A 144,179-nucleotide genomic window follows, 5' to 3' on the forward strand; every position below is an offset into this window, starting at 1 on the left:
GCTATGTTAATGATAAAAACAAATAACTGGTAAGAAAAAAAAAGCCTTAAATTTCTCTTTTTATTCTTTCTGTGTAATCCCAAACTACTTAAATTTATTGTCATGAAAACTGCAACTTGATACAACAAGATTTTAAGGCCCTTGTTTATTCATCTTTGTAATTGAAAATTCTTATTTGCCTTACATACAGTGTCCACCCAATAAATATTTATTAAATAAACAAATGAATTTTACAAGGTGAAGAAGAGTGGTTTCCAGGTTGTGTTTTATTTTTGTTTTCCAGAGCTGACAGGCTAACCTCCTGGGTCGGGGCACCTGGGAAAGCCTTCCTGGACCCTGTGCTGGGCTCCTGACCCTGACAGTGTGAAAATCCAAGTTCACCAGTTTCACTACAGCTTTTTAATTACAAAGAGTTTGCTATTTCATGACTCCTAACGTGTTATTGGAATTTCTTCATGCAGTATATTTCACAACCAAAACAAGTTTGCTTTTCTCAATCAATAATTAAGAATTGACAGTTTACTTTCATTTCTATTATGGAAGTGTAAGACTGAAAATAAAATTGATACCTTTAAGTATTTATACTTATATATATGACTTTATCATATATATGTGTGTATTTGTATATATATATGCATATGTATGTATGCATGTGTGTTTTCTCTATATGTACCTATATTTATCTACCTCTCTCTTTTTCTCTTTATCTATCTATCTATCTATCTATCTATCTATCTATCTATCTAATCTCCTTAATGGGGAAGGGCTCCTATAGTAGGTGAATTGCCCCAGGCCAGCTCTGAACCCCAGCTGTTATACCCTTTCTTCAAACTCTTGCTAGAAAGTTCAATATAGAAAAAAGATAAAAGAGGAGTTCTTTTAACTGAAGTAGTTGAAAGCCACTGGTGAACAAAAAAGATCTTTCATTGGAGCAGAAGGAATTAAGAAGGAGTTCTAAACCTAGCTCTGACATCAATTGCCTGTGCCATGTTGGGGAAATCCATCAACCTCCATGGCCTCCGTGCTAACATCTATGAAATAAAAGGATTGTGCAAGATGTTTTCTAAAGTCTAAAATAAACACTAAACACGAAAATACATTGATTGTAATAGAAATAAATCAGCCACTTAAGTTTTTTTTTTAAAAATCATAACTAGTTCCTGCAACTTAACTTTTAAGGTCTGTTATATGCATTGAATTTGTGTCCCCCCAAAAATACATTAAAATCCTAAATCTCTGGTAGCTCAGAATGTGACCTTATTTGGAAATAGGGTTATTACAGACGTTAATTATTTAAGATGAGGTCATACTGGTGTATGGTAGGCCTTTTATCCAATATGACTGGTGTCCTTATAAGAAGAGGAAAGAGAAAAAGAGGCAGAGACAGACTAGAAGAACTCCAAGGGACAATGGAGGTAGAGATTAGAGTGTTGCATCTACAAATCAAGGAACAGCAAAAATTACCAGCAAGGACCAGCATCTAGGAAGAGGTAAAGACCAGATTGTCCCTCAGAGGGCCCAGAAGGAACCAACCCTGCCAACATCTTGATTTCAGACTTCTGGCCTCCAGAACTGTGAGAGACTAAACTTTTGTTGTTCTAAATCACTGAGCTGTGATATTTTTGTTATAGCAGCTCTAGGAAACTAATATAAATATTAGGAATTGAATATAATACTTTGTATACAAATTTCATTTTTAGTTTTACATGTTAGATACACAGCTGGTTAAATAAGCATTTACAACGCATGATCCATTCTCAGTTATTTTTCCTTAAATCATGTTTGATTTTAATTGGTTAAACATAGATTGTGTTACTAATCCAAATTCCATAAGTCAAAAAATATCTTCTGAAAAGATATTAACTTGTTGATGATAAGCATTTTTTTTTTTTAGGAAATGTATCCGCTTTGAAATGAAACACAGCTGCTGAAACAGTCTTATTTTCTCCAGCCTCTAGTTTTTGGAGGCAGGAAATGAAGTAGTTAAGGATCTGCTTTAAGATTTTATCAGGGTTTAAATCCTGATTCTCCTACCATATGTGACCATGGACAAGTTACTTAGTTCTCTCTGCCTCACTTCTCCAATTGTAATGTGGAAAAAAGTAAAAGCATTGAACTTCTAAGTTTACTGGGTTGGTTAAGAGAATTAAGATGTGTCAAGGTCTCAGACAGTGGATGGCATGTAGTAAGTTATTAATACATGTTAGCTGTTATTCTCTTCCTTTCTAGTGCTTCAAACCCACTGCCACAGATTGACTGCAGGAGCAACTCTAACAGACCACTCACCTGCTGGAAAACATGACATGGTCCCCCGTCACATATATGAAATTGTTAAAGACCGTCTAGATGTTGGCTTCATCTAACTTTCTGCTTTTTTTTTATCCCTTACTCGCTATCTATTGAAGTCACACCCTCCTTGAAAAGGTAGCTCATATCTATCCCCTACTGGTAAGTCTCCCAGATCACCTACATCAGACTTATTCTTTCTCCCTCTGCCATATTCCCCTAGCACAAGGGTGAAGCTCTCATATACAGTCTGCTTAGGAGTATTTGTGCATGCTACATCCCATTTGATAGATGATGACCTCCAGGAGGACAGGGCTTGTACCTTTCAATTTTGTATCCTCCCTAGTACCTAGCAGAGATTTTTTTTTATACTTAGTAGATACTCAATAAATCGTTGTTAAACTTGGTTGAACCTACGTTTTGTTTTTCTTTTTGGCAGATGCCCTAAGAAAAACATAAAATAAATGAATTACTTTTCTTCTTTTCATTGCAATATATATGCCCTGGGCTAGTGGGTATTTGCAAGCCTGGTTTAGAACCTAGGGAAGTCATCAATCTAAGAATGGAGAGGAAATGCATTTTAAATCACAAGAGCAATATAGCCTTATGTAAGGCCTTCTAGCAAAGCAATTATCAATGGCTCAATAACCCAGGTGCTAGAGTTATTATGAACAAAAGTCTGAGGTTGAGAGACAATGAGTGATCTTAACTTTTATATTCCATAGGTATGCAATTCAATGAAACATGTACAGATGGAAAGTTTAGATCTGAGAATCATATGTGGGTATCATAATGCAAATAATTGGCTTTCTTTCTGAAGAACATCTGTTGAAACATCTGAAAGCAGTCGTTTATACTGATGCCAAAATGCTGAAAAATATAATAATTCTCCAATGAGGTTAGAAATATCCGGGGGAAGAAAAATAGTTTTTACGTAGTTCTGTTTTTATTAAATCCTGTTGTTGTTTCTCTAATATGGCACATAGGAGATGCTCAATAATATTTGTTGAGTGAATGTTGAATGAATAGCAGAGACTCATTAAACCGTTGTTGAATGAATCATTTTTTCAGACTTATAAGATACCGTTTTCCAAAAATGGTATGCCCTAGTTTTACCATGCCGTATACCATTTTTATTTGGCATAAATTGAAGTAATGCTACTCTTGCTCTGAATATTATAGAATGTAATCAGCATGTATATCTACAAGAATAAATATCTTACTGAAGAAAATATATGAATAAAGCTAGTATATGATAATAATATTTTAATATCCTAACATGTTACTTTTACTCCTTATTATAAAACACTTAAAATTTGGGGCGCCTGGGTGGCTCAGTTGGTTAAGCATCTGCCTTCAGCTCAGGTCATGATCCTGAGGTCCTGGAATGGAGCCCCACTGCAGGCTCCTTGCTCAGAGGGGAGCCCCCGCTCCTGCTCCCTCTCAAATAAAACAAAATCTAAAACAAAACCAAAAAAACCACTTAAAATTTGAATTGTGAGCTTGCAAGATCATGTTTATTTCCACAAATAAAAGGAAAAACCCTGCTAATGTCTATAGTGGTGATGCCTCTGAGAAGAATTGAACTTGGGATTTAAAAGCACCCAAATATTCTGTGATATGAAGACTGCAGAAGATGAAGAAGCCATTTCTCCCCATAACCCCATTCCAGAATTTCCAGCAGTTCTCTCTTGCATATGCCTGTGTGAGTGAGGCGACTGGGCTCCCGAAAGGCTGCCTAAATTCCACTCTGCCAAGTTTTCAGTACAGAAAGAACATGTTAAATAATAAATGTGAGTTTGAGTGTAACTAATAAAATTGGAATGTTAAAGAGCAGCATGCTTTTGAAAAGCAGCCTCCTTGTGAGGATGCCCCCTGTGCAAGTCCACGGGAAATAATTCTGAAGGGAGTGATATTAATTAGTAATATAATTTATCTTCTGGAAGCCCTTTCCTTTGATAGCGCCGTGGCACAGTTCATAAGCTTCCAAACAAATGCTCAAAGAAAATGGTTCAAGCCACAATTTCAGTTTTGTTTTCCATCCTCGAACGGATGAAAGAGTCAAATTTATTTCAGTATATCTAAGTTTTACACATGCATCACATGATGGAGGATTATGAAGATATAAAAGTATATTCATGAAGAGTTTTCAATGAAATGGTAAAATGCTTATGATGTAATCAAAGGAAAACAGAGCGGTATCCAAAATTAAATTCATGGCCTCTGATCTCAGATTTCTTGGTTTCAGCTCTAGCTCTGCCATATACAAGGTGTATATATACAAGGTAGGCTGCCTTGGGCAAGATACTTAACTTTCCTGCTCTCAGTTTTCTCATCTAATACTATAAAGGTAATAGTAAAAATCATTGTGTTCAGAATAGTGCCCAGCATATACTTAATAAATAATATTAATCATAATTATTATTATCCACAATATTGTCAAACTTGTAAAAGAAAAATGCAAGGTGGGAAGGATTAGCTGGAAGGCAGTAGCCAAAATGTTATTAATACTTGCTTCTGAATGGTATGTTTATGGGTAATTCTTTTCTACAGCATTACACTTTTCTGTATGTATTGTTTTGTAATACAGTTTAAAAATTAAGTTTTATGCATACATGGCTTGATGGAAATTGAGGTGGAAATTTGGAATAGGTTAAAACTTATAGCCCAATATACTACAGCATTAATGAAATATTAATTAACACTCTTATACAGATGATGGGACAGACAGAATTCACATTTACTTTCTTTCAATTCTAATACAATCTAACTAAAAATTATTTTTTAGGGGCGCCTAAGTGGCTCAGTCGGTTAAGCGTCTGCCTTCGGATCAGGTCATGATTCCAGGATCCTGGGATCGAGCCCCACATCGGGATTCCTGCTCAGCGGGGAGCCTGCTTCTCACTCTGCCTCTGTCTACCACTTTCTCTCTCTGTCAAATAAATAAATAAAATCTAAAAATATATATATTCAAAATATATATATATTTTTTGAAGTTTAGCCAGTGTCAATTCTACATTCAGAAAAAAAGTCAAATGTTTATTATAATCTTACAATTTTGGCCTACTAAAACTAAAAATGCTTTATTTTTTAATTTAAAAATCCCATGCAAAAGTCCCAAAGGTGCCTTTCATGTTTAAGCTTTAATTAGCAACCACTTTGGTCTCTGACACACATTGTGCAGATATTGAAGTGTTAATATTACTGAAGCTTGATTACAAAAGGCAATGATTAATTTTAAAGCGGACTAAAAAGATATGCCCTGATTACAAAAGAATGATTAAGACGGAATGTCAGACGTTGCACATTTATAGCATTCTCTGCCACAGTCAAAGGATAAGACGTTGCAGTTTATATTTAGAATCATGAGCACTTAGTTCTTTATAATGCTGGGTGTTTGCGCCTCGGAGAAAGATCACCACAAGTCCAAGTAAAGCCTTAAGCCCTTTGGGGCCATGTGGCCAAAGCAAAGCGCCTGAACGCAGACTGGGCCCAACGGGCCGCCGTAGTTCAGTCCCCACCCAGCGAGGCCGAGCAGACACACCTGCCACAGCCCGCAGGAGGGTCTCCCGCCCGCGGTATTGTTAGCAAGTACGCGTTTTGCTGTGGGGCAGAGCATTATGAGGACCTCTCCCTAAAAATAGAGGAGGTGGAGAGGAAAAGGCCAGCCACACACTGGGGTGCTGCCCAGGCCGGCGCCGACGCCACGGCTCGCGGCCTCCATTTTTATTTGCCCCCAGCACAGAAGGGAACCCCGAGAGGGCCTGGGTCCTCGAATGAGGGGAGCTGCGTTCAGCCAGGGAACGAAAGCAGAGTTTCTGTCCCGGGCAGAGAGAGGGTGCGAGGGGGGATAAACGGTTGTCTGGTTGTCTGTTGCTAGTGAACCGGGGAAACCAAGGCCGGGAGCCGGGCTGGCGCCCCGCTTCGCGCGTCCTGAGCGGAGGCCCATCCCGGGGAGAGCCCCGCGCGGAGGCCCATCCGGGGAGAGCCCTGCGCGGTCCTCCGTCCTCCCTGTGCTTTCCAGGGGCCTCGGACTCTGCCAGCAGATCCTGAAGGGCGTCAACCGATCCGCGGGAGCCCGGGCCTGAGATGAGTTTAGAGTCCTTGTTTCAGCACATCATCTTCTCGGAGCATCAGGCCGAGGAGAGTCGCCGCGTGATCCGAGAAGGTCGGTGCTTCTGTCGCCCTCTGCGGCCTCGGTCTCCTCGAGCGGGGGCTTAGAGCGAAGGCAGCAGCCAAGGCGTGGTCAGAGCAGGGAGGGGGCTCCGCTGTCCACGTGCACAGACATGGGGACTTCAGAAAGTTAGAGATGTTGAGGGATTTCATTTGTATTCCAGTAAGGTCGGAGATAAACAGATGTCGTGAAGATATGAAGAAAGCAACCGAGGAGCTGAACGAAGAGAAAAACAAGTTGGAATCTAAGGTAGCTTGACGTGCAGAGCATGCGCATTCTCACTTGAAAAAAATCTATTTGAACTTGGCTTTTTGAAGATATTTTACTATTTAACCAGTTGTCCTTCAAGTAGGAGGCACACTCCTGGGCGGGTTAGTGCAGTGCCATATTGCTGGGTAATATTTCAAACTCCAAATCCAAGGACACTCATTCTAATAGGCACTTGTCCTAAAGAAACCAGTTTAAGTAATAATGAATGGATTGTCCATGTTGCGGGATGGTTAACTTTTTAAAAGAGCCCGATGTCACTGGAAAAAATAATTGTTCAATAAGTAGTTGGTGCAGGCTCTACGTTTTGAATAGTAAATAATTCAAGAAGTGTGCTGCGTGATGTAACAATTGGAATATAACTTTCCAACGAGTCTCTGCCTTTTGTTTTTTTTTTTTTCAATTCTCTACCACATTTTGGACATTTGTTTCATCCCGAAGTAGAATTTTTTCACTAGCATCTTTCTTTTCTGCATCATTTGAAAAGTTATGTTATTTTAAGTAGAAGCAAGGAAATCCGATGGCTTCTTGAAGGAGGATTTTGAAGGGTGGGTAGAATTCTGGAAAGGCAGAAATAAGTAATAGGAGAAAAGTTATTTGGGGCAGAGAGAGGATATGAACAAAAGGGAAATATGCCCAAGGCATATTGGGAGAGAAATCTAGTCAGAGCAGAGCCGATTTCTGGGAATAGGAGGAAACCATTCCAGGCTTTTGATCAGGGAGTGGTGTGATAAAAGTGGTTTTAGGAAGATTTCTCTGAGCCCTGGGAGGAAGGGAGCTAAGAACATCATCCAAGTATGCCCTAATGAAGGCCTTGCCTAGGGGGCAAGGGGGGACGACAGTCATTCAAAAGTATTTGTTCAACACCTAGAGATAAACTAAGCAAGCTGTGTGCAATGGGAAATCTGTTTGAGGATGTCTGCTTAAAAAAATGTCTATTTTGGGGTGCCTGGGTGGCTCAGTTGTTAAGCGTCTGCCTTCGGCTCAGGTCATGATCCCAGGACCCTGGGATCGAGCCCCACATCGGGCTCCCTGCTCCGCGGGAGGCCTGCTTCTCCCTCTCCCACTCCCCCTGCTTGTGTTCCCTCTCTCGCTGTGGCTCTCTCTGTCAAATAAATAAATAAAATCTTTAAAAAAAAAAAGTCTATTTTAACTTTCTAGTGTGAGGAATTTCTAGTTTTCTTTGTGAACAAAAGTAGTCATAGATCCCTTCTCTACTTGGTGAGTTTCTGCTCTTCTTTCAAGTCTTACCCAAATGTCACCTGTGAAGCCCACCGTCGGACAGCTTGGAGAATTTTTTTTATTATAGTTCAGGGCACCATGTTACAATTAAACAAGAGTACTTACTTGCATTTGTGTTTGTATCCCTCACTGTTTTGGGGGCAACACATCTGGAATTTTTTTCTTAACCATCTTTTGTTTCCACAGCTTGTAGCCAGCGCCTAGCACCTAGTTTACTTTGGTGTTTGAATGAATTAAAGAGTACTAATAGTAAGATAATAGGGAGAGTGCTGTCTTTTAAGATAGAATTTTGGACTGTTACTCAATGAGACCCTAGGTCCTGTTTTGCTTGTGAGTAGCAGATAAAGTAGCTGCTAACACTATAAACCGATGGGAAGGGCAGAGCATTAAGAACGTCATGATGTAGCTTTCTTTTTCTTTAAAAAGAATTGAGATACTTTAAGGATTGGTAACTGGAAGCTAATAGAAGTAATAGGCAAAACATACAATTAGGTAATGCTTAGCTGACACTCACTGAGCACTTACTGTATGCCGGGCACTATTCTAAATGCTTCACCCATATTAAGTCCTTTAACCCTGCCAGGAATCCTGTGATGAGGCACCATTATTAATCTCCTTTTATGGGTGAGGAAACACAGAGGTTAAATGACTTGCCCATGATATATAATTAAAAACAATTAGACTACCATAATGAAAGTAACAATTGAGTAATGACAACATATTTTATTAAAACAGATTTCTTGAGCTCATCTTAGATTTTTTTCTTCACGAAATCCACATATAATAATGTATCTGAAGCTTTTGCAGTTAGTTTAGGGCAGTTTTTAAAAGGTCACTTATGTAAGTTTTTATACAAAATGTATTTTTCCCGGATTGGTGAAGATATTGACCTGACAGATAACAAATGTTAAAAAAAAATTTGCTCTTTATATGTCTTCTTTGAAAAAAAATAGGTTTACTCTTTGTACTATTTTCTTTTTTAGCAGCCTGTTTTGTTGAAAATGGAAATGTAATTTGTTGCTAAATACACATACATAAAAAATGTTGACTCAAATATTTATACTTGAGAAAAGACAGAGCAAGTCCTTAACATTGTTTAGAAACATCTGCTGAAATTACTAATTAATATAGGCTCTTAAATATGCGTTGTTTTTTGATCAGCTCATATACATGGTATCTTACTAATAAAATTAACATATGAGGTTCACAGTTCATACAATACTAATTTGTAATTGAAATAATTTGATTTATAATATGGTCAAAATGGTGTGTATGTGTATGGATAAAGATTTTTAAAGTGGGACCACAATTATAATGTAAATGACTAATGGGAACAACTGAAGAAGTAATCATAAATTGATTTCTTGTATCTTTTATTCTCAGAGTTAATTATATGTCTGCCAATAACAATGAAAATATATTTACTTGAATATTTGACTTGGCATTTATTGACCAATTTATCAAGTGGAAGCAGCATTGGGAGAAACTAGAACATAATTTGAATAGGCCAGTGCTTGAGCTATTTGTACAGTGATACATTCAGACAATATTTGGGGCATTTACTTTGGAAGTTGCTTGTGTTCAAAAAATGTATTTAGGAAGTACAGTACTCATTTTTTTCTGTTCTGTAAAACCCAGGTAGCATGTAATTAGAACTTGAATGATAGCATTTGCCTTTCAGGGCTCGATGAGTCCTTTAAAATACGTGGTTGCAAAAGTCTCAGATTATATAGTATGAGTACTTTGTGCATTGGAGAGCTACAGTATGGCTGGTTAGGTTTGGTAATATGAAAACAGAAAGACAAGAACATGCCCTGGATTTGCATTAATGCTTACCCAAATACCCAAAGCTTCTGATAGTCAAGGAAAGGCTTTATAGTATTGATGACAGAGCAAATCCAAAATTAAGAACTCACAGAACATTTGTAGTTTCTTCTAAGCATCTAAAAGTTTTTATTTTAAAAATAGTATATAGTTAAAATTTGGGCATTTAATCTGTAAAAACATATTATATAAAACCTAACATAATACCATACTGTCTCAAAAGAAAGTAAATGGAAGAAAGCTATTTTGTTTAATTTTTCTTCTCCCAATTTTACCTTATTATGTAAACATTATAACAATAATAAAATAATATGGCATGAATTTTTTTAAAAAAATTCATTATATTGAAATAAACAAGTAACTTAAGGTGGCTTCTTTTACTTCAAAATGTGCACATTCCTTTTTTTTTTTTTTTTTTTTTAGTTGATAAAAACCCTCCCAGTTAGGGACCCTCCTAGTTAGGAACCCTCCCAGACCAGCAGACAAAGTCGTATCTGTTCGTACTCTATTACCTAATTAGGGAAAGAACAAAATCACAAATTATTATCATATATAATATTGAAATGGAGTTTTGTTATGGAGATTTTTCTTTTTGTAAAAGTTGCATCAAGAAAAATTTATATCCATCTTTAATTTTATTAATTAAAAGTTACTTAAAAACAAATAAAAGGACATTATTTCTTCGCTCAAACATTGTTTAAATAGCAGTACATGTGAATTATTTAATCCCAATTTTAGAAAATAACATGGAAATTCTGTTTATCACAATTTTACACATTCCTATATATAGGTTCATTAATTGTGACCAGGACACTTTTGGGGGTAGTTACACTTAGTTGTTTGCACTGTCTCTGACTTTTTTACATGAAAGTCTTTTAAGCAAAATCCCTCCTGTCCTAAACATGTACAGCTGATTTTTAAAAAATTGTAGTGTAGAATTTTGGTATATTGTCTCTTACATTCACTTTGATCATATGTACAGTTCCATAGCCAATCATATTATTGAGTCTGGAGTCCATTCTACAGAGGACTTTTTATTTATTTATTTATTTATTTATTTATTTATTTATTTATAAGATTTTATTTATTTATTTGACAGAGAGAGACACAGCGAGAGAGGGAACACAAGCAGGGGGAGCGGGAGAGGGAGAAGCAGGCTTCCTGCTGAGCAAGGAGCCCCATATGGGGCTTGATCCCAGGACCCTGGGATCATGACCTGAGCCAAAGGCAGACGCCTAACAACAGAGCCACCCAGGCGCCCCAGAGGACTTTTCTTTTATACTCAAAGTACTTGCTAGAGGTTTGGTGGATGTTTTCTTCACTCCCCAATGCTACTTCCAGAACATTTTTCTCCCTCCTTATGGTAGCTCATGCTATGTTCTACCATCATTTACCCATTTCTCTTTTCTGTTATCCTACTAATTCACTGGGTACTCTCCCTTGCTCTTAGAATTGGTACCTGGTCCCAGGTCCCACTCTTCTCTTATTTCATCTGGATCTTGAGTCCATTTCTGTCTTTCTCCATTATTACTTGCCTATGTATTCATTTCCCTCTTTATTCTTAGATTTCACCGTTGGTCATTCCACTCTTCCTCCTGACTCCTCTCTCCTTTTTTTTCACTTCCCTGGCAAGACTCCAACTCCAAGTGAACCAATTACCTGCTACTATGTCAGCACTCAGGCAGTTCCAGGGGAGATTGGATCCAGTATTCACTAACGTGAGCCTCAGCTTCAACTGAGACTTCTACATTGCCTGGAAATACTACTACATTCCTTACTCTCTGTAATGACTATTTCAACCTTCACTCTTCTACATTTTATCCTCTCTTCTGAACTACTTAACTCTCAGGAGGTAATTTTGCCTTTTGTTTCAGAGAAAATAGAAAACATCCACCAGGAAATTTTTTATTTTCCCACCTGCCGATCTTCAAACCTGCCTGTGTGAAGACCCATCTCCCCTTTCTTCCTGTTTTCTTGAATGAGATGTCCTTCCTCCTGAAAAAGGATACTTCTAGCTATGCTTCAAATCCCATCATCTCCTGTATCATCATTATCATTATCATCATCATTGTTATGCATATTAGTGGGAAGGGGCCTATAGAGAGAGGTTGAAGACAAAGACTAGAGAGAAAATATAATCAAGAGTTAAAACTCCCTGAGGAGGTGGAAGGAGGATGGGTGGGATCCAGAGCCTAAGGTAAGAACTAGCCTTCGACAAGAGGAGAGATACCTCTTCTGTTGTAAAAACTGAAAGTAAGGGGCACCTGGGTGGCTGAGTCAGTTAAGCGTCTGCCTTTGGCTCAGGTCATGATCCCAGTGTCCTGGGATCCAGCCCTGCATTGGGCTCCCTGCTCAGCGGGGAGTCTGCTTGTCCCTCTCCTTCTGCCCCTCCCCCTGCTTATGCTCTCTCCCTTGATCTCCCAAATAAATAAATAAAATCTTAAAAAAAAACCAAAACCCTAAAAGTAATAGTATTGACCAAATCATTACTATATATCAGGCCTTATGCTAAGCATTTTACAAACCTTAGCTCAATTAACTCTCACAAGAACCCTGTGAGATTGGTAGAATTATTCCATTATTCATTTGAGAAAATTGAGACTCAGAGAAATTAAGTACCTTGCACGAGGTCACATTAAGTGGCAAGTAATAGATGGAAGATTTGAACGTATATGGGGTTAACTAGAGAGCCTCACTCTTTTTTTTTTTTTTTTAAGATTTTATTTATTTGAGAGAGAGAGAACACGAGCAGGGGGAGGGACAGAGGGAGAAGCAGACTCCCTACTGAGCAGAGAGCCTGATGCCAGGCTGGATCCCAGGACCCTGAGATCATGACCTGAGCTGACGGCAGACACTTAACCGACTCAGCCACCCAGGCACCCCCAAGAGCCCTCACTCTTAACTGCTGTAGTAGAGTGTAAAGAACAGAATAAGGAAAGGATGAGGATATAGGAAAGTTTGGAGACAGTGACAGGAAACGAAAGGCATGGTTCACTAAAAGCCACCTAGCTTTGTTAGTTCAACAATTTTGATGAGTATGTGTCTTAGGTGTTTAATGAAATTATTAATAAGAATGTTTTATTTCTTTGTTCCTCCGCTTTTACAGTTGGGTGGCCTTATGCGAGCAAGGTAACACCGTGAGTTTGCAGAAGCTTCCCTGTAATCATAGGGGCTACTCATTGGTACAGATCTATTTTAGTCAGGTAGCAGGTTAGCCGCTGAGGGTTGAGACCAGTCAGAAGTACCACCCTTTCCTTAAAAGGTTCTATCAGTTTAGGGTGCTTTTGGTTGCAAATAATAGAAATTCAGTTCAAAATGACTTAAACATATTGAGAAACAATTGACTTATATATTTGAAAACCCAACCTTTGATTCAACAGTTATATCAGTTGGAATTGCATCAGGTTGCTTATAACAAAAATGTAACCATAGTGGCTTTACCAAATAAGGGGTTATTTTTTTCTATGTAACAGAAAGTATGGAGGTAGGAAATCCACAGCCATTTATTAAAATTGCTCAAAGAAATCGTGAAAGACCCCAGTACATTCTTTCTATTCCACTATCCTTAGCTTGTGGCTTTCATCCTTATAGTCACAGTACTGCTCCATCCGCAGGCATCATATTTGAGTTCCAGCTGGAAGAAGAGGAGAGCATAAAAATCAAAAGACTTCTCATGTGGCTTTATCATTGTTTTGGTGGAAGGGAAGTCCTCTCTAAGGACTTAGTGCTGCATCTTAAGGATTAGAATTTTTCACATGGTCAACCTTGGAAAATGGAGCCTGGGAATGTAAATACTTTTTAGCTGGATGCATTACTGCTCTGAATAAAATTGGGATTTTATTAATAAAGAAGAATGGCCGAATGCTGGTTGTCCTTTTGTTCCCCTAAAAGTAAGTAATAACTCCCCTAAAAGTAAGTAACAACAACTGCTTTCTCCTTCTAAATCAGGGAGAGAGAGAGAAGGAAGTTTGTAGAAGCTTTTTCTGAAAAGCAAGGAAATTATCCTCATCGGATACCTTCTTCCATCTCATATCCACAAATTGTAACATGTGACTATCCCTGAACCAGTAACTGTGGTCAAAGGTAGTAAATTCGTCCAAATTCGGTGAGCTGTCTAGGGATGGTACAAGTTTCCAAAAACTAATAGTTAACCAAAGAAAGGAGGAATACATGTTTGAGAGGCAACCACAGTGTCTACAACAAGTATTTTAGTGGTTAAAGCCAGAATGACCATGTAGAGAGTCCCTGTCATTGGTTGAAGTATGTAAGGTTAATTATGTTTATCATTTAATCTTAGTATGATTTATCATATATGAAAGAATATAATGCAAGGTTTTCCCTTGTAAGTTACCCCTCAGTCAAGCAAGAGTTGTTTTATGTTAGAGTCCTTAAGAAGCCTTTATGTTATTACATGCACTTAAAATTCCTTTATTTTGAACAAGAGCTCGATGATAGTTGGAGATGCTTGAAGGAATCACCAGATTGAATTGATTTTTAAAAAGTAGGCAAAGACATTTAACAGATTGCTAAATCTGGGAGTATGACCTCAGAATTCTAAGTGCTAAATGTCATTGTGAAAAAACCACTTAATAATAACCCCCCCAAAAAATCCACAAATCTCTAAAACATAGTATTGTGATAAAAAAGTAACCTATAGAAGGTACATAAGTATATACCATTTAAAAACACACAAAACATCTATGAGGGATTATAAGTATATAGTGAACTATAATGACATGCATGGAATGGTAAGTAGCAACATCAAGTAGTGATTATCTCTGATGGGGGGTGGACGATAAATGTAATCAGGGAAGGGTATACAGGTCACTTGAGCTGTACACATAATGTTTAATTTCTTAAGCTGGGGGTGGGGACATAGCTGTTATGTGACTTTTAAAAATAAAGATACATTTTGAAAGTTACAAAGCAGTGTTTTTTAGTCTATTCAAAAAGTTACACAGCCATCACTAATTACAGAACATCTTCATCGCCCCAAAAAGAAACCCTATGCCCATAGCAGTTCCCCTCCACCCCCCTCAAACTCCACCAGCCCAAAGTCACCACTAATCTACTTCTGTCTCCAGACATTGCATTTAAGTGGAATTTTATGATAGATGGCCTTTTCTGACTGGCTTCTTTCACTGAGCATGTTTTCAAGGTTCATCCATATTGTAGCATGTATCACTACTTCATTCCTTTCTATGGCTGAATAATATTCCATTGTACGGATATACCTAATTTGTTTATCCATTCAACAGTTAATAGACATTGGGTTGTTTCCACATTTTAGCTATTATGAATAATGTCACTATGAATATTTGTCTACAAGTTTTTGTATGAACATACATTTTCAATTCTCCTGGGTATTCCATCCAGGAGTGGAATTTCTGGGGCATATGGTATGGATAGGTTTAACTTTTTGAGGAAATTCCAGACTGTTTGCAGAGTAGCTGCACCATCTTACTTGTCACCAGCAGTATCCCAGGGCTCCAATTTCTCTATAGCCTCACCAACACTAGTTATTTTCTGTTTTTTTTTATTTGTTTTGTTTTTGTGTTATAGCCATCTTAGTGGATGTGAGACAGTATTTGGTTTATACTTTGGTTTTGGTTTATATTTCAAGTTCCTTAGTGACATTAATGCTGAACATCTTTTCAGGTGCTTATTGGCCATTTGGCACATCTATTCTTAAGATGAGCTGCTGGATTAATGGTCGTGTCCATGGTTCCACTTCTTTTATTGGGGGGCACTGGTCTCTGAGAAGTAGTGATCTCTCTTCATATTGAGAGAACTGAAATGATTACATTTCTAAATGAAGTGAAAAATATTACATATAGCATCTATTGAACTCCTTTTTCTCAACTTTGTTTTCATGATCTTAAGAAAATCCAAAGAATATTTCATGGTAATAGCAGTTTAGAGCAAACCCTATAACAGTATGCCAGATAGCCTTTCTATTTGCAAGTCCTTATAAATCACAAAAGTTGCACACTTTCTGGCTTGGGTCCACAAAGTGGAAAATCTACCGCACTGTTTCTAATTGTATAAAATCTACACCAGTGTGCCTATTTCTTCTCTTCTCTTTTTTTTTTCTCTTTTCTCTTTCCTTTCCTACCCTCTTCTTTTTTTCTCTTTTCTCTTTCCTTTTCTTTCCTACTCTCTTTCCTACTCTAAGTAAATTGTTTAGCCTGAAATGTTAGAAATGTTCTCAACAGAAAAAAAAAAAAAAAAGCTTCCTTTCCAGGAATGGAGAGAAGGGTTCTCTAATTAAAGAACAGTAAGTTTGTGGCTCAGTGTGCAGAAAGCATGAGATTACATTTAGTTTGCTAACCTCCTAAGACTATACAGCACAAAAGATTGCCCTTTCAGAAGTTTGCCTTTTTGCCTTTTGTGATTTCTTAGAAAGTCAATTAGCTGTGTTCCTCATTTCTAAATATCTCCAATCACACATTGAATAATTATTCATTCAACAAACATTCATTAAGCAACTTCTACATTGCACTGTGAATAAGTGGAAATAAATTACATAATGACTTTCTACCTTAATTTGAGAATTGGCATCAAACAGCTTCAAGTGTACTCAAAATTCTTGATGTTCTCCTTTCTAAAAAAAGTTTGTAATAACTTTTGATGTTTTCTCTGTGGTTCTATAAAGAAAAACTTTTCATATTTGTCACGAGTAATTAAAGCATAAAAATAGATGAGGGCACCAGATGTCCTTAGAGTACAGCACTGGGCATTTTCGTGGGGGTGGTCTATTTTTCTCAGGGTGTTTGCCTTTGCAGTGGGTTCTGTTGTTCTTGAATATGCGAACTATTCTTTGACTTTGGGGCTTTTGCACTTGCTGTCTCCTCTGCCTGAAATGCTTCTTCCCTCAGCTAGGGGTGTTTTGTGCACACTCATTTCTTTTAGGTCTCTTTCAGCAGGGTGGCCAGCCATTCCACTGGAATGTGAGCCTTTACGTCAAGACATGCAAATCTTGGTGGTTGGTTACCTGAGGTTGCAGTTGCCACTTGAGAGCTATGGTTTTTAAAGAGTGATCTGCACCCATAGGCATCCCCAAGACTCTTTCAGGAGGTCTGTGAACTATTTTCTTAATGATGCAAAGGCATTATTCGCTATTTTCACTGTGCTTGCATGCACATTGATGTAAGTAAAGGCAATGAAGAGTAAAACTTTTGGTGCCTTCGCACAAATCAAGGCAGTAGCATCCAACTGTACTAGTAGTCATTGCATTCTTCACTGCCATAAACCCACAGTAAAAAACAAAACCCACCAGTTTCACTATATGCCTTGGTTGTTTTGAAGTTGACCATTGTGTGTATGAGTTTTTAATACTGCATGTGATGAAATGGGAAGTTCACATAAAGTACTTCTGTGTTCCAGAATACAATGATTGTCTCAAGGGAGAGTACTTATGTGATTGAGTTACAAAATGAACTGACTTTTTTTTTTCTAGAACACCATTTTTACTTGAACAACTGACAGGCTGTAGTTATTTAAACTTGAATACTTGGCAAAATTTTCTCAAAAATGAAGTGACCCTGACATTTAAAGGCAAACAACTGATAGTAGTAGTAATATTTTGACAATGATAAGATTCAACCTTTCAAACAAAAGTTAGAATTTTGGAAGACTCATATCTGTCACTATAAACTTGACAGTATTTTTCCCAATACTTAAAGATTTTTCTGATGAATTTGTTGATGACATTAATGAATGTTATTTTTTAGTATCATATTGTGAAATGTATTAACGTTTGGAGGATCTGAATAGTTCAGTGAAGCGATAGTTCCCGAATGACCAGCACATAATGTTACGAAACCATGCATGGATAAAAGATCCTCTGAAAGCACCATAGACCAATAGGTTTTATTGTAATAGAAGGTGAAAAGTTCACTGAAATAGTTTCAGATTCCACATTGCAACTAACCTTTAAGGAACTGTCATTGGTTTAGTTTGGGTGCAGTATCAAGCATACCCACAATCATTTGAAAAGGGTATTAAAATATATTGTGTGAGGCCAGATTTTCTGCCTATACTTCAAACAAAAAACGTATTGAAAAAGATTGAGTAAAGAAGCAGATGTGAGAATCCAGTTGTCTTCTATTAAGCCAGACATTAAAAATGTTTGCAAAAAAATGTAAATGCAACTCTTCTTACTATTTTTTGTGGGGGGGGAATACTATTTTTTCATAAATATATATTTTTAAACATGCAATGAATTTACTGTTATTCTTAATGAATTAAATGTTTCTTAAAATTTCTGTTTTAATATATTTGATACAGAAAATATTGATAGGTCTAGCTTACAAAAACAATCAAACAAAAATGTCTTCAATAATTTTTTAAGACTGTGAAGTCCTAAAGATGGAAAAGTCATGAGACCAAAAAGTTTAGTAATGGCTACTGGAGAGGATCCTCCCTGACCTCCAGTATATAAAAAAGTATCACTCCATCCCATTTCTCTCTATTCACGATCCTTTATTTTGTAACACTACTGCCTCTTGAGATCTGTTTATTACTTGTCTCCCCCCAATGGAATGTAAGCTCCACAAGAAATACAAATTTATCTAGTTTGTTCACTACTGTTATTCCCAGTATCTAGAACAGTGCTTGAATTGTAGTGGGTGTTAAATAAATATTATTGAGTGAATAAATTAAAACATTTCTCATAGGATTCTGTTTTCTGTTCTCTTCTGTGAATTCTGCTTGTTTCATCTGATGGCTTTCTTATGTAATGGTGTATTTTCTTATGAGCTTTAAATTTTTCTATTGTGAACTTACCTTTAGCGGGGCTTATGTTTCCTTGGGGTACCACATATTCCCTTAATAAAAAAGACGTCCCTATGGAGCAGTTTCACCGCTGCTGCCAGGGCCTTAATTTCACTTGTTCAGAACCAGTTTTTATGTTAATTTCTGAGCTTAGGATTTCTGCAGAACATGAGTGAGAGATACAGAAATCTCATATCCATGAACCGTTCAAGCTTGGGGTTGGAGCTTCTTGGGGATGACTCCTTCCACTCACGGCGCAATGGTGGCAGCTCATTTATATGCTGCTTCTCTAAACCAATGAATGGAGTTTTGTTATTCCTCTTGCACAGCTGGCACAGACACTTCTCAATTCCTGACTTTATCCAGTGAGCCCAGTTCCAGCACCCTCTGGTCTTGACTTTTGGTCTGATGTGGGTTTAAAACCCTAGCCCCTAACACCTGTACCCAATCTCAAGGATATCCCTTGGGCTTAAAATCTAGCACACCATTTTTACCCCGAGTCACCTCTCTGTTTTTGGCATGACAATTTCCCATTCTTACTTTCAGGTTGGCTATGTAAATGATACCTTATTTTAAAGGTAGTTCTATTTTATATAGCATTTCTCTGTATTTGAGTAGAAAGTGGGTCCTTCCCACATTTGTTTAGACTGCCATATTAAACAGAATTCTTAACTTTTAATTCTTTAACTTTAAAATTTTTTAATGCTTCAACTTCCTCATTCTTGGGTTCTTATTTCTTTTTTATCTTTTGGTCAATCTGTATAATTGTTCAAGTAAATTTTCAGGGAAAATATGTGCATGATGGATTTTCTAAGCCATTAAGATCTTAAATTTCTTTCTATTGTTTTCACACTTGAATGAAAATTTGTCTGTATACAGAATTCTTGGCTCACACCTGTTTTTAGAAAATTATGTAGATCTAACACTACTGATTTTTTAAAAGTTTTTATTTAAATTCCAGTTAGTTAAAATATAGTGTACTATTAGTTTCAGGTGTACAGTTTAGTGATTCAGTACTTACATACAGCACCCAGTGATTGTCACAGTAAGTGGCACTACTGATTTTTGAAATTTATTAATGCAGAAGAGAAATATTGAAATCAGCCTGGTTTTTATTTTTTTATTTTTCTTTTTAAAGATTTTATTTATTTATTTGAGATAGAGCACGCACATGTGCGCACAAGCGGGGGTGGGGGAGAGGTGGGAGAGGCAGATGGAGAGGGAGAAGCAGACTCCCCAACTGAACAGGGAGCCCGATGTGGGGCTTGATCCCAGGACCCTGGGATCATGACCGGAGCCAAAGGCAGACGCTTAACTGACTGAGCCACCCAGGTGCCCCTCAGCCTGCTTTTTAAAAATCCTTTTTAGGTAGCCTGTTTTCATTTTTCTTCCCTGGTTGGTTGTGCAGATTTCTTCATTCTTATAATTCTAAATCTGTTCACAGATGTACCTATTAGTTTTGTTTAGACCATGGGTGAGCCTCCCATTTTAACCTCAACTATTACTTGTGATTTCTTTTCTGAGTACCCCTATTCCTTATAAGATCTTTGTTCTTTGTTCTCTGAACCCGTGATCTTCTCAGCAGCCTTGGAGAACTTTTTATACTTTACATTACTGATTCCATCTTTTGCAGTGTTGGTTCTGTTATTTAATACTCTGTAAATTTAAAAGCTGTGTTGGGCTCTTACTTATCTTTTTTATATTTCTTTCATTTCCTGTCTTCCTTTTTATCTCAGCTTTTTTTTTTTTTTTATCTTACTCTCTTATGTCCTGACTTGCTCTTGTTTTTGGGGGGACATACCTTTGCACTCTTTTTTTTTTTTTTTTTTTTAAAGATTTTATTTATTTATTTGAGAGAGAGAGAATGAGAGAGACAGCACATGAGAGGGGGGAGGGTCAGAGGGAGAAGCAGACTCCCTGCCGAGCAGGGAGCCCGATGCGGGACTCGATCCCGGGACTCCAGGATCATGACCTGAGCCGAAGGCAGTCGCTTAACCAACTGAGCCACCCAGGCGCCCTACCTTTGCACTCTTTTGAGGACATCACATAATTGATAAACAAAATTTATCTCTTTGCACCCTGTAGCTGTAATATATTACAGAGATTTATAATACTCTTTCTCTGTAAGCTTTTGGGTAATTATTTTTTTATCTTCCATTACAGTATTTTTTTTTTGGGTGGGGTTTATGCTGTTGTTATGTGAGAACTGTCCAAACTTACAGCTTGCCAACAGATACAGTATATACATTGTTCTTTGTCCCATTCTTATTTGCTCGACTTCTTAAAGAATGAACTATCTTCCTAAAGCTAAAGCTGCTGGTTGACAAGTTGTTGTGAATATCCCCCATCCGGTTTCTTGTAGTATACTTGACTGAGGTATGATCTTTTCATGCTCATGTGCCAAGTTTTCTTATTATGAGGAGGAAAATTATATTTTAAAGAATCAGTGACATTTTATAGTTCTTCCATTAAAAGTAGTACATGAAAAATCACTACCTGCAGCATTCCATTGTTTTATATCCTGACAGAATAGGAAGATGTAGTGATAGCTAAGATAAAGTACTGCCTCCTGAATTGTCAAATAGCATAGAAGTCACCTTATTTCAAAGTATCTCCCGAGTGAGTCAGATTAAGAAGTATCATTACAAATGTTCTTGGCCTATCAGTATTTGTGCATTACTGCTCTTTCCCTAATCAGATTAGTATCTAGCTGCATCAGCAGTTCTTTGGAAATGGGAGTTTCATTTGAGGAAAAGGGGAAGAGTAATTTTGGAGTATGGGGTTATTTTGAGCAGGTTAGATTTAGGTTGGCTATGGAACCCGTAACACCAGGTGGATTCAAAAAAGGTGAATGGAAGAGGTCAAAAGCAAACTGGCTACAGCTGTGCCTGTGATCTTGCTGTTGCTGAGAACAACTCGTAGAGCCTTTGGTACTTACGTGGTCTTATGAATTGTTATTGCCTGAATTAATATCTCAAGATAAGTTGAAGGTTGCCTACCTCAGCTTCTTTGATTCAGGCTAGTTTCGTGGCTTTAAATATAGTCCAGTTTTTCCTGGTTAGAATTCTAATTAATTCCTCCCAAGAGAAGACAGAAAAGAGGAAAGAATGAGAGATAATGTGACTGCCACCTTAGGAAAACGGATGAGATTGTTCCTCTAAAATGGTCGTCTTCTCTTCATTATGAGCTCCTTTTCCTCTCCATCTTTATTAGGAGCACTTGCTTATGTTGCTACTGGAAGAGGAGGTTATATTCTCAGGAAGTATAAGGGCCTCCTGTCATTATTTTTGATGAACATGCAGCAGACATTTTTTTTTCTGAATTGAACTAGCTTTAATTGTTTTAATTCTTCATAAAAGTAGTATGTGTTTATTGCAAATTATTCCAAAAATAGGAATAGGTCAAATACAGAGTGAAAACTATCCATAGTTCCACTGTATAGTTAATATTTTCATAGGTCTTCTTTAAGAATTATTTAAGTGAATGTATTTTTTTCTGAAATCATTTGCTTTTTTCCATTTACTGTATCCCACATATATCAGTAAATATATATCTAAATAAGCAGTTTTTAATGATTGCATAGTATTCCACTCAATGGCTGTATCATATTTTAGTTAACTACTTTCCTACTGATAAATATTTACTATTACTATTAATAAATTACTATGATTAATATCACTGTGATGACAATCTTGCACATGCATCTTGGTGCACTTAGTTTTTTTAGGATAAAGTCCTGGGAATCAAATTGTTCTATCAATAGTTACATACTGTTAAGGCTTTTCATAATTTCCAAATTGTCCTCCAGAAAAGTTGTTCCAGTTTATTTTCCCATAATTTCACTACTCTTATAATTGAAATTATCAATTCTTTTGGCAAATGTAAGAAAAAGTGGCATCTTTTTATAGTTTTAATTTGAACTTTCTGTTTATATTTTTATTTTTTTCACTGATTGGTAATATTTACTATGTGTTTTACCTATTTATATGCCTTTTTCTTATTGACATCTAGCTTTTTATATGTTACAGATATTACCCTTTCTTTGTCATTTGTTGCAAATTTTATTATTTGTAGGTTGGCTTTTTATGATGTATTTTATTTAGTCAAAGTTTAGAATGTTTGTGTTGCTAGAATTTTAATCTTTTTGTTTATTTGTTTGTTCCTGAAATCAATCTCAGGCTTGGGAAAGCCTATTCCACTCCAAGGTTTTAAACAGTGTGTTTTTCCAGTACTTTTCCAGTGTTTTTTTTTCCTTAAATATCTTAAATAAAAATGACTCTTCCTCCATTTTTGCCTGGATAGATGTCACATGATCTCCATTGACCAAAAGCACCATCTTTATGATACAGTAATGCATATATATTTGTTTCTAGATAGTCTGTACACTTCTATTAATCTGTTTGTTTTGGCACCAGTATCATATTTACTTAATTATATTAGCTACTAAATATCTTTGAATCTCTGGGACGACAGTTTCTTTTTTAGAATTTTCCTGATTCTTTTCAGGTTTTTTTGTTATTCTAGATAAATTTAAAATCATTTTGTCAAATTCTAACAAATAAAACTATTGGGGTTTTAATTAAGACTGTACTACATTCATGTGATGATTTGGGAAGAATTGGTGTATTTCCATCTCTGAATCTTTACATTCAAGGACAAAGCATATCTTTCTATTTATTGGATCTCTTATGTTCTTCAGTAGAGGTTTTTTTTCATATAGGTCTCAGATATTTTTTAAGCTTATTTGTGTATTCTTTATTTGGTTACTGTTATGAATGAGATCTTTTCCATGCTTTTTTCTATTTATTTTTGGTAACTAGAAAAGATACTTAGTTTTTGATATTTATTTGTTACTAACCTTTTTACTGATTCTTTTTTATTTCTAACAGTTTTTCAGTAGATTTATTTGGATTTATTAGGTATGTAACAGTAGCATTTGCCTAAACAAATGAAAGAGAGTTGTGTACTAGCTTTTTTTTCAATAGTTGTATCTCTTATTCCTTTTTCTTGCCATATTGCATTAATAAAAACTTCCAGAACAAACTTAAATAGCAGTGGTCTTATCTGGCATCCTAATAACCTCCAATGAAAAGATGAGAGATGAGCAAAGACTTGACTGAGGTAAAGGAATGAACCAGAAGGAATCTGGGAAAAGAGATTCTCAGGCAGAGAGAACAGCTAATACAAAGGTCATAGGAGGGAGTGCACCTGGTATGTCCGAGGAATAACAAAGAGGCCAGTGTGGCTGGAGAAAGTAAATGAAGAGGAGAGTAGTAGAAGATAAGGTTGGACAGTGAATAAGGGAGTGCAGATCATGAAAAGTCTTATGAGCCATTGTAAGGATTAATATTTCCTGATATTGAAGCTTCCTACATTAGGATTCCTGTGTCATAGTGAGTTTTCCTTTAAGTACTACATCTGGGTGTTATACACAACTGATAAATTGTTGAACATTACATCTGAGACTAATGATGTACTATATGTTGGCTAATTGAATTTAAATTAAAAAAAAGAAATACATTTATAAAAAATAGATCTTTTTCTTTTACAAAACCTTAATATCTGTTGTTGATACAATATCCACTGATGTATTCTAGCATTTAAAATGTCTTTTATTACAGTCATAACACATTCTTTCCCCCAATTGCTATGAGCTTAAAATGTGAAATCTACATAACTCTCTTATGTAAAGTTGCCTTACACTGTGGGGTAGATCATTTAATCAGCAAAATGTCAGTTCCTAAAGTCTGAGAATATTTTAAACAACAGCAACCACAACAAAGGGTAGCTTTGTACTTTGCTTACTTGGACCTAAGCATTAATTTAGAATTCTCAGTCATTTTCAATTTTCAAGTTCTTCTGGTAGAAAAATACCTGAAGGCACCCAGGCAGCAAGAGTAGTGAAGAGTCACAAATCATGGCTATGCTGAAAACTGACCTAGTTGACCAGATAAGTCAGCTCACTGGGAAAACTATAAGCTCTGTTGAAAAATCAAATATCCCAAGAGGAATAAAACAGGGAAAGAAAAAAATCTTTATTGCTGAGGGAAGCAGAATTAACCAGAGTGTTGGCACTGCTATAAATTAAAATTTTCCAAAACAGCAATATTTTCTGACAAAGCTTGGCTATTTGATTCTAGAATATAACTTTAAGGCTGCATGCAAATATTTTCTCTTCATCTGTAGTCAGAGGAAGAAGAGAGATGAGAAAGGGAAATTTGTATTACTGCTACTAGGAACCGAACCTTTTCTTTTTGTTGTTATAGCCCCTTGATATTCCTGGGTAACTTAGGATATAGAGTTAGTAGTCTCTAAAGTGTTGATTTATGAAAGATGTCCAAGCTTCCATGGATATAAGATGGTGCCTCAATTCAAACCTGACTGGGAAAGATTCGTTCAAAAATATTTTGTGAGGTGGTTCAAGATGGCAGCATAGGAATATCTGAACTCATTTCCCACGTACACACCAAATCTACAGCTACATTTGGAAAAATTCCCTCGGAAAAAGACCTGAAAACTAGCTGAAAAATTCCTCCACAACAAAGGATAACATACAGGGCCACACTGAGATGGGTGGGAGAGGCAGAGACGTAGTCTCAGCAGAACCCACTTCCTACCTTGGCACAGCAACCCATAATCAGGAGGGAGCTCACAAATATGGAGCCTCTCCCTGAGATCTCAGCACACCAGCGTCAGGCACACCAGCCCTTGGGACTTAACAGGGGAGAAATGAACCCTCAAAACATCTGGCTTTGAAAATCAATGGTGCTTATTACATCCAGGAGATCCAAAGTGCTGTAGGGAACTAAGGTTCTGCTCTTAAAAGGCTCATAGGTAGACTCATTTGCCCCAGAACTAGTGCAAAAGCAGCAGTTTGAAAAGCACCTAGACTACATATATGTGAAGGAGAAACTTATTTCCTAATTATAAAGCATCTGTCAGAGGGACAGGGGCCTATTGGGACTGTCTCTAGAGATGGAGCTACAGCTGGGTGCCATTTTTGCGCCCTTCCTCCACCTTGTTCCATTTTACTGACTTGCTAGCACCATTTTTGCACTCTCCCTTTATCTTGCTAGCAGTGGCTGGCACATGCACACAGTCACAGCACTCTCCAGGAGAGCTGCCCTGCTGATGCCAGGGAATGTGCCCCACTCTCCCGCTGCCTTCTTAAAGCTGGTGGACATACACACACACACAAAAACCTGATTTAAAAATGGGTAGAGGATCTGAATAAATATTTTTCCAAAGAAGACATACAGATGGCCCACAGGCACATGGAAATATGCTCAACATTCCTAATCGTCAGGGAAATGCAAATCAATACCACAATGAGATATCATCTCATATCTGTTAAGATGGTTATAATAAAAAAGACAAGAAATAACAAGAGTTGGCAAGAATGTGGTAAAAAGGGAACCCTCTTGCCCTATTGGTAGGAATGTAAATGGTGCAACTACTATGGAAAATAGTATGGAGGTTCCTCAAAAAATTAAAAACAGAACTACCATATGATCCAGCAATTCCACTTCTGGGTATTTATCCAAAGAAAATGGGAACACGAATTCAAAAAGGTATGTGTACCCCTAGGTTCATTGCAACACTATTTATGATAGCCAAGATATGGAAACAACCTAAGTATCCATCAGTGGATGAATGGATAAAGAAATTGTAGGTAAATATATAATGGAATACCACTCAGCCATAAAAAAAGAATAAAATCTTGCCATTTGCAACAACATGGATGGACTTTGAGGGTATTATGCTAAATGAAATAAATCAGATAAAGACAAATACCATATAATTTCACTTATATGTGGAATCTAAAAAAACAAAACATACTGACAAAGGAAAACCAAACTAATAGATACAAATAATAGATTGGTAGTTACCAGTTGGGAGGAGTTTGGGGGGATGGGCAAAATGGGTCAAGAGGGTCAAAGGGTACAATCTTCCAGTTATAAAATAAATAAGTGCTTGGGTCATAATATATAGCATGGTGCCCATAGTCAGTGATATTGAAAGTTGCTAAGAGAATAAATCTTAAAAAGTTCTCCTTACGAGAAAAAAAGAAAAGATTTTATAATTTTGGTGACAATTGGTAACTTGACTTGCTGTGGTGATCATTTGTCAGTGCATATAAATATCAAATCATTTTGTTGTACACTGAAAACTAACAATGTATGTCAATTATACCTTAGTTAAAATTATTTTTAAGTCTCAGTTTTACATTTCTTCTAGTATCTTTCCAATTCTGATCCCCACCCATCATTTTTACATCAAAAGAGATGTTTCTCATGATAATTTATTCTGTGAAATGTCCTTGTCTTGTGATCATAGCAATATGTTCGGGGTTGTATCTGAAATTATTTACCTAAATTTTACACATCAGTAGGTCTGGTTTTCAAACACAAGAGTGTGAATAATAGTTTAAGGAATTGGTTGTGATAACAAGAACAAAAGGAATAATGAGAAACACATTCTGCAAATAGGTGGCCGTGAAAAGCTATTTCAGTTTTTTTAAGGGTAACAGCTTACACTTGGCAGAGAGGACCTGGGAAGATCCAAAAGTCTTTGTCCTTTCAGTTTCATTAAAATATGAAAGAACTCTTATTAATAATAGACCCATGTAGCTTCTGCAACCCTAACTTACTGCTGTCTTCACCATGTGAATCATCATATTGTGGGCATCTGCTCTTACTGACTTGAGCTTTCCCAAACTCCTGCCTCTTTTTCTATTATGCTTTTTCCTTTATTTGCCAATTCCATTTTATATTAAATGTTTTCATCACAGATCCTAAGTGAATTTAAAAATTAGTGTTACTGTAATTTTTCTGTAGTTACTGACTCTGGAACTTTTTAAGGTTGATTTAAAGACGAAAATGTGGAAGTAAAAGATAAAGACAATATAAGACAGAAAGTGGGAATGATGAGGAGAAGCAGGCCAATAATAATAAAAACAACAACAACAAAGAAGCAGAAAAGACCTCAAAATGATAATTCCCATAGAAGTTTAGGGGAAGAGGAAATTTACACATATACCTTTCTTATAAAGCTTTTGAATAGTTCTCTACTTTTCATTTGGGGTATATAGGTTTCATTTTTCAGATTATGGTAAAATATTCCAATTAAATGACAACTTGTCTAATAGCTCTCTTTAATTATTTTCTTTTTTAGGAAAGAGAACAGTGGTAATTTTAGGTCTTAGTTGGTGATAGCTGGAATGGGACACCTTAATTTTTTATTTCTTACCATAAGGCTTTTCTGAACCTGAATGATAAATTTAGTTATGACTTATTTAAAAAATTTTTTAGCCTGATAAGTACTATTTTCTTCATTTCTGGGTTTCGACATAGGTCTTTCACAACAGATCAGTGGTGGAAACAATTAGAATTCAGGAATTTTGATTCATATGTGACATACCTTATTGGATTAAACCAAAATTGATCCAGCCCAATATTTGGTCTCAAAGCAGTTTTGCACGCATTCATGGTTACTGTCCAGAATAACAGCTCTGAGAGTTAGGTGTATACTACAAGCTACCTTCTCTCATTAAGTTCTGGTAATTTTTCTGTTTCTCAAACTTACCTACTTTCATCTTCTGCTTTTATCAGAGACTAAAGTCCCTTTTAGTTCCAGAAATATCTCTGTTACTTTGAAATAGTTCTATTCCTAATTTAGGAGAAAAGAAGTCAGAAGAGCTGGATTTTAGTCCTGAGTTTGCCTGTACTTAATTATTTTACCTTTGTTAACGAATTTCACTTCTTTGGAACTCATTTTCTTCTCATTTATATGATAAATACTAAATAGCTCTGAAGTATTTTCTTATTCTAAATAAATGTGATAGAATTCATGATCATACTCTTGTTTGCTGTTGTTACCATTTTCTATATGATTTCATAGATCTGGCCATATTTCTAATTTCTGTCTTCTTAGTAAAATAACTAACTGCCCCATTCTTCCTTCCCTCAACTTTAAAAGTATTTTCTGAGTTTCTTTGGTCCTGAAAATTGTATCTCTTTCATCATTCTCTATTGATGTCTTTCTTAAGATAGAGTTGATGAGAACAGCACCAAGTACTGAATTCAGGTGTGAGCAGATGTGCCATGATATTATATATATATGCAAGACCATATTTTCTTTTTTATTTCCATTACTTTTTTTTCTGTTACTTTTTTAATGCCAATATTTCCAGGACTTTTTAGCCGTATCGTTTCAAAATATCTTTCAGGCCAACCCTTTGCCTCTGGACTAGACTCTCCTTAAGCTCTTTACTATTCAATATCTTCTGGGACAGAGATTTCACACCCTGTCTCTCACCTTCAGGAAGTTCTTATGGCTAACATAAATCTTGCTTTCTGCAATTTAAATTGAATTTGTTTCCTTTTTCTTTTCACTGTGGAGATGGGAACAGCCCCAAACGAAAAGTGATGCTTTCTTATGAGGGCCAGTACTGAATATAGAGGAAAGATTATTCCCAGTCTGACATCAATTTTAGCTTTTATATATTAAAGCTTCCTGACTTTCATTTCAGTATTCATGGTCTCAGGAGATGCTATTCTTTATGGCCCAAATGAAATAATAGTTACATATCCAATATTAATGTTTATTATGTCTTTTGCTAACTAGAACCAAATGAGGTACGAAAATAAAAAATGAGTTCTGGGATGGGGTGGCTGGGTGATAGACATTGGGGAGGGTATGTGCTATGGTGAGCGCTGTGAATTGTGTACGACTGTTGAATCACAGACCTGTGCCTCTGAAACAAATGCTACATTGTATGTTAAAAAAAAAAAAAAAGGAAGAAGAAGCAGAAAGGGAAGAATGAAAAGGGAAAATCAGAGAGGGAGACGAACCATGAGAGACTATGGATTCTGAGAAACAAACTGAGGGTTCTAGAGGGGAGGGGGGTGGGAGGATGGGTTAGCCTGGTGATGGGTATTAAAGAGGGCACGTATTGAATGGAGCACTGGGTGTTATATGCAAACAATGAATCATGGAACACTACGTCAAAAACTAATGATGTAATGTATGGTGATTAACATAACACAATAATAAAAAATAAATAAAAAAAAAGCATTTGAGGACTTTAGCACATTTGTGTTTTTCTTAGTATAACTATAGTCATGGGACGGGGTTTTTGCCTATGGTTTGTAGATTTTATCTCATTTTATTAGTCATACTGTATACATGTTTAATTCATCCATGTCTTCCTTATAAGTGATGAGAATAGAAACTTGTTCTTTAACTGAGGCTGTCTTGAAGCAGAGTTTAATATGTGTAGTCAAAAAGCTTTTGATACCTAAGCTAAGAAATGTGTTGGGTACTGTAAAGAAAAAAGAAAACACATTTTCTGCCATTGAGGGGCCTATAGTCTTATTGGGGGAAAATATTATAAAACTTGTGATGGTAGAACACTTATAAAATAATATATGATAGTACATATAAAATAAGATGTTTAATGTGAATTTTATTTTTCATTTAAGGTTAATACAGAAAATATCTTATACTGTGTAGATCTGTTCTGTTAGCTAAGGCACCCTGAATGTTTAACTAATTGTTTCATTCTGATTTCTGTTTTTTTCACTTTAAAGGTTCAGCAGTTTTCTGAAAAAGCCTTCCTCTTACAGCTTTGGAAAATTCATGAAAATGCCTTAGAAAGACAGTGTAGTGAAATTACAAACCAGAGGAATATGCTTCTCCAAACCTTTGTAAGCCTCCAGCCACTTAGAAATATCTATTTTACTAACTGTATTGAAAATATTTAGATATACTTAGGTGTACTGTTAGAAAATTATCTGTATGCATATTGGCAGATAGTCCTGTTCAGATATGGAAAAGTATTAAGTGCTATTTAAAACCAGTTGGTAGAGTAATATAGTTAGAAAGAATTCTATTGGCAGGGATGCAATATAGAAATTATTTGCAATTGTAATAAGCATAAAAAAACCCAGTGAAACTGATTTGAATTGCTCAGGCTTTGAGACCTTGGTTTTAATGCTTTTGAAAGACAGAGAGTTTCACACTTAAGGCATATTTATGGATCTTGGTGAAGAGATAGATTTTGTTTATCTTTTTATCTTAAGTCAGAACCAACAAACTTAGTAGTTTTAAATGACAGGGCCAGTTTAGGAATGTGACTTATAATTAATTGACATTTCAAAGAAAATACATTTAAAAATATTAAAAATATTTATCTGAAGTCAGAACCAACAGACTTTGTGCTTATACATGACATGTCTAGTTTCTCAATGTAGTTCACTATTAATTGACATTTCTTAGAAAAAATAGAAAAATACAGCAATATTTAGGTTCTATCATTGTGCAGAGTTTTTGGAAATTCTTTGATCTTCATGTTGATGTTTCATAAAATGTGAACTATTTTGTAGAACTGAATTAGAAATAAATATATAATTTTACCTCCTTTGTCTATATTTTAAAAGGTTTCCTTGGATTTCCTTGTTTGTTTTTTCTATAGCAGTGATTCCTTTGAGTATAGACTTTCATTTTCACATTTGCACATTTAATTATTTTACCCAATCTTATATTGCAATGACAAAATGGCACCCATATATGGCTATAAGTTAATACATAAATAAACACAGATATAATGACGAGTAGTAGAATTTCTATCTCAATAATACTCCCAAAACATTAAGGATAAAACTTTCATGTGGAAATAGTTGGTTATTAGTATATAATAGCTTCACTTTTTTATTAATATTGCTGGAGGAATAAAGCATTTTTGTGATAACACCAGGAAGTATAATTTTATATTTTTGTTGTTAATAATTCCAAATGATTGCATTTTAAATCACTAAAGAAAAATATTATTACAATTAACATCTATATTTGATCTTTTGTTTGTTTTCCAGGGGGCTACAAAGAAAAGAGTGAGAGAGGAGGAAGAAAAATTTATTAAGGAAATTACACACTTCAATAATGAGTATGAAGTAACAAAGAAAAGAAAGCTTTTGATAAAAGAAAATGTCAAGATTGAAATATCTGACTTAGAAAACCAGGCGAACATTTTGAAGAGGGGTATGAGTATATAGTGCCACCTCATTTATCTGTCATTAATGAAAATAACTTATTTTGAGCCAGTGAATTTTCCAGAAATTTAACTTTTTCATAAGTAAATTGGTTATTGCATACTATTCTTTTGCATTTATCTTAATTACCCTAATGGAAATGTATCTTTTATTGTGAGCAGTCTCAAGTTCTTTAGAAGTAGGTGTGACATGAGCATTTAGTCATTCATTCAATAAACAAATATCTGTTACTCTGTTATGTGATAGGCATTATTCTGGGTCATGGGGATATAAAACTAAAAAGTGGAGGAATCAAATATGTAAGCAGGTATTTATAGTACAATGTGATAGAAGCTATAATAGGGGTAGGACTGGTACGATGATCCTCATTTTACCATCAATACAATTTAAACTAGGAAACAAGGTTACACAGTGGGGTGGGGAGAATTTCATTTCAGGAAACCTAGCATGCAGGTTATTGCAATCTGTGATAAGATCCTGAACTAAAGACATTGCCAAAGAGAAGAGAGGGTAAATTAAAGAGATGTTTAGGAATAATGATAGGACTTTATCACTGATTAATGTGAACAAAAATAGAGAAAGTTAGGGATGACTTCCAGTTTCCATATGTCAGAAATTGGGTAGAATATGGTACCAGGAGGAAGAGCAGAGGTAGAGAAGCCTGTTGGAACTATAGCCTATTCTGGACAAAATGATTGAGTTTTGTTTCAGGTATTTTCAGTTGGAGATGTCTATGGAATATATAGGGGAAGATGCCCAGGTGGCAGGGGAAGATTTGGTTGTGAAGCTGGTAAGAGAGATCAGAGCCAGAGCATTAGGTTTGGGACTGAATCTAGAGGAGTTGGTGACATCATTCAGAGAAAACATATAGAGGGAACATAGATGAGGAGTGAAGACCAGAAAACATATAGAGGGAACATAGATGAGGAGTGAAGACCAAAGCCAGAAACTGGGAAAGCATTACATTTAAGGAAAGAAAGAAAAAGAATGGGACAGAGTAGTCAAAGAAGGCAAGAGAAGAACCAGCAGAGAGTAATATTTTAGAAACCAAAAGCAAAATATGTATTCCTCAAATTAGTGGAAAACAAAATAGGATATCAATTTGATAATCAGAAGATGTCAAGTGCAGTAGCATAGAGTAGAGCAGTAGTAATAGATTGGAGTCAATGGGAGTCAAAGTAGAGAATGAAAATATAAATGATATTAAATGGAAAATTAGTTTTTAATGGAAGCCTTTCTAAAATGTACTGTTACTTTGATGCCTTTAGTAAATGGAGAATAATAAACACATTTAACTTTTTTATTGACTTGGAGCTATCCATATGAATAATTTATTGTTTTGCTTTGCATATGACAACTTTACTGTAATAGTTATAGTAATAGTAATAGTAATAGTATATGACACTGTAATAGTAATGACAAAATTACTATTTTAAGTAATATTCATCAGGCTTATACTATATAACAACCACCATTCTAAAGATTATAATTGCTAATATCATTGTTGATTTCATTTAAATCTTAATTTTACCATTTGATAGTTGTGTGATTTGGGGCAAGATGCTAAACTTTTCTTTGACTCGGTTTCCCCATCTGTAAAGATGGGGGTTAGTAGCCATGACCTTAGCAAAGGTTGTTGTGAGGATTCAATGAAATAATACTGAAGCACATAGAATGCTGCCTGCCACATAATGAAACCCTCAAAAAATGTGAGGATTATACTTTTTAGTCTCATTTTATAGATGAAGGAAATAAGGTTCTCAGAGATAAATTACTTTGGGTAGAGAGTGTAGGACAGAGGCACACATCTGGAAAGCTTTAAAAAATATTAAATGCTTGAGTCCCATTCAAGACCTATTGAATCAGAATCTGTGGGAGAAAATAGGGAACATAACTTTTTAAAAATCCCTTAGGTGATATTGATGTGTACTTTCAATAACAAGTTAGAATACAAAGTTAAATAGGTACATACTTTAAAACTAATTTCTGCAGAAAGTCATGGATATCACCATTTCTATCCAACATAGTATTAGAAATTTTAGCCAAATCAGTTAGGCAAGAAAAAGAAATAAAAGGCATCTACATTGGAAAGAAAAAAGTAAAATTGTCTCTGTGCCCAGATGATAATGCTCTTATATATAGAACACCTAAGGATACACAAAAAACTGCTGGGACTAATAAATAAATACAGCAAAGTTGCAGTATACAAAATCAACACACAAAAATAAGTTGCATTTCTATGTATGAGCAATAAGTGATCCAAAAAGGAAAAAAAAATTCCATTTATAATAGTATTAAAAAGAATAAAATACTTCAGAATAAATTTAACCAAGGAGGTAAAAGACTTGTACATTGAAAACCATATAAAACATTACTTAAAGAAATTAAAGAAGACCCAAATAAGTGGAAAGACATCCCATGTTCATGGATTGGAAAAATTGGTATTGTTAAGATGGCATTATTACCCAAAATGATGTATAGATTCAATGTAATCTCTATCAAAATCCCAACAGCATTTTTTTCATGAATTGAAAAACCCATCCTAAAATTCATATAGGATCCCAATGAGCCAAAACTATTTTGGAAAAGAAGAACAAAGTTGGAGGACTCAACATTTCCTGATTTCAAAACATACTAAAATGCCACAGTAATCAAAATTGTGTGGTACTAGAATAAGGATAGACATATAGAAAATCAGGATAAAATAGAGATCTTAAATATAAATCCTCGTGTATGTGGTCAAATGATTTTTTATAAGAGTGCCAAGACTATTCAATGGGAAAGGATAGTCTTTTCAACATATAGAGCTGGGAAAACTGGATACCACCCTTACCTTACACAGTATATAAAAATTAGCTAAGTCTTAAACTTAAGTAAAACAACAAAGCTCTTAGAAGAAATCATATAGGAAACACTTCATCATATTGGATTTGGAGATGATTTCGTGGATATCAAAAACACAGGCAACAAAAGAAAAAATAGATAAATTGTATTTCATTAAAATTAAGATCTTTTGGGGCACCTGGGTGGCTCAGTCGTTAAGCATCTGCCACATCACTAGTCTTTAGAGAAATGGAAATCAAAACCACAAAGAGATACTACTTAACACCCATTAGAATGGCTATTAATCAAAAAAATCCAGTCTCCACAACATGATATTCACAATGTTCGAGATGCAATTCAAAATTACTTGACTTCTGAAGAATCAGTGAAATGTGACCTAGTGTCAAAAGAAAACCATGAGATGCCAAACCCATAGTGATCTAGACATTGGAATTATGAAATACTTTATAGCAGCTATTATTGAGCTATGCTCAGTGAGTTAAGGAAGATGCACTTGCAATAGATGAAAATATAGGTAATTTCAGTGGAGAAATAGAAAATGTAAAAAAAATAAAAGCATATTAGAACTGAAAAATACATTATCTGAAATAAAAATGTCACTGAATAAGCGTAATAACAGAATGGAACTGATAGGAGATCCAGTGAATATGAAGTGATAGGAAATCCAGTGAACATGAAGATAGATCAATAGAAATTGTCCAATCTGAAAGAGATGAGAAATTAAAATAAAATGAAACAAAAAACTAGAAACTTAGGAACCTGTAGGACAATTTTAAAAGGTCTAACATTCAAGTAATTGGAGTCTCTGAAGGAGAGGAAAGAGAATTGGCAGAAAATATATTTGAAGAAATGGCAGAAAATTTCTTAAATTTTCTAAAAGACATTAATTTGCAGATTCAAGAAGTTCAGCAAACCCAAATAGGGTAAATTCAAAGAAATCCATGCCTAGCCGCTTAGTAGTCACACTTAAAAAGTCAAAGAGAAAGAGAAAATCTTGAAAACAGGAAACAGTAACTCTAATGACTATGTACCTGTAGCTAGAAATGATAAAGTCAAGAAGACAGTGGAATAACATCTTGGAAGTGTTGAAAGAAAATTTTCCCTATCCAGTGAAAATATCTTTCAAAAATGAAGTTAAAAAAAGACATTTTCAGATAAATAAAAATTAGGGGATTCCATTGCCATCATGCCTGAAAGACAAGAAATGCTAAAGGAAGTCCTCCAAGTAGAAGCAAAAATAATACCAGAGAGAAACTTGGATCATATTTAATGATTTAAAATAAACAGAAATGGCAAATACATGGATAATTATAAATACGTATTTTTTCTCTTAACTTTAAAAGAAACATATGATTGTTTAAAGCAAATAATATATTGTCTTGTAGAATTTATAATGTATACAGAGGCAATTTGTATACATGCATACATATGCATATATGACAGCTATCACATAAAGGGCTGGAAAAGAGGACTGGTAAATGGATCTCTACAGTCCTATATAACTCTCAGAAAACCAGGGATAGAAGGGAACTTTCTCAACCAGATAAAGAACTTGTTTGAAAAGCCTACAGCTAATATTACACTTAATGGTGAAATATCGAATACCAATATCATCCGAAATGGTGACATATTAAATACTTACCCCGCAAAGATTGAGAATAAGGCAATGATGCTTAGTCTTATCACTTCCATTCAATACAGCTCTGGATGTCCTAGCCATCTTAACCTTTTCAATGAGACAAAATAAAGTTGCCTCTATTTACAGATTACATGATTGTTTACTTAGAAAATTATAAGGAATTTACAAAACAATTACTAAAATTAATGAGTCAATATGGTAAGGTTATAGGATACAAGGTATATATTTAAAAATCAGTTGAGGGGCACCTGGGTGGCTCAGTCGGTTAAGTGTCTGATTCTTGATTTCGGCTCAGGTCATGATCTCAGGTCTGCCCAGCGTGGAGCATGCTTAAGATTCTCTCTTTCCCTCTCCCTATACCCCTCCCCCTCCACTATCTCTCTCTAAAGAAAAAAAGAAAATCAGTTGAATTCTTATATACTAACAGCAAACAATAGAAAAATGGAATAAAAATGCCATTTAAACAGCATCAAAAAACAAAATAGAAACAAATTTAACAAAAGACGTGAGGGACTTCTACACTATAAACTACAGAGCATTGCTGAGAGAAATTAAGGAAGACCTAAATAAATAGATCTATCATGTTCATGGATTAGAAAATTCAATTTTGTTAATAGGTCGGGTCTCTTCAAATTTATCATAGTTTCAACAGAATCTCAGTAAAAATCCCGTTAAGTTTTAGTAAGCCTTGACAAGCTGATTCTAATACTTATATGGAAATGTAAATCACTTAGAACAGCCAAAATTTTTTAAAAGAACAAAATTTAGAGATTTATACTCCCTGATTTCAAATTTTGTTGAAAAGCTATAGTAATCAAGACAGTGTGTCACTGGCTTAAAAATAGGCATATAGGTACCACTGGAATGAAAGAGTCCATAAGGTCAATTGATGTCAACAAAGGTAACAAGGCAATTCAGTGGGGAAAGGAAAGTCTTTTCAGTAAATGCTGCTGGAACAATTGGACATCCACTGCAAAACAATGATTCTTAAATCTTATTTCACACCATATTAAACATTAACTCAGAATGGACATACACCTAAACATAAAAGCTAACATCATGAAACTCTTAGAAGAAAACATAATAGGAAATCTTTGCCATCTTGAGATAGGAAATGATTTCTTAGATGGGACACAGAAACATGAACCATAAAAGAAAGAAAAAAAATACATTGGATTTCAAATAAATTAAGAAAAAAACACTATTAAGAAAATCAAAAGAGGGGCACCTGGGTGGCTCAGTCGGTTAGGCATCTGCCTTCGGCTTGGGTCATGGTCCCGGGGTCCTGGGATCGAGCCCTGCATCTGGCTCCCTGCTCAGTGGGAAGCCTGCTTCTCCCTCTCCCTCTGCACCTTTGCTCCTGCTCTCTCTCTCTCTCAAATAAATCTTTAAAAAAAAAAAAAGAAAGAAAATCAAAAGACAAACCACAGACTTGGAGAAAATATTTGCAATACATATATCTGCCGGTGTACTATTACCTAGAATATAATGAACTCTTACAACTTAATAATAAGAAGGCAACAAAACTGATTCTAAAAGGGGAAAAAGATTTGAACTTCACAAAAGGGCATATACTAATGAGCAATGAACATATGAAAAGATACTCAATATCTTTAGTCATCAGGAAAATACAAATTAAAACCACAATGCAATATCACTGTACATGCATTTAATTAAAATTAAAAAGACTGGTCATATTAAGTGTTGGCAAGAATGTGGAGCATCTGAAATTCATATGGTACTGATGGGAATGTAAAATAAATGGTACAACCACTTTGGAAATTGTTTCGCAATTTCTTAAAACATTAAACATACATTTACCATATGACCCAGCCATTCTACAACTAGATACACCAGAGAAGTGAAATTTAGGTCCACACTAAGTTTTTAGTAACTTTATTCACAGTAGCCAAAAACTGAACATAACTTTTAAATGTCCAGTAAGAGGTAAATGGATAAACAAAATTGGTGTATTCCATGCAGTGGAATACTCAGAGATAAAAAATAATAGATCTGCTCACAGACAACATGGTACCTGAAAGAAGCCAGACACAAAAGAACACGTACTACATTCAATGCAAACTGTATGGGACATCAATGATTTGGTGCCTGGAAGAAGCCAGACACGAAAGAACACATACTACATTCAATGCAAACTGTATGGGACAACAAGCAGGCAAGTGACAACAAGCTGATCAGTGTGGTTGCCTGGGTCAGAATGAATAAAGTGCAAAGGGGCAAAGGAAGCTTTTGGGATTGATAGAAATACACAGTTTCTTGATTGTGGTGGTGCTTTCATGAGTGTATGTGAGAGCCAAAACTCATAGATTTGTATGCTATTAAGTGGATGGATATACTTCATGTAAATTATTCCTCCAAAAAAGTGATAAAGAAAGCATCCTTGATACCACACATACTGTAGGAGCCCCCTATTTTGTATCCTTTCTTCCAGAAATATGGATTTATTTTAATAGATTTGCTTCCATACTACCTGGTACTGTTGGTCTTTGTACTTTCACAAAGCCCATCTCTACATGTATCAGAACATTTTTATATGAAACTTTAAACTGTAATGGCAGGACTTTGTTTAATGCTCTGTCTCCAATAGTATGAAAGAGATAATTATGAATTGATGACTGCTTCAAAAGGAGAAGTATAAAATGAGGTGAAAACATATAATAAGGGAACTTAACCTGGACTAGGAGTGAAGGAAATTCTCCCCGAACAAGTGACTTTCAGATTGAGGTCTGAAGGGTGGCAGGAATTAACCAAATGGCAGATCTGAGTGTAAATGTCAGAAAATTGGGTATATAAGTCAAGAGCTCCGAGGAAGATTTGGGCTGGAACTGTTAAATTCAGGAGTCACCCAGGAAAAATGAATTGAAAGAAAATAATAGAACCCTGAGGAACACCAGGATTTTCAAAGCAAGAAGAAAAAGTCCAGTGAAGAGTGTGAAACGTAGGCAGGACACATTACTGTGTGGAAGGGAAATCACCTCGGGGAGAGAGCGTTTGACGGAGTGATCAGCCCATGTTAAATGCTGCCAAATTGTCAACCATGAAGACTAAGAAGCAGCCATGGGTGGTCCCTTGTGATCTTTAGGGAAAGCAACAGATGGAAGTAGGAAAAAAGGAAGGACAGAGGGCAGGTTGTAATGGGTTGAGTAGCGAGAGCAGAGGAAATGGTGATCATAAGCGCCCACAAGCCCTTTAAGAGAAGTTTCTCTGGATGAGACAGTCCAGTAACCCAGGGGGATATGAAGTCAGGGGAGGGCTTTTAGTGGTTTATGTGTTGTCCTTTTTTCATTTCTGTTTTTTGAGACAGGAGATATTTGAACATATTAAATGATTGATCAGAGCCCATGGAGAAGTAGAGTTGAAAATTCAAGAGAGAAGTAAAGTTCCCAGAGAAGATAGGAAATGGTGCACAGGTGGAGGGACTGGTGGTGATTTCAGAAGAAAACAAAACAAAATAAAAATAAAATCAGGAAACAACCTACATGACCATCAATAGGGGCCTCTAATTATCTGAGTATATATCTCCCTATACTTTTGTGACTATATTTGCCTGGTAAAATCTACTAATGAAACTACTAGGTCAGAGGAAAATATTAAGAGAGTTAATGCCAAATTAGACTCCTTAAAGCACTGAATTAATTAATTTTCCTACCAACTCTATAGGAGAGTGCCTGTTTTCTTATATTATTATTCTATACCATTACCAATCTGGGTATTATCATTAATCTTTACCAATCTGACAAGCAAAAATATTATTTTTATTGTTGGTTTAATTCACATTTCTTTGATTTTGTGTGATGTTGAATTTACTTCTCTGAATTTATTGATCACTTAAATTTCTTTTTATTTTCCTGTGAACTATCTGTTCATATTCTTTGTTCATCTTTCTACATTTTTGTTCCTACTGATTTGTATGAGTTCTTTGTAAATTAAGGAAGTTAGCTAGTTATGTAGTGTCGTGTGTTATAAATTTTGTGTCCTACTTTATTGTATACCTTTTGAAAAATTAGGAGATGAATCTTAAAGGATGAATTGGAGTTTGCTGTGGGGATAAGGAGAGGAAAGATATTTTAGGTAGAAGAAGCAATATTAGCAGTATTGTGGAAGTTTGTAGCCATATAGTGAGTACTATGCAATGTCATTTTAAACATGCTTTACTTACGAAGGGTAGAGTTTTCTTATTATCTCATTGGGAAGCTTGTTTTACTTAGTGATGTTACATTATTTTGAATTCTCTCTAGGTAGTCTAACCATCAATTAACTAATTCTTTTGTACCTCGTTGTTTCTTAATGAATCCTAGTCAGTTTATTAGAAACAGTTTCTAGATGGCCAAAGGAAGCCTGCTGGGGCTTAAAATTGACCATATGAATCGCTTCTCAGCCTTTTGGCTAAGATCAAGTATAGTATCTGTTTTTATCAGTTTAAAATTGACCATGTGCTGCTTAAATTTTTACTACACACACAAAAAAAGTTAATAATTGCTGACATATTCAAGGCAAAGCCTAAGTGGTTAAAATATGGCTTTTATTTATCTATTTGTTTCTAGAAATGAAGTCAATGGAACATGATAGTGGCCAGTTAAGTGAACTTCAAAAACAAAAGAGTGAATTAGTACAAGAATTACTTACTGTGCAGAGAAAACTTAAAGGTATTATCTTTATGAGCTAGTTTATTTTGCTGATGAATATAGTTACATACACATAACAGGGTCGTATTATTATTTCAAATTGCACTAGCTTATTGGTACAGTGTTATTATTGGTATAAAGAAGAAATAGGTAAAACACTAAAATAAACGGTGTTAGATCTGGTAGTTTTAATGTCATAAATTTTGTCGAGATCTTTTTTATGCCTTTAATTGCTATATTAAAGTAGAAAAATAAGAATCATGAGTGCATACATTTTACATAAAGCACCAAAAATTAGAATATTGTTCTTATGAATGAATAAAGTTAACTCTTTATGTTTATTTTTTTGAAGACTGTAAGCATTTTCTTGTTTAGTTTTTGAAGATAAAAAGAATGAAGCCATTTGTACTACCAAATACCTAGAGGCAGAAAAAGTAAAAATCAATGAAAAGCCTCAAAATGATGCTGAATGCTTAAGGTAAGAATTCCCTATTATATTTTGGTGTAAAATCTGCTAATTTTTCAAGTTGTCAAAGATATTTCAGCATAAAGCTAAATGTGCAGTTTTTTTTAAGTTCCAGATAAAGATGTTAATTCCTTTTATTTGTATTGTGAAGTATGCTAATGAGAAAACTCTTCACTGGCTAAAAAGTGCTACATGTAAGTTTCACAGTGCATCGGGTTGATAATACTGAAATCAATTTTTTCTTTTACCTCATGGACTCAGTGTTATTCACATCCCAATAGATTAAGACAAAGTATTGGTTCCACAACTGTCCTTTCTGTTATTCCTAACTTTTTTTAAAGATAGATTTCTTTTTTCTTTCTTTTTCTTTCTTTCTTTCTTTCTTTCTTTCTTTCTTTCTTTCTTTCTTTCTTTGAGAGAGAGAGCACACAGAGGGAGAGGGGGAGGGAGAAGCCGACTGCCCGCTGAGCAGGGAGCCCAATGTGGGGCTGGATCCCAGGACCCTGGGATCATGACCTGAGCCGAAGGCAGACATTTAACCGACTGAGCCACCCAGGCACCCCCTAACTTTTTTTTAATGGTTGAAATTATTTTTTATTGTTTCAGATTGCAGGGGAAAAAAATCACAACCTACTATTTTACTTGAAATTTATTACTATTTGTTTTATGCTGAAAGAATGAAATGTATTTTCTGTATGGGAAATTGAGCTGCTTTTTATGTATTTGGATAATGAAAGAATGGCTGGTGTTTGAAACCACATAGTCATACACACAAGGAGAAAACCTTCAGTTTGTTAATTTTACTATTGTTTATTAATAATTCAATGTTATATTTGCTGGCTTAATTTCAAAGAAGTTCATCTACTTTCTGGGCTAAATATAAGGAAAGAAACCTCATTACTGAATCTATGGGAAGCAAATGAAGCCTTCTTTTACATAAATCATATAGAAATATGCCCACTTGAGCTGAACAAATGCTTCATATTAGCAGTGTATTGCTTTAGGCCATAATTTTAGTAGATTATGAGAAAATATTTGCAATTTAATTTTATGTTAAGTTTTATAAGCATGAAATATCAATCTCTTGGGTGATATGTGTGATGCAGAATGAGTTTCTGTAATGACAGTCTGCTCATTGATTTTTTTCCACTTTTAAAAATGATAATACCCATTGGTATCATTATGGTTAGTAGTATAAGGGCTTCTGATGTGAACTCCGGTTTTGTGGGTTTATCACTCAGTCATAAAAATTTGCCCTGGGTTAAAATTAAACACACAAAGTCTCTTAGAGAGTGTTTTTTCCTTCACAGATGGTGACAGAAGAAATTTGAATAGAAAGAAACATTCGTCTATATACATTGTCCTTTTCTTGCATTTTAGTAGTTATCAAATGAAATGCCAATATTTACCAGTTCCCACTTTAAATTATTTGATATGTGTAGTTTAGTTTGCTTACTGGTATGTTCCATAAAAGTAATTTCAAGTATAAAGAACTAAGTCAAAGTACTGAATATAAAGATTTTTGGAAATAGGGCCATAAGCCTTATAATTAGTGCAATAACAAGAAGCTAATACTGGCAAGAAACGATATGACATTTATTCAATATCATGAAGGCCAAAATTAAGTTGGTTTTATCCCTAAATTTTGGAATATTATTTTCCATCTGTGTGTTCAAATGTATACTAAATTCTGTTGTCTTTTTCTTAAATTTTCAGGTTTAACTGCTATTGGTATAGATGCCATTTTTATAGCAGGGCTTCTCAAACTTGGCACTATTGACATTTTGGCCCATGTCATTCTTGGTTGCAAGAGGGGAGTCCTATGCAATTTAAGACATTTAGCAGCATCTCTGGCCTCTAAACTCTAGATGCCAGTAGCACCTCCCACCCCCAGCTTTGACAACCAAAAATGTCTCCAGACATTGCCAAATGTCCCCTGGGCAGAGAGGGGTGGGCAAAATTGTCCCCAGTTGAGAACCAGTTTTATTTTAAGGTTATTATAATTGTACTTCTACTTTTATTAAACTTTAACCAGTTAAGAAAGCAATTACAAAAAAATTAATATTAGTTTATTTCTATGAGTTTATTGTTTCTACTTTTAGTAATTAGAAAATTTTACACATATTTTATACTGTCTATATTATTGGAATTCTTTCATAATGATTATGGTTTTCTTTTTTCAATTAATCTGCCATGTTCAGATTATTTGTTGGACTCTATCTTGATGCCATCCTTTAGTGTAGAGAACCAGTACTTACATTCACAGTGGTTTAATGGTCTCTGCTTTAGGTAATCATTTCCTCTTTCTAAATACCAAGATGCTTACTTATTTAAAAGATTCTATTTTGAAGATTGTGGGATCATTAATTAAACATATTAAGGTAGCTAACTTGTAGACTATTGCTATGATTAACACTTAAGTCGAAGGTTGGGTTAATTCATTTTTTTTTTATGTGCCAAGCATTTTATTTGTTTATTTATACACACACTGCAGTTTATATTCACTATATTACTTAAACCTCAGATATGGTAGTCATCGATCCGCATGTTATAGATGAAGAAATACGGCCTTAAAAAGTGCAATGATCTCTAGAACCATCCAGAGTTGCCTTTTTTTTTAACTTTTTTTTATTATGTTATGTTAATCACCATACATTACATCATTAGTTTTTGTTGTAGTGTTCCATGATTCATTGTTTGCATATAACACCCAGTGCTCCATGCAGAACGTGCCCTCTTTAATACCCATCACCAGGCTAACCCATCCCCCACCCCCCTCCCCTCTAGAACCCTCAGTTTGTTTTTCAGAGTCCACAGTCTCTCATGGTTCATCTCCCCCTCCAATTTCCCCCCCTTCATTCTTCCCCTCCTGCTATCTTCTTCTTTTTTTTTTTTTTTAAACACATAATGTATTATTTGCTTCAGAGGTACAGATCTGTGATTCAATAGTCTTGCACAATTCACAGTGCTCACCATAGCACATACCCTCCCCAATGTCTATCACGCAGCCACCCCATCCCTCCCACCCCCCACCACTCCAGCAACCCTCAGTTTGTTTCCTGAGATTAAGAATTCCTCATATCAGTGAGGTCATATGATACATGTCTTTCTCTGATTGACTTACTTCGCTCAGCATAATACCTTCCAGTTCCATCTACGTCATTGCAAATGGCAAGATTTCAGTTTTTTTGATGGCTGCATAATATTCCATTTTATATATATATATATATATATATATATATATATATATATATATATAAAATGGAATATATATATCTTCTTTATCCATTCATCTGTCGATGGACATCTTGGCTCTTTCCACAGCTTGGCTATTGTGGACATTGCTGCTATAAACATTGGGGTGCATGTACCCCTTCAGATCCCTACATTTGTATCTTTGGGGTAAATACCCAGTAATGCAATTGCTGGATCGTATGGTAGCTCTATTTTCAACTTTTTGAAGAACCTCCATACTGTTTTCAAGAGTGGCTGTACCAGCTTGCATTCCCACCAACAGTGTAGGAGGGTTCCCCTTTCTCCGCATCCCCGCCAACATCTGTCATTTCCTGACTTGTTAATTTTAGCCACTCTGACTGGTGTGAGGTGATACCTCATTGAGGTTTTGATTTGGATTTCCCTGATGCCGAGTGATATTGAGCACTTTTTCATGTGTCTGTTGGCCATTTGGATGTTCAAAGTTTGGGTTAATTCATAAGAAGTTCCCAGGAGGTTGTATAACTATGACTGATCTAATTTTTTCATATAGTTCAGGGAGGATAGAAATGATAAACCTTGGGTTCTTGAGAGGCAGTAAGCATAGAGGTTAAGATTACAAACCCCTTAAAATCCCAGCTCTGCTATTTACTAGGTTACTAACCTTGTACAAGCAATTTAACTTGTCTATCCTCAGTCTCCACATCTATAAAATAAGGTTCATAATAGCATCTACCTCACAAGATTATAGTAAAAATTAAATGACTTAATATATATAAAGCCCTTAGAACAGCACTTGGAACATAGTAAATGCTCTAAAATTAGATATAATTATATGATTACTTATGATTGAATTTTTATTTCATATTATCCATGAGGATTTCATGACTTTCAAGCTTCTTTATCATTTTTCCTTCCATGTGTTTTTTTTAATTTAAATTCAGTTAGTTAATATATAATGTATTATTAGTTTCAGAGGTAGAGTTCAGTGATTCATCAGTCTTATATAAAACCCAGTGCTCATTACATCACATGCCCTCCTTAATGTCCATCACCCAGTTACCCCATTCCTCCCACCCTTCTCCCCTCCAGCAACCCTCAGTTTGTTTCCTATGACTAAGAGTATCTTATGGTTTGTCTCCCTCTCTGCTTTCGTCTTGTTTTATTTTTCCCTCCCTCCCCCATGATCTTGTTTTGTTTCTTAAATTCCACATATGAGTGAGATCATATGATAATTGTCTTTCTCTGATTGACTTGTTTGCTCAGCATAATACCCTCTAGTTCCATCCATGTCATTGCAAATGGCAAGATTTCATTTTTTTGATAGCTGAGTACTGCTCCATTGTATATATATATACCACATCTTTATCCATTCGTCTGTTGTTGGACGTCTGGGCTCTTTCCCTAGTTTGGCTGTTGTGAACATTTCTGCTATAAACATTGGGGTGCATGTGCCCTTTCAGATCACTACATTTGTATCTTTGGGGTAAATACCTAGTATTGCAATTGCTGAGTCATAGGGTAGCTCTATTTTCAACCCTTTGAGGAACCTCCATTCTGTTTTCCAGAGTGGCTGCACAAGCTTGCATTCTCCACCAACAGTGTAAGAGGGTTCCCCTTTCTCCGCATGCTCGCCAACATCTGTCATTTCCTGACTTGTTGATTTTAGCCATTCTGACCAGTATGAGGTAGTATCTCATTGTGTTTTCGACTTATATTTCTCTGATGCCAAGTGATGTTGAACATTTTTTCCTGTGTCTGTTGGCCATTTGTATGTCTTCTTTGGAGAAATGTCTGTTCGGGTCTTCTGCTCATTTCTTGATTGGATTATTTGTTCTTTGGGTATTGAGTTTGATAAGTTCTTTATAGATTTTGGATACTAGCCCTTTATCTGATAAGACATTTGCAAATATCTTCTCCCATTCTGTTGGTCGTCATTTAGTTTTGTCGACTATTTCCTTTGCTGTGCAAAAACTTTTTATCTTGATGAAGTCCCAATAGTTCATTTTTGCCCTTGCCTCTGGAGACGTGTCTAGCCAGAAGTTGCTGCAGCTGAGGTCAAAGAGGTTGCTGCCTGTGTCCTCCTCTAGGATTTTTATGGATTCCTGTCTCATATTTAGGTCTTTCATCCATTTTGATTCTATTTTTGTGTATGGTATAAGGAAATGGTCCAGTTTCATTCTTCTGCAGGTGGCTGTCCAATTTTCCCAATACCATTTGTTGAAAAGACTGTCTTTTTTCCATTGGGTATTCTTTCCTGCTTTGTCGAAGATTAGTTGACTATAGAGTTGAGGGTCCATTTCTGGGTTGTCTGTTCTGTTCCATTGATCTATGTGTCTGTTTTGTGCCAGTACCATACTGTCTTGATGATGACAGCTTTGTAATAGAGCTTGAAGTCTGGGATTGTGATGCCACCAGCTTTGGTTTTCTTTTTCAGCATTTCTTTGGCTATTCAGAGTCTTTTCTGGTTCCATACAAATTTTAGGATTATTTGTTCCAGCTCTGTGAAAAAGGTTGATGGTATTTTGATAGGGATTACATTGAATATATAGATTGCCCTAGGTATCATAGACATTTTCACAATATTTGTTCTTCCAATCCATGAACATGGAATGTTTTTCCATTTCTTTGTGTCTTCCTCAATTTCTTTCATGAGTGTTCTATACTTTTCTGAGTACAGATCCTTTGCCTCTTTGGTTAGTTTTATTCCTAGTTATCTTATGGTTTTTGGTGCAATTATAAATGGGATTGACTCCTTAATTTCTCTTTCTTCTGTCTCATTGTTAGTGTATAGAAATGCAACTGATTTCTGTGCATTGATTTTATATCCTGAGACTTTGCTGAATTCCTATATGAGTTCTAGCAATTTAGAGTGTAGTCTTTTGGGTTTTCCACATAGAGTATCATGTCATCTGCGAAGAGTGAGAGTTTGAATTCTTCTTTGATGATTCGGATGCCTTTTATTTTTGTTGTTGTTATCTGATTGCTGAGGCTAGGACTGCTAGTACTATGTTGAACAACAATGGTGATAGTGGACATCTCTGCCATGTTCCTGACCTTAGGGGAAAAGGTCTGTTTTTCCCCATTGAGAATGATATTCGCTGTGGGCTTTTCATAGATGGCTTTTATGATATTGAGGTATATTCCCTGTATCCCTATACTGTGAAGAGTTTTAATCAAGAATCGGGATGCTGTACTTTGTCAAATGCTTTTTCTGCATCTATTGAGAGAATCACATGGTTCTTGTCCTTTCTTTTTTTAATGTAGTGTATCACATTGATTGATTTGTTGATGTTGAACAACCCTGCAGCCCAGAAATAAATCCTACTTGGACGTGGTGGATCCTATTGGCTAGTATCTTGGTGAGAAGTTTTGCATCTGTGTTCATCAGGGATATTGGTCTGTAATACTCCTTTTTGGTGGGGTCTTTTTCTGGTTTTGGGATCAAGGTAATGCTGGCTTCATAGAAAGAGTTTGGAAGTTTTCCTTCTATTTTTTGAAACAGCTTCAGAAGAATAGGTATTACTTCTTCTTTAAATGTTTGGTAGAATTCCTCTGGGAAGCCTTCTGGCTGTGAACTCTTGTTTATTGGGAGATTTTTGATTACTGCTTCAATTTCCTTGCTGGTTATAAGTCTGTTCAGGTTTTCTCTTTCTTCTGATTTCAGTTTTGGTAATTTATATATCTCTAGGAATGCGTCCATTTCTTCCAGATTGCCTAATTTGTTGGCATATAGTTATGCATAATATGTTCTTATAATTTGTTTGTATTTCTTTGATGTTGCTTGTGATCTCTCTTCTTTCACTCCTGATTTTGTTTATCTGGTTCCTTTCTCTTTTCTTTTTGATAAGTCTGTCCAGGGGTTTAATGATCTTATTAATTCTTTCAAAGAACCAGCTCCTAGTTTCATTGATCTGTTCCACTATTCTTTTCATTTCTATTTCATTGACTTCTGCTCTAATCTTTATTAATTCTCTTCTCATGCTGGATTTAGGCTTTATTTGCTGGTCTTTTTCCAGCTCCTTTAGGTGTAAAGTTAGGATGTATATATGAGACCTTTCTTTTTTCTTGAGAAAGGCTTGTATTGCTATATACTTCCCTCTTAGGACCACCTTTGCTACAACCCAAAGATTTTGAACAGTTGTGTTTATTTTCATTTGTTTTCATGAAATTTTTTTTAATTCTTCTTTAATTTCCTGGTTGACCCATTCATTCTTTAGTAGCATTCTCTTTAACCTCCATGTATTTGAGTTCTTTCCAGCTTTCCTCTTGTGATTGAGTTCAAGTTTCAAAGCATTGTGGTCTGAAAATGTGCAGGGAATGATCCCAAACTTTTGGTACCAGTTGAGACCTGATATGTGACCCAGGATGTGATATAATCTGGAGAATGTTCCATGTGCCCTCGAGAAGAATGTGTATTCTGTTACATTAGGATAGAATGTTCTGAATATATCTGTGAAGTCCATCTGGTCCAGTGTGTCATCCAAAGCCTTTGTTTCCTTGTTGATCTTCTGCTTAGATGATCTGTCCATTGCAGTGAGTGGGGTGTTAAAGTCCCCTACTATTATTGTATTATTATCAATGTGTTTAATTTTGTTATTAAATGGTTTATATAATTGGCTGCTTCCATGTTAGGGACATAAATATTTACTGTGGTTAGATCTTCTTGTTGGATTATGATATAATCCCTTTAGTTATGATATAGTGTCCTTTCTCATCTCTTATTACAGTCTTTGGTTTGAAATCTAATCCCAACTTTCTTTTGATGTCCATGAGCATGATAAATGGTTTTCTACCCCCCTCACTTCAATCTGGAGGTATCTTTGGGTCTAAAATGAGTCTCTTGCAGACAACGTATCAATGGATCTTGCTTTTTTATCCAATCTGATACCCTGTGTCTTTTGATTGGGGCATTTAGCCCATTTACATTCAGAGTAACTATTGAAAGATATAAATTTAGTGCCATTATATTACCTATAAAGTCACTTTTTCTGTATATTGTCTCTGTTCCTTTCTGGTCTATGTTACTTTTGGGCTCTCTCTTTGCTTAAAGGATTCCCTTTAATATTGCAGGGCTGGTTTAGTGATCACAAATTCTTTCAGTTTCTATTTGTCCTGGAAGTTTTTATCTCTCCTTCTATTTTGAATGACAGCCTAACTGGATAAATTATTCTTTGCTGCATATTTTTCTCATTTAGCACCCTGAATATATCATGCCAGTGCTTACTGGCCTCCCAGGTCTCTGTGGATAGGTCTGCTGCCAGTCTAATGTTTCTACCCTTGTAGGTTACGGACCTCTTGTCCCAAGCTGCTTTCAGGATTTTCTCTTTGTCTCTGAGATTTGCAGGTTTCACTATTATATGTCACGGTGTTGACTTATTTTTATTGATTTTGAGTGGGGTTCTCTTTGCCTCCTGGACTTGAATGCCTGTTTCCTTCCCCAGATTAGAGAGGTTCTTTGCTATAATTTACTCCAATATACCTTCTGCCCCCCCTTCTTCTAGGATCCCAATTATTCTAATATTGTTTCACTTTATGGTATCACTTATCTCTCGAATTCTCCCTTCGTAATCCAGTAGTTGTTTATTTCTCTTTTTCTCAGTTTATTTATTCTCCATCATTTGTCTTCTATATCACTAATTCTGTCTTCTGCCTAATTTATTCTAGCAGTTAGAGCCTCCATTTTTGATTGCATCCCATTAATAGCCTTTTTTTATTTCAACTTGATTAGATTTTAGTTCTTTTATTTCTCCAGAAAGGGATTCTCTAGTGTCTTATATGCTTTTTTCAAGCCCAGCTAGTATCTTTATAATCATTATTCTGAACTCTAGTTCTGACATCTTGCTTATATCTATATTGATTAGATCCCTGGCCATCAGTACTGCCTCTTGTTCTCTTTTATGAAGTGAGTTTTTCTCTCTTGTTATTCTGCCCAGAGAAGAATAGTTGAATGAGAGAACAAAATACTAAAATGGCAACATGACCCCAGAGAAATATACACTAAACAAATCGTAAGAGACCTTAAATTAAAAAAAAAGAATATAATCAGACAGGTGAACAGAACAGAGCAATACACTGGATCCTGTGTGTATTTAGGTCTGTTTGTTAGAAAACTAGATCCCAAAATTGTAAAGAAAAAATACTTATATATGTACAAAAATAAAATTAAATACAATAAAAGGATAGAATGTAACTGTAAAAATGAAAATTAAAAAAAGACTTGCAGAAAGTGGTCGCTTATCTATTTGTAGAATTGCAGCAATTCTTTTCTTAGATCTCTAGTTGAGTTCGTAGGTGTTCAGAATGATTTGATAGCTATCTAGCTGAATTCCTGGGACCAGACAAAACTAAGGTCTCCTACTTCTTCACCATCGTGGACTCCTTCCACCAATCTTTTAAATGCATGGGATCCCTAAAGGTTAATCACTGAATCTTCTTTCTTTATACTCTTTATGGGCTACCTCATATGCTCTAATGGTTTTAGTTATCACATATAGATAGTTTCCAAATATTTGTCCTAAATCCCTCTTTCCTAAGCTCCAGTCCTGAATTCCCAACAGTTTAATATAAACATAGATCTGAAGTGATGTTGCCCTGATTAAATAAGCAAAAAAGCAAAAACAAAAATCTTATCTGAGGCTCACAGGTCTTGTCTAGGCCAAACCACTCTGAACACACCCAATCTCATCTAATCTCAGAAGCTAAGCAGGGTCAGGCCTGGTTAGTACTTGGGTGGGAGAATTCAAAGGTCTTCATAATCTGTGCCCTTACGCTATCTCTCTGCATTTTTATCACATACCCTAAACTACTAGTGCATCAGAATACTATTTATAGAATTCTAAATATGCCACAGGACCTCATACCTCTATCTTTCTTTCTTCTCCATGAGCTAAAATCTAACTTAGTCCTTAAGGCCCAGCTCACATGTCATTTTTTATGGGTTTTGCTCAAATCTAAAAGGTAGCAGGCATCTTTGATTTATTTACAGAACTCGTCATTCTCACCCCACCCTAATCCATTACCAAGTTTTATTGCTTTTGCCTGCAAAATATTTCCTGAATCCTTCCAATTCTCTCTCCCCATTGCTAACATCCTAGTTCTAGCCACCACCCTCTCTAACCTGGATCACAGTAGCAATCTGTCTTCTTCTCCCTGTTCCTCCACTTTTGCACCAGCCAATCCATTGTAAATTGAATCATGTCATCGAAATCATTCAATGGCTTCATAACACACATAATAAAACTTAACATGTTTAGTATGGCCCTGTCACAATATGGCCTCTGACCACCTCCCTTGTTTTTATTTTCAGCTGAGGGCCCCTCTTCACTCTGCTCCCTCAAGCACTCCAAGTTTTTTTCCACTTACAGACCTCTTTCTCTGCCTTTCCTTCTCTTCAAATAATCTGTTAGCCCCTCTGCCTGCCTATCTCCTACCTACATGGATCATACCCTATCCTTTAGATCTCAATTGAAATGTTTCCCCAGAGAAGCCCTCCCTTACCCTGTGATCTAAATTTATTTTTATTTTTTTAATAACACCCTATATTTTTCCTTTATAGCACAGATTCTATTTTGTAATTACATACTTATGTACTTTATTTTGTTAGTTTCTGTCTCTGCCATGTGCTCAACAAGAGGAGAGATCTTGTCTACTTGGTTTACCATTGTATATTCGTGGTCTAAGACATTGGTACAGAGCTTGGCATATAGTAGGTGTTAAATAAATAAATGAATAAATGAATGTAATAAATCATGAAAGCTTTCCTCTACTGTTCCTTTCTCTGTGTTCATAAGAGAGTATGTTTATAATTCTGTTATATCATTAATCATATTCTATGATAGTTTTTTGTGTCAATCGATCCCACTCAGCTAGAAAGTCCCCCTACTTCCTGTTCATTTTTCTATCAGTCTCATATCTAGCACAGTCAAGGGCACATGGTGTTCAATAAATATTTGTTTCAGTGATTGAGTCTACATATAATTTTGTTTTGACTACAAAGAAGATACAAGTCTTTCACATATTTTCTATGTTGTTTGCAAAAATGTGGTATATTCTCACCACTGGGATAGCCCGATGGAATTCTTTTTCCGCTCCTGATTTTTTCTTCCATGTGGAAAAAGCTTTATAGGTGTAATCCTCCCAGCCTTTCCCCAACACCCTCCTTTCTTTTTGGAAGGTGGGGAGGAGTGACTCAATCTGACTGGTGAGTTTGGAAGGGTAAACTTGAGCCCAGCCCCTTTTCTTTCCCTATTTCTTTAGAAGCTGGCCTGCCTCAGAGAGCGTATGTTCCTCTCTGCTCCTCTATCCCTTAAGTTTTAAAGTGCTAGGAATCCATAAGAGAAAGCTTGTTGCATCCAATTGTGCCTGTAATGTGTGTGTTAAGTTAGTCTAATTCTGGGGTTCAATATTAGTACGCCCTTTGCTTGTAGATATAAGCCACATTCTCCAGTATCTGCTATATTCGTAGTAAATGTGATATCTTCTGCTTTCCTTATTTCTCAACTGGGCAGGAAAGAAGACTGTTATATATTGGGCCCTTTCAAACTCCCAACACCTATTATTTTTATATTATTGCCCAACACCAGGGTCACCAAAATACAGCTCTTGATCATGACTTTTTATTTGCTCCAAATAGTGACATACCAGACAACTTGAAACATTTCAGGCATTTTCCTTACCCATGAAACTTCTTTCTAGAATGCTTTTACATTTTTTATAACCACTATTTGTGCCTGTTCAATACAACAGGAAGTTTATTTCAGAAATGAAGCTGCAAAGTCAACAGCATGGGATTTTCCTTCTGAACATTTGAAGATAGTGTGGTTTTGTGAAGAGATATTTGCAATGGAAACTTCACAAAAGTTAATACTCACCTCCTACTGAGAGACTCTAAATGCATTTATATGAAGTAGTAAGTCAGTGCTGTTGCCTTTTCAGTGAAAAAGTCATCCAGTTAAGTTGGTTGTAGAGATCACACTGATGGTCCTTCAATTTATAAGAAGGCCTTCGATTTATAAGAAGATGGTATTGAAACACTCCCAACCTCTCTAAGAGATACGCAGATAAATATGTATATTTACACACATTTACATTTTTTTATTTTACCAAATGTATATAGGTGTTTTTAAATTATGAGACTAGGCTATGTTGACTGAATCCAAAATTCAAACACTATGAAAATGTAAAACATCAAAGTCTCCTCTCTTATTACCTTATTCTAGAAACCCCATGTAACCACTGTTAAAAGTTTGACATGTATCTTTTCAGAGTTTATATATCTGTGTGTGTGTGTGAGAGCACACATACGAGCTGTGTGTGTGTTTAGCATAAAATGGGATCAGACTTACTGGTCTGTAATTTGCTTTTTACTTAGCAAAATATTATAGACACTTCCCATGTTCATTTGTGCTGATCAACTTCATTCCCTTTTAATGCCGATGTAGGGAAATGCCGCATTGATGTAGCCTTTCTCCCACTGACGGATATATGAGTTTCTAAATTTTCATAATTGAAAACATTTTATACATGTATCTTTAAATACTTGTGGGAGTGTTTCTATAACATTATTTAGAACAAGCATTATTTAGTAAAGTAATAAGAATTGTTATCCCGGCTGCACTGAGGAAATAATGCCCAGGTACTTTGCAGTACTCTGTACTATCAACAAGAATGAACTCAAACTGGGTAAGTGTAATAAGATCTCAGCATTAAAGTTTCTGGAATATACTAGTCAAATAATTATATACCTGTAGCCAATCCATGCCATCTCTCTCTTTTTTTACCATTTATAAAATATGAAAATCCCCATTTAATTCCGGGATTATTCTTAGCTATGTATTTTGTTGAATATTTCTGTTGACTCTGCATCTTTTCTAGTAAAACTTCATCATTTATTCACTAACAGAAGTGTCTCTATAGCATTGATTATGTAGCCTTCAAGCTAATAGAGATCTCCTGTGTTGTGAATTCTTGGCACATACTATAGTTATTAAAACTTCTAAGTAAATACAAGGGAAATTTTGATGACGGAATCAACTGATTATTTTAAACGTTATATTCTGATGTAAATGTGACTATTTGTAAATGTCCCTAAACTTTGAAATCATTTTGTTTATTGTAGAAGCCACGTGTAATGTTAAAGTAATCATTTTCAAAAATCACTCATGTCTTTAATAGAAAACATTTTTTTTTCCATTTTCATATGTTTACCTTTACAAACTACCCCTTTTGGTATAGGGGGGTAGGAAGATTAGAGGAAATATGTAGTTAAAGAAGATGCCTAATTCAGCTCACCCAGGATTTGAAATAATGGAATTGCTGGCAGGGCCCATCCCTCTTTTACCTCCTTCTAAGCAGGAAAACACTAGCAAAAAGTAGAAAGAACTACTTAGTAAACCTCTGATGTGATTAAGGAAACCAAAAAGGATAAAATTAATACACTTAACATACAAGATTTAAAATTCCATGTGTCAAAGAAGTTCAGCATCATGGAATGATAAATGGGGAGAAATTTATAGTAGTTATGACAAACAAGGATAACAGCTTGCCAAATAATCAACTGATAAAAAATCAGTCAGGAGACACTAAAATCAATAGTGTTCATTCATGTATTTACCCACCAAACATGCATTGATTGCATATTTTGTATCTTACGTTATACAAGTTAGTAAGGATACCAAGACGAATAAGTCAAATGGTAAATCAGTTATACTGTTTATCTATTAAATGCAAATTAAAACCACTGATTATCATTTTTCTATCAAATTTTGAAAGAGATTCTTAAATGACCATATCAAAATTGGCAAGGGTGTGGTACAGAGATAATTCATACATTGCTGAGGCAGTATACATTGCCTATATCTTAAATGCAGTTTGATGTACATAAATCACTGTAAGCATCTTAAAAATGTTTATGCCATTTAACCTAAAAATTACACTTACAAGCTCTATCCGAAGGAAAATAATTCTAAGTACAGAGGAAACTTGATGCACAAAGGTGTTCATAGAAATGTTATTTATGGTGGAAAAAAAAAATAGGGACAACTTAATTTCTATGCCATACATGAATGATTAAGTTAATTCTGGTGTAGCCACTTGGACTACAACATATTTCTCTTATATAGTATTAATAGCATATGTAATTAACTGAGGAAAATGTAAGTGATAACATTAAGCAAAAGAAAAAAAACTAGGAAGTAAAATTACATAATCACCATTACATGGAAACAAAAGACTATGATGAAATATACCTAAATTTCAATATCATTTGAGTTTGTGTACTAGAACTCTGGGTGAAATTTTTCCTTCTTTCCACTGAAATAGTATTTGTGTACAGCTCTATAGCTAAAATGAGTATTCTTTTATTAAGTTTTTTTTAATAAAATATACCTAAATTTTATTATCATTTGAGTCTGTGTACTAGGACTTTGGGTGAAATTTTTCCTTCTTCCTACTTAAATAGTACTTGTGTCCAGTTCTGTAGCTAAAAAGAGTGTTCTTTCAGTAAAGGCTTTTCTATAGCACTTAGAAGTAACTGGAAAAAATTGGAATGTGCAGGAAATCATAAAAATACACGGAACATAAGTTTTGCAAGACTAACTAGCAGTATTGGCCCATCCTCGTCATTATTTGATGATTCAGAGAAAGGTGACAATAACCAACGCAAACTGCTCTGAGTTACCGTGCAGCAGGTGAAGGAAGTCCTTCTTGACTCCTGTAGGCAATCAGTCTATGCACTGAAGCATGATATCTGCTTACCATTATATAGCCTTGGCTAGCTGCAAATGTATTAATATTCATACCATTATTATCTAGCCTCTTTTAAAGCTAGCAACAGCAAATTTTTTTTTAAGTGCAGATCTAAATTCTACAGTTTGATTATATGCTGAATGGTGAAATAATTCGCTCTAAATGCCCTCCTTAATTTCAGTAGTCTCTCATTCTCACGGTTAGCTAACTGGAAGGGAAAGTGGTCAACCGCCCAGTTCTGATGGCATGAAAAATGTTACAGAACCTGCAGTTCATTTAAAATGAAAAGGAGGAGGAGCAAGAATGGATGGTATGGTGGAAGAAAGATCGCTACCATTTTATTCAAAAAGATAAATATATTCAAATGAAGCCTGAAGTACATTGTATAGCTCTCCACAGTACATTGTAATTCTCCATTTAACTTTCTACTTACTCTTTAAAAATATTCATTACAAGGCTTTTTATGCTTGTGTAAACATCTAATGCTCAAAATTAATAACTTGTTCTATTTTTCCTACTTGAGCATTCCTTCAGAATTCTTATTTACTATTAAATTCATAAAAGTTCAGAACACAATGAAGTTCACATATACAGGGTATTATTTCCTCTTCCATCCCTACAATTATTATGTTTTTCTTCCCTAATTATGTGTAAGTTGTAAAGTGTAATAATATAATGAGCACCTGTGAACTAAACTAGACTTAAAACCGATAACTTGCATTAGCCATGGGCTCCTCCTTTATTCCATACCCTTCCTTCCAGATGTAATTGCTGTCCTACGTTGTGTTTCATTTTCTTGTGTATGTGTGATATTGCATTTAGTCCATTTCCCTATATATGATTTTCTTTGTTACATTGTGATTTATTTAAAATTATGCCATATATTTATATATATGATCTGTCTGCATATTGGTTATTTTTGTTTATTTTTTAGTTCTGTAAAAATGGTATGATACTGTTTTGGATTGTTTCTAAGACTCATCCATGTTATTGAACGTAGATGTGTGAATATATCACAGTTTTTTTCCTTTTAATACACATTTGGATTATTTCTAGTTTTTATTTTCACAAACAATGCTCTTGTGATTATCCTGATACACATGTGTAAGAGTTTAGGTTATATGCCTGGTAGAATTGGTGTGTAAAGGCATATGAATTTTGAACTTTACAAGATAACAACATACTATTTTCCAAAATGAATAAACCAGTTCATATTTACTTTAGCAAATTATAAAAATTCCCATTGATCTCCATCTTCTTCAGTACTTTATTTTTAGACTTACTAAAACTCTTGCCAATCTCATGGATATAAGACGGTATTTTGTGGGCTAAATCTGTATTGCCCTGACTACCCATGAGATTGAGCTTCTTTCCATCTGTTTATAGATCGTGTGTTTCCTTTTCTGTAAAATGCCTCATAATTATTTTGCAACTGGGTTGTTCGGGTATTTGATTTTATTGACTTCTAGAAGTTTTTTATTTTTAGTTTTTTCATAATTCTGGATTTTGTTTTTTACACGTTGGAGATCTCTTCTCCCAATTTATGAAGCTTTTTGTTTTTGTTTTGTTTTTTGGAGTTCTTTATACTGTTATGCTTTAGTAGAGTTCCTACTTTTAATATGGTTGAAATTATCTGTCATTTCTTGTTATGGTTAGCATTTTTGTGCCTTAAGAACTCTTTACTTACCTAAGATCAAAAGGATATTGTCCTGTATTTTCTCTAATAATTTGTAGGGTTTGCTTTTCACATTTGTCTTTAGTTTATATGGCATTGATTTTGTTTATATGTACAACAAGATCTATTTTCATTTTTTTGCACATGGATAACCAGTTGTCCCAGCAACATTTATTCAATGGTTTCTTCTTCCTCTAGTGATCTACAATGTCACATCTTGTATTAAAAATAAAAATAATAATAATAGATCATGGATGTAATTCATATTCTATTTTCTATTCTGTTTCATTGGTCAGTTCGTTCATTACTACTCAGAACTACTAAATGCATACTATTCCATTTTAACTATTTAATTACTGTTACTTTATAATGAGTCATGATACAAGGTGGGACACCCTTTGTCTTTTTTTTGTCTTCTCAAGAGTATACTGTCTATACTTGGCCTTTTGCTTTTTACATACATTTCTGAATCAATTTATCATATCCATGAAAATCTGTTGTGATTTTGGTTACAATTGCATTTATTATTATAGTTACTTCTGAGAGACTTTATATCTTTATGAAACTGAGACTTCCCATCTATGAACTTAGGATATCTCAATTTGTCTTTTTAAATATCTTTCAATAAAACTTTATGATTTTCTGTTTATTGATCTTGCACATCTTTGATAAGTTTTAATTTTAGGTACTTTGTAGTTTTAGATGCTGTTGTAAATGGTGTGTTTATTTTAAATGACATGTTCTAATTGTTTATTGCTGGTGCATGAAAATATAACAGGTTTTTGTATGTTGACTTTATGGCCACTATCTTTGCTAAACTCTGTTTCTTAAAAGAATATTATAGAGGATTTAAAGCACATACAAAGGTAAAAAAGAAAAATATAATGAATCATATGTACTCATCACGCAACTTTAACAGTTATCAGTTTATGGCCAATCTTGTTTCATCTCTATCTCTACTTGTTTTTCTCCTGTATTACTTGAAGCAAATCATATATGTCATATAATTATTTTATTATGTCTCTTAAAAAATAAGAACTTTTAAAAAACATAACTAGAGTCCATTATTACACATAAAATAATTAACAGCAATTAACTTGTAATTTATTTGTTGAGGAAATTAAATTTTTTATCCTGTAGGGCTTCCCTCGATTTGGATTGATTTATAGTTGATTATATTCCCATTGTAGGGTTAAACATGTTTGTTTGACTTATATATTTTTTGTAAATTGGTAATTGGATCTAAAAACTTGATCAAATTTAGGTTGAATTTTTTTGGCAAAGCTATATCATAGATGGTGGTGTTTTTCCATCAGGAGGCCTAGTGCCTCTAGTTTTTGGGGTGTTAGTGGCCTTCAATGCTCAGTTCCTGGTGACTCTCCAATTATTTTTTATATTTTTTTCTGTGACCTAGACTAAATTATGCTTCAGAAGCGAACAACCCTAAGATGTCAGTGAATAATGAGTGTTTATTTCTCGCTCACACTACATGCATGTTCACTGGGAGTTAGCCACACTTGTCATCTTCATTCTGCAACCAAGTGTAAAGGAGTAGCCTCTATGGCATTTAGTCATAGCCTTGTCAAGATTTGGAATTCCTTGTTTTTCATTTTAGCTATTCTGGTGAGTTTGTAATAACATTTCATTGTGTTTTTCTTTTGTATTTCCTTGATAACTAATTAAGTTGAGCATCTTTTCCTATTTTTGTTAGCCGTTGTATATCTTTTGATCTGGTAGAGGTTTGTGTGTTTGGGGAGGGTATGCCCATTTTCCACTGTGTTGTGTTTTTCTTACTGACTCGTAGTTCTTCGTGTATTATGGACATAAGCTATTGTTTATTGTCTCTGCTGACTTTTATTTATGGTGGTTTGCCTTCTTGGGTGCTTGGTGATCTCTGATTGTGAGCTCATGGTTTCCTCTTGATCTGTGCGAAGCCTGTAGGTCTAAATATGTTAAACTTCCCTTCAGAGAGGATTTTCTTTTGCCTCTGCTAGTAGACAGGGAATGCCACTGACCTAGAGCCCCTTTCAGACTTTCCTTAAGGGTTGGAGCTCAGAAGAGGTTCAGGTCTTCACCTTGTGGCTGGCCCGGTTGGCTTAGGTTTGTGAGATCAGTGTTGCTCCCTCAGGGCAGCCTCATCCGCCTCGCTGCCCTAGCTCTCTACCTCTCCAGCCACAGTTCATGGCTTTTGCTTAAGTTTTTCTTTTTGGAAGGAATATTAGCCCTAATGCTAGAAAGAGAAGACCGTTTTTTCACTATTTTTTTACATTAAATATAGACATAAAATACTTTTTTAAATTTATGAATATTCAAAGGATTAAAGACTTAATTGGAAGAAAGAAATATTGATGTTGCTTTCTCACTCTAAAATTAAAATATATTTTAATTGCATATGTGTACTATAAGGTTAATGTTTAATTTTAGTTCAAGAAGAAATCTCAGAGGTCATTTTTTCCTGTAATTAAAATTTTTCAGGTGAAGTTTAGAGAGGCTAAATGATTTAGCCAGGGTTTTTCAGCTTGTTAGTGGCTAAGACTAAAACAGAGCTCTTCAGACAGTACTATATTTTTCCCCACTAAACTATGTTGCTCTTTCAATTAATCTAAAATTGCCTATTATTTATTTAGTCTGCCTTATTTTCTTTATGGAAGTTTTGTACTTCTTCAGAATTTTATACAGTCTTTATAGAAGTATAGAGAATTAAAATTTCTTTCCAAATTCTTTAGTGTTAAAATTCTGATGATAGAAGCTACAAATCTGCCGCTATCCATATAATAAAAAAATTATTATAAAAGCTTATTGCTGAACTCACAGGGTGAATTTTTCCTTTAAAACAGACTTAAAAAAGAATTAGAACTTTATAAGGAAGATGACATACAAAGTGCTTGTGAAGCTCTCCAAACAGAAATAGAAGTTTTGGAGTTGGTAAGCCACCACTGATTCTTTAACTTCTGTTCAGCATTATTTTCCCTACTAGCAAGAATGGGTTTGCTGGGATACATATCACTGAATTAGTGGTTTGCCCTTCACATGGATTTTCACTAGATACAAAAAATAAAACAGCAACAATGAACAAAACTAAGGTCAGGATATAAATCCCTGAAATGTTTTGAGTTCCTGGAGAGTTAGGTGCTACATAAAGCAAATTATATTCAAAGAGAATATGTACAATTTCAAACTAAGTTAAAAAAAAAATCCAAACCTGACCTCCCAACATTCTCTTGACTGAAACAGTTATTAGAGGATTAATGCACTGAAGGAGTTTAACTATCATAATGCTTAAAAGCTTTTTGTTTTTGATAGGCATAAATTATACTTTTATTATATTTGATCCTAAAACTTTCTTATTACAGATTTTTATGATCTCAAGAACTTTGGATTCAATTATCGGAAACTTATTTTCGGATTGTGTGGGAGCACTTTAAATTGCTTTTAACCTCTTACTTTGGTTGTTTATAAAATGAATGCAGTATTTGCCACACTCCATTTTAATGGAAGAAATATATAGCTAGCTTTAAAATATGTTAAAATGTAATTTTAATTTAGTACATTACATTGGTTCGTATTTATTTTCTGTAAACATTTCTTGTTTAAAATGTCCCAATTGCTTATGTCAGGATTTATATTTTTTATAAAAACTTTCAAAAGTAAAATTTAGAAATGCCCAGTTATTGTTGTGTTAAATTTACATGAACTTTATGGAATTCCTTCATTAGGAATTTAATTTTCCTCATGAATAATTACTATATTTTTCTTTTCAGACATTGGCACAGAAAGATCTTCAGGAAAACAAATAACTTGTGGAGAGTTGACCAAAACTATCCAAGGTTTGATGAAAGTATCTTAGAATCAAATCTTTGTGATAGATACACGAAGATGCCCATTACAACAGATTTTTGTGGAAAATGTGAAGTCCAGAATGTTCAAAGTTGTTGATATCTAGAATTGGTATATTAGCACTTTAAAAATGTAATTTTTTCTCTTGTTACTTGCTGGAACTTTAAAGCTCCTTATGGCGTTTGATTTTGTTTCTAAAGGAAGAAGAAAGGACAGGTAGATACTGTGTTCTCTGGCTTCTTATCTCCCCTGACCCTTAAACTGATCTGTACTTTCTGATGTTGTTCATTTTTTGTTGCAGTTTACCTTGGGTCTAATCAAACCCTGGGAGAGAGAAATGATCAGATTATTGACTCGGTTTTGTCCCTGCCATTTCCACCAACAAAGATGTTCACTTCATTTTAATCCTTCTCTCATCAGTAAGATGTCTGTTGACAGAGGTCCTAGGAGGCCTTTCATCTGCAAAAGCCAGTTTTCTCCTCTTTTCTCTAGATGTGTCTGTGGAGTTAAGTCTGGAGCACCTGAGGCCTTCACCAGTCTTTGTGCCTGGCAGTTTTCTTCCTGATGCCAATGTTGGTAGAATGAAATAAGTCATCCACTTGGGGATGTACATAATCTCCTGAGGGGCCTCAGGATTCATTTTCACTGAAACATGGCAACTAAAACTCATGTTTGTATCAAACCTTGGCATTTCCACCAAATTCACAACATCACGTAGCTTTCTGTGGTTTGCCATCCTGTCTAGGAAGATAGGTGTATTTTCACTAGTTTCTATAAAAGTGTATTGAAACTGTCCAACAAGCCCCTAAATTGTGGTGGGTGTGCGGAAGGAGACAAAACCTGTTTGGGGATATATTTCAAAGTACTGAGTACAAAATGTTAGGATCATGTTTTATTTTGTGGTTATAGTTGAATGAGTTTAACATCAACTATGAAATGTTTACACACATCTTCTCTCTACTGATAAGGTAGTCTAGTTTCAGAGCAAGGTTTATTTTGGTATAGCTTTCTATATATGTTGTTTTACACTCTTATTTTGTAAAAATTAGTAAAGTCAAAACTCTCCTTTGAGATGTGTAGCAATTGCCATCTGTTTAAATAATTTGCACTTTCAGAAGTGATTTCTTATTTTGCTTCCTTAAATATTTGATAGTAAATTACTTTCGCCTAAGAAGAAAAAAATTAATGGTACCAGGGAATTACATTCTATTTTATATGCAAATATAGAGTAGGAAATGGTTATTGGGATTAGTCATGACTTCAGTTCTGTCTTATTTTAGTCCATTTATCTAAATTCTAAGTCTCATGAATATCTACTTATTAAATGTGTATTATATTATTAATACACAGTTTGAGTTTACACATAAAGCTTTTTTCAATTACCAGTAATTTTTTTCGTTATTGGTTTTGTAGCTAAATATTAATGTGAACTACAGATCTGCCACATATTTGCATAACTAACATGCAATGACGTATATACAGAATAAACTCTTTACAGATACAACTATCTTTTCATATGTGTATTATATAGGATACCAGGATTAAATATTCAGTAACGGAATCAGGATTCATATGAAATGAATTTGAGAAAAAAATGGAAGATTCGGCATCTTCATTATTTTAAAATGCATATATTTTAAAACTTAAACTAATTTTTAAACAATCACATGTATGATTATTTTAGCACTACATGGTAGAGTGATATAAAGCACTACCCATGTGATACCAAGTCAAAATAACTGGGACTGGGGCGCCTGGGTGGCTCAGCCGTTAAGCGTCTGCCTTCGGCTCAGGTCATGGTCCCAGGGTCCTGGGATCGAGCCCCGCATCGGGCTCCCTGCTCCGCGGGAGGCCTGCTTCTCCCTCTCCCACTCCCCCTGCTTGTGTTCCCTCTCTCGCTGTGTCTCTCTCTGTCAAATAAATAAATAAATAAATCTTTAAAAAAAAACAAAAAAAAAAACAAAAAACAAAAAACAAAATAACTGGGACTACTAGAATCAATGTAATCAAAGGAACAGGTTCACTGGACAAAGGAAATACAACAATCAATAGAAATCACAGTGTACTAAACTAAACTGCACTGTCAATATAATATATCAGCAGTAGATTTGGGCTGTTTTTAGTTTTTTTAAGACCATATTCATAAACCTCTTAAGTGGGAAAAATAACTGAAATTTCTGGGTAAAATGTGTCTCAGACTGACTGTAATTATTTGGGAAGCAAGACTCTGGCTATACAGAAGGTCAGTTCTTAAATGAATGCTCATTCATTAAGCAAATAATTCACTACATTTTCCTTATACTTAGTTATAGCCAAGGCTCAAACTAACCCAGAGTAAGAGTGCTCCCAGGTTCTGGGCACACCACCATAGTTCTTTATTGTGACGGAAGTTCTTCCAGGAGCAACTTTCTAATTCTCAGCTCTCTGTTGGGGATAATATGAGGATGTATATAGGTAGTTTGCGGCATATTTTTCCTGTTGATTAATGGCTCTATTTGGCTAGGGGGAAAACAGCAACAAAATTATAGGATGTGGAGTGTGACCACTAGACTAGAAATTCCTTTCTTCCTTCCCTGACTTGATTATTGAAATGGAAGGAAAAATCAAAGAAAAGGAAAAGCTGTAAGGTATATACAATCAATAAGATTTCTATACTACTCATTGTTTTGTCAATAGTAGTGTTTTCTCTTGTAAAAGAAACAAAAATTGAGGAGTACTTTGTCTGCCTGTCTTTTTTCTCCTTGGACCCTGAAAGACCATGATGAGATTGTTAAAAGTCCAAGATAAGGTTGAAGTCATAGAATTATAATGAATTGAAATCTAGAAATGTCTTAAAAGAGAGGCAATTGGGATTGGTAATTTATTGTGGAGTGGAAATTATGCTGTGAAAAATCTACTGAGTCTCTCACCAGCAGGGTCGTTTAGCTGGCTGGCTGCAGATGGACTGAGAGCTTGCATGGGACAGGCCCTGTTCTAAGTGTACACTGAGGACAAAGTCCCTTTCTATTTCATACCAATCAATCATACATAACTGTGTCACATTATTATGAATAAGGCATTTATTTGCAGTCCAGAAAGCAGTAGCAGTTCAGTGACATGATTGGAAATAAATATGATATGATTTTTAATCCTGGGTGTACAAGGGTAAGGTGTTCTGTCATTCAAATATTTATTTATAGCATAACATTTGAAATTTGAAGTTGTTCAATGTCCTAAAAAATATTTTAATATTTGAAACAGATCTTTTTTAGGTCAACTTTTATGTTTCTTCTTGACTCCTCTTCTCTCCTTTGTCATCCTGAAAAACTGAAGTGAGGCAAATACATTTGCCTTTCAGAGTCTAGTTCAGAACATTTTCTGTCAAGGGAATGTTTTTTCAGGATGTGAACTAAAAAAATGAAAAATATTTTTTGTCATTAGCCTGAAGCAGGGATTAAGTCTTGGAGTTTTGTGGCCCTTTTATCTTAAGACAACAGATTTTTTTTTTTTTTTTAATGGAAGAGCGGGGTAGACGAAGTTCTCTTTGAAAATGTCGGAGCTAAGGACATACAGTTAGCTGCATTTATACTTTCTAACATTACCTTCTCAAGTTAAGTAAGTTTTTGCTTGGCCTGCTAATGATCTAATCACCATGCCTCAAGAGCTTTAATTTTTTATTTATTTTACTGACATTTGACCAAAAGACAATATTGAGACAACACTGACTAATATATAAAGGAAATAATGTAATCATTCTCCCTGTTCTATAAGGGAGTATGGGAATTTCATTTGTTTATTTGTTGTTGTTCATTAAACTGATGGTCACATTCATTAAACATGAGGAAACGTTTTGCAGGGTAATGCTAGTTGTAAGAACATATTTACTTTGATTGGAGGGAAAAAAAGGAAGCATGACAAAGAAAGCCATGACTGATGATAAAATGCTCTCCTAGCTGCTGCTATGAAAAGTAGCAAGAGCAAAGCTGTCAGAATTGAAAGCTTATTTAAACAACTGCTTTTGATACATAGCACATTTATCTTTAAAAGACCTTTATGAGATTGACAGCACCAGAATTCAAATGTCTGGGAAATAAAGAGTAAGTAAAAATGTGAAATTAATAACAATGACTGATATAAGTAGCTGTGCAAAACAAGGCCCATAGAGGGGAGAGAAATGATTTTCTTTCTTTCTTACAACCAGAAAAGCTATACTACTCTATTAATTCTAAGTTAATTATTTTCATACTTGTAATAAATTGTCATCCTAATTAGTTGGTAAATAAAATCTTGTTAAAATAAAATCCTCTTAATCTACATTTAATAGATGCAAATACAATTACTAATGAATATTTCTGGATATGCCTTTGTGATTGCTGAGAGAAAGTATTTGCAAATTCAAATCATCATTAAATGGGGGTGGTTGTTGATAGTTTTTGTGGACTTTAGACAAGGAAACTTCTGGTTGGGAATGGGTGACATGGGAGTAATCCTAAGGTCAGTGTAATGTCAGCTTTAAATTCTGTTGTCAATTAAAATTTGTAAAATATCAAGGTTATATTTATAAAAACAATTTTACCCCCAATAAAATCAAAGCTTTTTATTGAGATTCTAGTTGGAGTCTAAGCATAGATCCCAGTGTTTGCAGGAAGAACTGAGATTTTGATTGATGATCTGATTTGTGTGAGGTCACAGAAGGCAGTGGGTCTCTTTATTTACAGTTTAATTGCTTGGGCCTCAGTTCCAACAACCTTAAAAATACATTGCTTTTCAGGCGCCTGGGTGGCTCAGTTGGTTAAGCAACTGCCTTCAGCTCAGGTCATGATCCTGGAGTCCCTGGATCGAGTCTCGCATCGGGCTCCCTGCTCGGCAGGGAGTCTGCTTCTCCCTCTGACCCTCCCCCCTCTCATGTGCTCTCTCTCATTCTCTCTCTCTCAAATAAATAAATAAAATCTTAAAAAAAAAAAAAAAAATACATTGCTTTTGAAAATTTGCTTATAAAATCTTACACAACAGGTAAATATTAGAAGATAAGAGAAATTTGAGAATCATTTAAATCACCCTTTTGGTACCAGAAAACATTGATTAATCAGAATCAGTACATTTAAATCATTAACTAAGAATATCTTTTACTCTCCATGAGGAGGAAAGGGCAAATCAGTACAAAACAGACTCAAGTATTATTGAAGATTCACCTCTTGGGTATCTCTTGAAATTAATACCTATTCATCCCACTTTATTACACTTTCTACAGATGTATTTTTGTTGGTGTTACCCTGAAGGTCATTGATAATTTAAGGTGATAACCTAAGGGATGGCACCTTAAAATATCAAATAATGAGAATTATATTCATTTTTCAGTGCTTGCTAAGGCAGGATTGTGAACTAATAGAAAACTTCCAGAAAGATCAACATATAAAAGAATCTCTGATTAACCTGAAATTAGTACTCTTGTTCATTTCTTTCTGTTCCCCTTCTATTCCATGCCCTTCCTTCCATCCATTCTTCCTTCCTTCCACCCATCCATCCATCCTGGCTACCTCTCAGAATTCATATCATGCCACTCTCCTTGAAAATTCCTCTCCAACCACACTGTTTTTCTGCTCTCTAAATAGGCCAGACTCACTCTGGTCTTGGGATCATTTCAGGAACTTTCTTCTGCTCCTCCTCCTGATCTCTGTACAGCTGTCTGCTCTGTCATTCAAGGGTCAGCTGAAATGTCACCTCCTCAGAGAAGCCCTCCTTTAAACAGTTGCTCTAAAGTAATCACTTGGTCACATTATCACACACTCAAGTTTAATGCTCTTCATACTACTTGTCATTTCTGATATCTTTCTTGTTTGTTTGGTTTTTTCATTTTCTATTTCTAACCACTGAAACACAAGTTCCATGAGAGCAGGGGTGTTGTTGGTCTTACATACCACTTTTTTTCTCAAAGCCTGAAACTGTTGGAATTTAGGAAGTGTTCAATAAATACATGTTGAAATACGGCTTGAATTAACTTGTTCATTTAACCCATATTTATTAATTGAGAATTTAAGTATAAATTATTGATTCTCTAGTTAAAGAAACTGAGTTCATTTATTGTTGATTCTTTCTTGGTTGAATTACTCTATACCCTCATTTTTTACTCTTTCTGAGACTCTGTTTACTTAGCTAAAAATTGGCAGTAATAATGTTTGCTTATTTCAGAACCTATCTTTGTGGAACAACCAATAAAAGCATTCAAAGGAAACTAGAAGAAAATAATGATCCCATATCCCTTCATGGAGAAAGTTTGTGGGTCTCTCAGTGTTTACTTACAGCTTTCTATTATCAAGCTGTTGATTGGCAGGTAATGGCTTTGAATGCTTACTTTCCACCAGCTGCTAGAATAGGAAGTGAAAATTGTAAGTTGCTTGCAAGCTATGAATGTGCATTAGAGTAGCTTAAAAGCATTATTTCTCCATGGTAATAGAAAATTTTGAAAATGCATTTGCTTCTGACGCTGATTTATTTGGTCTTTCTGGTCTGAAATACAAAGTTTAAGCAATCCTGTTTTTATTCAGCACCATATTTAGAAAAATGTATGAGTGCCATCTGCTGGATTTCTTTGGTACCACCTTGGACAAGTTGAGATAAAAATGGAGGAAGTTTGGGAATGACAAATCCTTATAAACAAGTGAGATTTCCTTCCTTTCTCCTTTCTTTCCTTCCTTTATTCCCTCCTTCCCCATCTATGTAGATATAACTTTTAAATTTCTATATATAATTTCCAGTCGTTCCATATATAATTTTTAAATATGATACCAATTTTCAAATTAATATCACATGTATCCAAGAGAAAATATAAAGTTAAAGGGCTGTAAAAGTGAAATTTTAGTAATATTACTGTTTCTACTTTTGCTAATGTTAAAAGAACCTAATTGGTTTAATCAGGACACTTTATTTATTTTTGAGTTAAAAAATATAAGACTTTTGCTCTGAGACCACATGAAAAGTTGGTGTAAAATCATATTCTTGATTATACAACTTCTTAGTTTGTTAACCTTGATTATTTAGTGTTTGTCTTTAGTCTTCAAAGATTCACTCGTGAATTGTTGGTCCATCAAATGAAGTGAAGTCATTCTACTTAAGATCTTTGGCAATTGACCTGCCAAGCACCTTTAATCACCAGATATGTGTTTTCTTTAAAGCTTGACTTTAAACTTCCTATCTCCTTATCATTTATCATCTACAGAATTCATGTTGTTTCATGAGTTAAGTGATTGAAATATTTTCTAGCACAGTTCTGCTGATGAAGGGAAATTGGGGTGAATCTCTGTTGACTCCAAGAATATCCTAATAGTTGGATATTTGACAGTATTTCATGTGTCCAATCCATCACCAAGTCTTGTTTCTACCTTCAAAATACATGCAGAATCTGGGAGCTCTTGTCATCACAGCGTGGCCACCACCATGGCGTAGGCTCCCGGATACTTCCTGCCTTTCTTTTATGTTTGATTTGTCTCTTAGCACTTATCCTACTATTTTTCTTATTTATCAATTTTGTCACATTCACTATCTTTCAGACTAGAATATAAGTGTCATGAAATTGTCTCTTTCACCACTATCTCCCCAGTACATAGAACAGTGCCTGACACATAGTATGTATTCAAATAGCTTATTTCTTAAATGAATGACTTTACTTTGAGTGATTTTCCTCTTTCTCAAATAAAATATTTTATAAATTATTTAGTAGGGATATATTCTTGGTGTTTCTGTTAACTCTAAATTGTAATGTCCAAGTATGTATAATCTCTGTCATTTCGATGCATGCAGACTGACTATACATCTCTACATTTTAAGGTGAAAAATGAGCAGCTACTGAGCAAGAAATCATAGTTGTGATATGGGACCAAAGGTGACTAAGATGAGGTCCTTTTGGTTACAGAACTTGCACGTCTACCTGAGGATTATTAAGGGGTTGTGGGGAATGGCAAAACAATTCAGACTCAGAGCTGCTAGATTTATTCTTCAGTGAAATAGGAGATGGGTTTCATTTTGTTGCATTTTGCTGATTTTTCTGAGGGGCATCGGTTAAACTTGGCAGTGATTCTTGAGGAGTTTGGTGTTTTTCCTGATCTGTGAACACTTGACTTGTGTGTGTTTTGGTGTTAGAGTCCAAATTCAGAATTCCATTTTTGATCTCTTATACTAGGTGCTTTACATAAACCAGCTCGAATCTTCACCACTATCTTAAAAGATGGGAATGTTGGTGATTGTTTTTTAGCCAAGAAACCAGAGGCTGCACGCCTAAGCAAATTACCAAGATAATGCAGTGACAGTTTCCAAGCAGATTTGAACCCGGGACTACCTAAATTTAGTCCTCTCTAATAAATGCTATCTTTCCCAATTCAGGATACATAGGTACTAATTTGCCTGAGTTTAGAGATGCAACAAAGAGATTTTTTTTTTCATAGATGCAGAGAGCACTTAACTAAGTACCAGGGATTCTTAAACTACCTCTTCTCCAGTGGTGGCCACAGCTTCCTCCTTCCCAGCAAGTGTGGAAGTAACTGGAATAAGAATATTCCTTCCTTTCAGATACTGCACCAGTGTTTCTTTCTCTGCCAAGTGTCTCCCCGTACCATCAGGCAAATTGAGGATGCCATCTGTGCCCCACCGAACCTTTACTAAATGTGCATTATAGTATTATCCAGCAGTGATATAATTATTAGCCTCCTCTGGACTGTGAACTATAGGAGGACAAGAATTTTCATTTATCTTTGCATGTCGAACTCATATCAAAGATCCTTGCACATTGCAGGTACCCAGTAAATGTGAAAGACTTCATGTATATGATTAACTTCCACTTCACATACTTAGTGGGTTGATTAAGTTTTATAGATGGGCCTGGACCCTAATAATCTTCAGTAATCTTGGTGAGGGAAGGTGATTGCTAAGATTTAAACAACCTACTTCTCCTGAAACTAATATTACACTATATGTTAACTAACTGGGATTTAAATAAAAACTTGAAACAAACAAATAAATAAATAAATAAGTTAATATTAACTTTTGAACACTAGGTACCTACAATTATTTCTTTCTCAAATTCTCGTCCTGGTGATTCCTCCCCTCCAAAAAAAAAAAAATTCAAGTTTGCTCTCAGTACAACCAATTACCATTTGCCATTCACAGTTGCAACTTGATATTGTTAAAAGGGAAGTTGGGGATACTCAGTACTATGGGAACATTTTAAAAGGAATTGAGTAAGCATATAGAAAAAATAGCTGATGACAGACTACCAGAATTAAAGAATTTATGTATACATACAAACCAGTGGAAGAAGTTCTTCTTAGGGAAGGACATTTGGTTAATCTATTCTGCAAGTGTAGAAAGCATCAGAGTTGGCCGAACTACAACAGTATTATGCAATGATGATGATGTGTGAAACAGACTACTTACACATGTTTAATTCAGTTCTGATTTCTGTTTTCATAAAACCTCATTAATTAAGCTTAACTGGGAATACACTTATTTGAAACTGAAAAACGGAGTCAGTTTTTGTTCTAACAAAAACTGGTGACAGTTTCATTTTTACTGTGCACACTGTTGAGTGAAGGCTGACTGGCTGGCTTTAGAGAGTAAGATAAGACTAATGATGAGTTTACATACGTGGGCATGCCGGTTGTGTTAATTTCCCATTGCTGCTGAGAAATTACCACAAATTGAGTGGTTTAAAATAACACACATTTGTTATCTTACAGTTCTGGAGGTCAGAAGTGTGATATGGGTCTCACTGGACTGAAAGCAAGATGTCATCAACTCTGCATTTCTTTTGGAGGCTCTAGGGTAGAATCTATAGATTCTTGCCTCTTCCAGCTTCTGGGGCTGCTTACATTCTTTGACATGTGGCCCCTTCCTCCATCTTCCTCCATCCAGCCCATCAAGCCAGGTTGTTCTCATGTTGAGTCTCCCTGGTCTCCCTCTTCTGCCCTCTTCTTCAACTTATAAGGACCTTGTAATTTTGAGGCCCACCTGGGCAAACTAGGCTTATCTCCTCATTTCAAGGTCAGCTAATTAAAGATTTCACTCCATCTACAACCTTAGTTTCTCTTTGCTGTGTAACTTACATATTCACAGGTTTTGGAGATTAGGATGTGGACCTCTTTGGAAGGGGGTATTACTCTGCCTAGCACATCAGTGAAATATTTGTGCTCTCTAAGACAGGCTAAGCTTTCTTCTCAACTGTACAGCACATTTTGTGTTTGGTTTCCTAGTAAGTCCTTTTAAATTGAATGAAAAATTTAGTATTAGTTAATGACATTTTGCTTTTTATGATTCTGTAGCCTATCTCCTGGCCTGCAATAAAGTGAAAACATAATGTCATTGAGTTATTTCTCCCCTTCCCAGCAAAGTGGGTCCCGTAGTCCTGTAACAAAGATGTTTCATGGGCAGTTCTAAGCAGTTTTTTCTTTATCTCCTTCATCTTCTTCTCATCCTAAATGTTAACATCTTTGCCTTTCCTTTCTGAGTTTCTTCCAAACACATTTTTATAATTTTTTTTCTCTTATTTTCCACTTCTACTCTTATTGTCCAGTATTACCTTGTTTATCTGTTTTCCTGGGTTACTTTCACTCATGGATAATAAAAGAAGTTCGGTCCCCTTTTTTAGGTTTTAAAATGTGACCATTAGTCCCTCACTGAATCTCTCTTCTCTGGTAAAAATCTTCATTTGGAAGACTCCCCAAAGAGCATAAAACTTCAGAGTGACCTTTATAAACTAAAGCTAAAATATCCACCCTCAAAGTATCCTTCGGGAAAACCACTTTGTTCGTTCAAATGTGTAGAATCTGTTTTTATTTAAAAAGAAAATATTGCAAAGTAATGATAAGGAACAAAGTGTGTGTGTCTCTGAAGGCTTTTCTGTCCTGTTGATTTCCCACGGCAGAACTCTGTCTAGTGACTTAACAGACATGTCTATAATAATCTTGAATGAACTTGTTCTTGTGTATTATTCATAGAGCTATTAAATATATTATAACCATCTTCAATTTAATGACTATTAAAGTTTTGCTCTGGTGGGTGCTCTATGGGTCACACCAACACAAAATAAGATGTGCTCCAAATCTGTAAAAAAAACTTAATTCAAGAACACTGTGTTGCCTTATGAAATCAGCTTTGGTTTTGTGTTCAAGATAAATATTTTTATTTGCTTTTAACTCACCCAATTTCAAAAGTGGTCATGCAGTAGCTTTAGAATCCCATTCTGGCTCTGCCCTTCCTATTTGGCCTTGGGCAAGTTACTTAATTCTTTTGGAATTCAGTTACCTAACTGGTAATAAAAGAGTAAAATAATATCCATTGTGTTGGGTTGTTGTAAAGATTCTATGAGAGAGAGTATATAAAGGAACTAGCATAATTCTGACATTATGTATAAAAATCCTAGTCATTTTAATTGTTGTTGGGCAGAAGACAGTATGGAACAGATAGTGTACCTTAGCATGGTCTTAATGTTTTTAGTGTTGTTCTTTATATGCAAAGATGAACTTTCTGGTTCATATACTTGGATTTCTTGCTTTGAGTCACCAGAATTTCCTATGTTTGGCTTGTATCCCAGACCCATGACACACTTGGCTATGGGAGAGGTGCAGTCTGAAGCTGTGAAACAGATTGTCCTATGCAAACATAGTTTACATCTTTTGCCAAGTCTGAAACAACTGAACTGACCAGTCTAGCAGAACTTTTGGGGATGGTTCAATTTGCTTTTGTTGTTTTTATATTCTGAGATATAATTAATCTAGGCATATCATTTGTTGGATACTAAAGACTTTTCTAACTTCCAGTTGAAGGCAGCGGATTGAACACAAATTTTTACCTCTGCTTCTTCCCCCAAACTCTACTAATATGATAGTAAAATGATTTTTTTTTTTTGAAAGCCTAAAGAACAAAGAGAAAATGATATAGAAGAGTTGATAGTAGTATGATTTTGGAAGCTGGAAGTAGATGGATGATTGGGAGATGACTTAGCAAACTTGAGAAAGTAGATCCCAAACTGGCAGAAAAAAAGATGAAAACCACCTTGATTTGCCCCTAAAGAATTCTCAAAACACTTGGAAACTGGCAATACTATGTACCGCTGGAAGTAGAAGTGAAGGTGGGATTGAAAACAAAGGGATTGGTTGGATGTGTGTTTAAGAAACACTGAGATCCTCAGGTCCTAGTCCCCATTCAGGCTGAGAATAGCACCCTCCCAGCTCTGGCATAAGATTTTAGGCTTATTTTCTGGGAACTATAAAACAGAAGGTCTCAGGACAGAGGGTACTGGGCACTGTTGAGGATAGAGTACAATTACTGAAAACAGAGGGATTAAGAAAAGCTTACATTCTAAATGTTGTAAGCCCAACACTTTAAACTAGGCCTTGATTTGGGCAATGAAATTTATATCCTCTAGGCCAGCCAATATTCTCAATGTATGGTCCCAGGACCAGCAGCCTCAATATCGTCTAGGAACTTGTTAGAAATGCAAATTTTAGGGCTCTATCTCAGAAACTGTATAGGTAGGGCCCAGCAATCTGTGTTTTAACAAGATGTCTAGGTGATTCTGATGTACACTCAAGTTTGAGAACCATACCACTCCAAACAAAAGATTGGAATATCCTTCTCTGAGGAATTTCACAAGTTCAACAGAAAAGACTTAAGGAAAGAAATTTTTCAATGAAACAGTCCAGCCAGATGACCTTAGAGTGAAACTCACAGTTGACAAGTGCCACCCATGTGTCCAGAAAGTTAATTTAATTTAATTTAATTTAATTTTTTTTAAAGATTTTATTTATTTATTTATAAGAGACAGAGAGAGAGAGGTAGAGGGAGAAGCAGGCTCCCCGCTGAGCAGAGAGCCCAATGTGGGACTCGATCCCAGGACCCTGGGATCATGACCTGAGCCGAAGGCAGACGCTTAACCATCTGAGCCACCCTAATTTAATTTAATTTTTTGAGAGAGAGCAAGAGGGCAAGTAGGGGTGGAAAAGGAACAGAGGGAGAGGGAGAGAGAATCTTAAGCAAGCTCCATGCCCAGCACAGAGCCCAAAGCAAGGCTGGATCTCACAACTCTGAGATCATGACCTAAGCCGAAATCAAGAGTCAGAAACTTAACTGACAGAGTCACCCAGGTACCCCAAAGAGATTTTAAAACATTTTACAGCCTCATTCTTAAATAGAAGCAGTCAATATCCACAAGACATTCCTTTAACAAGAAGAGGGCCTATCCAAACAAATAGGGGAAAAGCAACTTGGAAGAGATTACTCAGGGAGATGAAAGCTTTTAGAAAGTATTTGATATCCTCAGAGAGATAGGAGAAGATATTTGCCATTATAAGATACAAAATAAATGAAATTTAAAATGTTAGCAGGAGGGTTTTTTTTTTAACGAAAGAGCAAAAAGATAAAATAGAGCTATTAAATATAACCATCTTCAATTTTCTCTCCCAGAAAGTAGAGCAAAAAAAAAAAAAAAGAAGAAGAAGAAAATAGGAAAGAAAGATAAGAGTCAAGAATCAGTTCATTTTGTTCAGTATCTGAAGAATAGGGGTTTGGAAAGAGAGCAGAAAAAAAGGGAAATTTTTCAAGAATTAAAGGACCTGAGTTTTTAGATGGAAAGAACCCATTAAGGGCGTAACAGAATCATTCAACCTGCTGTCCAACTGACATCATCACAAAATTTCAGAATATGAAGGACAAAGATAAGATCCTATGAAGTTGCAAAGTGAAAAATAGGTCACCTCTAAGGGATCAGGAGTCAGAATGCTTTGAACTTAACAGCAATACTTGGATGACTGATCTAACAATTGGTTTACCAAATTCAGAAGAGAGGTAGTGAGAATCTTATAGATACAGGGAAGATAAATCCCAGGATCATAGCTGTGCACCAGGCCTAGAGAGCAACCAATCCAAATGAAAATACCTCCAGAGATGTATTCCCAAAATGGAATTGCTACAATACCTGATATGTTGGAAATATTGAGAGGAATTTTAAACAACTTGGATAGAGTTTTGGTCAGTGATAAGTACATAGAAAACTAAGCAAATAAACCACAAGAATATCATTAACTCCAGGGAAAACAAAAAGTTGTGCAAGGAAGTATAAGTAATACTAATCATAATACTAGATAGCTCAGCTGTGGATATTTTGATAATCATATTAAACACTGACTATTGATCTAACCAAAAGTATAACACAATGTTGGAAGGATAGGAGTGGGAAGAAGTGTGTTTGTGATGGTGGCAGATGTTTTGTGAGAAAGAAGACTAAATTCATATCTTTCATGTGGGAAATCAGTATATAGTGCCAAAACTGAAAAAATAAGCAACAGCAGCATGTTAGTGACATGAAGGCAAATTAAAAAAATGAACAGCCAAAAGAGTTGAAATTATTACTTGGGAGCACACGTGATGGGGAGAAAAGGGGAGCAGGCATGGTGATATTGATAGTCTACATTAATACAAATGATTTTTGTAAAACTATATTTTGGGAAGTTTGCTTTGTTTATTGACCATAACTCTAAACATGACATGCAAAGTAGATCTTTATTTTAATATAAATCATAAGTACAGTGGTGTGCTAGTAAACCAGCTCACTGAGGCATTGGGGGTGGGAGGAGCCCTGATTTGTAATGTACTGTTGTAAAGGCTTCTACTGTGGCTAATTTCAAGATAACAATAACTTAACAGCTGGCTCACAAAGTTCCTAAAATTTAATAATCGACTCATACAAGGCAATATAAATCAGCTTATGATGACTTCAATAAAAGTACATGTTTTTGTTTTTGTTTTTAAAGGAAAAAATCCTCTCTGGCTTGCGTAAAAGTATAGTGTTGATATGTGAAACATATTTTTCTTTGCAGTTGTTTTTTCTTTAAATTTAAATCACTTTTTGAGACGTAATTCATATGCAATAAAATGCACAGATTTTAAGTGGATTTTGATAAGTTTTGACAAAGATAAACACCCATGTAATCACTACCCAAAGCAAGGGATAGAACAATTTCATTTATAGTTATTGACTGGATGTAATCAGTAATTTTAATAATATTGGATATTGGGTATGGGGCCTTAATGGTGGGACTACAGAATTCAGGCTATGGTAATCCACCATGGGATGTCTTTTATTTTTTTCCAGGCAAAGATTTAATAACTGGCAAAAATTTGGGGCTACTAAATAGAGAATCAGTGAGATGATCAACCCTTTATTAATTAGGTTTTATATAATAAGTTTCTATCTTTGAAAGCTCTGTTTTAATGTACATTGGAGCAAATTAACTAATTTAACTGGGAATCCATAAGGTCTCATCTATCAAGCCAGTTTATAAGTGCCAAAAACTTACTTTAATTTTCATTCATTTTTCACTATGTTAGAGCATCCATACCCAATATGGGATATTTTAGGAAAATGGGTACTATGACTATAGGAAATTTAACAAGGCGACAGTTAAAGTGAGGCATACCTATTTTTCCCTTATATTATATTTAGTTACCTTCTTAGGATTATAGGGAGCATGATGCTTACATTTAGTGGGATCTCCAGGTATAACTAAAATTTTGAGCACTAGTATTAAGCCTATGAACCTCTGTTAATTAGAGCATTTCAGCAAATGCTGAAGTTAATTTATAACCTAGGTTATAGAGATACAAAAGCCTATTGGTGCCTTATTAATGTTTTTGTTATATAAATTGTTTAGCATATAAATTTTGGATTTCCAATTAAGAAAAAGAAAGGTGTGCCAGATAGAAGACTGTCTAAAGCAGAGCTATGTTAGGAAACAGAAAGGAAGTTTGGTGTGTATAGAAAAGTTGCAATATTAAAATTACACGAGACAAGTTGAGAAGATTTACTTCAATAGATGTGTAATTTGATCATGCAGAAAAGGTAGTGAAATCACGTCATCATAAGTTGGCAGTGCTCTAGTCATAATGTATGCTGTTTGAATATAGTACAGATTATGCAAATCTTCTGGTTATACATTAACAATAGGAATTGTTTCCTGGTGCATGTCAAGAAGAATGACATCATAATGGTTAGTTTAAGGATTGATTCTAATAGCTGAACATAGATATAATAAATGAGTTCTGTAACACTGCCTTGAATCTTTCTGTTCAGAACATGAACAAAAGACATAACCTTCTTTGAACAAAACTGGACAAATCATTCCTTTATTATGTACCATGATTCTTATGTATGACAATTTGAGAGGTGAAGAGGAGCCTTCAGATAAGTGCCTTAAGAGGCATGAAATATCTTGCATCTATGGGCTGCTGAGAACAGGAATATATATATATGTTCCCCCATTTTTAAGAAAAGTTAAATTAAGCTGTCTAAAAGTTCATTTCCTCTTTCACTTAATGCTATTTATTCCTTTGACCTGACACCTTATCTTGTGTTTTCTGCCTGTTACTTTTGTACACATTTTAATAGTTATTTATTAAGTGCTGAGTTAGTTGGGACACTTTTACTTGTAAAAGATCAGATATCCAACGCAAACTAGCTTCAGAAAACAGAGTGTGAGGTCTTGCTTAAGTAGTTAAGTCCTGGAATACATATTGGCCTTCCTTCCGCACAGCTGGATCCAAGGGCTTTAACAAAGTAATTAGACCAGTCTGTCTCTCCACCACTAGGTCCATTTTTCAGTCTTCTAGCTTCATCTTCAGGTAAACTCTGCCTACATGGTGTCAGAGATGGCTACTAGCAGCTTCAGGCTTTTATCATCAGTGTAGCTATCCCCCATGGAAAGAGTGCTCCTCCTCTACTAGTTCTAGCAGGTCTCTGAACTGGCTTTCATTGGCCTGCATGGACAAAGTCCCTGCGCCTGGAAACAGTCTCTCTGATTCTGATTGGCCAGGCCAGGCTGAGGGGTGGGGCAAGGAATGAGGTCAGCCGAACGCAAACCACTGGGAAAAGAGAAGCATATTTCTCCAGAAGAAAGCGGAAGAGTTGTTACCACAAGGAGGAAGAATGAATGATGGGCATTACCAGCAAAAGGACTTTCTCTATTCCAAGCACTCTGAATGTCCACTTATTCTTAAAGGTTCAGTTCAGGTGTCATTTTTTAAAATTTTTTATTGTTATGTTAATCACCATACATTACATCATTAGTTTTTGATGTAGTGTTCCATGATTCATTGTTTGTGCATAACACCCAGTGCTCCATGCAGAACGTGCCCTCTTTAATACCCATCACCAGGCTAACCCATCCTCCCACCCCCCTCCCCTGGTTCAGGTGTCATTTTATCTATAAAGCCTTTCTGGACCCTTTGCAATATAGGCAGAAATGATCAGTCCTTTAACTTTCATTTAGTTTTTACATTTACCTATGTTATGAAACATAATTTTGGCTCAGTTATAATTAATAATTTTGTCTTTCTTTTTCCTCCAGGCTCTTTGAGGGCAGAGATCATATTTTATTTTTGTTTGAATCCCATTTATTCATTCATTTAGTCAGCAAATATTTATAGAGTACGATGTACCAGACATGACGCTGATGCTAGCAAGATGGTGGAGTTCAATATACACTTTGTCCCTGCACTAACAAAGCTTATTCTAATGGGAAAGAAAAAAATTACAAAGTATGTGTTAAATTTTGTGATACAAGTGTTAAGAGCATCATGGTAATATACATGGAGGGAATGAAGGAGTTAGCATGATGAAGAGTGATGTGGAGATGGGAGGTGACTGTTTCAGGAAGAGGGAAGGGCTGTATGAATGTCTCGAGGTAAGAGATGATACCATGAGTATTCAAGAAACTGAATCTCATGCAGTATAGAAATAGCATAGGCCAGATCTTGGAATGCATTTGGCTGTTTCAGCTGCTTGGATTTTACTTTAAGGACAATAGACAAAGAGTTTCAAGAAGGAGAATATGACCATATTTACATTGAATCATTCTTTCCTACTACAGTATGGGTAAGAAACTGAAGAGGAACAAGACTGAAGGCAGGGAGATTGGAGACTGTTGTAGTAGGAGGAGGTAAAAATTGATAGCAGCTTGGACCCAAAATCATTGTAGAGAAGATTGGGAGAAGGAGACAGATTTGGGGAAAATTTAAGCCCTAGAATTAAAAGGACTTCATGATTGGTTGCATAGAACAAAGTAGAAAAAAGTGAAGACAAGAGAACTTAAACATGACTTCCAAGTTTCTAGCTTGAACACTAGATTGCGTGGGAGTGCTGTTTATTGAGATAGTATGTTGTGGGGCAGAAGCATGTGGAAGGGAGGTAAAGGAGAAATGATAAGTTCCAGTTTGATGCTGATGAATATGAGGTATCTGATATCTAAGGGGAGAAACCCAGGGACAATTAGATATATGATCTGTCACTCAAGAGAGAGACCTGGGTTGGAAATAAAGATTTGTTGTGCACATATAAACAGTAATTGAAGTCTTGGAGATGAATAAAATGACCTGAGGAGAGTGAGCAGACTTAGAAGAAGGCCTATGACAGACTCTGGAGGAACTACCAAAATTTAATGGGCAAGTAGAGGAGGAACCAGCAAAGAACAATGAGGATTTCCCAAAGAATTAGGAGCAGAAACAGGTGACTATGACATTGAGGAAGTGTAGGAACAGAACTTCAAAGAAGGAAGGACTAGACAACTATTTCAAATGCTGTCAAGAAAGGTAGGGATTTAAACATGCTCATACTGCTTAGCACAGCACCGGGTTTCATTCATTAATTTATTTGTCAAATAAATGTTCATTAAACCCCAATGATTGGGGCACCTGGGTGGTTCAGTCAGTTAAGCATCTGCCTTTGGCTCAGGTCATAATCCTGGGGTCCTGGGATAGAGCCCCGAGTCAGGCTCCCTGCTCAGTGTGGGGTCCACTTGTCCCTTTCCCTCTGACTCTTTCCCCTGCGGGTGCTCTCACTCTCTCTGTCTCTCTCTCTCTTTCTCAAATGAATAAATAAAAAATCTTTTTTAAAAAAATTGATGATTATGCCAGGCTCAGTGCTAGGTACTAAAAATGCAAGAGTGGGAAAACACTTTTAATAAGTGGTTAATAGATGTTTGTTGAATAAATGAGTCATCACATGAACTGCTTTTGTTAAAAATTTAGATGAGGTTGCTTGAAGATGGGATAAAATATATAAGGACACACATCATTGTAAGACTAATACTCACCCAGCTTTCTACTTTTCCTAGTGGCTGAACAATCTCAGTGACAGAAAATTGGTTTGGACTTAATTAATCTGGGCCAGAGGAAGGTATCAATGTTAGGTAAAGGACTTCTTAGTAGAGCATACAGCAGTAATTAGAGTCTCTCACTTGAAAAGCCTTATTTCCAAGTGTAGTTAACTGTCAGTTCTCACACTCTCTCGATTTCCTCATAGAAACTACCACTTTTTTCATCTAGGTTCACATAGAGCCTGTGATTCTTTTTTAAAAGTGTCCATCTTATCTAATAACACCTGCAGAAATTGTTTATATCATTGAAGACTGTCTGATGAAGCTGAGCAAGATAGCCCACTAAAATCTTTTCCTGTGGCAGAAGGTGCACAGGGAATATAGCAAATTACCTCAACATTTCTTCATTTCTTATCCAGGGTATGTTACTTCTCATCCAGGGAGCATGAGACAGAGACTACAAGGCTGATGACACCTGTCACACCTTGTTCCACTGTTTGTCCTCAAGGATGAGTCATAAGAATTTAAATTATTTTCTGATGCTTGTCATGCAAAATGATATTGATGTTGTAGTGTGAGTTGGATTATATTAATTAAAACTCAATTTCCTGTAGAAGTTTTAAATTTAGCTAGTTTGTTACAGAATATGGGAGTAAGAAAGCAATAGTTCTCCATTATTATTCTGTGGGGGAGAAGTCTGATGTAAGTCAGAAGTGTAGAGAAAATGAAGCATTTAGCTTCCTAATGGACTTTAGTAGTACAGGCAACAAGGTAGTCTCCTAGCATCAACCATTCACATGACAGGATGAATAATAATAGTTCTGTGCATTGGATGTCTGCTATACACTGTGCCAAACACTTTATAAGCATTCATCTATTTCTAACACTTAAAACACACCCAACACACACACGCACAGACACATGCACACACAAAACTAGGAGAATGACTTTGCAACAGGTGATAAGTGGAGTGTTAACATGAATAATGCAGAGAGAACTTCAAAAAAATTAATAAAGAAAACTGGGCAAGGGATATCAATAATTAATAGAAAAAGATACAGGGGCAGCTATTCATACAAAAAGATGCTTAAGCTCATTTATAATTAAATGCATACAAAAACGAGATAAATTTCTTTAGGAAATTGGCAAAAATTAAACAAAAGGATGATGCCAGTGTTGGTGAAATTAGGAGGAAAAAGCATACTCTTACATTACAATATTTTTGGAGACTCTATCAACATTTTAATTTCATGGTTTATAACCTAGAAGTTACTACTAGGTACCAGCATGGGTTATGTGATGTTTGTAAACAAGAATACAAGGTTGTAAATCAAAACCTCTATGAGATACCACCTCGCACCAGTCAGAATGGCTAAAATTAACAAGTCAGGAAACGACAGATGTTGGCAGGGATGCGGAGAAAGGGGAACCCTCCTACACTGTTGGTGGGAATGCAAGCTGGTGCAGCCACTCTGGAAAACAGTATGGAGGTTCCTCAAAAAGTTGAAAATAGAGCTACCATACGATCCAGCAATTGCACTACTGGGTATTTACCCCAAAGATACAAAAGTAGGGATCTGAAAGGGTACATGCACCCCGATGTTTATAGCAGCAATGTCCACAATAGCTAAACTGTGGAAGGAGCCAAGATGTCCATCGACAGATGAATGGATAAAGAAGATGTGGTATATATATACAATGGAATATTATGCAGCCATCAAAAGGAATGAGATCTTGCCATTTGCAACAACGTGGATGGAACTGGAGGGTGTTATGCTGAGTGAAATAAGTCAATCAGAGAAAGACATGCATCATATGACCTCACTGATATGAGGAATTCTTAATCTCAGGAAACAAACTGAGGGTTGCTGGAGTGGGGGGTGGAGTGGGAGGGATGGGGGGCTGGGTGATAGACACTGGGGAGGGTATGTGCTATGGTGAGCGCTGTGAATTGTACAAGACTGTTGAATCACAGATCTGTACCTCTGAAACAAATAATGCAATATATGTTAAGGAAAAAAAAAAAGAAGAAGATAGCAGGAGGGGAAGAATGAAGGGGGGGAATCGGAGGGGGAGACGAACCATGAGAGACGATGGACTCTGAAAAACAAACTGAGGGTTCTAGAGGGGAGGTGGGTGGGAGGATGGGTTAGCCTGGTGATGGGTATTAAAGAGGGCACGTTCTGCATGGAGCACTGGGTGTTATGCACAAACAATGAATCATGGAACACTACATCAAAAACTAATGATGTAATATATGGTGATTAACATAACAATAAAAAAATTTAAAAAAAATACAAGGTTGTTTGTAGTTTTGAAAAATTTGGAAATGGCTTAAATATGGAATTAAGGGCATATTATGCAACTATTAAAAATTGAGGAATATGTATTATCACTTTTGGAAAATGTCAATGATATATTGTTAAGCAAAAAAGGCAATCTAGACAATACAGTACAATAACATTTTAAAAACCTGTAATGTGATACTTTGAAAGACAAATAGAATTGATACACCCCAACAAATGTAATCAAGAAAGAGGAAACACAAGTTACTGATATCGGGAATACAAAGGGAACCCCACTACAAATTCTGTAGACATTATAAGAATGATGTGAATATTACAAACTTCTTTATGCCAATCAATTTTGCAACATAAAATAGACAAATTTCTTGAAATACATAAATTACCAAAACTTACATAATAATAGAGCATCCAAATAGCCCCATATCTATTAAATAAATTGAATTTGTAATCATAAACCTTCCTACAAAGAAAACTACAGCACCAGATATCTTCATTAGTGAATTCTACCCAACACTGGAGGAAGAAATAAAACCAGTCCTCACAAATTCTTTCATAAGGTGGAATAGGAGACAATATTTCTTACTTTGTTTTATGAGGCTAGAATAACCCTGAGACCTATCAATGATATTACAAGAAAAGTAAATTATAGATCAATAACTTTCATGAACATAACACAAAAATTGTAACAGCCTATTAATATACACAAAGGATAATTTATCATGGTGAAGTGGGGTTTATTCCACAAATACAAGGTTGATTTAACACTTGAAAACCAAGCCAATGGAATACACCACTTAACAGAATAAAGGAAAAAACTCACAATAGATGCAGAAAAAACATTTGGCAAAGTTCAGTACTCCATCATGATGAAACCTCACAGCAAACCAGGATAACAGCCTCCTCTGTTTGGTAAAGGGCATTACAAAACAACCTATAGCTCACATCATACTTAATGGTGAAATGTTAAATCCTTTCCTCTGAGATTGGCAACAGGGCAAGGATGCTTGCTTTCACCATCTGTATTCAACAGGGTAAGAGGTTCTTGCTGGTGCATTGAGGCAAGAAGAAGAAACAAAAGACATCTAAATTGGAAAAAAAGTTGTAAAATACTCATTATTCACAGACAACATAAGTGGGTATTTGAAAAATTCTATGGAATCATCCCAAAGTATAGTAGAACTAACAAGTGAATTTAGCATGAATACAAGATACACAGGCAATATTCAAAAATCTTATTCTGTATACAAGCAATGAGAATTTAAAATTAAATTTCAAAAGATACTAAATGCATCAAAAAACATCAAATACTTTGGAATATACCTTACAGATATCTTACAAAAGATGTACAAGACATCTACATTGAAAAGTACGAAATGTTACTTAAAGAAATTACAGAATGCCTAAATAAGTGGAGAGATATGTTCATGGATTGGAAGGCTCATTAACATCTGGATGTCAGTTCTCTCCAAATAAGTGCATACACTCAATGAAGTCCCTATTAAAATACCAGAAGGATTTTGTGAAGAAATACACAGCCTGATTCTAAAATTTACATAGAAATACAAAGGACCCAGAATATCCAAAACAATCTTGAAAAAAAAAGCACTATTGGTAAAATTACACTGCCCGATTTCAAGACTTACTTCTTAAAGCTTAGATCAAGACACTGTGATATTGGCATAAAGATAAACATATAGATCAAGAGAACAGAATAAAGAGGCTAGAAATTGTTTTACATATATATGATTAGTTGATTTTTTTGCCTCGGTACCAAGGCAATCCAGTGGGGCAAAGGAAATTCTTCTTAAACAAATATTGCTGGAGAAACTAGATATCCATATAGAAAAAAATACACTTAAACCCCTCTCTCACTATATATACAAAACTTAATTTGAGATGGATTATAGACTGAAATGTAAAACCCAGAACCTGGAACCTTGTAGAAAGAAAACATAGGTGAATATTTTAGCCGCTTTGGGATAGGCAGAATTTTTTGGATAGGGCACAAAAAGTGCTAACCATTACAAAACAAAACAAAACAAAACAAAACAAAAACTAAGTTTTCATCAAAATTAAAAATTTCTGTCATCAAGGGGCATCTGGGTGGCTCAGTTGTTAAGCGTCTGCATTTGGCTCTCAGGTCATGATCCCAGGGCCCTGGATCGAGCCCCACATCGGGCTCCCTGCTCCGCGGGAGGCCTGCTTCTCCCTCTCCCACTCCCCCTGCTTGTGTTCCCTCTCTCGCTGTCTCTCTCCCTGTCAAATAAATAAATAAAATCTTTAAAAAAAAATTTCTGTCATCAAAAGGTGTTATTTAAAAAATAAAAAAACAAGCTACAGATTGGGAAAGATACTTGAAGCTCAACTCTGACAGAACTTGTATCCAGAATATAAAAAGAATTCCTGTAAATTAATATTAAAAATGAACCAAGAAAAAAATGATAAGCTAGACTTTATTAAAATTACAAACTACTCGGGCGCCTGGGTGGCTCAGTCGTTAAGCGTCTGCCTTCGGCTCAGGTCATGATCCCAGGGTCCTGGGATCGAGCCCTGCATCGGGCTCCCTGCTCTGCGGGAAGCCTGCTTCTCCCTCTCCCACTCCCCCGGCTTGTGTTCCCTCTCTTGCTCTCTCTCTCTCTGTTAAATAAATAAATTTTAAAAATCTTTAAAAAAAAAAAATTTACAAACTACTCTGTGAAAGACAATGTCAAGAGAATGAGAAGACAAGCCACAGACTGGGAGAAAATATTTGCAAAAGAAACATCTATTAAATATATAAAATATACAAAGGACTCTTAAATCTCAACAGTAAGAAAACAACCCAAATAAAAAATGAGTCAAAGACCTTAAAAGAAGAAGAATACCTAAAAGAATATATACAGGTGGCAAGTAAGCATATAAAAGTTGCTTCACAACATAGAAGAGTTAGTGTTTAAAAATTTATTTATTTGAGAGAGAGGAGAGAGCGAGTGGTGGGAAAGGGCAGAGGGAGAGGGAGAGAAATTCTTAAGCTGACTTCACACTGAGCATGGAGCCTGACGCCGGGCTCTATGCAGGGCTTGATCCCACAACCCTGAGATCAGGGCCCTGAGATCACAACCCGAGGGGAAACCAAGAGTGGGATGCTCAACTGACTGCACCACCCAAGCGCCCCTAGAGGAGTTAGCGTTTAATGGGTACAGGGTCTTATTTGGGGGATATTAAATTCTTTGGATGGATGGGGCTGATGGCTGCACAACAGCGTGAATGTATTTAATGCCACTGAACTGTACTTCAAAATGGTTAGAATGGTAAATTTTATGTTATTTACACTTCACTACAATAAAAAAACTCATTGAACACTGAAGACTTGTATATTTTATTGAATGTTAAATGTACCTTAATTTATTTATTTTATGATAGTTAATTTTATTTGTTAAGGGCTCATATTGCAAACATTAAACCAAGTGTAGCTTTGATTCTGTGATCCCAGATTCACGTATTTAGGAAGATAAAAGCAAACTATGATCCATGTATATGGATGAAAAACTAAAGGCTCACAGTTAATCACATTGTAGTTTTAAATTTCACAGCCTAGGAGCCAAAAGTCACAGGTGTTTTTGGTCTTTCTGGATGTTCCACAAGGTAACTCCTGAGCTGAGTAACCTCATTACCCTTCAGCTTCTGGTTGATAACACTGGTTAATCCCTGAGCAGTCAGGATACACAGAAGGCTCAGGAAGATTTCGTTCTCGATGCCATGCATTCCCTTCACCATCGTTGACACTGGACGAATCCCAGATAGATTTTTCAACAAGGATTCAATGAGATCAGCCACACTTAATCCAATAGCCCAGTTGGTATATCCTTTTAGCTTGATGACTTCGTAGGCACTTTCAACCACCATCTTAGGCACTTCCAATTTTCACTGTCATTGTCTGTTCCCATTTCTGGATTCAGTTCCTGGAGAGAAACACCTGCCACATTCACTCCACTCCACACAGCCACACTTGAGTTGCCATGTTCTCCCAAAATCCATCCATGGCAGCTGCTGGGATGAATGCCTAGTTTTTCAGCCATAAGATAGTGAAATCTAGCAGAATCCATATTACACCCACTTCCATTCACACGAAATATGCCTCAATTTAAAATATTTTTAAAAGAGAGAAAAAGTGCTGAATAAACGAAATGAATAAGCAAACCAAAACTAATGCCAAGACTTTAAATTGCTCGAAATAATTCAGCTAAACTGAATATGCAAGTAAGGCTGAGAAATACTTTAATGGTTCTGGTGTCATTTAGTTCTTTGGGGGAAACATTTTCCAGTTGGCCATTCCAGAGCTGTTGGCCCACAAGCACACTGTACTCTGTATTTCAAAGTTGGATTCCTCAATCTCCATGGCAGAAAAGAGCCCTGGTAACTCCACAGTTCTTTACAAAGACCCACTTGTTTAAAAAAATGACTTGTTAAAAAATGAAAAGTAGGTACAACAGGTAGAGCAGCCTTTAGGATTGCGTTGTGAATTCTCAGAGTTTACTTGGAGACAGCTGAAGCCAGGTGGGGTACCGTCCCCTTGTCTTCACTGGCCATGCTCTGATTTTTAATATGGGACATGCGATGCGAAACCCAGTGAGTCTTAATGGCAATCTTCTTCAGATAATCTTTGTTATCTACATCATTCTTTCTGCCTGACCATTTGCTGGAGGCAAACATGAGGGCAGTTCAAATAACCTCTTTGTTCACAGCCTGCCTAATACCAACCAAGAAAACTGATTCATTCCCTCAGACTCTGAGTCAGAAACTAACCCTATCTAGTGATCAGTCTATAGTTGCAAGTAACTATAATTGTGGCATCAAGGTCTGTTTTGTTGCTGGTGGCCCTGAGCCAAAGATAATTATTTTATTTTTTCTACCTTTGGATGGCACTCCTCTGTAGGCTGTTGTGCAAATTGGGGAAGTGTGGATTATACCGATGTATTTCTGTCAGCTGAGTTTTTTTTCTCCCTTGTAAATCTCCAGCACTGGGTTCTCATACAGCCTTCCTGGTCTCCTTTCTATTTGGAAAAACAAACAAACAAAAATCCCCAACTCACTGGACACTGTCCTGGCCACTAAGGGACATATCCCTGAGCCTGGGGGTTCTCTTCTGGATACCTCCTCTCTATCAAGGCGCTGACGCCTGACTCCATGTGAGTAAGGCTGAGATTCTCCTTGTGATTCCTGTCAGAAAGTTCAAGTCCTGTTTATCCAACCACCCGTTTCCTACTCCCACCAGGCTTCCTCCTTGGAGTCCAGAAAACAGCTTGAAATCGATGTAAATTATATAGACATAATTGCAGACATAATTCTGGAACTTCTTGACTCTGAGATAGGATCAAGGGCTTCCTTTATTTGGAAGACATTGTCCCTTAAGAATGCACATTTACTTCCTCAGCACCATCTGATTTCTTAATGTGAAGCCAAAGAAATTGTGGTTTGTGTTTGTTATGTTCTGGCACAAATTCAGAACTCAGTACCTGCTTGATATTCCAGAAAGCATCTCTGTGCTGGTGAATTTAATATCATGGAACAACATTTTTCTAGTGGGCTATAAAATAATTCTGCAGTAATTCACATTTATTGAACAAAAATATGGTAAAAACTGAGTGCCTTGTAAGCACTAAATATGGGTGCTTAGGTTCTTATTTGATGGATCATTGGCGGCCTCTCAGAATATTCCTGTGGCTTTAGGTTTCAAACCTTTTTGTAGGGACTTGGAATAGCCTACTGGGGTTGTCTTTCACTAGTCTGATACCCCCCTTTTTTTTCTTTAATTGTTTTTGGGTTTTCCCCTTTAAAACAAAAGATACACATTTTACGTTGGTTTTTTAAAGATTTTATTGAATTATTTGACAGAGAGAGAGAGAGAGAGAGCACACACCAGAGGGGAGAGGGGCAAAGGGAGAAGGAGAAGCAGACTCCCCGCTGAGCAGGGAGCCTGATGTGGGGTTTGATCCCAGAACCCTGGGATCCTGACCTGAGCCAAAGGCAGGTGCTTAACCAACTGAGCCACCTAGGCACCCCTATATTTTAGTTTTTAAGTAAATTGGTGTAATGTCTGGTTCCAGATAGAATTATACAGTTTCTTTCTATAAGCTCCCAGATTATATTTTAGAAAATTGGTCAATAGCTGAGGCCATATTATCAGTTTACTGTACCTGGATTTTTAATGGTGTGAATCACTTCTTTCCCAAGACATTTTTGTAAGCTGTCCCCCTGTCTGGGTTGCTGTTGCCCTTTTCTGCACTGTCTCTAACTATATCAGAAACAGCGCTCATCAGTGCAACAGACCATGCGAGGAAGTATTCACTGTTGATTGACTCCCAAGAACTACAATGGACATCACCAAGTCATGACCATTTCTAAGGGCTACTGCTCATGTTTCCCTGCCCTGAAGCCTAGGCCCTAGTGTCGACTGCCTGCGTAAGAACTTTTTATGGTTGAGATCACATGAATATTCATATCCAGTTATAGACTTTATTATAACATTACTAAGTCTTTATTAAGGTCAAGTTAACTCGAAGTTGCACTTCCTGAGATGTACATACTGTATCCTTGAATTTATCAGATAAAGTCCTAGATACTACATAGTCAAATCCAGATTTGGCTTGTCTCCTTGCATTCTGACACATGCATGCTGACACGTGAATTTCCTGCATTTTGTTGACTCTGTAGGCAACGGCTTTCTGCCTGGTAATATGGATAACATTAGTATCAGGTTATGTGTCTTTACTTATTGTGGTGTTTGTTATGTGGTCTCTCTGGCTGGGGATTTTAATTGGGTGCAGTTCAGTCAGAAATTAACTTGGGAGGATTTATTGGTAATTCCACATTAGATTTTTGTCCTATGTTGTCTAAGAAATTCAAAAAATTTTAATGGTGAAATAGATATACTGGTCTTTGCCATAAGCAACATAGTTCTTGATTCTTTTTTTGAAGGGATAATCTCTGAGCAATGTCGGATGTTGTGGCTCTAATAATCAGTGGTATTACTCTAAGTGAGGCAGTAATGATGGAAGGCCTTACTCAGATACATGAGCTGATCCATAAACTGCCCAGGGACATCTATTTCTTTTATGCAAAGGAAAACCATCAAGGAAACCTTGGGACATATACTGATCGACGTCAAACTCATCAGTGTGTCCCAAAGTGTTCATTTTAAAGCAAAAGATCCATTTGAGTAACAGGATGGAGACCAGGAATATTGAGAATGAGTTAGTTAATTGTGCTTTTTCTTGTCCTGTTTCTTTTCAACAGAGTCTCACCTCTGTCTCCAGAAAATAAAAGATAAGCCAATTTTTCCATGTAGCTCTTTACCGGGTGAAAAGCAATTCTAACCCTGCCTCATTCTAAAATATTGTCATAAGCAACACAGGAATTGAAAAGGAACAAAAATTCTAATAATTGATTAAAATGGTCTTTGATGTGTAAAATTTTTGTTAGTTTCTAATCCAATGGTATTTCTTTCATCCCTACTATCCTGTGATCAATCATAAACCAACCCAGCCTTTCAGATTTCAATAGATTAATACAAATTTTTGAGGGGCTTCCACTAATTATTTTCTATATTTAAAATAATCAGTAACAATGACTACTCTTACTCTTTTTGGGTGCTTACCCTACAGTCCTAGCCAATGAGATGTTGTCTTCATTTATCTTTTAAAGGGACTTATGGCTGTGGCTACACATAGAATTTTAACCATTGACCTTTCACCCATTCATTAATTCTTTCAGCACTCTTGCTAAACTCTTCCTACTTCTCTTGCACCGTGCATGCTAGGTGCTGGGGGTAAAAAGAAGACTAAAACAGGGTCCTGTCCTTGAAGAACTCACAGTGTAATGGGGAACCTAAACTTGTGCACAACTTCGGTTTTTACCAATTAGGAGCTTACAACTGAAAGGTGGTGAGAACACATTATCTTTTTTTGAAAATTGGCTGGATTTGGTTTAATTCCCTGCCTTCCTCTACTGCCCTTCCCCCCCATCACCCCCACAAGGGAAAAAAAAATGAGAGTAAAATCTCTTTTGAAAAAGTCCCTCAATGGCAGCTGTGGAAAATGATATTGTTTGCTAGAGTAATAGAGAAGGAGAAAGAATGTTCCATTCTAGGTCCACACTTGATTTTGTAGAGTCAAAGGGAGATAACCAGTGAGAGCAATTAAAATTCATATTAAAGCAACCAGATGTTTTCATCCTGTTCTTAAATGATGGAAGCACATTTGCTTAGAATTAGTTATTTTATATTTTATTCTCATATTTCGTAAACAAATATAAGTGCAAAATGGACAGATAAACTGGATGATATGGACTAGAAACTCAAACTTTTCATTTGTGAGAATTGATGGTTGGAAAGATAATGTGAATATTTAAAACGATTTAAAATCTAACTACTTCCATGTGTCATTCTTTATTTAAAACAAAGATATGTCGGGACGCCTGGGTGGCTCAGTCAGTTAAGCGGCTGCCTTCGGCCCAGGTCATGATCCCAGGGTTCTGGGATCGAGTCCCACATCGGGCTCCTTGCTCAGCAGGGAGCCTGCTTCTCCCTCTCTCTCCCTCTGCTTGTGCTCTCTCTGTCAAATAAATAAAAAAAAAATCTTAAAAAAAATAAAATAAAATAAAACAAAGATATGTCTGTGTAGATTTTTGATTTTGTGTAGTTATGATAGCAGAAGTTAATGTAAGATAAGAGGACCCCATAGGCTATATAACATAATATTCTTTTTCAAGAAAAAGAAAAAAGAAAGAATCTTAGCAACAGTAGCTACGCAACACATTAAAGATGATTTTGAAGAAAAGAGACTAGTTCATTGTTGTATGAAAGACTAAAAAATTTCAGAATACTATTATTTAAGATCAGTGTGTTATATATTGATAATACATTGCTGTTTTATTCATTTGATACTTACCTTAACTAAAAGTCTAAGTTTATCCTCCAGGTTAATGAAAGAGAAAAGGATTCCACTAGAATAAAATATCATTTTAAAAGATGTTTAGAAATATCCACATTTCTCTAGAGCATAACATCCTAAAGGTGTAATTTTCATATTTTCTTGAGATTAGGCTGGCTGAGTTCTTATATTTTTTTTACACAATTAAAATGTAGATGTTATTTTTCATTTTCATGTGTTAATAATAGTTTGCAATCAGTTGAATACAAGATTCTCAGTTAAGAAAAAATATACTATCAAAGTTATCCTGGTTACAGTTGATATTTCTTCTTAGAAAGCCTGTGAAGCCTAATTTATTTTTATTTTAAGATGAGAAATTTCATTACAATGATGGCCCCTTTAAAACAAATTTGCTTTGTTAAGCAGGTAGGATCACATTCCTTATAAACGTTCATCATTGTAAAAAGTACTAAAATCTTTACCAGTAATGTGTTAAATTTTTTGAGGAATTTGAAGAAACTTATGTATCCCATATGTTTACTAATTCATGTGGAACTTTCAAGAAAATGTATGGAGTTGGTTCCATAGGTGATACTTGTCTCCATTTTATGTGAGAAGAAAATCAGTTTTTAAGCATGTTGCCTGGGACCAATGACCTGTTAAAGATACCATGAATAGAACTGGGAGGTTGGTTCCCTGACCTGCAGGGTAGATCCCTCTGTTCATCTGAATACTTTGATTGGTTTCAATATGCAAGTTTGGGGATAGTAGTTGTAAAGAGAAAACATTGGTCTGCATAATAGAAGGAGAAAAAGTTGGGGTTCCTGGGACAATTCAGGAGGGAGGGTGTAAAGAGATGAGGAAAGGGCAAAGAAGGGGCCAGAGAACTGGGAAGAAGCAGTGACCTTCCTTGGGTTCCTTCAATCTTCAATAATTTCTACTAAGTTTCCAAAATGCGTAGTGTTACTATTTTTTGTGAAAACAGAATTTTCCATAATCTGGATCTTCCCTAAGTACTCATTAACCCATATTCAGTATTTAATGCTACTTGCGAGCACTGCCCCTTAGTGCTGGGGACACAGTGATGGTGAGGCTCCCTCCTCGCCCTTGTGGAGGTTATGATCTACTACAAGGTCAGCAATCCATAGCCTGCAGGCCAAATATGGCTCACAAACTAAGAATGATTTTTAAACGATTGAAAAAAATCAAAAGAAGAGTAATGTTTCCTGACATGTGAAAATTGTATGGAATTCACATTTCAATGCCATTAATAAAGTTTCATTGTAACATAACGGGGCTCATTTGTTTATGGACTATTTATGGCTGATTTTGCACAAAAAGACAGTTAGGTTACTTGTGACAGAGTACATCTGGCCCAAAATGTCTAAAATATTTACTATCTCGCTCTTCACAGATAAAGTTTTCCAAACCTAGTATATAAAATTGATGTTAAATAAGAGATTATAATTAAGTATAGTTTATTATAATGGAGAATATTTAGGATTATATAGACCATATAGCTTGCCAAACAACTCAGACATAAAGAGTAATATTAGTTATCTGTACTAATCAGATGGAGTCAGGACTATTAGCTTGTTACAGAACCCACCCTAAACCAGCCTATGCCAAAAAAAAAATATATATATATACTGGTTTATTAACTAGGAAGACCAAGGAAAATTCTGGCTTTAAAAATGGCTGGCTTCAGCAGTTCAAATGATATTATGACCGATTTATTTATCTCTTTTCTTCATGTTTTTGGCTCTGATATCTTTCTCTATGTTAGCATCATTTGAGGTAGACTCTTTTTGTGTTGTGACAAAAATGACCATAAATAATTCTAGACGTCATATACTTTCTGGTTGTGAGCCCCAAGAAAAGCGAGTAGTTCAACATTTAAATAAAAACCCAGAGAGGATTCTGACTGGACTGGCTTGGGTCATGTGCCCATTCATAAACCTCAGAACAGTGGCTATGCTGCATCCCATGACATCCTGTCAATGATGGCGGATGCAGGGGACGCAGGTCCATGTGATCGACATCCCTACCAGTAGAAAGAACCTGCTGGGATAACAAACATAAGAGATTCACACTATGAGCTGACATTTATAAATTCTTTTTTTGCAAATGTTTGAGTTAGTGGGGAATATATAGCATTCCAATCATAGTGGTGGATATAATCTCATAAAAGAAAAATTGTATGAAAAGATCTTAATACTTTATTACAGAAATTGCATACTGATTGCCTATGGGACTGTTTTGGCTTTCTGAACTATTCTGTCTAGTCTACTGACCTGTAGTTTCTTTTCTTCTTTTTTAATTGAGCCAATAATTTTCATCTTTTCCTTTAAAAAAAATCAATTTTGGCAAAACTAGATCTGCATTCTTGCATGAAGATAATTAGTTACCTTTTTTATATATATATAATAGAGCAGCAGCAACTATTCCCTTAGATGGAACATTTGGTCTCTAATTAGCCACAATCACCATCACTCCCTATTGCTTCTCTAATGTTAAAGCTGATTTCAGTTGCCACTTTTGTTAGTTTCTTCTAGAATAAAGAATTATTTCTCTATATGCCTATCTCCACTGAATGTGGGGAAAAGATGCTTGATTTAGACTCAATGGAAAAGATCATCTTTCTTTGATGAAGTGAAGAATAGTCTTCCATATATAACACACAAATAAAAGATATCCCTATTGAAAGAACCACAACTTAAGAGGTTGTGAAATATGAAATAAACCGTCTGAAACAAATCATAACATTTATTACTGGTATATGGAGAAGATGAGAAATGAAAAACTTAACCTGAGACTAGGACTGAAATGTCAATGATTGTTTTTGAATATGAATAAAATATCTGATGATCCTATAAATGAGGTTACATATTAAGTGAAAAAAATTACCCAGACAACAAAAACTTTTATAAAGGATGGCAAGTTTATAAAAGAGCATCATAGAGTACAGCAGAAATTATGTGTTCTGCACAGAGACAAGCATTTGTAAATTGAAGTCTTACTGGAAGTACTGTTGACCAGAATATTGAAGTTATGTCTTAGCTCTTGCAGAAAAGTTGTATAAAAAAAGTTAAATTGGTTGCAGCATTTTTTACTGCAGATGATGAGAGCACAGCTTTAAATAATATCACATCATCAGATACACTGAATTGGTGATACTGACAAGAATGCTTATGTGTCAGAAGATGACAGGCTGTGATTGGACTCAGCAAATGACTGATCTTTGTCTGCAAGAAAATTTGCAAAATGCAGGACAGTTGGTCAAAATCAGTCAGTGTGATTCAGTCTTACAATGGACAGTGTTAATGTGAAAACTTAAATTTAGGAAGGAAACATTCCCCAAGACATAGAATTTAGGTCTCTTGATTACAATCATTTTCTAGGAATTGCTTTGTGCCAAAGAATTTAAAATGCAACATACCATGAATGTGCCGTAATTAATACTGTGAACTGGATAATGTTACATAGCATAAAATCCAGATACCCGAGGGCTTCCTTTTATAAATTAGATGGATCCTATTGTGGCCTGTTGCAGTACGTGGACTTACGTGGCTGAGTGCTAATATTTTTGGACGCTTTTATGTCATTTGCCACTCTACTCAATCTCTAACAATGAAAAGTGGATCAAAGTCTTGGCCTTTTGATGCTGGAACCTATCAGTTTTGAATAGTTCTCTTCAAAGACATTCACCACGTTCCTCAGCTACACAGATGTATGATTCAATTTGCTCACTTGAAGTGAAATTGTGTCTTTAAGGAACTAATTTGGCAAGGCATAATCTGGCCCATTATCCTGCACTGAAATCACTCTCCTGAAATGAAAATCATGGCTTGAATCACATTACCAAAGCTGTGGAGTTGAAAATGGAATTCCAAAAAGGTTCTCTGATTTTAAACTTTATGAAAAGAAAGAAACATTGAAACATTAGAAAGTTTACCTTTGTAATTTGAGATTGATAATATGAAAACAAGAGCTACAAACGGAAGCCATTGAACTGCAAAGCAATAACTGAGAGTTAAGTACAGTGGTATCGGGATGCCAGAACTGAACAAAGACATCTCCAGACGCAAGCACTGTGTAAAGAGATGAAACTGAGTAAATCAAAGTATTACACCTAACTGAAGGATTTGTGGTTTAGGTTTACATGGTCTGATGGTGATAGCTTATGTTTCCATGATAAGTCCAGAAGCAACAAATTATGAAAGAGAACTTAAGTAAGGAAATATTTCTATTTTTCAATGTTTTTTATTTTAAAATTTCAAATACCTCTAAAAATATCACACATACCTGTTCATACTATATTCAGGAAAAATAATGTAAATTTGGTTTTTTCCAACACTTCTCTCACATCTCATTAACCTCACTTGTTTCTGTGACTAGCTGGCCTCTGGAGGCATTTGAATGAGCCCCTCCCCCACACCCCCGCCTTGACCTAAGCCTCTGTATGATGCTCAATCATCCTTTGATGGAAGGCTATATTAAAGAAAGTAACCTTTATGGTATCTATAAACAGAGATTCCAAATAGCAAGAATTTGTCAGAGTGTGTCCAGCACTATCTAGGGGAAAAATGTACCCAACCAGGGACCTCAAGGATATTGTTACTGTGGAGATAGACGCACTGATCATTTTCTAGATAGATAACAGGAGCCATAAATATCATTCAAATACCTATCCTTGATCAGATGTTGTGCTCACTAAGCAACAGCAATATTATTGACCTGGTCTGCGGGAGAGAGCGAGGCACCAGAGTATCTTTTCTCTTCAAAAGTGAGTTTTCCTCCTACACATTTATAAATTTGCTTTCCAGTTTACATAGCAGCCTCTTGTCAGTTTGGGTAGCTAAATTAGTTGCTAGAGCCTTATCACCCTTGGGCATAAGAACAGAGTATTTGTGTCTTGACCTATAAACAACACACCAGATCCTGCTACTTAATTATTTATGACTCAGTGCTCTAAAAAATGGTCGGACCATACCCAGTACCATTTAACTGAATTTATGTATGAGGATTTAGGAACAACAGTGAGAGTCTTCCTTACCACAATCATTTAGAAATCAAATTACTCTTTTACTAATGCTTTTTTTTTTTAATTTAACCTGATCCAGATCCAGTGGCTTTATATTTTGAAAAATTTACCAGTAGGCTAGTGGAATATGAATTTACTGTTAACAGAAGTCACATTAAAGAAGAGTAGGCTGAGCCTGCAGGGCTCCTAACCACAGCTTGTAACAGCTAACACTTCACTATGTGAGGCAAAGACAAAGTGGTTAATGGCCCTGATATGCTTTTCCACAATAAGTTAATTTATGTGGGTTTACATTCTTCTCAGAGGCAAATCGGCATTCTCTGACATGCACCCATTAATATAAGTTATGAGACAAAGTATTTTAATTATATATCACGCCACATAAGGCTTTATAACTTGTACCAAGTCTGTCAATATCGAAGTCAATAAAAGTTGAGTGACTGTGAAATAAGATTCTGAACAATTAATCTTAAAGCTAAAACAGTATGAAGAGTGAATGGAAATTATAAATGTGTGTAAGATTATTATTTTAGTCCCATTTTTCTGGTTTATATTATATAAAGTAATTAAGTTTTCCTTTAAAAAAATCCATCATGATTATATCAGAAAAAATGTTTGTATTTGCCTTTTAGAAATAGTTTTAAATATGCTCTATTGACTTTTTCTCACTGATTGAATTCTCAGACATATTTTAAGTAAATTAATTAAGAATGTTTGTTTTAAGAACTAATGTTGAGAAAAATACTATACAATAGAGATACATTTCTACAAGAAAAACATCTGAGATATGAGCGGAACAGAAAATCAGACAATCTTGTCTTTTAAAAAATCCTTACTATAGTGACAGTCTAATAAAACCACAAAGCATTTGTTGGAAATGATCTTGAAGGTCATGTAGTTTAATTTCCTACCGAATGTATAAATCTCTCTTACGTCACCCCAAACAGTCATGCAGCCTCTCCTTGAACATTGCCACTGACATTGGATTTATTACCTTTCTACTCAGTTCATAAATTTTACCTTCTATCTGGTTTTAGGGTTTTTTATGTACATGTCATATGACTTCTACTAGACTATAGTCTCCTTGAGGGCAGATTCAATACTTAAATCCCTAATATCCTGTTTATAACAAGTGCTTTCCCTGTAATAAGGTTCTCAAATATATTATTGAAGTAATCAATTAAGGAGTTCCTCCTTGGGGACAATGTCTACTTATTAGAAAGTTCCCCTTTAAATTGAGCTCTTCTGTTCTGTCAGCTGATCCTGTTTCTTTCTTTGGAGACCCAGCCCAAAGGTGGGATTTCATGCTTATGGTGGAGATTAAAAGTATTTGGCTCCTTGTTACTGCTTCCCTTATCCTCTTCCACAATGGGGGAAAAAAGCTGATTTCGGTTCCTGTTCTTTTAAAATAACAGTAGCGTTAATTTTCCTTATGCCACTGCAAGGTCTAAGGTTTGACTAAACCTAAATCAATCCCTTTATTCATCAAGACATACTGAGTCTTTGGGGTTTTTTTAGTTGAAATTCAAGTCATTCGTTCTTCATTCTTAAAATTACTTAATGATATCCTGCCCCAAGAGCTCCTTTCTGGGTGGTGCCAAAAGTCACGCCACCTGACGATGATAAACACTGAGTCAGCGTGGATGGCAAGAAATAATCACACTTTAGGATGGTTTTTATGGTCAAAGCATGACTGTGAGAGGAAGACAAATTTGTCAAGTTTTTTTTTTCTTTTCTCACAAGACGAGCTTACTCAAGGATCTATGAATGTGCTCCTTACAATTCAAAGCTTAGACTGCTTTAGATCTGCAAAGGACCTTAGATCACAAAGTTCAAATTCTTCATTTTATAGACAAGGAAATTAAACTCAGAAAGTGTCTATTGGCCTAGATCATAGCTAGCTAGTGTCCGTATCAGAAGTAGAGACCAAAACCGTTCATTTCTATGTATCCCTCTGTGTCCCGAGAGCCTTCTCACACAACTCTCTTCAGATGTCAAGTTGAGTTGTCTTTTCTATATCATGTACTGTCGTGTAAAGCTTAAAGTCTGCCAGAGGGAAATAAGTGCTTTGGTTAAGATGTGTTTTGTGATTTATCACATAGGAGCTTAGGGATATGTATTCAATAAACCTCAAACAGCAGCATGCCATTCTGTCTATAACAACCCCAATACTGGGTCTCCTGTGAAAAGAGAAAACCCAATTGTCTTCAAGTTACCCCCAAGTCATCTTTTCCTCAGAAAATTTAAATTCATTAAGATGGCAACTAGACATTGTGGAAATATGCATAAATAAATAATATTGAGCAATTTAATGAAATAATCAAGATTTAGCCTGATTAGAGATAAATGATCATCAGTACCAAAGTTGAATTCTTGCAACTATTTGTTGTGGGAATATATACATTTGTTGTATTAGGATACATCTACCTATTTTAGTATATCAAAGAGAACAATACATAACGGTAATCCTTGGATTTCAGAGGATGGAAACCAGACCTGCAGTTGATTCTTTTTAAAAGCCTACATGTACTAGAAAACATGAAGAATGGAATGAATAAACTCATAGAGTTGTTTCCTTTCCATAAGTTGTTGAAGGCTATAATAGAAATTTGGACCATCGACAAGAATTCTATTTTTTTATATGTTTAGCAAAATCAAGATGAGTCCATTCAATATTTATTTAGACTACTTCTTTCCTTCATTCTTTCACTCATTTATTTACTCATGTATCTGTTCTAGAAGTACTGAGTGTTCACCAAGTGGCAGGCCCCTTGCCTGGTACTGAGGAACACAAAGATGACTATGAGGCATTGATTTCCTTAGTTTTAAGGAGAGGTCAGGTGAGACAGTCCAACATGTCACTCATTATAATCAATAGCATCAAAATTAGACATGTGTCTAAAGTATGGGGGAGCCCAGAGTAAGTGATAATTTCCAGTTTAAAGGTTGAGGATGATTTTACAGAGTTGGTAATACCTGGGGTGGATCTGGAGGAAAGACTAGGATTTTACCCTGTAGAGGAGGGAGGGGAATAGTGTTGCAAAAATAGCTCAAATGAAGGTGCAGAGGCATAGGCTCGATGAGCTTGAGCTTGTTGCAGTGCCGTAAGTGGTTCTGTTTGATGGGCACTTAGAGTGAGGAGTGGTGGGAGAAACCCAAGGGGGTGGTGTGAGAAAGGCCGTGCATCACATGCTGATGAGCTCAGGCTTTATCTCATAGACAAGCAGAGGAATAAAATGATCAGATCTGTGTTTTAGCAAAAAACTGTACTAATCAGGTATCATAACAAGCATGCAAATATATATCCTTGGCCTTGAATTTAGTACATTACAATGTACCTCATTACAATTTAATAATGGGGATGAAAAAAATAAATGAGATTTTTTTAAGTTATAAGAAGGATAAAAATAATTATTTGCATTTTTTGCAATAACCAAGATATGGAAACAACCTAAGTGTCCGTCAGTGGATAAATGAATAAAGAAATTGTGGTATACACACCCATGCACACACGCAATGGCATATTATTTAGCCATAAAAAAGAATGAAACCTTGCCATTTGCAACAACATGGGTGGGCCTTGGGGGCATTATGCTTAAGTGAAATAAGTCAGAGAAAGACAAATACCATATGATCTCTTTTATATGGGGAATCAAGAAAAAAAGAAAAAATCAAGTTCATGGATACAGAGAACAGACTGGTGGTTGCCAGAGGTGGGGGGTGGGAGAAATAGGTGAAGGGGGATCAAAGGTGAACAGACAAAAGAAAAAAAATTAAAAATGGAATAATAAAATTAAAAGTTATAAGAATAAAAATAATACAAGTTAAGTGGGTATTCAGAAATGAGAAAGCTTATATGACTGAGGGGAATCGGGAGAAATATTCAGGAAAGAGACTGTCACCCTTGAACTGGGCCTTGAATTATGAGGGGTGTTTAGCATGTAAAGAAGGGTGGGAAAGGGCCATTGAGGTTAAAGAACCAGCAGGAACCAAAACCTCAGCAAGTCGACAAGAGCAATGGGTGTAGAGGGGTGTGGACTTGAAGGCTCAAAAGCTAAATTGAGGCGAGGACAAGGAGGTCCTTTATCCAAGGCAAGTAGTTTGAGCTTCATTCAACAGAGACATTTGGGGGGAATGTGATCAGAGTTATGATTCAAGATGGTTGGTCTGTAAATAACACCTAGGATAAACAGATAGGGAAAGAGGAGCAAAATTTCAGGCAAGAGATGGAGTCCTGAGCAGGGATCATGACAGTGAGTCTCACAGGAAATGAACAAAGGAGACACCATAGAAGAAGAATCAATAGGGCCCTTGAGAGCATCAGAGATGCTGTGGATGTTTCCAGCTCCTGACTCAAAGAATAGCAGCTCCTACAATAGGAACTGGGGAGGTGTGAGGAAGAGCTCTGTGGAGAGGAGAGTTTCTTAGAACTTGGATGGGATGACTTTATAATTTGTTTAAAACACCCAGCTAGAAATGTCCAGAAGACAGTTGGTATTGCTGGGTCCAGAAGCTTCGGAAAGAGGATGGAGGGAAGTTTCTCACATAGAGACAAAAGGTGAAGTCATAGGAGGGAAGGCTCTTGCCACAGATGGAAATATCTAGGAATCTACAGTGTAAGGAAAGGAGAAGAATGTTGGGGAATAATGGTATTTGAAGAATAAGAAAAATAAATTGAAAAAGCCACCGCCAATGGAACCAGAGAATCCATAAAAATAGGTGGGAAAACAGGCTATTTCAGGGAACTGGAAAGTGGAATGTGTGTTTCCAGAGCCAGGAAGAAGGGAATACAGCAGAGAGGACAGGGAGGACCGACCATTTGGGAGGCTACAGTGAGACAATGCGGTGTTTAGGAGTTTTACTGCATTCAAACCCTAGCTCAATTTTCATAATTATCTTGGGGTTTACTTTTTTTAACCTCTTTAACTTCAACTTTCTTACCTGAATAAAAACTGGAATGAACTATCAACCTTGTAGGGTACTTGTGAGAACAAAATAGGCTCATATTACTTACCTCATGCATCTCTGGGAAGGCGAGGCGGACACCCAGGCTGGTCTAAAAAACGACTAGAGAGAGAAGACACTGGCTTGGGGGCTTTATGGTGCTTAGGAGGTGGGGCTGAGGCGAGGGCTCCCACAAGCATGTGCACGGGATTCCCTGTTTGGACTTGCCACTCATGCCAAAAAAAAGGAAGACTCAGCTTTCTTATCAGGTTAGCAAATGTAAGGCAGAAAGGAAGGAGGTTAGGGTGAGGCTTGAAACCTGTCAGCAGCCAAGCATCAAACAGCAGAGTCAGGCACTTACAAAGTGTTTCCTAAATTTCTCCCTCAGCTGAGCCCCAGAAATGCCCAAAGCCATTCCAGCACCACCCGTACAAGGCGAAGGGTGATGGAAAGGGAGCCAGAGTAGACAGAGACATAGGCAAATGGGGTCTAAATACCTTAGCAAGGTGAAACAGCTGTGACTCCCCCTGCCAGGGCCCTGAGAGTACCTGTCCTACTCGTAGGGAGCCCAGAAACTCGTGGGAAGTCCTTTCACAGATGAGCATTTGGGTTGTTTTAAAATGTGTTTGGCTGGATTTACACTAATCTACTTAAGCTCTGGTTTTCCTTGTGATGGGTGGAAGTATATGACAGAACAACCTGTTGCTCATGGAACGAGAACATCCCAGGAACACGTTCAGTCCCTCCTGAAGCAAATCAGGTCTCCTCCCTCTGCTTTCTAACCTATAAGTCACCTTCCTGTTCCCTGTCCTTGGGCATGCTTGTTCCTCTTCCTGCCATCCTCACCCAGTAATCATCCCTCTCCTCACCATATCTAGCTACTTCATCATGCCTCCTAATGAACCTGTTTCCCATGACTCTCTCTCTCTCTCTCCCTGCGGTTCATTTCTGTTGGGCCCACATTTCCTTCGTAATTACACAAGCTGTCCACATACAGATTTACTGTTGTCACCATGCACCCACGGAAGGCAGACTTACCCATGGATGACCCTCCTTTCCAGTCCTGCCTTTCTCCTGGGCTGGTTTGGACAAGTAGCATTTGTTACATACCACCCCACCCATAACAGGAGACTGGGTTGGACCTAAGAAGATAGTAATTGTTGTTACAGTTGCCATTTACTGCGTGCTGGATGCCTAGTGTAGGCCAAGCTCTTTATGCGCATTTGCTCATTCCATCTTACCAAGAAACTGCAACATCCCTTGAGTGTGGTAGTCATTCCACAATGTATGTATAGCAAATCATCACACTGTACACTTTAAACATACACAATTTTGTCAATTAATAAAGCTAAGGGGAGGAAGGGAAGGAAAGAAATGAATAGTTTAGATAAAGGAGAAAAGGCAAACTTATTAACATTCAAATAAAGTTGGTGCAGGTAAGTTATGGGACTTAATTTTTTAACCAGTGTGCAAGGGAATCTGAGGCTCAGAGAGGTTAAGTTGCCAGCAATCACACAGCTGAAGAGGTCCTGGCTGGCCATGAACCCAGATCCAGCTCTGAAGTCCAGGCTCTAAACCACCATGCTACTCTATTCCTTCTAGAGTCTGCTTCTAGAACTTAGGCTTTTTCAAACTGTGTCTCATACATGAACTGCTAATATAAATCCTCCTAACCTCTCCTTCCCTTGCCTCTTTGACAGTGGTATTTTTTTCTATATATTCCAATTTCTTTCCTGAATGTGGGAAAATTTAATTTTAAATTTTCAAGTGTAATTTTAATACACATCCTAATATATATAGTACATTACTATTATGCAAAGTGTACTACTACTTAGAAACTTCAAGTAGCCTTCTAGAGTTAACTTGTAATTATAATGAATTGTGTTGATGCAATGTATATTTTTACTGTGTATAATTTAACAAGTATGTGATGACTCCCTAATTACAGTCTAGAGTTCACAAAGTAATAGTTTGCAATATTTCCTTGGTAGAGGTTATTCTTTCACATGAGATGCTTGTTTTATGTCTGCCTACAAGTGGTGTATTATTACAAAATGTGCATACAAATAAAGCCTTACTACAGAGATAGACTCCTCCAGGAAGCATCATCTGTTTTAGAAACACATTTCTAAAAATTTGCAGAAAAATTACATTCCTTAAACCAATCAAGCTAAACAAATTCATTAAAATATTTTTGTCCTTTCAAGCATGGTAAGAATTATTCTGATGATGCTCATGAGAGAAAATGTGTTATTCAAGAATAAAGCAGGAAAAAAAGGGAGTAGATCTGCAAAACACACTGAAGACCTTCCTATATCATTGCATCCTTCAAGAGCTAAGTCGAAGAATAGACATGGTAAGAAAGGAAACCCTGTTGGCTCTACCGTCAGACCGTATCCTGAGTCGATCCACTTCCCACCACCTCTCTTGGCACCCTCTTGGTCCAAACCATCATCATCTCTCCCCTGGATTACTGAAATAGCCTCCTATCTAGGAGGCTGGCCCCACTCCCAAAGTGCAATATGGCGCCCAGCCTCTCCCGCCCACCCGCGCCCCCGTGCGGTCAGCCCCCGTCCTGACACCCTCCCCACAGAGGCCCCCTGGGAACAGGGAGCTCGGGCCAATAACCCCGCCTCCAGCCCCCGCCCAAGAGGGCCCCCTCCCCACCAGCTCCCCACAACCCCCACCAGCCCCGTCCAGAGAGTTTACTACAAAAATAAAAGGACCAGAACGGAAAGGAGGGGGGAAAAAAGTGCTTCTGCCCTTGCCCTACTTCAGCCTCGTGGTAGCAGAGCTGCCGGAAAGACCCTGTTACAACCATAGTCAGACCAGGTCTCCTCGGCTCAGAGCCCTCCCTCCAATGGCTTCCTTTTTCCTGAGACTAAAAGCGGCAGTTGTTACAATGACCAATAAAGCCTTACCCACTCTGGCCCCCAAGTGCTTCTGTGACTTCATCCCCTACTCTTCTTCCTCTGATATTGCCATAATGACCTTTTTGCTCTTCCTCAAAGACAGGAGGGACCACCTGTCCCTCTCTCTGGAGAGTCACATAGTTACCTCCCTCACCTCCGCCAGTAGTCTTTGCTCAAACATCACCTTTCTCAGTGAGACCTCCCTGGACTATTCAAACTTAATAGCAACCCTCTCCTCCAAACAAATCCCAGATTCCCCAATCTGCTTTATTCTGCTTTCTCCCCCGCCCCATAGTATTTGAACCACCTTTCCCCATACTCTGTAAGTCACCAGTATCTGATGATCGTTAAATATAATTGTTAAAGTATAATGAGTCTTCCACTCTTAGAATCATATTCTATCTAGAGTAAGAATTTCTATCTTACTTGTTTACTGGTTTATTGGCTGCCTTCCCCATTGTCCTATTCAAGAGGGCAGAGTCTTTATTGTCTTTTATTCATGGATGTATCACTAGAAACTCGAATTGTGCCTGGCACGTAGTAGCCACTTATTTGGTTTGCTGAGATTACTTAGGTATTTGTCTTTGTACTTCACTCTTTCTTTGCTTCACCAAAATGGCTATGACGAAATCCTGGCCTCCTTGAAGTCTTGGATAATTTAAAATGCCATGCATTAAGAAATAGTCTAAAAAGTGATTTTTTAAATTATAGCCATATTCTTCAGGGTTCTGACATTAATATTGAAATATCTGTCATGACATCTTTAAAGGTTCTCCGCTGTACTAAATCCTAAAAATAATTTATCATGTCGGGGACAAAATTAAATTATTCTCTATTCTTGAATCAAGAATTCCACTGACTTGCTGTTTTTCCTCATTTTGGTGTGCCATAGGGCTGGCACATATAAGTGGAGCTTTGATTTCATGATGAACTTTTAAGAGCTACTGTTAACTGCTCTATGTGACGTTTTTTTGGGCAGAACGGCCATGATTTCAGCAAGCAGTTATGGAATCACCAGCATCTGATGATTATTAAATATAATTGTTAAAGTATAATGAGACTTCCACTCTCAGAATCATATTCTCTCTAGAGTAAGAATTTCCTCAAATGATGTGAGATCAATGAAAATTAATGCTACTTTTTTTTTCTATCAACAAATATTGACCCTGTATCTGTTGTGAGAGATCTATTGCTAGATCCTGAGGGCCCAGAGATGAACAAAAACCAGTCCTGTCTCCGAACAGTTCAGTCTAGGGGAGGAGACGAACAGGTAAATGCCTAACCATTCTATAACATGCTGAGTGCTATAGCAGATTCATTGAAAAGTGCTGTGAAAACATGGAAGAGAGCGTGGTTTAAGAAAAAGTCCCTGTATTATCATTGTAGAGCTTTGTATTTTTTCATTTAAAACTGTTTGTTAAGCACTTGCTAGTAAGAGTTGTCTTCTGAGAGGAGCTGCTGATGATTCTGCGATTCATGTGGATCCTGCCTGTGTGGCTGAAAACATGGATTCTTGGAAAAATGACCAGTGGCAACTGGCGAAGCTTCTAGAATGTGCCTTTTCCATGGCATAGCTGCTGGCCACTCAGCGTGCCAGGCACACAGCTCCGTGCTGCTGAAGAGCCCATTCTCGGGCTCCTGCGTGTCTGCTTGCCTGCCTGCCGGGGGGCTGGCCGCTGCCACTTCCAGGAAATAGTTCAACCAAAGAAAGCCCCCAAGACTTGCAACTGCTCTTGGTCATAATCTCTCCTTTGTCTGACCATTTCATAATGTAAGAAGATTTGTATGAAAGGGCTGAATGCTTCATAAGTATGTGAAAATCTTAATGTTGTTATGGTGAGAGGAAAAAATTAAGCAAAACCAAGAAATACTTTCAGCCATCTTCTATGAACATTTAAAAATGGAGAAACTGAGGATATCTGTGAACTCAACCACTTTAAGTGAATGTAGTAGCCAACAAGGCAGGTTTGCATTACATTAAATGTCATTATGAAGCCTATGTACCATGACGTAAGGGTATATCTAGCTATATGTGGACATAAATTTGTTCTCATAACCATTAACATAGTGGGAAAATAACTAATAAAATCAACTCAATATAGTACTATCTACCAGGTGCTATTCATATAATAAGTAATTCAATCACCTAAGTGACCCTATGAGGTAGGAACATTGATTATCCCCATTTTACAAGTGAGGAAAGGTGCAGCTGAGGCTTACTAGCCCAGGGTCACTACTAATAAGTGGCAGAGCCAGAATGTGGACCCAGGTGATTGGGCTCTAGATGACAGTACTACATTATATTGCCCCATTGTAATGGGCAGGTTAGTCATTATTAGCCACATTCATTTTCAATTTATAATATCTTAGGAGGGTCTGTTTGTAGTAAGCAAATGTTTGCTCTCAGAAATGTGTGAGGGAAAGAACACTCAAAATGCATAATCCTGATTTGGAAAAACTGTGCCTTTTAAATGTTTGTTATCTACCATTCCAAAGCCTTAAAATAACTTTCAAGAGTGACTCAGTTTGTGCTTAATCAAAATATTGCTGATGATGAAACAGCAAAACCTCAGAAGTTTTAATTACCAATCACCTAGTGGAAGGCACGCCCTGCTGATTAAATCTCTTAACGTGGAGCTAGGAGTGTGGGCTATGGCACATTACTTTGCAGGGCATAGGGATTAAAGGTGGTGTGAACTCCATGCTCTTCTGGACCTAGAATTTAGATGTTGAATGGTATCACTTTGAAGAAAATTACTTAATATTTTATAGTAAGGTGACTTTATCAGTAAAAACCTTCAAGAAGAATTGATGTGATTTTTAAAATCAACTTAGATGCTTGCATTTTGGATTGCTGCACTCTTATTCTTTGACATATCAACAGGTAAGACTCATAATTTAATTCCTTAAAAATAGGGGGTATAGTTACATCCAAAATGTGATTGACATGGGCTTTGAAATACTGGCTCTGTTTATATTTTGATTTACTTGTCATAAAAGTATCTAAGGGAAATGCATCAACTTAGTAATACTAAATCTGATGAGTATATAAGCAACTATTTCCAATAATATAAAAGTTGCTGGATGGTCTTGTACCAGGTTCCCAGCTCTGTACTTATTAGCCTTATGAACTTGGTCAAGTAACTTATCTGTTAAAGTCTTAATTTCTTCACTTCTAAGATAGGTATGTAGCAGTAAATGAAAAAATACATTCATGTTTTTTATTTCAATACCTGATTCACTGTAGATAATGAATGAATGAATGAATGAATGAATGAATAATTAATGCTGATTGGAACTTCCAAGTTGATTTTTTCTATTTGGATCTTGATTTTGGGAAGGGACTTTGGTCTGTGAACATTTCTTACACACTAACTCAACACTCACTGACTTGTGCTCTTTACATCCTTATGCATCTCCTATGTAGTAGTTGGTTTTCTGTTTTTAACCTCCTTTTTTTTGGTTTTGGTTTTTTGTTTGTTTGTTTTTACCTCCTAAAACACAACAAAAGTTAGCTGATATGTTTTAACGAAAACAGAATCAAAGAATTTCAGTGTTTTTAGTCCCTGCCCTCCAGCTTTTTACTATGGGATAAGAGTGGATGGAGCTATTGTTTGTTGTAGTATATTCCAGGAAGGGGCACAAAACAGGCCTGATTTGAATGTTGGAAGCGGTTAGGCTGATGAGCTCCAAAGCAGAATTGAGTGAGAGAAGTCCACCCTGGTCTCTTTTCCTTTATCTGACGCCTTCTTTTCTCAGGTGGTCTCTCCTCCTTCCAGAGTTCAGTTCCTCTTTGCCATCTCTACTCACAGCCCACCCCTCAAAATGCTCTCTGAACAAGGATACTAATCTGTTTTATTTCATCAACAAATACAATCACCTACTATGTGCCGGGCCCTGGGTTAAGCTCTGGAGACACAGCTGTGACTGACAAGGCTTCCCTACGCCCATCAGAAATGTGTGTTTTTCGGTAGGGAGTGATTTCTGTTTGAAGGCTTATCGAATTAAACATAAATTGTAAAATGGCAGCTACCAGAGAACTGAAACCAAATGGACCTTGTTACAAATTTAATAGATGCCAATACAGGTAATAATACAGAGGTGATGGAGACTCAGATTTTTAATTATGGCGGCTCTGTAATGACCGTATATGTGCCATAGAAATATATATATACACATATATATGTATATATATAAATAATCTAAATTCCATATTACTACCTACTTTTTAAAATTTCTTTGACAGCTAACTCTCTCCTCAGTTCTCTCCTTACTTAGCTTAAATCCCATGATCCATCATAATCACTCCTTAGCGTACACATTGGCCTTCTCTCTGCTGCTCTTGCTTCACTTGGCTTGACCACAACCCTGGTTAAATCCAACTCTTCATCTCCTTTGTGCAGCTGAATGGGCAGCTGAATGTGCCTGGAAAAAACACATAGCATGATGATTGTCTCACTGTGAATTCATGGTTACCAAGCTGAAGTGGACCCTAAAGCTGCCAAGCCATCTTACTCCTCTCCCCTTGTCCATTCATTTGCCAGGGCTCCTGGGTTGTTTCATTCTTCTCCCCTCCACTGAAACCTCCAACACCTCCCTGCTCACCCCCACTCGGCTGATGGCCTGGATTCCTTTTTCAGTAAGAAAAATGGAAACAAAGAGAAGAGGCCTTCCCAGAGCTCCCAGTACCACATCTGTCCAGCTACCTGCGTGCACCTGCCCATACATTCTGCCTTCTTTCTCTCTCACAAGAGATAAGCTGTTCTTGTTCCAACAAAGGCCAGCCCTTCCCCCTATGTATGTATTATTCTCTATCTCCTCTTACCTGCTCAAGGACTCTACTCAACAGTACTCTTTTCTATTTCTCCTGCCTCACCAATTTTCTTCCTCTCTTCTGGGACATTCCCAGCAGCACACAAACGTGTTATTTCACCCATCTTTAAAACTCCCACTTCTGAGTTTTGTACATAGGGTTTCTTACTTCTCCTCCCCTTCTTTCTTGAACTCACTCCAATCAGGCTTTCACCCCAGAAACTACACTTGTGACGGTCACCAGTCACTCCCATGGTGACAAAGCCGTGGTTAATTCTCCATCCTCATCCATTTAGACTTAGCAGTATTTGGTATTCTCGATTGCCCCCTCCCCTGGCAGCAGGTTTTTTTAAGTTGGCTTCTAGGATGCCACGCTCTTCTGGATTTCTTCCTTCTTCTTCAGTGACTTCTTGGCAGTCTTGTTTGCTCATCCTCTCATCTTCCTGATGTTTTAATGATGGAGTGTCCTAGGACTCCATCCTTAAATCATCCCTCTTCTTTTCCTGTTATCACTCCCTTGGTGATCTTATCTATATTCATGACATCAAATACCAACTTTGTGTTTAAGACTTCCAAGTTCCTGTCTCCAGCTGAACTTCTCCCTGAAAGTCCAGTTTCACACCCAACTGTTTCTGTGGCATCTCCACGATGTGTCTAATTCATATAAAAGCTACATATCCAGAGCTGAGCTCTTGATTCTACTCCCAAATCTGTCCCTTCTAGAGTTTCTCCATCCTAATCAATGGCAACTCCAGTCTTCCAGGAACTTCATCTAAAAACCTCAACATCATCCTCAACTTTCCCATCACACCTCCCTGCCAGTTAATTAGTAAATTCTTTTGGATCCTCCTTCACAATTTATCCAGAACCTGACCACTTCTCACCACCCACCCTGCTATCACCTTAACCTTTTGGACACCATTGTCTCTTGTCTAGTTGACTACAGTAACCTCCCAGCTGGTCTCTCTGCCTCTCCCCTTCTCCTGCTTCAATCTATTCTCAAAACAAAAGCCAACCTAAGTCAGTCTGCATCACTTTTCTCCTCAAGGCCCTCCAATGGCTCTCCCCCTCACCTCGGAGGGAATGCCAAAGTCCTTCCAATGATCTGCCAAGCACTGCATGCTTTAGTCCTCTGTAACCTCTCTAAACACCATCCCCTGCTACTTGTCTGCCATCCCTTATTCAACCCCCTGGGGCCACATGTGTTCTGGAATTTCAATTTTATTTTATTTTATTTTATTTTAGAAAGGGACTATGGTAAGTACACTGGAAAATACAAACCCCGAGAGGAATTCCAGGGCAGCACCCTGTAAACAACCACACGGATATTTCTGTAGTAAAATCTAAGAATACTCCTGTTAAGTAGGATAACAAGTATATATATTTATAGCCTTAGGTCAGTTTTTGCTGCCAAATGAGTCTGTTGCAAATTGAAAAACAAATGAATGAAAAAGTCAACACCCCACTTCTTTTTCCCAAAGAGTTTTAGATTTTTGAAACTGCAAAATCAGGTGTTATGGACCTGTCTCTCCCCACTGTTCCCTCAACTCTGGTCAGGGTGGTCTCCTCATAATTCCTCTGTCACGCTAAGGATGCTCCTTCCCTCAGAGGCTGGTACATTCCCTTCTCTCTGCCTAGAATTCCCCACAGTTTGCTACTTACCCCCTTTAGCTATGGATTCAAATGCCTCTTATTTTAGGGGCACCTGGATGGCTCAATAGTTAAGCATCTGACTCTTGATCTCAGCTCAGGTCTTGAGCTCAGGGTCATGAGGTCAAGCCCCATGTTGAGCTCCACACGGGGCATGGAGCCTACTTAAGAAAAAAAAATGCCGCCTACTTTGGTGAGATCTTCCTTGGCCACCCTATTTGAATAGTAAACTGCTCCTATTTGAATAGTAAACATGTGGGAAATAAACACACATGCACCTTCATTTTATTTACTTATTCATTGTTCCCACAGCCCCACTAGACTCTACTCCATGAGGGCTGGGATTATTTCTCCCACTGTTGAATCCCCAGTGCTGAGAACAATATCTGGCGCCTAATAGGCACTCAAATAAATATTTCTTGAATAAATTAATGAATCTATTTTCAAGATTTTTTTTGTCATTGGAAAAGGCTGCTCACAGTAAGATAGAGAAATGACTCATTTAGAAAGTGGAAATTAAGAAAATATGAACTGATATGCCAACTTTATATGATTTCTTAGCCAATTAAACCTAGCTTCATCTAATGTGCTATATTTCAAATGCTCTTTTAAAGAACTTTTAGGTCAAAGAGGAAATAAAACACTTCAATTGCAGAATATATCAAAATATAATGACTCAAGAATTGAAGAAATTAGAAAAAGAACAAGTAACATTGAAGGAAGAATTTCATTAATAAAAATAAACAGAGGTTAACGCATTAGAAAAATGGGAGAAAGGCAATATAATTGGTAAATATGTGTGGTGGTTGCTTAATAAAACTCAAGAAATAGAAAACCATGCTGACAGATTTAAATAAACAAAGGGAAAAAACCACAGGTATAGAAGAGATTTAAATGATTATACTTTGTATAAATTCAGGCCAAAAGAATTGAAATTCTAGATGAAAATCTTACTCTTTACACCAAAATAAATCTCAGATCAATGAACATTTAAAGTAAAAGAGTGAAACAAGAAAAGTATAAAAGAAAACAGAGTGAAATTGTTCATTATCTTGAAGTAAGAAAAGCTTTTCTAAATAAGATGAAACCCCAAAACCATAAAGGAGAAGATTGATCATTTTATTGAATAAAATGTGAAACTTCTATAAAACCAAAATATAAACAGCAAACTAGAATATCTTTTCTCAATATCTGACTGGAAAGGAGCAAATCTCTCCACTATTCGAAGAGTTTTTACAAATAAGTAAGAAAAAAGCAAACTTTAGAAAAATGTGCATAGGACACAAAGATCTCACCCACAGATGTGCAAAGGGCCAGAAATGCACAAGATATTCAAGTGTGTAATTCAAGAAATGCAAATTTAAATGATAAAAGGTTTTCCTTCTGGTGGCACTTATAAAAATGTAAACCCGCATACCTTTCCATGGCAGACTGTATTACTGTCCCCCACTACTTACTCCCAGTCCCCGGAAGAGGACTCCACAGCCCCACCTTTGGCCACAGGACGTGCTGAGAGCAGTCCAAGTCTGAATGCCTGTGTGAAGAGCCTTTGCGGGGTTCAGCCATCACCCCCTTTCCCTCTGCCCCAAGAGCAACAAGTTCTGAACAAGGGTCTCCTTAGCTTAGATGTTGGAAGAAGAGGACCGGTAAATCAGAGCCACAGCCAACCTAAAACTATTGCAGCCAAAATATAACAAGAATGAGAAATAAACCTTAATTTTGGTAAGCCAAGGAGATTTGGAGGTTCTTGGTTACCAGAGCATAACCTAGCAAAAGCTAATTAATGTACCTCCCGATTCTACTTAGTGATAGAATGAGCTGCTTGATGGTTCTTTTTTTTTTTTCCAACTACCACTTAATAGCAATGACACATTGGGCAAGAGTGATTACTTTTTCTAATTCTCCATTTCCTCACATATGTGACACTTAGGGCTCAGTCTGTTTTGCTGTTTTAATTATTATAAGTAAGACAAAGCAGCTGCACTGGACATAATTTGGAGAAGTACTCTTTTTTTTTTTCTGTTGTAACTTTTTTATTATAGAAGTAATTATTATTAATCATTGAAAATTTAAGGCCATAGATAAGGGTAAAGAAAATAAAAACTGTGTTCTCACCACTGTTAATATTTTGATGTACTTCCTTTAAATTTTATTTTTCCCCATGCATTTTAAATAAAACCATACATACCTCTGCTACCTGCCTTCCCCCCAACACTGTATCATTCTCACTTTCATTACAAACTGCACTACAAATCTCTGTAAACATTTTCAGTGGCTGCATAATATCTTCAAGGCTACCATTTTAAAACTATATTCTTTGTTTTATATTGGCCATTTAAGTTATTGGCCCAATATCAACTTACTGATTTTATAGCAAACATGTTATTTTTAAAGAACTATTAATCTTTCCATTTTTTTTCTAAATGGCTTTAATACCTTATGATGTTGATCAGTCTCCTTCATCACATGCAGTTTCTTCTAACTTTATGCTCCTTCAGTGGGTATTTCCTTATGAAAAAGGGCACGGTGACCAATAACCCTGATAAGTTACAAACATTGAAAATAGACAGTATTTACAACAATCTTCATTTTGAAATCCAAACTCACTTCCATGGACTGAATGATGTAGTTAAGAATTTGTGTGTTGGGGGGGAAGCCATGCAATGCAAAAAACAAAGGCAGCTGGACATTCTAGGAAAAAACAGAAGGTTGTATTAGAAAAGAATGATCCAGGGGCACCTGGGTGGCTTAGTTGGGTAAGTCATCTGACTCTTGATTTCAGCTCAGGTCGTGATCTCAGGGTGGTGAGATGGAGCCCTGTGTCAGGTTCATGCTCAGCGCAGTCTGCTTGAGATTCTCCCTCTCCCTCTGCCCCTCCCCACCATGCTCTCTCTCTCAAATAAATACATCTTTTAGAAAAAGGCACAATCCAAATGTAAACTCACTGGTCCAAATCAGAACTGGATATATGTGTGCTTCAACAGAAAAAACAGAATAGATTCCAGGCAGGAGAAATATTGATTGAGGAGCTGCACTGTACTAGGGATATATTGAAGGGGGCACATGTTTACTCTTGCAACAAGAGAAAACAAAGGCAACCAGAGAATCCAGGAAAATGAAAACGGCACAAGAAAAGCATAATCCAAATATGGAAGAAACTAAAATGACACTGATCTTGAGCAATTCATGTCTATGAAAAGATAATTCATTTGAATATTCTCCTTTGAAGGGAATGGGTAACTGAATAATCAAGTGCAGACAAGGAAATGTAATTATAGCATGCTAGCTGGCTCTGAAAGGAAAAATATTTATTTAGTCATAATAATCTGTTTCTGTTTATTGACATTCAATTTTTCGGAGCCAGCCTACAGACAAAACATGAAAGACTTAATTATGATTATAGAACAAAGTCTGAATGTTATCAACTTTGACGGTCTGAAAGTCAAAGTGTGGCTGGGAGGCCTTGGAAGATGGAAGGGAAGAAGACAGGCAACATGGCTTAAACCTTGTCTTGCAAAGGTAGGGAGTCAAGTTATGAGGAGTAGGAGATATGGATCAAAAAATAAAAGATTCCTGGGGTGTCTGGGGTGGCTCCCTCGCTGAAGCATCCAACTCTTGATTTTGGCTGAGGTCATGAGATCGAGCCTTGTGTTGGGCTCCATGCTGGGCATTGGAGACTGCTTAAGATTCTCTCTCTCCCTCTCCCTCTGCCCCTCTCGCCCCCGTGCTCTCTCTCTTTCTCTTAAAAAAAAAAATAGAAGATTACTATTTAAGTTTACAAAGGAAGCCGATAAATGAGCTAAAAACAGTGTTATTGACTGTAGAGGAGGAGGATTTGAGAGTGTGGAGAGCATTGTCCTGTAGGAGCTGTTGTCCCCCAGCTTCGGGTCAGCCCTTGCCTGGCCGGCGCTGGGATGCTCAACCACTGCTCACCCTGTTCAACCACTCCCAGAGAGAAGCACTGTCAGTGGGGACACCAGAGGGACACTGAGGCTCCAGGATGGAAAAGGGAGGTGTTCCTTCTTGTTGGCTCCTGGTTCCTGTCCGTGTTTTTGCAGCAATGACTTTTCACCCCTGCATGAACGATCATCCAGTAACAGGAGGTGGCTCCAGTTCACAGTTGTTCTAAAACTCCCAGAACCAGGAGCATGGTGCCCACTCAAAGACGTCAGCACTAGCCAGCTAGCACCCCTCTTCAGGGACTGAGCCCCAGCTCTGGAGGCAGCACCCCTCCCCGGGTCTAGCAGCCCTTCCTCCAAGTTTCCTTATTTGAATTAACGAACCTCTTCTGTGTCACCCTCCAGCCCCCTGCTAGTAGCTGCTCCCTGCAGCTGTCACCTGGGAGCTCCTACCTGGCCCCCTTTTTGCCTTCAGTTTTCCAATACCTGATTGATGACAATTCGTTGTATTAAACTCTCACAGTTAAGATAACCGGTGTGATTTTTTTCTTGTCCTGATCCTGGCTGATCCCAAAAATAGGTGGGTTAAATCCTCATTTATTATTGCAGCAAGTTAATAGATTATGTGTGACTAAAGTTAATAAATCAAAACTTGACAGTGTAAGCACGTAATATATAGATATTGGGGCAACCACCAGAATAACTGTCACCTCTGGGGACAGGGCTGGGTTTGGGGGTGATCAGGGGATGTTGCTCATCCGTACAGTTTCTTTTCAATGTATAAACATTTCTCTGATTAAAAAACTTAATTCTCTATCCTCTCTCTTTATATATATTGTGGAACCTCATTGCTAGGGAATGGAGAAAATGCAATATCTCCTAAAACTTTAAAGTAAAATCTGGTGGGCTTGAAAGTCAAAGACTGATTCACCATATTTTGGTAAGTGATAAAAGAAAACCCTCAAATTCGAGTCTTTGAACAGCTCTAGCCACTACTAATGAATAATCATAAAATGAATAAATGAAAACCAATTTAATAATAATAAATTGAATACATAATTAAATAATAAATTGAACAAATAATAATTATAATTGAATAAATTAAATTATTCCTCCATAAAACAGTAGGAAATGAAGCTGTCTTCGACTATTAAATGAAAAAGAAAGGCCTTGTTGAAAAGATAAATGAAAGTCAGTGGATGGCAGAAACATTAAGACTCAGTTTCCCCAAAGCTTCTCATTGTAGAGATGAGTGAGGTGAGCTCCAGAAAGAAGAGACTCGGTTACAACTGAATGGAACTTTGCTGTCATCTGTACTCTGAGGAGACCTGTGATGGACTCCTACTGTGTGTCTGAGGAGACCTGTGATGGACTCCTACTGTGTGTCTGAGGAGACCTGTGATGGACTCCTACTGTGTGTCTGAGGAGACCTGTGATGGACTCCTACTGTGTATCAGGCATAGTGCTAGGCTCTGGGGACTCCAAGGTCCCTTTCATTAAAAACCTTCAGTCTCGTAAGAAAAGGCAGGAATTCAGGGAACACACAGTATCCCTCTTATGTCCAGGCCCATTCACAAGGGCTGTCTGGTGTAATGGTTCATTTACTCTTCCTATCAAGGCTATAAGGTAAGTGGGATTAACTCCACTTTGCAGAGGAGGAAGCAGAGACTCATAAAAGGTAAAAGAATTGTCCAAAGCCAGGAATGTCTGATTCCAAAGCCCCTATGCTCTCCTCTGGAACACTGATCTACAAAGTCATGGTCATAAATAATATGAGGAGGGTGGTGGAGGAAGGGGAGAGGAGAGCATTTTTTAAAGAGAGTCTCCTTGAGCCAGACTTGCTTAACTTAAAGACCTATTTCAATGAACCCTCATGGTAGGAAACATAGCCTCTCTCTGGGCCTGGTTCCTACAATACTGACACTCCATCTTTTTGCTGCAGGAAAAGAAGTTTGCTATGAAAGGGTGGGGTGCTTTAAAGACGGTTTACCATGGACCGGGACTTTGTCGAGACAGTTGGCAGGTTTGCCCTGGTCTCCAGAGGAGATAAACACTCGCTTTCTGCTCTACACTAGACATAATCCCAAAGTCTATCAGGTAAGCTAACTTGCTGCCTTCACACATAGGTTATTCTAAAATAGAACATGTAGCTATAGATAGAGAAGACCTAGGTTCAGTAACTTACTCTGGCATAAACTACTGATTTAAAGGCTGATATTTCTTTTTAGTATTGTGAGCCAGATTTTATTGTCATATTATTTGTCCTAGTACTTAAATATAAAGATTGCTCTGAATCTGTTGTTTCATATGAGCTTGATTTGATACTTCTTTCGATTAATATATTAATTGAGAGCCTTCCACATGTAAGACTGAACAAGCAACAGTATCTATTATGTATTAAATTAATTAAACAAGACAGTATCCTAAATTTATTATAGTAGGGAAAAATGGGATATGTAAGCAATTAACCTCTGTTGCAGCACAAATTATGATCTGTTACATAAGATACAAACAAAAGAATCTGGGAGGGTGGTGAGGAAGGGCTTACCTTCCCCTTGGGGGTGGGACGGGAGCCAGAAAAGGCTTTGAGGAAGACACCTGTTTGAGGTGTGTCCCGCAGGGTGGGCAGGGTTTGCGTAAGCAGAGACACGCAGGGAAGTGACAGATGAACTGGCGTGGGCAAATGCAGACAGGAGAGAGCCTGCAGAGTACATCTGATGAATACAACATGTTGAGTTAGACGGGGCACAGAGAGGAAGTCCTCAAATATGGAGTTAGTTAGAAAAGTAGTTTAGAGACAAATTCTATAACTCCTTCCTGGAGACTTTGGACTTCATCCTGTGAGCCAGGGGCCCCACTGGGAGTTTTTAAAGAGGCTTTAAGATATTTACCCTGGCTGCAATGCGCCTTCTTGACTGGAGCTGGGACAGCCTGCAGGTGATTGCCAGACCATTTAGTACCAAGCCACCCAACACGGTAACCATGAGCTATGTGGGTATTAAAACTAAATAAAATTAAAGATTCAGTTTCTCAGCTGCACCAACCACATATCAAGTGCTCAGTAGCCCCATGAGGGCTAGTGGCTACCATTTTGGACAGTGCAAATACAGGATATTTCCACCATCACAGAAAGTTCTATTTGAGAGTGCTAGAAAACCGTAATGCAGTTTGGATCAGACTCACGGAACTAGCCTGAGCCAGAGCACAAGCATGAGTATGATAATAGAAAATTGACATGATAAACATCATAAACTGTCCTGAGATCCTATACATGAGTCACAGGAAGAATAATGACCCTCTTGTCAAGAAAACTTGATTGCGGATGCTGGGGAATGAGTTACATTTTGGACCAGTGAGGTTCGGGCAGTCTATTGGATATTTGCCTCTTGAAGCTCAGTGGACAGTCTAGAGCTGGAAGAAGAGATTCCAAAGTCTTTTACCCAGAGGTGAGAGTTAAAACCCAAAGAGTGATGTGATCTCAGGGGCAGAGAAAAAAAGCATGATACTAGACCTAAGTGGAGCAAAGACCAGAGAAAGATCATTTCCAGTCTCTACCTGTGACTCTATAACCCTGAGCCTCACTTTCCATCAGACCCAGCCAAGACAGCCTCTGCTGTGCCCCCAACCCCTACAAACAGAATCTGATTTGTAGCTGTCTACTTACCAGACACACACCCACATATGCGCAAACGGCTCTTCACTGAATTACGCCATTTGCTCTGTAGATGACAGCTCTATCAAAAACAAAGAAGAAAAGCCCTTATTTGGGGTACAGAGAAATTTACAAAGCAAGTGTACTCAAATGACATTGGGGTAGATTCCACAACATGGAACGAACTTTTAAAACATTTTGCGAAGTTAAATAAGCCAGACACAAAAGGACAAGCATTGTCCGTTATATGAAATTCCCATTATATGAAACACCTAGAGTAGTCAAAGTCATAGAGATGGAAAAGTAGAATAATAGTTACCACAGGCTGGGGGAGGGCACAATGGAGAGTTACTATTTAAGGGTATAGGATTTCAGGTTGGGATGATAAAAAAATTCCTTGAGAGGGATGGTCCTGATGGTTGCACAACAATGTCAGTGACTTAATGGTACTAAATTGTATACTTAAAAATGGTTAAGGTGGTAATTTCTGTATTATATCTATTTTGCCACAGTTTTTTTTATTGTAAAGAGAATCTGTTGAATACAAATGTTTTGGAGCACCTTCGCTCTCTGGTTAGGACTTTAGGGTACGTGTGTGTATTCAGGACTAACCGTATCCCCTGGTCTTGACCCTCAGTCCTCATAGGACTCATTGGTCCTTTAGCCTTCTGCATAGTGGCCATGCACTTGAACTTTCATAGAGCACAGGCACTAAAACAGGTGATGAAGGTCAGTCTTTGGGAGAGTCTGGACCCTAAAGACAATGAAGAGAATATCAGACACCGAGCACTCTCCTAATAAAGGGACCATGAAGACAATATTCCTCATGTCTTTTCCACTCCCTTCCATTTGGAAAAAACCATGTGACAAACCAGATCTGTAGTTGAATTCGCAATGGATGGAAGCCTGAGGGTTTGTAGTTAAAGTGTTTTATACCAACAGTGAGGATACAGGATGAGTCAAGATACATTACTAAAAACCTTGATGGCCCCAGGCTTGAGCCATTTGCTACACTGTGCAAATCTGACTTTGTATATGAGAAAGCAGAAGTTAACTTGCAATGGTTTGACATACTCTTTTCTCAGAGGGAGGAATTGTTAAAGCGAAACATGGTGCAATAAACCGAACTCTTCTGAGAGTCACAGGTCTTCACAGCTACATTTCTGCAAGAATGAATTCAACCTGCTATCTCCCAGAGTGGCTCATACAGTTAGTGACTAGTGGTGATGCCCATTTTGCATAATTATGGTAGTTTCTGGGCCTGCAGCTTTTCTCAAGGCTGGAACATACCTAACTGGTGACTACTTTTGACTTACTACAAATGAGATCGTCAAGAGACTAGTCACGCTTTGTGGAATGGGTTGATCTCATACCAGTGAGGTTCTATGATTCCTCAAAGATAAGAACATTAAAAGTAAAGACCTGAGCGCCCAGATAACCATTGAGCCTTTACCTAACCCTTTCTTGGGATAATCCCTTCTGTCCTGACACCCTTTTATGGCTCTCTCCTTGTAGCAGCAGAAGCTGAGGTGTCTTCTTTGAGTTGATTCCATGATGTTGTTTGAGTTTCCTGTTTTCTAGGTTAGTATGCCATGTCACAGGGGTATGCCAGATTGAATATGAAGTGAACAAAAGTGTTTTTCTACCTTTCCTACTTTATTAAATTCTTCAAGGCTTTCGTGACAATGGAGGATGCTCAGATCCCACAGTTCTTGTCAGATTGACACTTTCAAGCTTTCACAAGCCCCCACATCCAGCATCTAGCTCTTCTCACGACAACGGGGAAAGATTAAACAAACTTTTTCTACCAAATCCCCTTTCCCAAATAGGTTTGCACTTTTTTTTTTTTGACATAGAAATAGAAATATAGTTGGTGTTTAAGGGGCTCCAGTTGGAGTTGGAGTTAACATCTGGATTCTTTTAAATATATAGATGGAAAAATGTTTTTGCCTTTGGATTCCATTATTCAGCAGAGCAGAACTTCCAGGAAAGCCCAGATACATTTGATTTTATTATCTGCCTCAACAAATCCCACATCTGCTCTGGGCCCTATCAGTAAAGAACAGTATGATCAGATCCCAACTTGAGAGCTCAGTGGTGGAACACATGACTTCAGAGAAAGACCGTGTGGGTTTCACCCCCTCACTCCAGGGCTCGTTAGCCGGAGTGCTCTTGGGACAAGTGCCTTAACTTTTCATTGTGCCTTTTCCTAATCTCTAAAGTTAGTACCTACCTCACAGTGTCATGGAGGGTAAATGAACTACACCATAAAGTGCTTAGAACAATTCCTGGCACATAGGCAGATACGAGTGTAGCCATATTATAATTACTGTGTAAGCCAACTTAGGATTCTCATAATTGTTTGCTTACCATCTTGGAGATACTTTAACTAGCCAGAATTTGTATGATTAACTTGCATGTTACTATTAAACACAAGTAGCTAGTAATAGGCTCTTTGTTTGAAGGCTCTTTGTTATAAGATTCACCATTGTCAAACTTGCAACTCGCTGATTAGAGTGTTCATTTTTTTTTCTCAAAACAGAATTTTAAACATTTCTTATATTGTGCCTTTTCATTTTTCTCTTAATAACGAAATCACTTAAATGCATAGTATCACTAAGATGAGTTTGGTTGGTTATAAGAACAATCCAACAAAATACAAGAAATACAAAAGAACATTCAAGGTAATTACATAAAATGATCTTTAATATGCTATTTTACTGCATGTGGTGAGATCCTAACCTTTGTTCCTCCCTCATAAAGTGGGGTGAATGATCTGTTTTGCCACCTTGACAGCAAGCTTTTTTTTTTTTTTTTAAAGATTTTATTTATTTATTTGATAGAGACACAGTGAGAGAGGGAACACAAGCAGGGGGAGTGGGAGAGGGAGAAGCATACTTCCCACTGAGCAGGGAGACCAATTAGGGGCTCAATCCCAGGACCCTGGGATCATGACCTGAGCCGAAGGCAGACGCTTAACGACTGAGCCACCCAGGCGCCCCTTTGCAGCATGCTTCTAAGCCTCAAACAGCACACTGCTCGTGAATCCCATTGGCAGCCGAGAAGTAAGTGCTATACAAAAGTAAGGCTGACAGAAGTCCTGACTGAAACTGACCCAGCATCGTCTCACAAACCTTGCCTTAAAACCAAACACTCTTCTTTCCTTTCCTTTCCTGTGATTACATTTATATACTGTATTTGATAATGCATTAATAATTTCTTGGCACTTTGCAGTGCATAGCAGTAACTATTTCTTTGGTAAAAATATATTAAAGAAGGTTGTTAAGAATCAAATGTAGTGGAAGACTTTTGAGCAGACTTAGAATAATTCTACTAAATGTCAAATAATTTTGAATTATTATTTTACCTTAATCTCTTTTCACTTGAAACAGGAAATCAGTGCAGTTAATTACCTAACTATCCAAACCTCACACTTTGGAACAGACAAGATGACCCGTATCAACATACCTGGATGGAAATCAGATGGAAAATGGCAGCAAGACATGTGCAATGTATGATGTGAACAAACCCTTCTTTATACTTGTGTAAAAGCTGTATGTTAAATGAGAATGTACTTTGCATATATTAATGCATATTCATGGTAATTCCTCCATTCAGTTACATTGTCCCTGTCCCAAGGCCCCAAATGAATTATCCATTTCCTATTTATACTCACTTATTATGAATTGCATAGATTACAATGAGAGCATATTTCTTTGTAATTATTCTTTGATAAATTCTCACTTTTGACAAAAGATTGAATGATAGGATAAATTTCTCACTTAAGGGAAAAAGTTTTCCAGGTCCACTCCAAGAAATTAATTTTCCTCTGTGATACTCAAGATTAATAGACTGCTAACATAGTAGGCAATTAATTATTTATAAGACCATATAGTATAGTAGAGTCAGGCTGCCTGAATTCATACCATGGTTTTACGTACCATGATCGTGGGGAAGTTTAATTAACCTGTCTGTGCTTTGGATTCCTTATCTGTAAAGGGGATTAAATAAGATAATATATGTAAAAGGGTTAGGACAGGACCTAGCCCGTATTAGGTTCAACACCTGGTAGTGTTATTTCTTATTATGGAATCCATTGCTCAGTCACTTTGGCTTTCTTTAATTCTTATTTCTTCCATACTTATAATAAATCTTTGTGCCAGGTGTTGCTAAAAGTGGAAGACGTGAACTGCATTAACATAGACTGGATTAACGGTTCGCTGGAATACATCCATGCCGTAAACAATCTCCGCGTTGTTGGTGCTGAGGTGGCGTATTTTATTGATGTTCTCGCGGTAAGAAACGTTGATTTTTTTAAAAATTGTGTTTAATTGGCTTTGCACAATAACACCAAGAATTTGCATTGATTTTTATGGCTTTTTTATTAGCTTACACGAGTTCTGAACGTGTGAGATACTAAGCATTCCTTTCTGTATGGTGACCAGGAAAGGGAAGTTACTTCTTGGGAAAGAAGTGCCTGTGGTTCTCCAAAGCGCCACTTGGTGGCAGTGTCCCTTCACAGGCTCCTCACCAAATGCTTCCCCAGCCCTAACCCCACCCCCAAGGTCACTTCCCCGGTCAGTTTATAGGCCCCTCTCCTGCCAGTTAGTTTTCATCCCATTGTAAACCCACCCTTAATGATTATAAACTGCTCGCATCTTATGAATGCTATTTGTTTAGAATGTGAAATACATTTTCCCACAGAAATTGGGTTCTGTGGCAGTGAATTAGTTAGGTCTTTAGTCCAGTCCAGGCACAATAACCTATACATTTTCTAAAAGAATAAAATAGACTTTGCTATTTATGAGGGTTATACCCTGAGGCATTTATAAATCTCCAAGTGCCCTACCATTATAGAAAGTAATTTCCCACCATAAAATGCAGTGAAGTAAAATCTAAAGATTTATGACCCTTTCAGACTCTTAAAGAGGGTTCACTCATTCATTCAACAAGTATTTTTCTCTGCATTGGCTGTGGGCTAGGCGCTGTTCTAGTCACCGAAGATACAGGGCGAGTGAGACAGTGTTTTTGCTCTGACTAAGTGTGGGGACGGTACTATGAAGAAGTCCAAGGATGGAGAGAGACTGGAGCATCAGCTAACCTAGATGGGCAGCCAAGGGAGGTGGTCCTCGAATCCTGAGCACAATGAGGAAGCAGCGGGAGAGGACTTAGGGAGCCAAGTCCTCACCTCTGCCCCCACACTGCTTGTCTGCTCTCCCTTGCTGTCGAGGGAGACCGGGGCACAAGGTGGTACTAGGATGGGTCCTTGCATCCAAAGGATGAAATCCGATTCATCTCCTCTTCAGAGAAAAACCTGTCCTAAGCTTTTGTGAATTTCTTCGTGGATCCTGGGGCCTGCGCTGTGGGCTCTTCTAGGTCCAGGAAATAAATAGTAGTGGCTTATAGGAGAGGAAATGTTTGCTGAGCTGAAGGGGGAAGCATTTGCTGAGGTACATGTTCAGTGAATTGATGGGAACAGAGGAGGGGAAGGCTGAGGGGGAAGAGGGCTGATCTCAGATAACAGGCTGTAGAGGAAGACAGAAAGAAAGCATAGATTTGAAAGGGTGGCAGCATTGGAGGGAGGGGCCCCCTAAGGACCAGGAGACATCCTGGGGCGGCCATTCACGTGTTAATGAGAGAGAAAATACTCTTTATAAAGCAGCACATAATATTGTCATTACTGGTGGGGAAAAAAATGATCAAATGATAAATTTATCCACGTGAAGGCAATTGCTTGATTTTCACTGTTATCATGAAGAGAACTTGAAGCTTAGATGAAACTAAAAATGCTTGCTCCTTTGTTCCCCATTGAGTGTGTGTGTGTGAGAGAGAGAGAGAGAACTCTTAGACACATAGTCATTTTGTAAATATTCTTAAAAAGACCTCTTTGAAGACCAAACTCAGCCCAGGCATTTGCTAGAGTGTCCTTCATCTGGAGGAGACAGACAGAGGTAAGGTGGGTAACAGCCTGGGTATGACTGCATTTGACCTGTGTTGGGTGTATTCCGGAAGGGTTGGGTCTCAGGAAGAATGGGCATGGGCTGGAAGCCATAGATGTGGTTGCTGGGCTGTTCTTTCCTGAGGACCACGAGGCCCCTTAACACAGGAAGAAAAACCTGACCTCCAGTCCTGCCCGGTGCTTTCTCCTTCAGCCAGACAAGGAGGCGAGTGGACGTGGGGGGTCACTTTGTCCATTGACTAATTCCCATCCTGTGTGTGAGAGGGACAAATACGTCAAGCATAGGTCAAGCACATGTGAGCCATTCCACCTGGTCTTTTAAAAATACGTGTTCTGTTTTCCTTTAAAAATCCTATCAGAAAAAATTTGGATATTCTCCTTCTAAAGTTCACTTGATTGGCCACAGCGTGGGAGCACATCTGGCCGGGGAAGCTGGGTCGAGGGTACCAGGCCTTGGAAGAATAACAGGTAAGCCTGCCCTGGGGTTGGGCCTGGAATTTGCTTACACATTTGTTTACACACAAAATCAAGTATCTGAAACACCAACTGAAGTTGAGGAAGCAAATGTAAGATAGGAGAAAATGGGACTCAACTACACATAAAAGGATTTTCAAAGCATGAGGGTGTAGATCCACATTAGAGAATGTTCACTGCGGCATTACCTGTGGTGGGAAAGTAATGGGAGCTGACCTCTACCAGCCGAGGACGCTGATGGAGATGACATGCTGTGCACCTCCATGCCGCAAACACAAAGAATGAGTTAGAGCCTCACTGGTGGTTCTGGAAGGATGTCCTGGACACGTCGGGGCCGCAGCTCCCAGTGGATGCTGGTTTAAGGCCTGGGCCCATGCTGTTCCAGTTGCTAGAATGTCGAATATTACCCCCGGATATACTATTAAGTCTAAAAATAAGTTGCAGAGTCAGGTATGTAGACTATGAATTAGCGTGAATTAGTATATACTGTGAATTAGGTTTTTGAGGATGATAATCAATCATTTCCCTTCCCTGCACGCTGACTTCCAAACCAATTGAGTCAGATGGGTGGAGATCGAAGTATCAGCCTCAGTATCAACAAGTTGGCCTGGCGTCTCTCTGCTCTGCATCCCCAACCAATATTCAGTCAGCAGGTGCCGGATTTCCTCGTCCGCTTTGCACCTGTCCGTGTCCTGGTCACTGTCCCAGCTCAGGCCTTCTTCATTGCTCGCCTGGATTTGGTCACTCGTGACGGGTCCCCCAGCCCAATCCCCCACAAGTGCTGCCAAGTCCTCATGTTTCCAAATACAGGCTGTGTCACTCACTGCTGGAACTTTCCATTGCCCAAAGCCTCTTAGCTTGTCACGTAAATGGTTCATGTTTCATCGTGGCTTTTCATATTTCTGTGCCTTGCCCCATGCTATTGCCCCTTGCCCTAAATGGCCACAGTTCATCTTTCAAGATTCATTTCAAATGCACCTTCCTCAGACAGAGTTAATTCTCTCTACTTCCCATATCCTTTGAAATATCCCTCTATTATATCCGAAAATGCAACTCTTGTGTTGCATGGTTATATATATACATATATAACATATATACATACATATACATATATATACAATTATTCATTCACCTGTTTATTTTGATAGACTCTGAGCTACTAAGAAAGTCTCCCTTACCCCCACACCTCCCCAGGCCTGACACATAGTAGGTGTACATTTCCTGTTGGTTAAAACAATAAACTGTAGTTCACACACATACTTATGCTTTAAATTCAAATTTGAACTTTAAGTATCTTTTTCTAAAAATAGTTAAGAACTCCAAATTGCATGTACAGTGTTTTGTCTCTGCAGCCTCTTGGTATAGCAGACTTCTCCTGCTGAAAACTTCCTTTCTTCTAGCTCCCAATCCCTACCCCAACAACAGCACCAGCCCACGGCCGTCTTTCTTATTTGGGATAATAAAATTGTATTTTTATTCTGAAGTCATTGGGTAGCAAAAATCTCCCTTTGCTCTAAGTTTTCAGGCCCGGGGGAATGAAGAAATGGGCAGAGTTTGGGAAGATGGAACATCATGGGGCCTACACAGCCTTTCAGCCATAAATGAGAGGGAGGAACATTGCTGTTCATGTATTAAAAATCACACTGGGTTACCATAAATTTGTGAAGATTTGTTTTTCTCAATTTTGATTTCAAAAATCAGATACTATATAACTCCCAATTCTTCCTCCCAAGTGAATTATCCCGTTGAGTAAATAGAAAACAATACATTTTTAAAGGCTCTCTGAAAATCCAAAGATTGCTATAATTTAGATGCCACAATCTATATTCCTTGCAAGTGGTTAGTTTTTGAACAATCATGTTCCTTGAGTAACAAAAGAACTAAAACTTCAAGAAAGATACTAGCTTTATCATAAAACCAGTTCAAAGCAAAATTAAATGATAGATTTTAAGACATGCCTAAGTTGAACCTTCTGCTGCCTTTCCTCCTGAGACCTGGAACCCCCCAAATGCAGGGGCCCTGCTTCCCTGCTATTTGCTCCTTCTCTGATCAGTAGACTCTAAGGTGGGTCTCACATTTGGATGCATCTCTGCAGAGCTCTTGACTTCATCAGAAGCTTGCAGCGAATTGGCAATTGCACACTAAACAATCAAATGAACTTCCTAGCATTGAAGATCGATCCTGGGACTGTTGTGTCTTGGAAGCGTGGGGCACAAGCATTCACTTCTCGCTCCTGCCACATTTCCACAGGGCTCAGGCTGCTCTGCTCCAAGTCCTCTCCACTCTGGGATCCAGTCTCCACTTTACAGCAAAGGAATTTTTGCTAAAATGTTATCTCCCCTTTTGCAAACTTGTAAGAGCTTCCCATTGCCAACCAGAGGATGTCCAAACCCTTTTGCGTGGTTCAGATTACATCTAGCTCCTGCTTACAATGCTAGTTTTGTCTTTCACCCAGTTCTAAAACTCTGTACACCAGCCCTCAAAAACCGGTTACAGTTTCCCAGATGTGTTTAACTGTTTCACCTGCAGGCCATGAAAAGTATCTTTCTTACCCCTGGGGCGCTGCTGACCCCTCTTTACCCTGGCCGACTCTTCTGGTTCCTCAGATCTCTGCTCGTATTTCCCATCTCCAGCAGAAGCATGTCCCAATTTCCCAAGACTGGCTTATGTGTTGCTTCTCTGTGCTTGCATAATACCTAGGCTCACCTCTGTCTCTGCACCGAGAGCATCCTGGATCGAGCTGTCTTCTCTCTTTGTGTCCATCAAACACAAAGCTCTTTGAGGACAAGGCTAGGCCTTATTCTTTGTATCCAAGTGCTGAACCTAGTTCCTGGCACATGGTAAGTGCTTGATAAATAAGTGTCAAATGTATAAATGAGTGGATATGTGAATGGTCATAACATCTTAGAGACCTCTAGATATCTTACCTTTATCTTTATTAGATATCTGAACAGGAGACAGTGGGCTGAGGGTCTAGACACTTGTGCTCTTAGTCCATTTTGCCTCCAGTATATGGTGACCTTGTCAAGTCACTTCACATCACCGGATGTCAGGCTTTTCATTTGTAATGTAATGAAGTGGAAATAATGAGCCACAGCTGAAAACTAAGCTTAAGTGTGTTGCTTTGTAGATTCATGTTTACATGCTAAAGAGCTCTTATCTTTTATTTTTATCTCTATTTTTGCATACAGATGTTGCTTTTGAGATCATCTGCAATCCATACCTTAATTAGGTATATGGTAATCCTGCACAGATCCTAGAATTTGATCCTTCTGACTTTGTTAATTGTTTTGGCATTGTCTGGACACAGCCTTACTTGTGTATAGGAATGTGACATGGTAATCTATAGAGACCTGCATGTCTATACTCAATTTATGTATCTATACTTTGTCTTGCGTGGTGTTTGACCTATATATATCATAAAGGAAAGAATACCTTGCCCTCACCATCTATCCTTCCAAAATAACAACACTATGAATATACTCTTGGAGAGAACATGTCTTGGCTTAATGGATTTTCATGTTTTTTTCCAGGGTTGGACCCAGCCGGGCCATATTTCCACAATACTCCAAATGAAGTTAGGCTGGACCCCTCGGATGCCGAATTTGTCGATGTCATTCATACAAATGCAGTTCGCCTGCTCTTTGAGTTTGGTAAGTTTTCAATACAAACAGAAACTACACTGAAGCATGGAAAAGAATTTTAGAAGCATTTATCCTGCTTTTATCTATTTCAGGTGCTGGGACTATTAATGCTTGTGGTCACCTTGACTTTTACCCAAATGGAGGGAAGCATATGCCAGGATGTGAAGACTTAATAACACCTTTATTTAACTTTGATCTCAACGCTTACAAGGAAGGTAAATACTTTCTAAAATATGAAGCTGGCTATTATACATTCACACGGCTCCCTCCTTGGACAGGATCCACACCCTTTTGCACGTAATATAATATAAAAATATACTTCAGCCCAAAACACAGTCACATTCATAAAGCTCCCACCGGTTGTGAGATCTGTGAGATCAGGGTCCATGTCTTATTTATCTTTGTATCCCCAGGGCCTGTCAGAATGTCTAGCATGTTGTAGTCATTCAATGTAAATGAGAAGGATATGCTTATTCATTCAGCAAGATGTATTGAGTACCTACTATGTGCCAGGCATTATTCTAGGAACAGAATACAAAATGAAATGAATACAAAAGACAAAAACCCCTCCATGATGGAGCTAATATTCTAATTTGCTAGAAAAACAATAATAGAGTAAGGAGACAAAATAAAGCATGGAATGAAATATGAGGTGTTGGTGATAGTGGGGGTCGAGTGGGGAAAGGAGATTTTTGATAGGGTGGTCAGGGAGTCCTTATTGAAAAGATGACCTAAAGGAGTTAGCCATGAGAATACCTGGGAGAAAGGCATGCCAGGCCAATGGGTGGGGGGCAGCCAGTGTAAAGGGCCTGGGGCAGGAGCCTGCCTGGGGAGTTCATGGCAGTGAGGAGCCTACTGTGGCTGGAGTGAATTGAAAGAGGAGAGTAGGAGGCATGAGGTTAGAGAAGGGGCGGAAGGAGATAATACAGGGCTTTATAAACCATTATAAAGATTTAAGCTCTTACTCAAGTGAGATGGGAGACGTGGGAGGATTTGGAGCAGAAGAGAGATATGGTTTGACTTACCTTTTAACAGAATCACTATGGATTATACATTAAATTAATCACAAATAAACAAATAGTATTTAACCCTTTATAATAGTGTCCAATAACAATAGTATCTATAGAGCACCTGGTAATAAGGCAACAGAAGTTATTATTTGGGGATTTCATTATTCTCTGGATCTGCATATCATCATCATGTAAATAATGAAACGTATCATACATAGTATATAAAATGCATAATACTATAATGTATGATGATATGATAATAAATGAATGACTCTAAATATCTCACCCTCTGATTCCACATGGTCAGAATATCTTGATGATGTAATTATTTGATCTTCCAATCGGCTGGTGTAGTGGAAAGATACACAGATCATGACATTGAGAGTAGCTGGAATGTCCTCTTCTCTAGAGACAAATTGCAAAGTTTTAATATCTGTTCTGAAGAGTAAATGTGATTAGAAGTATCTGTTTGCAATGTCTACTGAAGAAAAGAAACAATAACTGGTGAATTACAGACACTCAAAACGAGAAAGCCAATTCCAGCTAGAAGAGATAAGCAAAATTCATTCAAATAAGGCCTATTATAAAACTTATTTCTCTTCTTATTTTCTGTATTATGACTTAAAATCCTTTCTATTAAGATAAAATATAGATCATAATATTTCTTTATATACATACACAGAACATTTGAAATTCTGTAAAGAATTAATTCAAGTAAAATACATTTTTCACAAGCTATCATTTTAAGACGTTATAAAATTTCCTACAACTCTATTTAAAGTATGTGTATCGGGGCGCCTGGGTGGCTCAGTCGTTAAGAGTCTGCCTTCGGCTCGGATCATGGTCCCAGGGTCCTGGGATGGAGCCCCGCATCAGGCTCCCTGCTCGGCGGGAAGCCTGCTTCTCCCTCTCTCACTCCCCCTGCTTGTGTTCCCTCTTTCACTGTGTCTCTCTCTGTCAAATAAATAAAATCTTAAATAAAAAAAAAAAGTATGTGTATCATTCATGTTATGATTTAGGTGAGTTCGAAGACATTAAGATATTCGATTTTACATTATACTTATGACTAAGAAATCACTTACTTTTAAAATTTATATTTCCCAAATGCTAACGAACCGTCTTGTCTACATCACAATTAATTGTGCATATAAATCTGAATATAAAAAGACCTGACGTAAGGGATGTCCTTGTTTAAAAAAAAAAAAATGCCTTTTATTGATCTTGCTTTCTGAAGTTACCCTGTCTCAGTTATCTATTGCATGACAAACCAGAATGGCTTAAAAGAACAATGGTTTCATTGCCCATTGTTCTGAGGGTCAAGATTAAGGCAGAGTTCTATAGAAACTTTGCTTTGCGATGTGAGTTGTGTGATTGCATCCAGTAGGGGGCTACACTGGGTTAAGCTAGGTGGGAAGATTCAACATGGTCTTCCACGTCTGGGGTCTTGGTACTGGTTCTTCTCTTTAAGTGGTCTGTTCATCTTCAGGGCCTTTCTTCCCAGCCAGTTAACCAGGATTTCTTAACAGAAAAGCTGGGTTCTAAGAAGGCCACAGTGGATGCTAGAAGGTCTTTTAAGACTGAGGACCTGAATTTGCACGGGGTCAATTTCTCCATGTTCTGTTGGTCAAAGCAAGTCAGGGGACTAGCTTGCAATCCAGGGTTGGGTGGGGGGAGTGAAAAAAAAATAGGCTCCTTGCTCTTGAAGGGAGGAATGGTAATCTGTTATTGCAAAGGGGTGAGGACCTAAAAAAGAGTGACTTATTGGAGGCCACTATTACAGTATAATGATCTACCACATAGGTATTATAAAGAATGCTACAGACAAGTTAGTTCTGTCATTGCCAGGCATGACATTATGGCCAATAATAGTTCAGATTATTGCAATAATAAATAAGATGCATCTAAATACATTTGTGCATTCTGAAGTTAGCATAGCATTCTAGTCACTTATGCTCTTAAATCTTCTATAGCAACATCTTTAGTGTCTGCCATGGACTAGTTTTCCAATGACCTACACAACTTGGTTGATCTTTGAGAATCTAGATTTTGTTTTAGTATCTCACCTGTCACACCTCGAAGCTCAGTTAAATGTGTGCATGGGTTAACATTGTTGGCTGTGTTGTGATTGAATAGGAGGGAGTTCAGTCTTCATGCAGAAACAGGGAGACAGAGAACAAATTGGTCTAAGGTGGAGATGCTGTGTGCACAAGAATACTGAAAGCTCTAAGTGCTTGAAAGCTCTAGGTCAAAGATCCGGGAAGTGTTGAAGATAATAGTATCAGAACACAAAGTCATTTCTATTTGCATTTGTTTATTTACCCTGCTTGAATGTCCCTTGAGATTCACACAAAGAATTGTTTGGTACAAAGAAAAGGATATGTGCATTGATAAATGTTGTTCAGTATCCAAGCCTACATACAAGGTCTGGCTGTCTAGACATCCCAAGTCAAGAATCTGTTTTTTTAAGTTACTTTTCTAAGAAATGGTTCTTACTATTAGTTATCAGTTAATCCGTTTATTGCTATCAATTAATTGGAAATTGTCTTTGCAGAAGTGGTTTCCTTCTTTGATTGCAACCATGCCCGAAGTCATCGCTTCTATACTGAAAGCATTCTCAATCCTGATGCATTTATTTCTTATCCTTGTAGATCCTACAGATCTTTCAAAGCGGTAAGTAAAGTATTTTGCTGTGGAATTTAATTAGCAAGTCATTTTTTGAACCATGATCGGCCAACGAAAAATTAGTACTTTGAGTATGTGGCAAAAAATGCATCTGCCATCTTGGGAAATAATAGATTGTTTCTCTGTGCAGAGTGCTGAACAGTAGCTGGATTGCTGAAGGGCTTAAATAACTAAACCAACTATTTGTATTCTGGTTGTTTCAGCTCTTTTGAAGATTATATCCAAGTTTGTGTTTGGGGCCATTTGTTATGCAGTAATTAGATGCTACTGTGTAACAGGCATAAGTCCAGGGCAAAAAATTGTCTGTGTGTATATTTTAAATGTCATCTTCAAAGATGCCCCGAGAAGGTTGAACCAATCAATAGCTACAACCAAACATATTACTATTTACTTGGAACGTGAAAATTATTTTATTAAAATTTAATTATTTATACAGAGCCGAACTAAGGCATAGATAGCTCACAGGAGTTCCACACAGATCAATAAGGGACAAAATACCAAATCTGATTTTGTTTAAGTCATAAAACGCACGGTGCCAGATCTGAACTAAATGTATTTTTCATTTGGTTATCACTATGAAAAGGAGAAAGAAAATCCATTTTGTAGTGAGAAGTGGAAAGATTTTCCTTCTTACGCTTCAGAGACCTAATTCCGTGTTTTATCAGGGTAGAAAATGTGGGGTTTCCAGCTGGAGTTTATTGTAAGTAATAGCACTTTGAGACTAAGTTTAGTGTTGGGACAGGAATGAGCCGTTTCCGTCCTCTTAAACAGAGCAAGGTGACTGGATGCCCTTCGGCCACCTTCTCCGTCTCGGGAGCCAGTTGTTCTTACCCATGGCATGCCCTGGTGAACTGCCATGCTCGGGAAGCTTGCCAGCCAAACCCTGGCATTTCCCCAATCACCTCCTTCTATGTCGCCTCCTCCTCCTTCCGGCCCCAGATGCTGCTCTGAGTGGCTAAAGGGACCTTGACACTTACGGTACTGAAGGCATATGGAAGAAGCCCTCGGAGTCACAGTATAGTCAGAGATAATGGGCTACGATCTGCGAGATGGGAGAAGCTTGGCTCCTGTGCCACGTGGATGCCAATTACGGCTACAAACTAGAGAACGTTGCATCAATTTCCATGACATGTTTTATTGTGCTTCTACCCAAACAGTCGTAAAAAGGAAGTGAAGTGAAATAAATAGAACAGAACAGAATGAAATAAAATAAAATAAAATAAAATAAAATAAAATAAAATAAAATAAAATAAAATGAAGGAGGAATTCTAGTACCAGGCTGTCTGGTTCACATCCTTGCTCCCTCACTTACTAGACACGCATCATTGGACCAATTCTTTAACTGCTCTGCACTTTGGTTTCCTCGTCTGTTTGATAAGGAGGCTGAAAGCACCGTAATAATAAAGAGGCTTGTGAGGATTAATTAGTAAACTGCACGTAAAGTGCTTAAAAAGTGCCTGGCATGTGGTAAGCCCTTAATAAATATGAGCCCTTTTATTATTGTTACAAGTTTTCTTCATTAAAAATAGAGTTTTACATGGGATGCTTTACTATAATCCTAGCCTTAATGTTCATGGTTTATATATCCGAAACTTCAAAACTTAAAATAACAAATATTCAAACACCGCTACCAAGATTTTTTTAAGTTAACATTTTGTTAGTTTTGCTCCGAATTTTAAAATGTACAGATAAAATTTCATTCCCTTTCATTCCTTCCCACCCTCCTCTGAGGCAGGGTTTGGAGTAAATCCAATATGTATCAGATAAATAGTATTACACTTATCTTCCTGGATTTGCTTTTTTGTTGTTGTTAAATTTTATAAACTTGAGATCTACATTGATATGTGTAGATCTAATGTATTTATTTTATAGGAATCAGTCACAATTGATTTCTTCATTCCCCTACTAATACACATTTTGGTTGTTTCAGGTGTTTGTTATTAAAAGCAGTTCTCAGGGCCACCTGGGTGGGTCAGTCGTTAAGTGTCTGCCTTCGGCTCAGGTCATGATCCCAAGGTCCTGGGATCCAGCCCCGCATCTGGCTCCCTGCTCAGCGGGAAGCCTGCTTCTCCCTCTCCCACTCCCCCTGCTTGTGTTCCCTCTCTCGCTGTGTCTCTCTCTGTCACACAAATAAATAAAATCTTAAAAAAAAAAAAAAAAGCAGTTCTCAGTAAACACTTCTGTATGTCTGCTAGTGTGCTTGTGTGGAAGCTTCTTTATGGCATGTAATACAAGTGAAATTGTCAAAGCATGTGTGCATTTGTCTTTTTTTTTAAGATTTTATTTATTTGAGAGAGAGAGAGAGAGTGCAAGCATGGGGAGGAGCAGAGGGAGAAGGACAAGCAGAGCCCCACGCGGGGCTTGATCCCACCCCGAGATCATGACCTGAGCTGAAATCAGGAGTCGGATGCTTAACTGACTGAGCCACCCAGGCACCTCACATTTCTGTCTCTATTAGACATTACCAAATTGCTGTCTGCAACATCTGTCAATTTACATTCCCATCAGGAGCAAATGAGATTCCCACACTTGTCTTCACCACTACTTGATGTTGCAAATTGTTTTAATTTTTGCAGATCTGCTGAGTATGAAATTGTATGTTGTTTTCATTAGCCCATTCCTGACAACTAGTAAGATTGAGCAGCTTTTTCCATAGTTATAGACTATTTGACTTTCCTCTTCTGGGGATTCTCTATTCATAGCATTACTCACATTTCTAATAGGCCATTTTTCCCCTCTCAGTTGTTTTTGTTTTATTTTGTTTTGTTTTTGAAGACAGGGTGGCCTATTAGGCAACTTAGTCATTTTTAAATGCATGTGCTTTATTTAAATTTCAAAGATTTATCATAGTTTAATAATATATCAAGAGTTTATTGAAGGTCAACATTTCTAATTACATTTCTAACCTACCTCTTTTTTTCTGTCACCAGGGAAATTGCTTCCATTGTCCCAAAGAAGGTTGCCCAACAATGGGTCATTTTGCTGATAGATTTCACCTCAAAAATACGCAGCCTAATAGATCATATTATTTTTTAAACACAGGGTCTCTTTCCCCATTTGCCCGTAAGTATTGAAGCTCAGTTTTTTTTATTGTAATGCTTTAAGGTACTTATCTTTAAAACTTCAACAGTTTTTACTGAGTGTCTACTAAATAACTGGGCACTGGGCCAGACTCTGAGGATGCAGGGAGGAAGCAATACCGTGAGTTTAGACTAGTGGGGAGTTTCAATCCCAGGTAATAAACGTTCTGCTAAGAGACATGCAAAAGAGGGTCTTCCACAACCAAGTCAATGGAGCTCTCTGAGGGAAGGTGATTTCTGAGTGGACTCCTGAAAGATGAGTAAGAGAGAAGGAAATGGAAGCATTCCAGGCAGAAGGAACAGCACACGTCAGGACTGTGGAGGCCAGGAGGAGAGTAATATGAGATGAGGCAGGAGATGTACATTAAGTCAATAATGAAATCATGAGCCATGTGGGGAGTTCAGAATTTATGAGTTCCTGGAAAGCCACCAAAGGGTGTTAAGATTATCAGATTGGTTTCTTAAAAAGCCATTCTTGTTGCCGCATAGATTAGAGGGAGACAAGATGGAAGCAGAATGACCTGTTAGGACAAGTGTTGCTTCACCACCATGGAAGGTGTTGGATGGTAACTAACCTTGTGTGCTAATCATTTCACAATATATCATTATGTGTGTATCACGGTATACACGTCCACAATGTTCATGTCTCAATAAAGCTGGACAGAAAGGTAGGAGACAGGGAGAAAGTACAGAGATGGTTGGGAGGTAGAAGCAAAATGGAACCTGGCAAATGGATTTGAGGGATGCCAAAAGTCGAGAAGTCAAGGATGATTCTGGCTCGCTGGATGTTGTTCCATTCACTGAACTTGATGACACAGGAAGAAAGTCTGGCTTGGAGGAGGCTGATGGGCTCAGTTTCTAACTTACCAGGTTTTGGGATGCCTTGGGGTGTGGGGGGGTGTGCCCACAAGGTAGTCAGAGATACAGGAGACCGATGCGATCTACAGATAGCGATTTGAGAGATATACCTGTGTGTAGACAGCCATCAGGGCTGTGGAGGAGGATGATGAAATTACCCAAAAAAGTGTGTAAAATGAGAAGAAAGAGAGCAGAGAAAGAGAACCTGCAAAGGAGACTGAGGAAGGTCTCAGTCTCTTTCAGAGAGAGAAGGTAAACCAGTGTGGAGAGCAGTAAAAGGAGCCAGGGAAAGAAAGACAATGAGGAAGGAAGGATGGATCCACTGCACCAGATACGCTAAAAGGTCAGATGAGATGGTTCCGAGGGCTCATGGGATAAAGCAGATAAAGCGCCAATGCTGTCTCTGGGAGCTTGGGGACAGGGGTTTCCGTGCAGACGTGGCAGTGGGGTGGGCTGAGGAGGGAAGAACTCCGCAACGATTAACTCAGGAATTGAAAATTCTCTCTGGAGATTTTTTTCCCCATTCAAACGTTTTTCAAACAATTTTAGGAAGAATTGCATTTTTTTTTTCAATGTGTTACTAAACATACAGCAGTTCCAGAATTCACAATGAAAGATCTGTTTCGTTCCAGATTTTGTAAAAGTGACCCTTGGCCACTTGCAAGGGATTTGTCCTGTTGGCAGGCTTTGTGCTGCCCCAGACCTGGGCTAACTGGGCATTCTGAGCACAGAGCCCCGCGGGAGACAAAGGGACAGCTCACTTCACCTCCCATTCTAAAAAGCACAGACCCTCTTGCCCGCTAGGTTTTCTAGATTTATTCTGGGTTAGTTGCCAAACCATGGCCAATAAAAACCTGGCTGTGCAAAACATACATGCTGCAGAATACAAACGTAATAGACAGAAGAAGACACACACTTCCATTTTAAAAAGTCATAAAAATGCCTGGAAAATTAAAGAATTTTCTTTAGAGAATATCATGACACTATTTACTTTCATAACATGAAATCATGTACATTTATATGTATTTTTAAATGTAGTTTTTCAGGGCGCCTGGGTGGCTCAGTCGTTAAGCGTCTGCCTTCGGCTCAGGTCATGATCTCAGGGTCCTGGGATCGAGCCCCGCATCGGGCTCCCTGCTCGGCGGGAAGCCTGCTTCTCCCTCTCCCACTCCCCCTGCTTGTGTTCCCTCTCTCGCTGTGTCTCTCTCTGTCAAATCAATAAATAAATAAAAAAAATCTTTAAAAAAAAAAAAAATAAATGTAGTTTTTCACCAAAGCCACTCAAGCTATATAAAGTTGTGCCTTTTCGTGAACACGAACAGCCGTGTTCAAGGCTAAAAGTTGCGTTCACATCAAAGTGCCCAGGAGGTCATGCTTTTCTCGTGTTTTCACCACTTCATTTTCACTTTTTTGTTTTGTTTTGTTTTAATTTCCAGGTTGGAGGCACAAATTATCTGTCAAACTCGATGGAAACAATGCCACTCAAGGGACCCTGATTCTCCGTGTAGGTGGAACGACCGGGAACACGGAAGAGTTTGTGATGGCCAGGTAGGCAAGGGCCAAGGACGAGGCAGTGGCAGGTGGCACAGTGCTGGGCACTCGCTCAGACTGGCTCAGTCAGCAGCTCGGGCTTTTCCGACAGCAGAATGCCACGGGCTGTCCTGACACATTCGACTTTTCTTTTCACTTCTGGCTTTCCAGATATAAAATAGAAATCATAGGCTCTATTTTCTCTGCAGTTCACCTACAAACAGAAAAGGTTAGAAAATGATAGCATAAAATTATAGATCTAGATAATAAAGCAAGTGGACAATAAACAAGTTATTGTTAATCCAGTCCATTAACATTATACAAATTCACCTATGTTTTGGTTTGTATAGATTCAAATTACTTATAGAATAAGACATTTATATAAATGGCCAGATTTCTAATAAGCTGTCTGAGTAGCATGCACAGATACCGGACAAGTGTTGAAATAGTCAAAGGTGGGAATAATTCAGCAGAGACATTCACTGTGTACCTTTGGCTAAAGTCCCCTTTTATCTTGAGTTTCCTTTAATCTTTTCTTTGGTCAGCCTTAGCATTTTTGTATTAGAGCTTTTACTTACGTTGTTTAATTCTGTAATCCATTCCAGAATTAAGGTTATGCACACTAATTAGATGCTTCCTTTTTGCAAACCAATGAATGGATTAGATTTTTGCCTCTTTGCTTTCCATCGTCTTCAAAGATTGGGCAGAGGCATGAAAAACAAGAGATTTCTGTGGTTATTTTGTCAGCCGAAGGATGCGGCAGATTAATCATTCTGGCCGTTTGTGCACATCATCTTGCCTCAGTGCACCTGCCAGCAACTATGGGTTCAGTCTGATCCTCTGGACCCTGGTGAACGCACAGGCTCCAGCCCACCTTTCCAGCCCTGTCTCCCACCATCTGGTTTGTTCATCTTCAGCTCAGCCAGATTACCCTGATTGCACTACCCAGCATTCACTAGATCCCACTTTTCCTCTCTTTGACTTCACTCAGGTGGTTCCTCTGTTCCAAATACCCTTCCCTGTCTTAACATATCTTATTTCCACGTGTTCTTCGTGTCTCCATTAAGCTAGTTCCCTGAGAGCAGTTCAATACGATCAATCGTGTGCTTGTGGCTCTGAGGCCCACAGGATATTGCCTAAGGCTGGGCAGTTTGAGCTCTGCATAAAGGCCTCTGACCTGGGGCAGGTGGGAACAAATAGGCAGTTCCCACCCCGACCTGCTTAAAAATTTGTGAGAATATTTTGGGGCACCTCGGTGGCTCAGTCGGGTGAGCATCCGACTCTTGGTTTCGGCTCAGGTCATGATCTCAGGGTCATGAGATCGAGCCCCACGTGGGGCTCTGTGCTCAGCGGGGAGTCTGCTTAAGAGTCTTTTCTCCTGCCCCTCCCCCCCCACTCACCCTAGCTCCTGCGCACTCTCTCTCTCAAACAACTAAATAAAATCTTTTTTAAAAATTGTAAGAATATTTTGACATTTCTGCATTTCTTTTGCAAATATTTAAAGAAGCAGTCTGTCATCTTGTTGCATAGTCATCCAATCCTCTTTTAAGAATAATTCAGTATTTCTGGTTTACGGTATGTGTCCCATCTTGAAATGAAGTCAGATTAACACGTCTGCACGCTCTCTATTCCTATTTTTCAGTCAAGAATCAAGAGTCTGGCCCCTCCCTGTGGATTATATTTTAGTCATGTGGGCTTCTAATGACACAGTTATGGAGGTCCGCACAGTAGGTTCACTGAGTGAAGGCAGTCCAGAGAGCAACAGGAAGATTATCCCTAAGAAGCTAGAAGAAAAGTAAAGCAATTAATTCTACATGGAATAGAGTAAGACAGGCCCTAGGAATAGCAAAATTCATTCACTCAACAAACATTTAAATGCCCACCGTGTGTCAGGAATTGTCTGATTGCTAAGAATACAGCCACAGGTCCTGTCCTTGTGGAGCTTTTCTTCTAATGAGAGGAGATAGACAATACATTAAGAATGGAAGAAGGAAACAGGAGAAATAGGGAAATCACATCTGGTCTCATTCTGGCTTGGATAAGATGTGCCTTATGCCTCAAGATAATCCACTTCTCTGCTCTGTTGCCATGCTCACCAAAACATCTTCTGATGACTAGTTTGGTTACGTCATTCTTTTCATGCAAGTGAAGAAGTTACCAAGGAGAGAGTTGGAGGACATTTTGGTTAATAAAAAGAAAACATTTCCCCCTTGGGAACAGAGAGATCAGTTTTCTGTGAATTTAGCTCCTCGTTGACAGTGTGATCATTTCCTGGTGTCAATAAAAATCTGGTGTTCTGAGACTAGAAAGCCAAGACCAGACCTTTCATTATGGAGATCCCATCAAGATAATGCCTCTCTAGGCATTCCCCAACATCTACTAGTCCAGTAGGGAATGGGAACATTTACCTCACCCTTCCTTTCAAGCTTCAGAACCCTGCTATTCCAAGATGCTGATCGACATGAACGAAAACAATAAATCTCCTGCAAGCAAATGCCAGCAGACGTGACTTCCTCTTTCATGATACAACACGGATGTGGCTTCACTTCAGCACCGAGAATACCCAGTGTGAGCTTATGAGTCTTCTTTTTCTGTTTACAGTGGAACACTTAAGCCAGGCATGACTTACACAAAGTTAATTGATGCAGATGTTAATGTTGGAAATGTTACAAATATTGAGTTCATTTGGAAGGAATATTTGCTTGGGCGTTCTCAGAATAAGTTGGGAGCAGAAACGGTGACAGATATATCTGGAAAACATGGATATGAGTAAGTATTACCTTTCCCTTGTATTTTAAACTCTGTATTAAACAGAGTTTAAAATTTTAATGGTATTTAAAACCTACATATAATTTGAAATTTGCAACTTATATAAAAATTTGTACATCTTGAAATTTTATAATTAAAGAAAAGGAAACTTATTTAAAAAATGAACACTATATTTGCAAAAGTGATTACAAAATAATGATTACTCATTACGTTAGATCTACCATGTCTCGTTTTCCCCCTCGAATCATTTTAATATCCTTTTTTTCCCCCTTAAAATTTTTCAGATCTACCTTCTGTAGCCAGGACATTATGGGACCCAATATTGCCCAGATCCTGAAACCATGCTAATTTCAGATACGGTCTTGATGGATTTATTTAATGAAAGAAAGAATCTTCTTCTGGTTGGTATCTGAACCAAACTTGGCCTTCGTGAGTGAGAGTAGGTGATGCCAGAGTGTGGTGGTATGAATTGCGCAAAAGTGAGACTCTGGTTGAGTACTTGAAGCACATTTTGAGTATTTCCAGGTACAATAAGCACAGTTCTAGAATGATATAAAGAATATTTATTATGTTGTTAAATCTTGCTAAGACAAATTATGGCTATAGTTCATGATCTGTAGATGATAACCCTGTGGGTTGATATGTCTATGTATTAATAATGAAAACCGATGAGAGTACATTAGTATTTCCAAGGTGTTCCTTGGTCTTCAGGCGTGTGTGAAGTAAAAGAGATTTGGGGGCTTATCTGTGATATGTCCAATAGTTAGCAATAGGCCCTGAGGATCATCAGCCCCTTCTCTCAAAGCCACCTGCCCGGGGAGAATTACTCCTCTCTGGACCTTGAAAGCCCCATTGCAAATTTGCATTTAGCCTAAAGGCAGCATTTCATTTGTAAAGCACTTGACTATCCCTTTGTGTTTGCAATAATAATCCTGTAATGATTAACTGTGTCAATTTTTTTAAAACTTTGCTTCAATTTTTTGTAATTCAGGTGTCCATATCCAGGGTAAATCAAAGATGACTGTTTTTATCTGCTCTGTTTTCTAATGGGTTTAGTGTTTAGTCCCCAGCACTGTACTATAAATGTTGTTGAAAAGAAATGATGACAGATCCTCTGCAGGAGTTTTCTTGATTCTCCTTGGTGCCTTGCTGACAAGCGAACATCAAGAAAAGGCCCCTGGATGTACTTAAACTTGCCCCTAACAGGGCAGAAAGCAAAGAACCGAGTGGGGTGTCTCTTTCCCATTGTGCAAGTGGGAGATAGAAGACTGATTGGAGCATGAGACTCAATGGAAGGGGGAAAGGAGATGCGGACATGTTTGGCACAATCTGGCTGATTGTCTACTCTCTGGTGGGCATGTCAACCCAAGGCCTAGGCCAGCCTGGGAGCAGGGTGGCCATGAGCATCCCCATGGGAGGGTCTGAGTCTCTGAGACCTACTAACAGTGTGGCAGCCCAACACTCCTCGGCAATCTGGCAGTGGAGTCGGCCCCATGACTCTGGGGGCAGGACACCTTCCTTGTCCTGACCCTGCAACTGTTCTCTGCTCAGCCTTTCTTTGTTCTTTGTTTTTTGTTTTTTTTTTTGAAAAGGGCTTGGCCACCAGCAGGGAGAGTTATGGACCAAGTAGCAGCATTAGGCTCTGTGAGTCCTGGCCTGCCTCCTTGCCCAAGAGGCCTCTTGGCTGGCTCTTTCTAAGCTTGAAAAGACAGATGGGAGTCAATTAACTTCTGGCAACCTATTTTAATAAAACACAAACTTTCTGTTCCATAGATCTTACTGTCTTTTTTTTTTCTTGCATTACAAGATTGTTGTGAGGATAAAAAAGTGTGCATGGTCTATCTAGGCAAAGGGATTCTCAAAGTTTAGAATGATGACATTGTTTTCCGTGTGTATTTTTCCCTCAGAAAGCACTAAAAAATGACATCCTTTCTCTCTGTATGCCCTGCATTATGGTAACTTAGTATTTTGAACCAGCAGATGTTGGGGCAAGGACTGATAGGAAATTCTGCTCCTTGAATGGACTGCCATTAATGTTGATGAGTGACTTCCAATCCAGTGAGCCATTGATTTCCGCCACCCCTCATTGCCATTGATTCACCCATACCTTGTCATCATATCACCCCAAATGCTCACCTCCAAACCTGTTTGGTTTTACTGTACTCCTTTCCATTTATACTTCAAATCATTGAACAAAACTACAATATCCATTTTATAAAGATCAACAATAATCATTTTTTTTAAGTAGGCTCCACACCCAACGTGGAGCCCGATGCAAAGCCTGAACCCTGAGATCAAGACCTGAGGTGAGGTCAAGAGTCAGACGCTTCACTGACTGAGCCCCCCAGGTGCCCCAACAATAATCATTTTTAAGTGAGCTTCATATTAACTAAAAAAATTAGCAGTAATTCCTCCATATCATCTTATATTGAGGTGGTTTTGAAATTTCCAAGATTGCCTGAAAAATGTCTTTTGGCAGTGAGTTTGTTTAAACTGGGAGCCAATGGGGCACCTGGGTGGCTCAGTTGTTAAGCGTCTGCCTTCAGCTCAGGTATTGATCCCAGGGTCCTGGGATCGAGCCCTGCATTGGGCTCCCTGCTTGGTGGGAAGCCTGCTTCTCCCTCTCTCACTCCCCCTGCTTGTGTTCCCTCTCTCACTGTGTCTCTCTCTATCATATAAATAAATAAAATCTTAAAAAAATAATAAAAATTAAAAAAATAAACTGGGAGCCAAGCAAAATCCCTATACTGTCCCTGATTGACTCGTCCCTCAGTCTCTTTTCACCTGTAACAGCTCCTCCCTTCCCCTTCCTGCACACCAGTCATTAAATAAAGCAGGTCACTCGTCCTGGAAATTTTCTCACATGCAACTGCTGGAACCCTCTTGGTATCATTTCACACATTTCTCCATCCTGTGTATTTCCTGTAAACCAGTTCTTAGGTTGAGAGATGTGATGAGACTCAGGTTCCTCCATGCTGGGCAGTGGAGACTGAGCACCTTGCAGCTCTCTTGTGCTCGCTCATGCTTTCTCTCTTTCTCTTTCTATTTAAAGAATAGAGTATGTATTAGCACCTTACAAAGTTGGAAGGGCTATACTAATGAGAGCTGTGGGTAGAATATTGGATGGCTTGGAATCTGGTTGCTAACACAACAGGCTAAGAGGAGAAAGTGCCCGAAGAAGAGTTTGCTGTCAAGAGTTTGTGCTCTGGGAAGAGCACTGTGGGGGCAAATGGCCATATGAAGAT

At 37.2% G+C, this 144,179-nt stretch overlaps 2 protein-coding genes and 2 pseudogenes across 4 annotated transcripts; 3 read left to right on the forward strand and 1 right to left on the reverse strand.

The window, feature by feature from the left end:
• The first annotated feature begins 5,804 nt into the window (after positions 1-5,804).
• CCDC172 (coiled-coil domain containing 172) lies at positions 5,805-62,926 on the forward strand. Of its 3 annotated transcripts, XM_032423436.1 has the most exons (10): positions 5,805-5,877; positions 6,311-6,454; positions 6,624-6,709; positions 30,160-30,276; positions 31,441-31,606; positions 40,666-40,767; positions 41,122-41,224; positions 60,686-60,773; positions 61,610-61,675; positions 62,178-62,926. In XM_032423436.1, the coding sequence occupies exons 2-9, from the start codon at positions 6,376-6,378 to the stop codon at positions 61,643-61,645; spliced, it is 777 nt and encodes a 258-aa protein (XP_032279327.1). In that variant the 5' UTR covers positions 5,805-5,877; positions 6,311-6,375; the 3' UTR covers positions 61,646-61,675; positions 62,178-62,926. The 3 variants fall into 3 exon arrangements, with proteins under 3 accessions (XP_032279327.1, XP_032279326.1, XP_032279328.1); XM_032423435.1 differs by having other exon boundaries at positions 61,610-62,926; XM_032423437.1 differs by lacking the exon at positions 40,666-40,767 and having other exon boundaries at positions 61,610-62,926.
• On the forward strand, positions 40,488-40,610 carry LOC116644155 (annotated as a pseudogene).
• A 23,767-nt stretch (positions 62,927-86,693) lies between the features above and the next one.
• On the reverse strand, positions 86,694-109,981 carry LOC116643924 (annotated as a pseudogene).
• Positions 109,982-116,711: 6,730 nt separating this feature from the next.
• PNLIPRP3 (pancreatic lipase related protein 3) lies at positions 116,712-141,282 on the forward strand. Its single transcript, XM_032423007.1, has 12 exons — positions 116,712-116,790; positions 117,219-117,373; positions 122,321-122,440; positions 123,092-123,223; positions 125,247-125,355; positions 128,895-129,014; positions 129,098-129,220; positions 132,567-132,685; positions 135,628-135,760; positions 138,072-138,183; positions 140,767-140,934; positions 141,219-141,282. Exons 1-12 carry the CDS (start codon positions 116,712-116,714, stop codon positions 141,280-141,282), a joined length of 1,434 nt encoding a protein of 477 aa, XP_032278898.1.
• Positions 141,283-144,179: the final 2,897 nt, after the last annotated feature.

The sequence above is a fragment of the Phoca vitulina genome, unplaced genomic scaffold (genome assembly GCF_004348235.1).
Source record: "Phoca vitulina isolate PV1807 unplaced genomic scaffold, GSC_HSeal_1.0 scaffold28, whole genome shotgun sequence".
Classification (NCBI taxonomy): Eukaryota; Metazoa; Chordata; class Mammalia; order Carnivora; family Phocidae; genus Phoca; species Phoca vitulina.

Excerpts from the sequence above, each read along its gene's own strand:
- PNLIPRP3 (XM_032423007.1), top strand. The coding sequence starts at position 116,712 with ATGGACTCCTACTGTGTATCAGGCATAGTGCTAGGCTCTGGGGACTCC. Across the intron at positions 129,015-129,097 it reads TCGCCTGCTCTTTGAGTTTG|GTGCTGGGACTATTAATGCT; the intron begins GTAAGTTTTCAA and ends TATCTATTTCAG. Across the intron at positions 135,761-138,071 it reads GTCTCTTTCCCCATTTGCCC|GTTGGAGGCACAAATTATCT; the intron begins GTAAGTATTGAA and ends TTTAATTTCCAG.
- CCDC172 (XM_032423435.1), top strand. The coding sequence starts at position 6,376 with ATGAGTTTAGAGTCCTTGTTTCAGCACATCATCTTCTCGGAGCATCAG. Across the intron at positions 30,277-31,440 it reads ATATGCTTCTCCAAACCTTT|GGGGCTACAAAGAAAAGAGT; the intron begins GTAAGCCTCCAG and ends TTTGTTTTCCAG. Across the intron at positions 41,225-60,685 it reads AATGATGCTGAATGCTTAAG|ACTTAAAAAAGAATTAGAAC; the intron begins GTAAGAATTCCC and ends CCTTTAAAACAG.